This window comes from Mustela putorius, unplaced genomic scaffold, assembly GCF_011764305.1.
Source record: "Mustela putorius furo isolate JIRA1106 unplaced genomic scaffold, ASM1176430v1.1 tig00000196_pilon_pilon_pilon, whole genome shotgun sequence".
Taxonomy (NCBI): domain Eukaryota; kingdom Metazoa; phylum Chordata; class Mammalia; order Carnivora; family Mustelidae; genus Mustela; species Mustela putorius.
This window is the reverse complement of record NW_025421310.1, coordinates 4,537,464-4,667,049: the sequence shown is the minus strand read 5'-3', so window position 1 is coordinate 4,667,049 and position 129,586 is coordinate 4,537,464. Positions and strand designations below refer to the sequence as shown.

The 129,586-nt window shown below is 51.8% G+C and overlaps 5 protein-coding genes and 1 long non-coding RNA gene across 18 annotated transcripts; 3 read left to right on the top strand and 3 right to left on the bottom strand.

The window, feature by feature from the left end:
• Positions 1-9,422: 9,422 nt before the first annotated feature.
• On the top strand, positions 9,423-30,008 carry LOC101689217 (NACHT, LRR and PYD domains-containing protein 8). Its single transcript, XM_013048034.1, has 10 exons — positions 9,423-9,711; positions 11,521-11,595; positions 13,392-14,991; positions 18,807-18,977; positions 20,592-20,759; positions 21,703-21,761; positions 22,036-22,083; positions 24,519-24,687; positions 26,863-27,033; positions 29,834-30,008. Exons 1-10 carry the CDS (start codon positions 9,423-9,425, stop codon positions 30,006-30,008), a joined length of 2,925 nt encoding a protein of 974 aa, XP_012903488.1.
• Positions 30,009-30,369: 361 nt separating this feature from the next.
• Positions 30,370-62,574, top strand: LOC101688942 (NACHT, LRR and PYD domains-containing protein 5). The gene is made up of 11 exons (XM_004777079.3): positions 30,370-30,440; positions 37,575-37,914; positions 44,081-45,729; positions 46,947-47,117; positions 48,436-48,603; positions 52,048-52,218; positions 54,238-54,408; positions 56,658-56,828; positions 58,632-58,802; positions 60,100-60,270; positions 62,007-62,574. Exons 1-11 carry the CDS (start codon positions 30,370-30,372, stop codon positions 62,137-62,139), a joined length of 3,387 nt encoding a protein of 1,128 aa, XP_004777136.1. The 3' UTR covers positions 62,140-62,574.
• Positions 62,575-76,954: 14,380 nt separating this feature from the next.
• On the bottom strand, positions 76,955-99,038 carry ZNF787 (zinc finger protein 787). 7 transcript variants are annotated; one of them, XM_045076875.1, is made up of 4 exons: positions 98,597-99,038; positions 86,634-86,722; positions 85,976-86,047; positions 76,955-78,679 (listed from the first exon to the last, which is right to left on the bottom strand). In XM_045076875.1, exons 2-4 carry the CDS (start codon positions 86,710-86,712, stop codon positions 77,607-77,609), a joined length of 1,224 nt encoding a protein of 407 aa, XP_044932810.1. In that variant the 5' UTR covers positions 86,713-86,722; positions 98,597-99,038; the 3' UTR covers positions 76,955-77,606. The 7 variants fall into 7 exon arrangements, with proteins under 7 accessions (XP_044932810.1, XP_012903526.1, XP_012903530.1 ...); XM_013048072.2 differs by lacking the exon at positions 98,597-99,038 and adding an exon at positions 94,529-98,327; XM_013048076.2 differs by lacking the exon at positions 98,597-99,038 and adding an exon at positions 94,260-94,511.
• Positions 99,039-105,668: 6,630 nt separating this feature from the next.
• Positions 105,669-108,456, bottom strand: LOC123391158. The gene is made up of 2 exons (XR_006605787.1): positions 106,880-108,456; positions 105,669-106,268 (listed from the first exon to the last, which is right to left on the bottom strand). It is a non-coding gene; the product is annotated as an uncharacterized LOC123391158 (long non-coding RNA).
• A 1,211-nt stretch (positions 108,457-109,667) lies between these two features.
• Positions 109,668-110,702, bottom strand: LOC101671516. Its single transcript, XM_004776915.3, has 2 exons — positions 110,152-110,702; positions 109,668-110,032 (listed from the first exon to the last, which is right to left on the bottom strand). The coding sequence occupies exons 1-2, from the start codon at positions 110,700-110,702 to the stop codon at positions 109,912-109,914; spliced, it is 672 nt and encodes a 223-aa protein (XP_004776972.1). The 3' UTR covers positions 109,668-109,911.
• A 3-nt stretch (positions 110,703-110,705) lies between these two features.
• On the top strand, positions 110,706-127,247 carry ZNF444 (zinc finger protein 444). 7 transcript variants are annotated; one of them, XM_045076879.1, is made up of 5 exons: positions 110,893-110,997; positions 115,440-115,617; positions 116,343-116,687; positions 123,945-124,029; positions 125,878-127,247. In XM_045076879.1, exons 2-5 carry the CDS (start codon positions 115,588-115,590, stop codon positions 126,468-126,470), a joined length of 1,053 nt encoding a protein of 350 aa, XP_044932814.1. In that variant the 5' UTR covers positions 110,893-110,997; positions 115,440-115,587; the 3' UTR covers positions 126,471-127,247. The 7 variants fall into 7 exon arrangements, with proteins under 7 accessions (XP_044932819.1, XP_044932818.1, XP_044932814.1 ...); XM_045076880.1 differs by lacking the exon at positions 110,893-110,997 and adding an exon at positions 115,700-115,834 and having other exon boundaries at positions 114,322-115,617; XM_045076881.1 differs by lacking the exon at positions 110,893-110,997 and adding an exon at positions 115,697-115,834 and having other exon boundaries at positions 114,322-115,617.
• Positions 127,248-129,586: the final 2,339 nt, after the last annotated feature.

Genomic DNA, 129,586 nt, shown 5'->3' with positions numbered 1-129,586 from the left:
CCCAGCCTTGGCCAAGCAGATTGCGTGAGCTTACAAACCAGCCACGAAAATGCATGTTGGTGAAGTCTGTGTGCGTCTTGTTGACTTCTCCACCCACTCTCCTAGTAAATGCATACCATCTGCTGTTGTAGGCACAGTCCATTCTCATTTGCAGTCATTACGTTCTGTAATGTCACCAGGAACACCGAATCAGCAATTACTAAACCAGGGCTGAGGCAGCAAATACAGGGTGAGCGTCCTGTAAGCCTCTGGTCACAGTGTTTTTGTCAACCCATCAATACATAGCCTTGTTTTATGTATGTCTGTTTCGGACATCTTGTTCAACACCAACCGTTGATTCATCTAGACTGACCTCACAGCCCAAAGTCCTATTATGCCTAAAGGAAAAAGCACCGGACACAGGTGTTTCTCTGTAGGGCACAGTACCAGGCTTCTTGAGCTGAAGAACACCAAATAGCATTTCACCAGTACACACAGGGCCCATTAAAGAGTCCTGTTATCTCAAATGAAAAAGCACAAAAATGCAAAAGACATGGCACCAAATGGACCAGCTAGAAGGACATCTGTGTAGAGGAGAGCTGAAGCAAGAATGCAGAGCACTGGCTTGTCCAAACCCCCAGCTAGGAGCATTTCTCAAATCTTTCATGCTCTGTGCATGTCCAAGAAGGACCAGGAGAAAACATAGCAAGTACTGATTTAGCCGCAGGGGAAGGTTATAAATACATTTTAGCGAGCAGGTGAATTCAACAGATACAGAATCCGTGAATAATGGGGAAATATTATAATTAATATTACAGTGTGCTGAGTCTGAGACAGGACCCTACAAGGTGCCACGAAATCACACAGTCAATGGAACAAGCAAGTGAGGAGGAAAGGGAATTGTAGGAGACTTGAAGACTGCATCAGATTGAACCAAGGAAGGGAGAAGGAGATATGGAGTCATGGTCAGCAAAAACCACAGGAGCAAAAAGCCCTGGAGATTATGCTGAGTGAAATAAGTCAAGCAAAGAGAGTCAATTATCATATGGTTTCACGTATTTGTGGAGCATAACAAATATCATGGAGGACAAGGGGTGTTAGAGAGGAGAAGGGAGTTGGGGTAAATTGGAAGGGGAGGTGAATCATGAGAGACTATGGACTCTGGGAAACAATCTGAGGGGTTTGAAGTGGCGGGGGGTGGGAAGTTGGGGTACCATGTGGTGGGTATTATGGAGGGCACGGATTGCATGGAGCACTGGGTGTGGTGAAAAAATAATGAATACTGTTATGCTGAAAATAAATAAATCAATTTAAAAAAAATCCCTGGAGGGAGAAGGTACAAGAACGGAGGAGCACAGCAGGAAGTTGTCCAAGAACGAAAGCATCTCCTGGGTCTAGAAAGAGAGGCGGGTCAAATCCAAGGACAGAGGTGCTAGAGACTTCGGATTAAGAAAGTGCCCACCGCAAACCCTGCCCAGCTCCCAGTAAACCACCATCCTAATCTCTGCCTAAGTCTGACTCTTCTAGATACTTCTTAGTCGTGGAATCCTGCAGAGCTTGTCCCTCTGGGGCTGGCTACCTTCTCTTAGCGTAACGTCCTCCAGGTTCATCCACTTTGTCCCAAATGGCAGGATTTCCTTTTTTTTTTTTTTTTTTTTAAGATTGAGTAAAATTCTGTTGCACATATATCCCACAGTCAAGTATCAGTTATGCAAGACTCAGTTCTAGAGGTCTGCTGTAGTCCACAAAGTACAGTCAACAATTATGCATTGTGCACTTAGAATTTCACTAAGAGAGTACAACTTCAGTGTTCTCACATCATGGGCACACACACCAAAGGGCACACATCTACTACCTTGATTGTGGTGATTGTTTTGAGAGTGTATGCCTCTGTCCAAACTCCTAAAATTGTTAAGTATGTTCAGGGTTTTTTTTGTTGTTGTTGTTCGTTTATCAATCATACCTCAATAAAGCAGATCTTTTAAAAACAAGCATGGGATCCCACAAGAGGAAGAACACTAGACAAGGAGTTTTGGAGCCATGGAGAGAGGAGACATCACTTACCGATCAGACTTGTAATCTCAGATGCCTCCGTTCAGAGAACCTCCAAGAAATAGCCAGTTGCACCCACTCCCCAGCCTGTGATTGGCCCTCAGGCCACTCCTCAGCCTATCAAGTCTCTCTCCAAGCTCCTAGTTTACGACTTCCTTCTGACTCCCCCTAGCAAGTTCAAGAAGCCACTTAGGACCCAGCTGTCACACATAATCTCCAACGACTTCTCCAGGTGCAAATCATCACTATCTGGGAAAGGGGAGGCACAGGTGTGTTTCTAATTAAAACCTGTGCTATCCTGGCACTTGGGTGACTCAGTGGTTTAAGCCTCTGCCTTTGGCTCAGGTCTTGATCTCAGGGTCCTGGGATCGAGTGTCAGGCTCTTTGCTCAGCGGGTAGCCTGCTTCCTCCTCTCTCTCTCTCTGCCTACTTGTGATCTCTGTCTGTCAAATAAATAAATAAAATCTTTTTAGAAACCTCATGCTATCCTGACATGAATGGAGTCTTCTCCTCCAGCCAAAGGCCATTGACGTACCTCTCCTGCCATCTGAGAGGTCATGTAAAACAATGAGATATAAGGGGAAGAAAGAGCCCATAAGGCCTTAAGATAAAAGCACAGACGCAACCACATCTAGTGACCAATTCTTCTCCCAACACCAGGAAAACCACCAGCGACAACATTCCATCACACACATAAAGGCTCTTCCATGGAGTCGGGAGCACATTGGGACAGGTTGGTTTTATGTCACTGCAATTAACATTGTCTTGGTGGCATTAGATTGAATTCAAGAATTTAGCTAACTATTTTAAATTTGAATTAGCATTTTTAAATTGGAGATTAGGAAGCACTTAGAGGAAGGTGTAAGAATTGGAAAGAAACAGATAAAACCATATGTGCAAATGACTTGACTGCGTATCAGAACACCCGAAAGACTCAATGGGAAAACTACTTGAAGCATGGATATTTATGTCATTTTCCTACATGCTCTGTTTCTGGGTCTCTTTTTGATAGAACCCCGCATTGGGTCCTGGTGAAAGTGAGACCTCCCATTTGCGCAAATTCCTTTCAAGTAGGGGACATGGACAGGTACAAGATCATCCAATAAATTGCTCTAGATGTTTTCTTTCTTTTTTTTTTTTTTTTTAAGATTTTATCCATTTATTTGACAGAGAGCGAGATCACAAGTAAGCAGAGAGGCATGGGGGAAGCAGGCTCCCCATTAAGCAGAGAGCCCAATGCGGGGCTGGATCCCAAGACCCCAAGATCATAACCTGGGCCAAAGGCAGAGGCTTTAACCCACTGAGCCACCCATTCACCCCTAGATGTTTTCAAATGGGAAGTAAGATGCTAGGACTGTCTCCAGTATCAGCCCTCTCCAAAACCAAAATTTTCTGCAGTGGCTTATTCTTCTGAATCTAAGAGGTTGGGGAGCATTTCCTTCTCAGATTGAAAGCACCTGTGGGGAACAAGTCTTACAGCCCATTACCTGGGACCTGGGATGCTAAACACTTTCCAAGCTGTGCGGTGAAGGGGATGATGGGACATGCCAGCCCCACCCAATGGGAGGGATGATGTTTACCAGCTGAAACCACAGAGCCTATTAGGGCTGGGGGCAGAGCAGACCCAGTGCTTTTCTTTCTGCTTTGGAAGATGGACTTTACAGGAAGGAGCCAGGGAGCCTAATTCCCTTTGGGGTGAGTATTGTGTTTTTTCTCTCCTGTCTCCAACATTGGCACCATCTCACTTTCTCAGTTGCAATGACAGACACTCAAGTTCACCAAGTCCAGTTGGCCTGTATCGAAAACGCAAAGCAAAGCTGGAGAGTCGCCTTTGAAAACAACCAGCTCTGTTTCATTGATAAAATCCTTACCACTCTCTGAAACCAGTCTTCCCGTCTCTGAAGTGAAGTCCTAAGTTCTCAGTCTTTATTTTCCCAGTTATTAATAGCTGAGGGCCAAGAGACTGTCAGAGCTAGCACAATCCTGAGACCAGAAGGAAATATCAGAAGGTCTCCAGGGACTCCATGGTCTATGATAGCCATTAGCTGATAAGATTAAAAAAATAATAATAATAATAACCCCAAAAAACACAAGAAAGCTGTAGTCACGAAGAGGAGACAGCTTTGACACCACCTCCCCACCTCCCCCCAGGTATTCCTTTTCAATAAAGACTATTATCATTCAGTCACATGGCTTGGTGTATAGGGTTAGGAAGGAGTCTTGACTCCAACTGCTGGTTTCTGTCAGTTTTGGCCAATTTAGCTAACCTACGTAAAGCTCATTTTTCTCCTTTGTAAAATGGAGGAGAAAGGATCAACCTGATAGACTACGGTCACCATCTGTACATAAAATTCCCCCAAACTAATTATAACTGAAAGTTTGTACCCTTTGGCCAAAATCTCCCCATTTCCCCAAGCAACCCTTATTCTACTCTCTGGTTTTATGAATTCATCACTTCAGATTCCACAGATGAGTGAGATCACGTAGTATTTGCCTTTCTGTATCTGGTTCATTCATAGTGTTGTATGTTGTAAATGGCAGGCCTTCCTACTTTTTAATGGCTGAATAATAACCCATTGTATATAAACCGCCTTTTCTTTACTCATTTGTCCATTGATGGGCACGTAGACTGTTTCCATATCTTGGAATTGCTGCGAATAATGTTTCAGTGAACATGGGGATGCAGATATATCTTCAAGATACTGATTTCATTTCCTTTGGATGCATACCCAGAAGGGGGATTGCTGGATCATAAAACAGTTCTACTTTTTAATTTTTTGAGGAACCTCCATATTGTTTTCCATATTGGCTGTACCAACTTACATTCCCACCAACAGTGCACCAGGGTTCCCTTTTCTCCACATCCTCACCTGCTGTCTTTTACCTTTCTGGTAATAGTCATCTTAACAGGTGTGATATATCTCCATGGTTTTGTTAGCATTTACCTAATAAGTGGTGATGTTGAGCATCTTTTCATGTATCTTTTGGTCATTTCTACATCTTTGGAGAAATACTGACTTAGGGCCTTTGCCCATTTTAATGGGGTTTTTGCTTCAGTTTTATGTTGTTGCTGTTTGTTGTTTTGTTTTTGTTTTTCATTAGGTTGTATGAGTTCCTTATATATTTTAGATGTTAATCCTTATCACATTTATGATCTGGAAATATTTTAGTCTATCCTGTAGGTTGCCTTTGTTGTGTGTACAAGCCTTTTAGTTTAATATAGTCTCATTGTTTTGTTTTTGCTCTGTTGCCCGAGATTTGCCCAAAATCATTGCCAAGATTAATGTTAAGGAGACTTTCCCATATGTTTTCTTCTCAAAGCTTTACAGTTTCAGGCAATACATTTTAAGTCTTTAATCTCTTTGGAGTTAATTTTTGCATATGGTGTAAGTAATAGTCCAATTTCGTTTCTTTGTACATGAGTATCCAATTTTCCCAATACTTACTGAAGAGATTATCCTTTCCCAATTGTACATTCTTGCTTTCATTTTCTGCCTAGAGCAATATACAATTTTAATGCCATTCCGATCAAAATTCCACCGGTATTCTTCAAAGAGCTGGAGCAAATAATCCTAAAATTTGTATGGAATCAGAAGAGACCCCGAATCGCTAAGGAAATGTTGGAAAACAAAAATAAAGCTGGGGGCATCACATTACCTGATTTCAAGCTTTATTACAAAGCTGTGATCACGAAGACAGCATGGTACTGGCATAAAAACAGACACATAAACCAGTGGAACAGAGTAGAGAACCCAAATATGGACCCTCAACTCTATGGTCAATTAATCTTCGACAAAGCAGGAAAAAATATACAGTTGGTTTCATTTTCAATTATTAGTTGACCATGCATTTATTTCTGGGCTCTAGATTCTGTTCTACTGGTCTGTGTCTGTTTTTATACCAGTACCATACTGTTTTGATTACCATAGTTTCATAATATAGCTTGAAATTAAGAGGTGTGATGCCTCCCAACTTTGTTGTTCTTTCTCAAAATTGTATGTGTGTGTATGTATGTGATATATATATATATATATATATATATATATATATACAAACACACATATATATATCACATATATACACATACATATGTATATATATACACATATATATGATTATGTTAGCTTTTCAGGGTGTTTTGTGGTTCCATACAGTTTTTAGGATTATTATTTCTATTTCTGTGAATAATGCCATTGGAATTGTGATAGGGATTGCACTGAATCCATAAATTGCTTTGGGTAGTTTGGACATTTTGACAATATTGAGTATTCCAATCCAAGAACATGGTATCTTTTAATATATTTGTGTCTTCCATTTTTTAATCAATGTCATATAGTTTTCCACATACAGCTCTTTCACCTCCTTGATGAAATTTATACCCAGATATTTTATTCTTATCTGGTTTTGGTATGAGAGTGATGCTAGTCTCATAAAATCAGTTTGGAAGTGTTCCTTCCTCTTCAATTTTTAGAAGAATTTGAGATTAGTATTACTCTTCTTTCCATATTTGGTGAAATTTACCAGGGAAATCATCTGGCTCTGGGTTTTTCTTTTCTTTTGGGGGAGATTTTTGATTGCTAATTCCATCTCCTTACTTGTTAATGATTTGCACCTGTTTTCCATTTCTTCATGATTCAATCTCAGTAGTTTGTATGCTTCTAGAAATTTATCCATTTCTTTCTCTTTATCCAATTTATTGATGTGTATCTGTTGATAGTGGTCTCTCATGATCCTTTGTATTTATGTGGTACCAGTAGTAATGTCTTCTCTTTTATTTCAGATTTTGAGTCCCCTCTCTCTGTTTTTGCATGGTTAGTCTAGCTAAAGCTTTGCCAACTTTATATTCTTCTTTTTTTTTTTTTTACTATGTCATGTTAGTCACCATACAGTACATCATTAGTTTTTGACATAGTATTCCATGATCATTGTTTGCATATAACACCGCAACAACTCTTCGTTTCACTGATCTTTTCTAATGTCTTTCCTGCCTTTATTTCTGCTCTGATCTGTATTACTTTCTTCTTTATGCTAACTTGGGGCTCAGTTTGTTCTTCTCTTCCTAGTTCCTTGAGGTGCAAAGTCGGGTTGTTTGAGATGTTTTTTTCTTAATGTAGGTTTTTTTGCTCACCTATCAGGAATGACAGAATCCAAGAGTGGAGGTGAAAATTGAGTGCTTGCTTAAGCATCCGCAGGGGCCTTCAAAGGTTCAAAATCATTGCAGTGAGTCAAAGGAAATAAAAATCGAGTTAGTGCACAATACATGATGACTTAAGGGAAATATACAGGAAGTTCTCAGATGATGGGGATAAGGATTAAAAGATGGTAACAATGGAAATTCAGAGGAGCAATTGTATGTAAGCAGCAGGTTCACTAAGAAGTGAGTCTCTCTCCTGTTGGCAATGTCATTGTTTTCTTTCTTCTCCACATTCCACTTCTTGCTCATAATAATCACGAAGTAAGACAAAGGAAGGATGAGACAGTGGATGGAGAGGAACAACATGCCTTTGATTCCAGACACTTTTTATAAATTCCCGTTGAGTCTTTAAAATCATCATTAGCCATCACGGAAATTCAAATCAAAACCACATTGAGATACCGCCTTACATTAGTTAGAATGGCAAAAATTGACAAGGCAAGAAACCACAAGTTTTGGAGAGGATATGGAGAAAGGGGAACCTTCTTACACTGTTGGTGGGAATGCAAGTTAGTGTAGCCACGTTGGAAAATGTCGCAGACCAGCATGAGAAGTCCAAGGGAAGACCGAGAGAGAATGGTGGGGAATTAAGAAAGACAAGAGTCAGAAAGCTAGGATTGGAAAGTCTTCATGGGCTGATAACCCAGTGGACCCCCAAAATGCATGAGAGACCTTATTTTATGGTTCAATAACAAGGATGTTTATCAAGGAACTTGAGGTCAGATGACCACAAGTCCAATTGGCCGCCTTGCTTTAAAACAAAAGTTTATTCAAGCATATTTACAGAGGAACTCAAGAACCATGTCAGCTTGACCCAGAGTGCTTATGTAAGCCAAACCAAATAGTGAGTGACTTGCAGGGATTGCGAGAGCTAGCCCTTGGTAAAGTTCCTTTGACTGCAAGGACCGTGTCAACTTGCAGTCTGTTCCCCACAGGAAGACAGTGTCGAGTTTCCTCAAAGAATTAAAAATAGAGCTACCCTATGATCCAGCAATTGCACTACTGGGCATTTACCCCAAAGATACAGATAAAGTGAAAAGAAGGGCCATATGCACCCCAGTGTTCATAGCAGCCATGTCCACAATAGCCAAAATGTGGAAAGAGCCAAGATGCCCTTCAACAGATGAATAGATACAGAAGATGTGGTCCATATATACAATGAACTATTACTCAGCCATCAGAAAGGATGATACCCACCATTTGCAACGACATGGACGGGGCTGGAAAAGATTACATTGAGTGAAATAAGTCAAGCAGAGAAAGTCAATTATCATTTGGCTTCACTGTGTTGTGGAATATAAGGAATAACATGGAGGACATTAGAAGAAAGAAGGGGAAAATGAAGGGGAGGAAATCGGAAGAGAAGACCAACCATGAAAGACTTTGGATTCCAAAACACAGAGTTTTAGAGAGGCAGTTGGTGAAGGGATGGGGTTGGCCCAGTAGTAGGTATTAGGGAGGATATTAGTTTTGCATGGAGCACTGGGTATTATACGCAAACAATGAATCTTGGAACACTGCATCAAAAATTAATGACGTACTTATGGTGACTAATGTAACATAATAATAAAATAATAATAATAAAATAAAGTAACTGTGGCATACATGTAAGCCCCAAATAATTGTTAGCTATTATGTGCCTGGCACAGCTCCAAGTGTACCTATAGATTTGTCTCTTTCAGAATCCTCACACTCCCATCAACAGGTATGTTCTGGTCCAGGATCAAAGATCAAAAAAGAAGCAGAGAGGTGCTGTGATTTGGCCACTTACCTTGCTAATACATGACATCAAGAATAAAAGCTACAGAATGGATTTAAGTCCAAACCCTAAGCCTGAATACTGGACAGGTCCTTAGGTTTTTCCACAAGCAAAGAACCTTGAGGGGGAAAGGAGCTAAAGAGAATATCTGGTGCATTGTATACTCTACCAGATATGGATTAGATAAATCTATCTTCTTGAGTGGGTTTTCATTTATTTATATTTTCATGTCTCCACAGGTCTTGTCTGTTGTCTCTTCCGACTGATTGTCGTCATCACTGGCACAAAGGTTCTACGTCTTGAGTGGAGATGAGTGATGTGAATCTGAAGTCTGTCCCTTTTATCTGCTCTTCCTCCAGTTCTTCCTCTCAGTTTTCCCCCTGTTCTTCCTCTTCCTCTTCTAGCACTCCTTCTCCTTGTTATTTAATCTCATCCTTGATGTCCTCTGCCTCCTCCAACTCTCCTTTTGAAAATGGAGTCATGCTGTACATGGCTTATTTAAGCAAGGAGGGGCTGCAAACATTCAAGCAGCTTTTAGTGGATGAGAACCCCAGGCCTGGATCAGTCCAGATCACCTGGGACCAGGTGAAGACAGCCAGATGGGGAGAGATGGTTCATCTCTTGGTGGAGTTCTTCCCTGGACGACTAGCTTGGGATGTGACTCATGACATATTTGCCAAGATGAACCAGACAGAATTGTGTCTTCGGGTACAGATGGAGCTAAATTGTGAGTGGTAATCTGGTATACAAAACGGGGCTGGGGGGATACCTGGGTGGCTCAGTCAGTTAAGCAGCTGCCTTCGGCTCAGGTCATGATCCCAGGGTCCTGGAATCGAGTCCCACATTGGGCTCCTTGCTCAGCAGGGAGCCTGCTTCTCTTTCTGCCTGCCACTCCCCTTGCTTGTATTCTCTCTCACTCTCTCTCTAGCAAATAAATAAATAAAATCTTTTAAAATTTTTTTATTATGTTTATTTAGACACTGTATAGTACATCATTAGTTTTTGATATAGTTCAATGATTTATTAGTTACATATAACACCCAGTGCTCATCACAACACATGCCCATCACTCTCTTACCCCCTCCCCCCATTCCCCTCCCCTCTGAAACCCTCAGTTTGTTTCCCAGAGTCTCCCTCTCTGATTTCTTCCCATCCCTTTCCCTCCCTTCCCTATGATCCTCTGCACTATTCTTTATGTTGCACACCTGAGTGAAACCATATGATAATTGTCTTTCTCGGCTTGACTTACTTCACTCAGTGTAATCCCCTCCAGTCCCTCCATGTTGATGCAAATGATGGGTATTCTTCCTTTCTGGTGGCTGAATAATATTCCATTTTATATATGCACCACATCTTCTTTATCCATTTGTCTGTTGAAGGGCATCTCTGTTCCTTCTACATTTGGCTATTATGGCCATGGCTGCCATGGCCACAATAAACAAAATCTTTTTAAAAAATGGGAAAGGGTTTGAGTATTAAAGAATTAAATACTTTACTGAGTACCCATACTGGCCACCTGAACAAGAAGGCAAATAGTGGAGTATGATGATGACTGATCCCCAAACCCAAAGACCATCACATTAACATAGTTTTAAAAAACTTAACCAGATACTGCTTATCTGGTATGTGTATATACACTATCTTCATTATTGATGGATTCCATGTTTGTGCATTTGCCTATTCACTGAAACTTATTTTAACTCCAAAATCAGTCATTGTGGCACTTTTATAGTCATTTATGGACATGTAGGTTGGAGAAAAATTGGACACTGATGGTCCCAGCTGCAGCTGAATAAAGCAGTGCTCTGCCTTCTGACCTGTGCCCTCATCCTGTAAATAAGTGTCCTTTCCACAGTCTATTTGGTGTCACTTATTTATGTTTCTGTGTATCTCATTGGTGTTTAACCTGTCCCCCAAGTGTGGTGGTGAAGGGATGTTCATGAATCAATAATACATATTGAATAAGATTTCTTTGAACAAAAACACACGTAGACCATGGTTATCCATTGAAGAGCCGAAATGTTGTAAGCAGAGGCTACAGGAATCTAACCCTGTATTCATGGGGGTGCAGTATTGGTTATTTGAATATTCACAGTAATTTTATAGAACTTAAATAGCCCAAGTAAGAGGAGTTAGTGACTATGTATGTGTGTACACATATGATTATTTTTATATACATCTAAATATGTACATACACAGACACATGCACACATATATGAGCACACTCATAGATTTTAAAGTGTGCATGTATGTCATACACACATATGCATGTATGTTTGTGTATATCACTCCCTCTGTGTTTGGATGACCTATCGGTTTATGTTATTGAATACTTTTTCAGTACATCCTAAAACAGCACCATTTTCTTACTTCCTAGCATCATGGTGGAGCCTAGGCCATTTTCTTCACCCTGGACTAAGGTGGTGAGAGAATGGGACTCTGGGATCCTAACCTGAAAGGGCCTGTTGCTTCCATGTGGCTTTCCCTATCTTGTCAGTCATTCCAGTGTGACAGTCTCCTTTCTTGTCTGTTCCAGACATTCTACCCAACCTGGAGCTCAAGGACTTGAACCCAAGAGAAATGCCAGTGAATTTGGAGGAAGGAGAATCTGGTATGTGCTGGCATTTTGACAAAGCCTGGAGGAAAATGGGCTTTGGGTTGGGGTAAGAAGCTCCTTTCCTGGGGAGAGACTGATAGTAAATTAGTATGTCAGTGTCTGTTCAATGAATCAGAATTTTAAGAAAAAAAGAGTAGTTACAGACACACTTAACTCAGAAGTCCAGCCACTAGCCCAGCGAGAGGCATCGAACGATGTTAAGGAGACATCACTTCTGTCTTTCTCCTGGCTCCCTCTTTTTCCGTGGGACTCAGCCTTGAGTGGTCCCTCCTACTACAGTGGCCATCTTGGCCACAGCTACCTCACCCATACATTGTGCCTGCTTACCACCATTGGCAGAAAGAGGAATATTTTCTCATTTCTCCAAGCATTCATCCCTGAACTGATTCAGCTGAATGAACTGAGGTCATGAGCTCAACAATGAATGAAATGATGAAGCGCCCTGGTTGGTTAAGACTGGCCCACATACTTCAGAGAGAGCTTGGTGGTAGAGCCACCCACAGCCCAACAGAACAGACCAAGAGTGTCAAGGGGTGGTTTTCCAAAGAACCACTGGAGTGCTATTGCCAGATGGGAACGGTTGGTAGGCAAAAAATAAATAAGTAAGTAAGTAAATAAATAAATAAATAAATAAAAATAAATTAAAAAAATACAGCAAATACCTTAAACCCTCCTCTTCTCCACTCTACCATCCTGAAGCATCAAAAGTTGGATTCTAGAAAGAATTATGTTCATGTAAATCAAGTTTGCACTTCCCAGTCAGGTTGTATGAACAGATGAGGTCAAAAGGAACTGAGGGCCCCAGGGCAACACTCTAATCTGTTAGGAAAGCACATGGAAAGTTGGGTATGGGATCCCCAGTCTAGCCATTCAACAATCACTAGAGGGATGATGGTTCTGACACCACAGTCTGAGCCAGAGTTGTGAAGTCTTCTTATTTTGGAGATGGCAGGCTTGAGGCTTAGAGCTTCTGTGATTTGCTTACCCTCATAAACCCAATAAGTAAGTAGACCTGAACTTGCAGTAAGCTTCCTCCTATCTGTCAGCTGGAGGTGGAGGGAAGGAAGTCAGAGTCAGACATCATGTATAATTTGTAAAGTTTCCTGTTGATAGGAGGGGAGAGAGAATCACAGGTTGAGATAAAGGCTGTGACAGATCCTATTAACTCCCTACCCCACATCTCATGTGTTGACAGAATCCAATTTATTTAGGGATAAAGTGGACCCATCCCTAAGGGAAATACTTTTTCTCCAGGTTTCCTTAAAGTTGGGGTTATCCATCTGATGGCTCTAGGCCATGCGATACAAGTAGAAGCCTCCTGAGTGTTTCCGTTTGTACCGATGGAAGTATACATGAGCTGCGAACATGTCCCTTCTCCCCACGATTTCTGCTTTGAGTGCAAATATAACTCACAACATAATGATGACATAATTACAATAGCAATCCCCTCATCATGAGGCAAGAGGTGCAGAGGACGTACTTACAGAAATGTGGTGTTACTTGGCCCTGAAGCTACAGAACCACCCCGCCCATTTCAACAGCTTTACACACAGATCCCCCTATTTCTTAAGGAAAAAGCAGTCCTTCTCCGTTTAAGCCACTACGAGTTGACTTTTTGGATTACTCATGGCTTCTTTATTGGTGCAGGGCTGTCAGGAAAAGAGCATGGTGTGTGCAGGTGTGTTATGGGGCTTGATGTAGATGTCAAGGTTAGCTTTCTTCTCATTCAATTGGTTCTCATACACAACTCTGACCCTGTACTCTGTCTCTCTCCCACCCTGCTAATCTAGATAAAATACAGGAGTACAAAGTGCACGTGACGAATGAGTATTCCATGATGCGGACGATGACCACCTGGTCTGGGAGCCATGCAGACTTCTTCTACCAAGACATAGAGAGACACGAGAGGTTCTTACCATGCCTTTTTCTTCCCAAAAGACCTCAAGCCAAACAGCCCAAGACTGTGGTCCTACAGGGAGTCGCCGGGGTTGGAAAAACAAGTTTGGCCAAAAAGGTGATGCTGGAGTGGGCAGAAAACAAGTTCTACTGCCACAAGTTCCGGTGTGCTTTCTACTTCCATTGCCAGGAAATGGCTCAGGTGGATGAGCAGAGCTTCGCAGAGCTGATTGCCCATAAGTGGCCTGGGTCACGGTCTCTCATGTCCAAGATTATGTCCAAACCAGACCAACTTCTGCTCCTCTTTGATGGCTTTGAGGAAGTGTCACTGACCCTCACGGATAGACCAGCTGACCTGAGTGATGACTGGATCCAGAAATTGCCCGGGCCTGTCCTCCTGGCTAGTCTGCTGAGCAAAAGAATGCTTCCTGAAGCCACCTTACTGATCACCTTCAGGTTCACATCTTGGAGGAAGCTCAAGCCCTTCCTGAAACACCCCTCTTTCATAACACTCACGGGGTTTAGTATGGCAGAGAGAGCCAAGTACTTCAGGACATATTTTGGAAACAAGAGGGATGCTGATGAAGCCTTGAGGTTTGTCACGGGAAACACAGTTCTCTTCTCCATGTGTCAGGTCCCTGCAGTTTGCTGGATGGTGTGTTCCTGTCTGAGACAGCAGATGCAGAGAGGAGCAGACCTTGCACAGGCATATCCAAATGCCACAGCTGTTTTTGTCCAGTATCTGTCTGGCTTCTTTGCCACCAAGCCTGGAAGCCCTCCCAGAAACACTCATCAGACACGACTGGCAGGTCTGTGTTATTTGGCCGCAGAGGGCATGTGGAACATGAGATGGGTGTTTGACACGAAAGACCTTGAGCAGGCCAAGCTGGATGAGACCGCTGTTGCTACTTTTCTCCATATGAATATTTTTCAAAGGGTGGCAGGTGATGGAGACCGCTACGCATTTGCCATTCTAAGCTTCCAGGAGTTTTTTGCTGCCTTCTTGTACGTTCTGTGCTTCCCCCAACGACTCAGAAATTTCCGGGTGTTGGACCGTGTTCAGATCATACGCCTGATAGCATATCCCGGAAGAAAGAAAAACTACCTTGCTCAGATGGGGCTCTTCTTATTTGGCCTTTTAAATGAAAAGTGCGCTTCAGCTGCAGAGAAGTCATTTGGATGCAAGCTGTCCCTGGGCAACAAGAAGAAGTTGCTGAAAGTGGCAGCCCTGTTGCATGAATGTAGCCCACCCACACTGCACCACGGTGTCCCGCAGCTGTTCTACTGTCTGCATGAGATCCAGGAGGAGGCATTTGTGCGTCAGACCCTAAGCGATTGTCAGAATGCTACTTTGATCATCAGCAAGAAGAAAGACATGCAAGTGTCTGCCTTTTGTCTTAAGTACTGTCAACGTCTGCGGGCTCTAGAACTGACTATGACCCTGACTATCCCCCACGTGGGCACACTCAGCGTGGATCCCCTCCATTCTGCTGAGTGAGTGCTCTCATCTCTCCTTTGGCAACTTGTGTTTCCCAGGGATCTTGCCTACCATTCCCCAGGCATTCAGGGCGACCAGCTGTCCTGAGGTCGTTCCTCACACACGGTGCTGCTAGGATGCAGATTTCCGTGCTAAAACTGGGAGAATCCTGGAAGCAAGATGATTTGTTCACTTTCCTTATCTCTATCCTGCCTGCCCTCCCCTCCCTTATATGTGGGGACCTTATTACACCTGTCATCCCCACTTCTGCATATCACCACCTTGCCAGTTCCTAGGGAAGTGCTGTCCAATGGGACTTTCTATCACGGTGGAAATCCACGAGCTATGTGACACCAGGAACACTTGGACTACGGCTCTTGGGACTGAGGCAGTGCATTTCAAATCTTATTTAACTTCAATTAATTTAAATATGTGCAGTCGCATGTAGCTAGTGGCTGCTGTATCAGGCAGTGCAGCTCCAAGGGAGATTTCCTTTCAATGCAAAAACATCACTTCCATCTTTAGATGGTGAAAAAAGAACTGAAAACCACTTGTCCTCATCAGGGAACTGTCACATCTCCCTTCTTATTTTCCTACCAAACACCTTGAAAACACCATTTCTAGTCACTGTTTTTTCCCTACTCCCCGCTGTGATTTGGAGTGGGTGTCCTGGCTTCCTGGGCAAGAGTTTGAGTTCTCCATTTCCTCCCAGAACCAACTGTGCGTCTGTGGACAAGTTCACTTAACTTTTCTGGGTCGCTGTTTCTTCATGAGTAAATGATTTTTTAAAAATGGTGCAAGGTGAAAAAATAATGAATACCGTTTTTCTGAAAATAAATTAATTAATTTTAAAAAAGGTAAAAAAAATGGTACAAGGTTTTTTGAAGGTTAAGTGCATGCATGATATGCATGATACACCAAGCCTGTCCCAGCCTTTAGCTCCTACCAATAAAAACAAGATACAATTACTAATGTGATTTTTATTCCCACCATTCCACTGAAACTCTCACAGAAGATCTATATTTAAACAAGTATAGTGAATTTATTTTTTCTTAAAAAGTGACAGTTTGTACTGACCACTCATTTTTTCGTACAGTTCTCATACTGGTTCATATTTTTTTTAGCCATTGCTCTATACCAGACACAGTGCCAGGTATTTTTACTTTATGTGAATTATTCCTTTTAACGTTGCCAATGGGCACCATGAAGTAATGGAGGTCAGGTAGATTTGTAACTTGTCCAAGGTCACACAGCCGGTTGAAGCTAAGACTTAAACTGAAATTGGACCTCTGATGGCTATGATGAAAAGCCAGAAAACTAGACTTAGGCTGGGGATTGGAGTCACAGGAGGGAGCACAATCCTTTTTGCTGCAAAATTAGAGTGCTTCTCTCATTCCCTAGTTGCTCTATGTAAAGAAGCCGTAGTCTCTTCCAGACACGTGGTTTTTTCCATGAAAGCCAGCATAACGTAAGTGTGTTGATGGGTTGTTGTCAGATTCTTTTTAAATATCCTCTAATAGTCTGATACATGGCTAGATAAATCAAATGGACCTCTTCTGAAGTTAGGGGACATCTAGGTTCTGCTCTCTTCGTTGTCACGTCAAACGGTGCCCCATCTTCATCAGGCACATGTGAGTGCCCGGTAAGCAGAGGTAAGCAAATTAAGCCTGGTCGTTTTTATAAATAAATCTTAATTGGATGTCAGCCATGCTTGCCTATGACATCTGTTCCAACTGCCACCACATGGCTATGCCAGAGTTGAGAGGCTTCCACAAATCGCTTGGGCTATGAAAGCCTAATATATTTGCTGGCACTTACAGAAGAAGTTTTCCGACCCCTGTGCTAGGGTATATATTTTTTTAAAGATTTTATTTATTTATTTGACAGAGATCACAAGTAGGCAGAGAGGCAGGCAGAAAGAGAGAAAGGGAAGCAGGCTCGCTACCAAGCAGAGAACCCAATGTGGGGCTCAATCCCAGGACCCTGGGATCATGACCCGAGTCGAAGGCAGAGGCTTTAACCCACTGAGCCACTCAGGTGCCCCATAGGGTATATTTTTAGAAAAGGAATTGCCCAATCACAGAGTGTACACATCACATCACATTAACTTTCTATCACAGATAGCCCCCAGTGGCTCTCCAGGGAGCCTTAGGGTCTCTTGCATGGGATGATCACATGGGAAAGACTACTCTGTGTCTTCTCACCACGTCCATGAGCAGCTCCACAGCTCCCTGTTGCACATGGTTGGTCTTCCCAACAAAGACCTCCAAAGTCTAACCATAATGTCTTGAGATATGTCTGAATAATTTTAAAACCTAACATTGGCGGAACTCTTAAAAGGTGAGAAATTGGGGTACCTGGGTGGCTCAGTGGGTTAAGCCTCTGCCTTCGGCTCAGGTCATGATCCCAGGGTCCTGGGATTGAGCCCCACATTGGGCTCTCTGCTCGGCGGGGAGCCTGCTTCCTCCTCTGTCTCTGCCTGCTTTTCTGCCTACTTGTGATCTCTCTGTCAAATAAATCTTTTTTAAAAAAAGGTGAGAAATTTCCTTCATGTTGGTCATCTGTTGATAACTTTTGGGACAGTTCTTGAAGAGGGTTCGTATACTTACCCCAGCTTTTTGGAGCTGTGATTGACATATAGCCTTGTGTACGTTTATGCATACAACATAGTGATTTTCTATATGTACACATCGCAAAAGGATTACCACAATAAGGTTACTTAATATATCCATCTCCTCACCTACTTACAATGTGTGTGTGTGTGTGTGTGTCTGATGAGAACTTTTATTCTCAAATGACTTTCAAATACACAATATGGTATCATCCCTGATAGTCCCAGCTGATAGTCACCCCCTAGAATATATTCATCTTATAACCTATCTTATAACTGATATACCTTTGACCACTTGTATCCACTTCCTCACCCCCATACATGGAGTTCGTATTTTTTTAATATCAATTTTATTGATTTTACTTAAAAATTATCTTTCCATAATTATAAAAATTGTTAAAGTATGTGCAAAATAATTTGTATTGCTTTTATGTGTTTGCATTTAAAATGGGTGGGAAAGGCACATGGTTTTATTTTATGGGATTTCGTTCTGAACGAAGATGACATGCTAGTGTAAGAAGTTTTCTGAAATTTTCTTTTTTCATCTAATACATCTTAGAACTATTTTAATGTGTGTGTATACCTTCTTCAGTGAGGTGTCCTACAGTCTTCTGGGTGCACTGGAGACTATTAAAGCAGTTCCCCCCTCATTTGCAACTATCTAATACAAACAGCATGAAAGAAAAATCCTCACAGAGTCTCTTGGCCAGTCTCTCTGAAAAGACTGCACAGGGGAAAATGAAGGGGAAAATTAGCAGGTTCTTCCAGAGTCCAGCTACATCTCATATTGGTCTAGCCGTGGATTTTCCTTTCCTGCGCTCACCATGCCAAAAGAAATTAATTTTTCCCTTATTCTGTTCCTACATAGACTTTTTTCTTTTTTAATAATTTTATAAGCAAAGAATAAGACTATAAGATAAAGCTATAATTCAATCTCTGCCCCCATAGAAATCCTAAGAGATTAAAACAACTCTCTTTCTTCCTAAGTCATGGGGAAATCTAGATATTCTTATTTAAGACCACAAGTCTTCCTGGAATAAAATGAGAACTCTTGCAGTGGTATTCCTGGGCATTTTTTTTTAATGAGAGAGACTTACTGGAATTGGAAAGACTCTGTGATCACAACCAGGGCTGGGAACATCAGCCCTGGGTTTACAAGTAGATTTTCTCAAGTTTCACCTCTCACAATAATTTATGTTCTCTTTCTTCCCTTGCACATAGACCAGAAAGCAGTGACCAGTGTTTTCTCTGGTGGCAAGAATTCTGCTCCGTGTTTAGGACACATGAGAATTTGGAAGTCCTGACTTTGACCAACACTTCTTTGGAGGCTGAGTCAGTGAAGGTTCTTTCTGCGGCTCTGAGACATCCTGGGTGTAAACTGCAAAAACTCATGTGCGTACAAACAGACCTTGGCTGGAAGGAATTCCACCAAAAGAGTCTGTTCCCCATCTGGTTTTTCTACCCCCTCTCTGCTCACCTAGACTTGCAGAAAGCATCCGTGTGTACTGTTTTCCCCTTCCAGTCTTACAGAGGCAGAACAGATGCACAACATTGAGGAAGTGTTCAGCTGTGCAGCATAATGTCTTGACGTGCATGTATTGCAAATTGATCACCTTCGTAAGTTAATATTCATCACCTCCTAGAGCGGCCAAAGATCCTTTTGGTGAGAAGGATCTTCTCTCTTGGCAACTCTTAAATACACCGCCCAGCCATGCTGACGGCAGTCCTCAGGCCCTACAGCACATTCCCAGTGTTTTTGCATCTGGTACCTACGAGCTTGTACCCTTTGACCGCCCTCACCCAATTCCTCAACCTCCTGCCTCTGACACCACCACCACCAACAATAACCCTGATCTCTTTTTCTGAGTTTTGGGTTTGTTTGCTTTTTGAGGTTCCACCCATTAATGAGATCATTTTTCCAAAAAGGACATACAAATGGAGTTGTTTTCCCCATTTCACAGATGAGCAAACTGGGGCACAAGGTGATACTGTTGATACATACTTAAAATATGGATTTTTAAATTTTTTTAATTTAAATTCAATTAACCAACATATAATACATCACTAATTTCTGATGTAACATTCAATGATTTGTTATTTGCATATAATGCCCAGTGCTCATCACATCACGTGCCCTCCCTCATGCCTGTCACCCAATTACCCCAGCCCCGACCCACCTCCCCCAACCTGGAAACAACCCAGTGTGTTTCCCGGAGACAAGAATCTCATGCACATCTTGACTTGAGTCCATTCTCCTAGCCACTATACCATGCTCTCTCTCGCTCTCTGCTTTTTAAGATCCAGAAACCCAATAACTCATCAGAATTCCTTGAAATAGCCCACCAGACATCACGTGGTCCCTAGCCAGTATTTGACCAATTTTGTCTCCTGTTATTATGACGACTATTAATAGCACCCACATACTGAGTGGGCACTGTACACCAAGCCCCGTGCAAAGCCAATTATGGGTATCATGTACATTAGCTCTCACCCGCATCTTAAGGAGAAGGCATCAAGCACTCTCTAGTGGCCCTGATGCTGAAGCCTGGAAGGTACGTAACCCACATAAGGATCACCCAACCAGGAGGCCGCACTAAGCTGAGGACCCAGTGCAGACCTCACAGGAAAGCCCTCATGTACTCCTAGATGAATTGAATCTAGAACTGATGAGCAAATGGGCAGGTGTTGGTCAAAAGGTACAGAGCTCCAGGTAGAAGTCAAATAAATTCTGGGAATATGATCATCAGCATTGTGGCAGCAGTCAGCAATATTGTACGGTATCCTGCAAAGGATTCTCATCACAAAAAAAAAAAAAAAGAAGAAGAAATGATAATTTTGTGACAGGATGACGGTGTTACCCAATGCCAAGGCAGTCACCATTTTGCAGTATATTAATGGATCCAATCAACATGTCCTGCAGCTTAAGCTTACACATTATTATGTGTCAATCACACCTCAGTAAGGAGATGAAATCTGATTGTAACCAGGCACTGCTTCCCTCTCCAGCTTCAGACGTGTGCATCCCTCCATGCTGAATGAGGACTTAATCCAAGTTTTGACTGAAAACCAGTATCTGAGCTACTTGGAAATACAAGGCACGGAAGTGAGACGTGAGGCCATGGAGTTTCTGTGCACAGCCTTGAAATGTCCGCAGTGCTATCTGCAGTGTCTGAGGTAAGACAAGCCTTGGGTCTGGCGAGACCCTGGTGCCCAGACTGTTCTTTCCGAGGTGGGGTTACATGCGCAATCTTCCTATCATCCTTCTTTTGATCTCGTTGTTAGTTTTATTTGGCTTTTTTTTCTGAGGTGTACAATGTGATGACTTGATACACACACACATTGTTCTTAGTTCACAGGCTGTACAAAACCAGGTGGCCAGGAGACCTGGCCAACAGCCAAAGTCGGCCAACAGCCAAAGTCAGCCAACTCCCAGCGTGTGTTCCTGAGGTTGTTGCGTTTGTGCAGTGGGGTGCTCCCACTGTGTGTTCAACAACTCCATGTCGGTGAATCATGTGGGAGCATCACACTAGACATCGGCAAACCCTGCACATCAGGGCTTTTTTCTCCAGAGTCAGTAAACACTTACCAGCATCCTCACCAGACTTTCTGTGTGTTCCATCATCCTAATAAAGCTTGGGCAACCTCTTGTTTCCACCAGCCAACTCTGGTCCTTCACACCTGTCAGAGCTGAGTGGAGATGGAGACTTAGGTGGCTAGACCCAGAGGTGGCTCATCATGGTAGTCGGGTAAAGGTCGATGTCAGGTGGAAATCTCGCTTAACAAGATGGCAGCTGTGATCTCACGGGACTGAAATCTCAGTTCTTTGTCTTGAAGATTGTTTGACAGAGAAATGTAAAATTTGTCCTGTTTCATAGATAGAGCCCAGTTGTAAGCCCGTGCCTGTTGGTTATGGCCCCAAGTGTCTATTATTTGATACTTTGTGACTAAGATGCTGAATTTGATGCATGCTTACCAGCTGGAGGAGATGAGCATCCTTCCTGGAGTTGCTCTTGCATGAAGAACAAAGATGTGGGATAGTAGACGGTATATATGCAGCTATGTGGGTACCATTTTCCCCAGGAGTTCAGGCTTGGGCATTTTTATGTGGACTCCATAGGCTGGAAGACTGCTCAGTTACCCCTAAAAGTTGGATTGATCTTGCCAAGGATCTTGGAAGTAACAAATGCTAATGCTAAGAAGTACCTGCCTGAGCAACATCTTCCTGGAAACATCACCAGTGGCCAGGGAAGCAAGGGCAGAAAGGAACTACTGGGACTTCATCAAGATCAAAAGCTTTTGCACAGCACAGGAAGCAGCTGACAAAACCAAAAGGGAACTGACAGAATGGGAGAAGAGATTCGCAAAGAACATATCAGATCAAGGGCTAGTATCCAAAATCTATAAGGAACTTAGCAAACTCAACACCCAAAGAACAAATAATCCAATCAAGAAATGGGCAGAGGACATGAACAGACATTTCTGCAAAGAAGACATCCAGATGGCCAACAGACACATGCAAAAGTGCTCCATGTCACTCAGCATCAGGGAAATACAAATCAAAACCAAAATGAGATCCCACCTCACACCAGTCAGAATGGCTAAAATTAACAAATCAGGAAATGACAGATACTGGCGAGGATGCGGAGAAAGGAGAATCCTCCTCCACTGTTGGTGGGAATGTAAGCTGGTGCAACTACTCTGGAAAATAGCATGGAGGTTCCTCCAAACGTTGAAAATAGATCTACCCTACGACCCAGCAATTGCACTACTGGGTATTTACCCTAAAGATACAAATGTAGTGATCCCAAGGGGCACATGCACCCCAATGTTCATAACAGCAATGTCCACCATAGCTAAACTATGGAAAGAACCTAGATGTCCATCAATAGATGAATGGATAAAGAAGATGTGGTACACACACACACACACACACACACACACACACACACACACACAGGAATACTATGCAGCTATCAAAAAGCATGAACTCTTCCCATTAGCAACGACATAGTTGGAACTAGAGTGTATTATGCTGAGTGAAATAAGTCAATCAGAGAAAGAATTTTCATATGATCTCCCTGATATGAGGAATTTGAGAGGCAGGGCAGGGGGGCTCGTGGGGGGTAGGGAAGGAAAAAGTGAAACAAGTTGGGATCGGGAGGGAGACAAACCATAAGAAACTCTTCATCTCACAAAACAAACTGAGGGTTGCTGGGGGGAGGGGGGAGGGAGGGGGCGGTGGTGTTATGGACATTGGGCAGGGTATGTGCTATGATGAGTGCTGTGAAGTGTGTAAACCTGGTGATTCACAGATCTGTACCCCTGGGGCAAATAATACAATATATGTTAATAAAAATAATTTTTAAAAAAAGAAGTATCTGCCTGGAGACATTTGAGACGTATTGCCTGCCAGTGGACCGACTAGAGAGGCTATCGTAACTCTTGTTGTCATGACAGTTGTTCATGAGTTTGGTGAGTTGAGTGCTTCTGGGACAAGAGCATTAGTTGGACTACAGAGCTACAGAGAGGCTGGTTTATCTGTCCTCCCGCTTATGACCTAGAACCTCTCCAGCAGTTTTCCTTCCTCACCATTTGTATTGATCCCGGCCCTGCTCTTCACGATAGCCTCTTTCAGCTGGGCCGAGCAGGCCCCTCATGTGTATATTCTTTTTTATTAAGATTTTATTTATTTGTTTGTGAGAAAGAGAGAGGGAGAACACAGAGAGAGAGGGAGAAGCAGACTCTCTGTTAAGCAGAGAGCCCGACATGGGGCTTGATCCCAGGAGCCTGGGATCCTGATCTGAGCTGAAGGCAGATGCCCAACTGACTGAGGCACCCAGGCCCCTGCCCACATGTACACACAGCACCACAGTTCCACATTGCTTTGAATTTCACACAAGTGGCCTTGGCTAGGACATGTTCTTTTTCTGATCCACGGACATTTTTGTGCTCAGCTGCTTCAGAACCTTGTTCCCCGTCACAGAGGAATGGTAACAATTGTGTAAATATGCAACAGTATAGATTTCTGTCCTACCTGCCACTGAGGTTTGGCTGTTTGCACACACGCACGCACACACACAGTCCATGCGTACACACTGTGATGCACACTCCAGCAGTGGGGTCTCCGTGTCCCGGAGAACATCCCTCCTCCATTTCACCAGCTCATGTCTGGCGTCTTTGCACCAGCTTATGGTCGCACCAGCAGCTGGATGCCCTGTCCTGTACCTCCCAGTCCCCATTCAGCCGTCATTCCCCTCTGTATTCCCCCTGCTGGCCTTGCCAGTCGGCTGAGCAGGAGATAGCATCTCATTGTTTTAACCTCTATTTCCTTCATTACTATGAAAATGTTTCCATGACCTCTACAGTGAATGCCTGCCCATCTTTATTTTTTTTTTAATTTTTTATTTTTTATAAACATATATTTTTATCCCCAGGGGTACAGGTCTGTGAATCACCAGGTTTACACACTTCACAGCACTCACCAAAGCACATACCCTCCCCAATGTCCATAAAGCAACTTTTAAAAAGCATATACATGTTTGTTTGTTTGTTTGTTTAGTGAGCATTGATTTTTAAAGCTTGCAAAAGTCTGTCTCTCACAGACTCCAGTGTCTGTGAGTCTGAATACTGCCCACCCACAGTACCCATTACATAGTCTTTAACTGTCAGTGGTCTCCTTCCCGTTCTTCCTATCCCTATAACCATTCTCCTGACCCACGTCTCCTCCACTCCCCTAGTCTCACAGGAAGGCTGCTATCCTCTTCTTCAGGACTTGTTAGCCCTAAGAGGTGGGTAACAGAGGTGTGATGAGGCTTTTCACACCGAAAAGGGGAGCCCAGATGGCAGTGTTCATCTCTCAGTGCGGGGCAAAGAAAATCTGGGCGGGCACATGAATTAAAGTGGATTCTGTCTGTGTGTTTCTGTCCCCCAGACTGGAGAACTGTGAGCTCGCACTGCTTACCTGTAAAACTCTTACCTCCTCCCTCAAGAGTAATGAGATGCTGACCCATCTGAGCTTGGCAGAAAATACCCTGAAGGACGAAGGAACGAAAGAGCTTTGCAACGCCCTACAGTGTTCTACGTGTCCTCTACAGAGGCTTGTGTGAGTCCCAGATAGCCTCTTCTTGAGGGTCCCTGGAGTAGAATTGGGTGATTGACGGAACTGGCTGTGTGTGTGCACATAATCTCGATCATGAATTCTTTTTTTTTTTTAAGATTTTTTTAAGTTTATTTGACAGAGAGCAAGATCACAAGTAGGCAGAGGGGCAGGCAGAGAGAGAGGGAGAAGCAGGCTCCCTGCCAAGCAAAGAGACTGATGTGGGACTCGAGCCCAGGACCCTGAGATCATGACCTGAGCCGAAGGCAGAGGCTAACCCACTGAGCCACCCAGGCACCCCTCAATCGTGAATTCTTTAAATGATTTCCCTTATGTGTCAGGATATGTGATATTGTGATTTATAACACAAGAAATGTGTATTTGGTCTTTGTCCCTGTTTCTGGCACAAAGCTCCCTAAACCCTTGGAAAGAGTGGTGAGAGCTATGTGGTGAGAGCTATGAAAGTATCTTTTATTATGTTAATGACATGACTTTGGGAAAGCACCTAAGGATGGGGTGTTGCTGTCCTAAGAACCAGCCTTGTGATTAGAGGGTTAGAACTTTAAGTCCTTCCCCATGACCTCTGGGGAGGGGAGAGGGGCTGGAGATGGAACCAGCCACCCATAGCGGATGATTTAGTTAATCATGCCTGTGTAATGCAGCCACCATGGAAGCCCCAAAGGACGGGGTCTGAGAGCTTCTGGGTGTGATGCTGGGCGAATGGCCCACCTGGAGAGGACCCGGAAGCTCTGTGTCCTCTCCCCATGCCTCCTCCCACGTGTCTCTCCCATCTGCTCTTCCTGAGTTCCATCCTTTTGCAGTAAAATGGTAATGTGACGAGTAAATGGCTTTCCTGGTTCCATGAGCTGCTTCCACAAATTAACCAAATCCAAGAAGGGGTTGTGGGAACCTGACTGGTGACTGGCATCCTGGGATGGGGCTGGAACCTGCAGTGGAAGGAACCGCAGCCTGGGCTTCGGGCCGGTGTCCGGGGGGAGTGAGGTGGGAGAACCTTCCAGTAGGACTAAGCCTTTAGCCTGCGCAATCTGGCGATTTGTGCATAGTGTCAGAATTGAGTTAATTTCTCTGATCCTATGAGTGTCTGGGAACTGTTTCTTAGTGTGGGGAGAACCCCCCCATACTCGTTGAAATGGGACTCAGAACATTGATGTCGGGTGCTTTTGTCCATTATTAACAGAAAATAAACTCAGACGGTCTTAAACCATAAAGAAATGTGCTAGCTCGTAAAACCAGAAACGGAGAAAGTGGCACGAAATATCCCCTGAGCCCATGACACTTTCAGCTTCCCGGAGAAGAGCAGGGAGCAGTGCGGGGCTTCTGGAAACCGTCCAGCAGCTCTTCACAAGGTTAAACGTAGACCCAACATGGGAGTCAGCGACTCCTCCGCAAGGTGCGGAGCAGAGCAGAGGTACACAGCAGAAACGGGAACGTACGTTCCCACTGAAATGTGCCCAGATGTTCACAGCGGCATGTTTACGAGAGTCAGAAGGTGGAAACAACCGAAGCGTTGATCAGCTGAGGCGTGATTAGAGTGTGTGCTGCATCCGTGTGATGGAACTGATTCAACGGTAGAGAGGAACAGTGCATTGAAATATGCTACATATGGATGCATCTCAAATATATTACGGTCAGGGTGCCCGGGGAGCTCAGATAATGGTCTCAGGATCCTGGGATTGAGCCCCGCATCAGGCGCTCTGCTCAGCAGGGATCCTGCTTCCTCCTCTACCTACTGCTCCCCCTGCTTGTGTGCTCTCTCTCTTTCTCTAACAAGTAAGTAAAAATCTTTAGGAAAAAATTATGGTAAATGAAATAAGCAATTTTTTTTAGATCTCGTTGAGATTTGGATTTCAGTTCGTTTGGATGACTATCCAGAACCAGATAGAGACTGCTGGGGTTGGGGGGTAGGCTGGGGGAAGAAATTAGGAATTGAGAGGGTACAGGGTTTTCCTTCTTGGGGTGATGAAAATGTCCTAAAATTGTGACAAATGTGCACCTCTGTAAATATACTAAAAGATGCTGATTTGTACAATCTAAATGGATGAATGATACTGGTGATATTAGTAATATCTTGATAATGCTGTTATACAAAAAAAAAAAGAAAGAAAGGAGTAAAATCTAAAGGTGTTTTGGTTGGTTTTCTTGACACGTGTTTCTTTGCAGCCTGAGAAACTGTGCCCTGACCTCTGACTGCTGTCCGGACCTGGTCTCCGCTCTGGATAAAAACAAAAATTTGAAAAGCTTAGACCTTGGTTTTAATAGCCTGAAGGATGATGGCGTTATCCTGCTCTTTGAGGCCCTCATGAAACCCCAGTCTGGCCTCCAGATTCTGGAGTGAGTTACCCGGTCTCCACTTTTGTGACAATGGTCTGTAAAATTCTCTGAGCAGAATATGGGAAAGGGTTTTTGCATTTCTGGATTTTTTCCTCCATTTAGTTGGAGGACTGGGCAGCCTCAGTGCAGGGTTGGGAAAGGGATTCCCCAGACTGGGAACTTCTTCCCCTGGGGAGTTTTTAGAGATGCAAATCATTGCACTGTTATTTTCTCTGTCTGGCTTATTTCATTCAGCGCAATGCCCTCCAGGTGCATCTAATGGGATTTCCTTCTTTCTTAGGGCTGGATAGTATCCCATTGTGTATAAATACCACATTTTCTTTATCCATTCACCTGTTGATGGGCAAGGAGGCCGTCTCTGTGTGGTAGCTACCTTGGGTCATGCTGTAGGGAATGAGATGCTGGTGTCTCTTGGAGACCCTGGTTCCAGGTCCTTAGATGGGGACACGGAGGTGGGGTTGCTGGGTCATGTGGAGCTCTGGGGGTGAGCCTGCTGAGCCCTTGACCTTCATGCCCAGGCAGCTCCCATGCATGGTGCACTTAGAGGACCCTTGTTCTAAGAAATGGTCTTCCATTCAGCAGAAATGTCTTTATTGGCTGTGGACCCATGCCTGACATGGCTGGTCTTCTGAAATCGACCTTTGTACTTAGGGATTCTCATATACATATAATTTTTTGTCTTCTTCTCCTAAATGGTCTCGGTGCTCACATGCACACCAGACAGCAATTTGATAAGATTCATCCTATTTTTAATTCGTATCATGGTTACATTAAGTATTTGGAAAAGATTTGGAAACAGCTCTTCTCTGGTGATCAGTGGATGAAACGGTTTTTGCCTCTTTTCTGCCCACATTTTCTGTTCCCTATTAGTGTAATCTGGGTTTGTAGACTAAATCATCACAATCATTGTTTTCTGTTACCTCTCTAGTTTCTTAGGTTCGTCCTGATAATGGATTTCATTTTTTTATAATTAGCTAGTCTAAGGATATTCAGTGTTCACTGTAACTCGTGATTTTTTTTTTTTTTTTTTTATGACGCCTAGGTGGCTCAGTCAGTCATGCACCAGACTCTTGATTTTGGCTTAGGTCACGATCTCAGGGTCGTGAGATAGAGCCCCAGGTCGGGCTCCGCTCTCAGTATGATGCCTGCTGGAGATTCTCCTCCCTCTCCTTCTGCCCTTCCTCACACACTCTCTAGCTCTCTCTCTCCTAAGAAAAATATTTTTCAAGATTTTTTTTTTAATTTTAAGTAATCTCTACACTCAACTTAGGGCTCAAACTCCCAACCCTGAGATTAAGAGTCCCATGTGCTACCAGCCAAGACGCCAGGCGGCCCAGGTCATGATTCCTTTTCTCCAGAAACTGAATCTTGGGTTTTAGACATTGATTTCTCTCTTAGATTGTGTGAAGTATATTTTCAAGAAGGAAACAAATTTCCAGATGAGCATTTATGTGGTGTCCTCTAAGCCTTTGATCATGTGAGATGACTTTTTTAATCTGTGTTCACTGATGAGCAGTGACTTGGCTGAGTATAAAATTCATGGACCGTCCCCCACCCCAAACTTCTTGATCTAAAAATCCCCTAGATTTCATTCTGTGGGATTCTGGTCTTGTAGAAAAGCCATCTACACTTTCCCCAAGAAGATCCCAGACTTCTGTTGCCTTATTCTCCTCATTAAAAAAAAAAAAAAAAAAAAAAAGGCCCTCACACCCCTGCAGGTCTTACTCATGGTTAGAATTACTTTAGAATGACTCTCCCTCCTCCTTCTGTTGAAGTGATTTGCGTGACTGATCAAGATTAAGGAATGTTTCCCCTGGTGTGCAGAGGGAAAAGCAGGTGCCTCCCTGGGGGGGCAGGGTCCAGGCCATTCCTCACTAATGAGAAGCTGGTGCGTGCCCTTTTGGCTTGGGCAGCTGTTTCCAGCTTGTCACTTCTCAGCTAGCAGAGGTTCACAGGGCGGGGGAGGCCACTGGAAAGAAAGCCAAGGATGCACACACAAAAGACGTAGGGACCCCCAGGGGTCCCTCTGTCCTGTCTGCTTTACACTGCTTGTCATAGCCTTGCTCCGAGGGAGATTGTACTTTGTGTTCAAAAATGGGACCCGGGATGCCTGGGTGGCTTAATGGGTTAAGCGTCTGCCTTCGGCCCAGGTCATGATCCCAGGGTCCCGGGACCGAGTCCCACATAGGGCTCCCTGCTCAGCGGGAAGCTTGCTTCTCCCCCTGCTTGTATGCTCTCTCTATATATCTAACAAATAAATAAATAAATAAATAAATATTTAAACAGAAACAAAAATGGAACCCCAAGTGCCCCCTTTCTGTACCTTTCGCTCAGCTACACACCACTTTGTCTTTTTTGCCCACTCTGGATTTCTGATAAGCGGTGCTCCTGTGGCCTGGCTCCTTTCTGGGCCGGCCTCTTCTGCTGAGCCGTGAGCACAGGGGGACCTGTCCACAGAGGAACCAGAACCCCTTGCACACTAGAAGAGTTAAATCAACTATGCTCTTCGAATAGATTTATTTGGTGACCTGCCTCCTCGCCCCACCCCCAATCACATATGCATTCCGGGAAGCCGGGGATGTTTTCTTTACTGTGGCATCAACAACACCCAGGGCAGAGCCTGATACACAGGGACTTCTAAATAAATATTTTTTAAATGGACAAAATTAATGCACGGTGACAATTTTGGAAAGAGGTAATGTGGCTCAACTTCTTGGAGTTGGGGCTTAGAGGGTTGGGATGGGCTGAGCTCTCAGAGGTGGGGCACAGTGACTCGTCTACTGTCTGCTTCCCCCGCTAGGCTGGAGAAGTGTCTGCTCACTGCTGTGTGCTGCCAGGCTATGGCTTCCATGGTCCTGCACAACCAGAGCCTCAGATACCTGGACGTGAGCAAGAATGACATCGGACTCAGGGGCAGAGAGCTCCTGCGGGAGGCCTTCCAGCAGCGCAAGGGGGAAAAGAAGGTTGTTCTGTAAGTCTCTGCTGGGCTCCCTGCGCAGAAACAGCCACCCAAGCAAAGCTCTTCAGAAAGAGGGAGACTCTGGACCCAAAAGGCTAGTGCAGAAGTTGCTAGTGTCCCTTGTCTCATTTCCTTGGGGTTAGGGTCTCCTTTAGTGTCTGATCAAACCCCTAGCTCCTGCTTCTGCCTGATGGGAAAATTGACCTGGATGCTCCCATTTGATTTTAAATTCTTCCTATCTTTCACTTTCTACCCTAGTCCTAACTGATTAATTACCACTCATCAGCCATAGGGCTCTGAACAGGTTCCTTTACCTTTCTGAGTCTGTTCCCGCATCTGTGAAATGGTCTGGCGGCTTCCTCAGTGGAGATGTGAGGATGGAAAGGAAGTGTGTCCATGAAGCCCTGTGCCTGAAACTGGGACCTTCTCAGTCAGCCGTGGATTCTGGGTGGGTGGAGGTTGTAATGATACCTGGTGTAGTCTTTGTCTGTTGCCCTGTGACAAAATACCTCAAAGTTTAGTCACTTGACACAACACATGATTTTCCTTACAAAATTTCTGAGGGTCGGAAATATGGAAGCAGTTGACTGGCTGGTTCTACCTTTGGTCTTCCCTGAGGCCTCAGGTAAGGGCCTGACTGGAGTTTGATGGAGTCTAGTTTCCACGCTGACCCATGTAGGGCTGCTCTTGACAGTGAACAAGGGGGGAGAAAGAGAGAGAGAGAGAGAACTCAAGAAAGACCCCGGTCTTTGATTACTTCATGTTGACCACTTCTGCCTTATACTGCTGGTCACACAGACCAACCACAGCCCGGTAAGGGAGAAGACTCCACCAGAATGTGAGTAATGGAGCTGGTGGGGGCTGCTCACCACTCAGTAAGAGGCTGAACCTTGGACTCCATCCCTGACTCCCCAAGAGCAGCATGGTTGGTCTCAGTCTGCTGTGGGGGACCAGAGGGGTCTCCGGGGTGGTGACTGTCCTTGGGGTTCTGTGTGCTTCTCTAGGACCACAAAAGAAAACTGAATGTGAGGGAACAAAGCCCCATTCTTACCCTTCACAGGGAGATGAAACAGAATTATGCCCCAGATATGACGACAAGGCTGGAGGGCCCAGTCGTGAAGAACACAGTCCTGAGGATCATACAGGACTGGAGCGCGGACGGCTGGGATAAGGCAAGATGGACAGAGTGATGTGGTGGCTCCCTGGATATTTTCTTCCTTTGGAAATGTTGGCCTTATTCTGTCGGCCATTCTGAATCTGGAATGGCCCAGTTGGTTCTAGAAAATGGTGTGAGGCATGACCTCCAAGCATCTCCAAGGGCCTATGTTAGACATGAATTAGTCACTGAATTGGGGGGCCCGCCCACCTCCCCCCTGCCCCTGCTCCCATTTCTGAATCTGTCATGCTAACATTGTCTCTGGAAAATATCTGACTGGCCTTTAAGGATAATGGAAGAATTTAAATAAAATGTATACATGAATGTAGTTTGAAAAGTTTTCAAGTGTTACTTATTTAACAGTATATGAGACTGTTCAGAAGGAAGAAATCTCAGGGGCATTGGGCTGGCTCAGTGGGTGGAACATGCAACTCTTTATGTTGGGTTATGGGTTCGAGCCCCATGTTGGGTGTAGAGATTACTGAAAATAAAATCTTAAAAAAAGAAGAAGAAGAAATAGAATTCCTTGTCTGTAAAAAAGTGTCCAGGGGACATTTCCAAGGAAGATAATACAACAGTGGGATGGAAAAGGGAAATCACCTCATTTTTGGTTGTTTGGGTTTTTTTTTTTTAAGATTTTATTTGTTTATTTGAGAGAGAGAGGGAACGTGAATAGGAAGGAAAGAATCTGTCAGTGCAGAGCCTGACATGGGGCTCAATCTCACCACCCCGAGATCACAACCTGAGCCAAAACCAACAGAGCCACCCAGGCACCCCTCACTTGGTGCTTATGGAACATTCTTAGGGTATTAAGGAGGGCACGTATTGCATGGAGCAATAAACAATATAAAACAAAACAAAATAAAATATAAAATAATATAATATAAAATATAAAATAAAATTTTTTAAAATGAAATAACTTTTTTAAATGGGTTTAGTCCATTAATACACTAGAACAAGTTAAAGGAGACGTTTCTTAGACACCCAGCAGACTGACCAAGAGCCTTGATCTAGAGAGTGGTCTGCTCTCTAGATGGTCTGTCTGTCTCGTGGTGGGCAGGATGTCCACTCCGACCCTATGGGAAGGGACTGTACATCACGGCACAGACTGAACTCTCAGGTCCAAACCCTGCTGTTCATGATTGAAGTATTAGGACAGCATTTGGAACTCAAAGATCTAGAAGCAGCCACACAATTTTTCTTTTGGAAAAAGCATCTTTTTCTACACAAAATGAGCAGGTACTACCTGTGTTGGTTTCTCTGCTCTCCAGAAGGGTTTCGTTACAAAAGTGAGAGCAGGTGGGATCCTCAGCCCACCCAAACCTCACACCATCCTTAAGGGGTAGAGAAGAACAAAAGTCCCTCAGAGTCAAAATCTCATTTAATTTGTTCTCTAGAGCCCAGAATTTAATAGCTGGAGCTGATGGTGAGCCACCACCACCAGGATCCACAGCGAATGAGCCCCGGCTGCTCCGAAGGCCTTGTCTGGGGTCGGCAGGCTCAGAGATGGGCAACAAAAAGCCAGAGAATCCACCCACTGACATGTTCCCCGTAAGGCCCAGGAGACACCCCTTTGCAAAAGCATTAGGGGAATGCGCTTTGGGAAGAGCCAGGCTGGAAAGTGTGACAATGTCCCCAGGCTTTGTGGCACAATGTCTTACCTTGGGGGGCTTCAGACCTCCGGACTCAATTGGAACAGGGTGTGGCTCAGGCATTGAGGGTTTTACAAGCTCCCACCAGGTGATTCTAATCTGGGGGAAAGTTAGGGAAACTGAAGTGGGCTCTGTCCTTTCCACAGCTGGTAATCATTTTGCAGTAATCAGCCTATCAAATCAACACCTCGCAAAGCTCAAACTTAAACAATGCTGTCATTTATATCTCAATAAAGCTGCGATGGCGAGGACAGGAAAACTCTGGGGAACCACCATTCACGTGGAGACTCACGACACAAAGGGGCTGGTATTTCCATTACTCAGGATGGACACTGTAGACGGGGAGAATTCTGGAGAACTTTCTTCTGGCAACTAACAGGTCTGCTTACTGTGAGCTCACAGGGAATCCAAGTAAGAGTTTCACGGAGAGAGTGGATTGAACTGACATCAGCAACGGCATCAGACAGTGGTCAGTAAATACGGGTCGTGTAAGTAAGAACACACAAGCGATTATTGCTATGGGACGGCTCAGTGGAGGCTGCAGACGGCGGGCAGCGTCCTCACCAGTAGCATGGGTACAGGTGGGAGGGCAGTTCACACAGGTGCCAAAAGCAGCTGCTCCGCATCTGTCCTGGGTCTGGCCATTCCGAGGCCAGGGCAGCCAATGGGAAGCAACAACGTCACTGGCCCAGGATTCCCCAAAGACCCTCACTGTGCGGCTCCCGTGGGCTGGGGAGCAAGCTCTGGTTTGGTAGGTGAGGAGGCAAGGAGGTGAGTCGGTATTTTATCCCGTCTGGTTCCTAGTGCATTCCCCTCTCCTTTCTTTCTCTGTTACTGATTCAGGTCTATTCCTTGAGCTCTCCTCTGTGCCCCCAGACTCTCCGTGTCCACTAGCCAGAGCCCAAGGACCAAAGACACCCTCTGAAAGAATGAAGTGCCCCATTTCCCCCATTTTAATAAAAGAGCATTTTCCACATTCACTTGGGTATGTTCCTCAATCCTTCCCAGCCTCTAGGTCTAAAATAAAGATCTTGACTCCAGGGAACAAACTGAGGGTTGCAGAAAGGGAGATGCATGGGGGCATGGGGTCATTGGGGGGTGGGCATGGAGGGGGGCACGTGACAAGATGAGCACTGGGCGTTAGATGCAACTGATGAATCACTGAGAACTACGTAAAAAAGGAAAACAAAAAGAAAAAGGACAGAGTCGGGGAGCCCGTGGTTCCAGGTTCAAGGTGAGCTGACGTCTGGACTTGTGGGAGTCTGGGGGTGTCGCTGGGTTAATTATGCTAATTATATGTTAATTATGGCTTACGGTTCTCCTGAGGCTGTTCTTTGTTAGTGAGGAAACTGAGTCACAAATGAGTAGACCAGCTTTGCCTGGGGTAGCAGGGGGTAAATCCATGCTCAGAACAGCATGTGACTGATGTCCCGCTCTGCAACCGTGACTGCTTCTATGGGATCATTCAAGGCCCCCAGGCAGAGAGCTGTTGCTGGTAGAGGCTACAGAGGATAGAAACCAAGGGAGAGCTTTGGTGTCCATGGTCATTCGTGTCCAGGAAATAACCTTAACCACCACTCTTGGTTTACGTTCTTCCAACCTACAGTCCTGCATCTACGGGAGTAACGTAACCTTCTCCTTAGTCCCATTGTGGTTTTACAGGGGACCGTGTCCCTCTGCCTCTCCCAGGCCAGTCCTCCCACCTGGGCTCTCCTCCTCTCTACTCCATTGGGTTTGGTTGACAGCTCCCTTGCTGGGATGTATTGGAAGACGGGGAGCACTTATAATCAGGTGTGAGTTAAAATGCTTTTGCCTAAAGCGTTTCATGGAGGTAACCATCTAGCTGAGACCTCAAACGAAGTCATCACCCCTCCCAAAAGAAGCTTTTGGCTTCTTTTTTTCTTTCTTTGGTTTTTCTGTGTTCTCTCTGTTTATTTTTTAAATATTTATTTAGCTATTTATTTATTTATTTAAGATTTTATTTATTTATGTATTTGACAGAGATCACAAACAGGCAGAGAGGCAGGCAGAGAGAGAGGGGGAAGGAGGCTCCGTGCTGCGCAGACAGCCTGATGCGGGGCTCGATCCCAGGACCCTGAGATCATGACCTGAGCCTAAGGCAGAGGCTTAACCCACTGAGCCACCCAGGTGCCCCATACTTCTCATTTCTTTATCCAATTGCTTTGCTGCAGAATATATCAAACGGTAGTGGAGAGAGCAGGGAACGAGAAGCAACGCTCCATTTCCCTCCCTGGGCTCAGCAAACTGACATCAAATGCAGCCCATCCCATTTCACCGGAAACCGCTTTCCTGAGTCTCTGTTGTCAACAGTGCTAGCCGAGCTGAGTGGTTGGGACAGAGCACTAACGGCTCACAGAGCCAAAGGGAGCCAGCCCTTGGCAGAAAGTCTGACTTCTGCTGCGACTTTTCTTTCTTTTCTTTCTTTTTTTAAAGATTTTTATTTATTTATTTAAGAGAGAATGAGTGAGAGAGAGTATGAGAGAGGAGAAGGTCAGAGGGAGAAGCAGACTCCCCAAATTGCTGGGAGCCCGATGCGGGACTCGATCCTGGAACTCTGGGATCATGACCTGAGCTGAAGGCAGTCGCCCAACCAACTGAGCCAGTGGCTCAGTGTTTGTTTGTTTGTTTGTTTTTCTGGAGTTTTTACCAGCAGAAAATTCAGTCTGCTGTAGGATGCCTAGTTCTAGTTTGCAATGCTTGTCTCCATACCCTGTAAGCACTCACCAAGGCCATGTGATCTTGCTGCTTTGTTTTCCTGGAAATGTGGGGCTCAGGCTTTGTTGTGATACCAGCATCCCTCAGTTTCGTCAGGACCGTGCTCTGTTTCTCTGACTGCGTGGCTCTTTGGCTCTACTCTGCCTTAAATAGAATCCGTCTTCCGGTGTGTGTGTGTGCCTGGGTGTATTGTTTTTTAAGCCTTTTTCCAAATCTCATTCTCACCCACACCCACCCGCCTTTCTACTAGAGAATGAGAGTCTATTTCCCGAAACAAAAGAGCGCTTTTCTCATGCTGCAAAATATTGCTAAAAATTTATTACAATGCAAAGAGAGGCTGCAAATACTTCAAATCTGAGGTCGTTTGTGTCTGTGAGGAGCAGCAGAAACACAAACGAGACCGCCTTCCATAAAAATTGTAGGAGGTGGAGCATCTTTTCACGGGTCTGTTGGCCATCCGTGTGTCTTCTTTGGAGAAATGTCTGTTCACATCCTCTGCCCATTTTTAATTGGATTAGTCGGGATTTTTTTGTGTTGAGTTATATCGGTTCTTTGTAGATTTGGGATACTAACCCTTTATCTGATGTGTCGTTTGCGAATATCTCCTCCCATTCCATAGGTTGTCTTTTAGTTTTGCTGATTGTTTCCTTTACTGGGCAGAAGTCTTTTTGTTTTTAGCCATACTGAAATTAAAAATTTAAAAAACCAGAAAAGCAAAACTCTAGGGGCTTCTTCTAGATTTGTGGAACAACTGAGGTTTCTGTTCCAGACTGGGAGGGGGAGCGATTATTAGCCACTCTTGTAAATGCTTTAGTCATGCAAGTAGCCCCTCTCAGAGGCTGTTACTTTCCAGGGGACATTCTTGATTGTCATGGAAGCAGAAATCGAAGCAGGGCTGTCACTTCATCTGGGAGCCTGTGCTTCTAATCACAGAAGCATACACCCTCTCAACATGCAATTACCAAAGTGGGCTCTTTTTATTTCCCATCTTTATTGAGGTATGATGTACTAATAAAAATTATATATATAAGGCGTTCAATGTAATGTTTTGATATGGTGTACATTACATAGTAATTACTGCCATCAAGCTAGTTAACCTACCCATTACCTGTATGTGGTTAGAGCCTACTTTAAATCAATAGAGTGACTAATTTTCCATAAATGGTGGTAGCTTTCTTGCCAGTTTCCATGAGTAGGACATATTAGCCAAGAGCATCACTGACAGGTGTTTCGAGGGGGTTTTGATTTTCTATTTTAATTCCAATATAGTTAAAATACGGTGTTACATTAGTTTCAGGTGGGCAGCATAGTGATTCAACACTTCCATACACCGCCCCGTGTTCATCAGCACAAACGCACGCCTTCCTCCGCATCAGTTGTCTCCCCCCACCCCGTCCCCACTCACCTCCCCTCTACTGAGTGAAGAGTCCATTGCATGGTTTGTCTTACTATCTCTCTTTTCATTTTCTCATTTGTTTTATTTCTTAAATGCCATGTATAACTGAAATCATGTGGTATTTTTCTCAGTCTGACTTCTTTCACTTTGCATAAAGCCCTATAGGCCTATCCATGTTATTGTGAATTGCAAGATTTTACTCTTTTTTGACGGAGTGATACTCCATTGTGCATATACCACGTCTTTTTTAGCCATTCTCTATCGATGGACAGTTGGGTTCTCTTCCATAATTTAGCTATTGTAAATAATGTTAGAATAAATGTAGAAGAGCACATGTACTTTCAAGTTAATGTTTTCGTATTCTTCAAGTGTTTTTAATCTGACTCTATGCCAGGTGCTGTTTTGGGAATGAGGGATAAAGGCAGCAAAACATCCCGGAATTTATATTCTTATAACAAGATAAATAGATATAATGTCAAGTGATTTAAAGTCTATGAAGAATTGTTACCCATGAATTGGGCTTCTCTGTGTGTTTCACAAAACAAACAGAAAGTGTTGTTTCTAGTGACTTGATGAGGTTGGTTGTATGAACCCGAGGATTTGATCCAAGAGTCTCTTTTGAATCTTATGAATCTTCCACAGGTACCATTTCTCCATATTATTAAGGAATCCACTTTTCCAGCAAAATCTGAGATCTCAGCCTTGCACGAAGATGAGAGAAGCCAAATTACCCTCCTTTTCCAACTATGCACTGCAATGGTGTTTCATGCAGCTGAGCAAGGAAGAGTTTCAGATGTTTAAGGGACTGCTCATGGAAAAAGCTTCCGAAGTGGCAGTGTGCTCCTTTCCATGGGTTGAGGTGAACAACGCCGACATGGAACATCTAGCCTCCCTCTTGCATGAGCATTATGAAGAATCTCTTCTCTGGAAAATATCCAATCACATCTTTGAAACGATGGGCCTGTCCACACTCTCTGAGAAGGCAAGGCAAGAGATGAAAAGTGAGTATGCCTTGGGGAAAATCTGGGGGCGGGATAGAAAGGAGGTTACCTCGAGCTCCCATGGGAATGAAGAGGGCATCCTTGGTCACTAATTGGGTCCATCTCCACAGCATGAGTCTGAACTGTGAGAAGTCCCTCTTTAGTTGTCCTGCCTGGCTGGAAATTAGAGGAGTCCCCACCCTATGGAAAAAAGAAGAAACAAGTAGACAGACCCTCTACCCAGACAGAATTTAGTTGAAGTTTGTAGACAGGACTTGGAGTCCTAAGTTCTGAGCTTGAGCTCTGGACCTTCTATGTGTTCTAAGTTTGACTTTGGGCAAATTTCTTTTTATTCTGACCCTTGGACTCCACATCTTGGAACAGTAACTTGGATTCTTACCTGTGCTCTTGCAAAGACTCAATAACGTAATGTATGCAAAGTGGTTAACAAAGCTTCATTCACTTTTTGAGAACACTATGGTGGTTGTACAGTGGGAGTCTCCCATATTTCCTGCCTGAGACTAAAGCCAAGGAACTCATCTAAGGACTGATCTTGTCAGACTGTTGGGTGTCGATATCATAGCAACATGCTCTGATCAAATTGTGTGATTGGCTCAGGGTATTTAGGAGAAAGGTAGTGGAAGAAAATAGTCCTCCTTTATCTGGAAGAATTCTTTTCTTCAACCATGGACAGGAAAATTCGAGTCCCGAGGGTGAACAGTCAGATTGACCCTAAAGACTACAGGTATGGCCATCTCTAGGTGTAACTCGGCATCTATAGCTACAAAGGACTTTAAGAGAAGCTATCCCTCCCGAGCTTCCAAAAAGACCCATGTGGAAAACATGTCGATATTATTCACAGGAAATGAAGGTATAAAATTAAAATGATGACTGATATTTACTGAGTCAGTACTCTAGGTGAGGCACTATGTTGAAACCGCCCTGCCATCGAGTCAAACCCACCTGATGAAATGGGTTCCCCATGGCAGAAGCTAAAACACGGGTTCTACCAAGTTCTACATGAACTCATAGGTGACAAAGATGAGACTTATTATCTAACATGTCTTTAAATCTTCATGGGTTATGAGCCAGAGATTTATAGCTTCCAGTGCTGCAAGGAAGAGGGAAAGATGGGCGATCTTTTTTTAAAAGGTGTAGAGAAAGGAGAGGTTCCTATTCCAGACCAGAGAGAAATGAAGACTAGAATAACTTTACAGAAGAAGTGAAGTTAAAGCTGAAACACATATGAAGAAGAGGAGCTAGCCAAGCTAACTGTGGATGGTAGAGAAAACATGATGAGCAACAGAGATTGCATTATGAAACCTTTAACAGGGAGCTTGGCTAGACCATGGAGAACAGGAGGGAGCAAGGTAAGAGATTAATATGGGGAGGTAGACCACAAGTCCAACAACACAGTATCTTGAGGATAATTTTAACAGCAAAGCATAAGCAATTCATTTTGAAGGGGACAGGGGTAATAAATAATCCCATTGGCATTCCAGCATTGTTGCTGAAGTGTTGTGTGGTCCAGAAAGAGTCATGACTAGATGTGGGGAGACCAAGAGGAGGCCATTCTGGTACCCCATGGGAGAAATAGTGGTGTCTTGGGCCAGAGTGGCAGTGGCTGTTAAAGAAAGTAGAAATGCAATTGGAAGATGTTTCAAAAGCAGACACACTGGTTTTGTAGGACTTAATGCAGACAGAGGATATGCCTTAAGGATGACACCCTTGTTTCTGGCATGAGAAAGTGGGTGGGTGGGGTTCTTTTAAGATTTTTTAAAAATTCCTCTTGAGAAAGAGATAGCACAAGCAGGGGTAAGGGGCGGAGGGAGAGGGAGAAGCAGACTCACTGCTAAGCAGGGAGCCTGACATAGGGCCCAATCCCAGAATCATGACCTGATCCAAAGGCAGATGTTTAACTGACTGAGCCACCCAGGTGTCCTAATGGATGGGCTATTAGCTCATCCCAAGAAACACTGTAACAGATGTTTTAGAGCAAGTAGACTGGAGAAAGAGTGGCCAGTGTTAGCACTCGTAAGTTGGACACCAATATTTGGATCATTCACTACTCTAGTGAGTAGTCCACTAACTAGCTAACGTTCAAAAGAGGAGCTGAGGTAGACTCTTGAAGATAAACTCTTGATAAACGTAACACTCTGCCTCATGTTGTGCATTACCCAAGGCCAGACAACAAAAGTGGGACTGGAGTTCACAAGTTCAATATCCAAGCACTCTTCATGACCAATCTCTGCTATGTCACTGGGCTGGTGTCACTGGAGGATCTGACTCCATTGTCTCCATTATCAGCTGGTCATGGGACAAACTGAGATCCAGAGGCTTTCTTGGTTCCCCTCAGTAATTTGGGCAGAGGATGCTCTCATCCCTAGTCTGGGTAATTGCTGTGACTTTACTAAGACAGTCGTGTCATCTTCTCTCTGTTGCAGAATATTCACTGGCTGAAATACAAGAAAATTCTACACAAATGAAGAAAGAGGAACCAAGCATGAAAGAAGTGCCAGGTCAGTGTGGACATGCTGGGACAATGGGTACATCTAAAGCCACATGGCAGTTAGTTACTGGTACGCCCGGGACTCGAACCATGACTTCTGATGGTCCAGTGTTCTTTCTAGCCTGGCCCTGGGCCCTGAGGATCTAGTAATCATGGTCTGTCTTATTCAAATTCCAAGAGAACTCTGATCTTAAAGTTTTCTTATGACTCTTCGGGTTTCCATCTTCAGTTTTGGCAACTTCATGACCTTGCCAGGACAACATCCACCTGAGGGTCTGTTTTGGATGCTTTGGTGGAGAGCTCCAGATAGCATGAAATCAGACTCAATACAATTCCTGAAATATCTGTGTACTGGTGCCTGCCGGGCACTGTTCTGTGGAATTCTGTTACATCTGTGGACAAAGTACGTGCAAATCTCCTGCATTCATGTACCCCATACCTCAGTGGAGGAAAGGGAGACCAACAAAAGGGATCAAAGCAGTAAAGCCACAACATAGAGGGAAAGATGTAGGCTTTCATAGACAGCAAGCATTCCCCAATATTAACCACACTACCACTGGCACATCGCCAGTCTTCCAGCAGTCAACACTGACTGCAAAGTCTAACACTTTGGAAGAATCAGGACCAACTTCCTGTTGATGCAGCTTTGTCCGGGCTGCGGCTAGGAAAACCCCCTTCAAAACCAAAGTCTGAGCAGTTGCTGAGTCAGAGTCTCAGAATCCCAGAGGTTATCAATTGTTCCAACTTTTTTAAAAAGATTTTTATTTATTCAACAGAGAGATAGAGATTACAAGTAGGCAGAGCAGCAGGCAGAGGGAGAGGGAGAAGCAGGCTCTCTGCTTAGCAGAGAGCCTGATGCGGGGCTCGATCCCAGGACCTTGGGATCATGACCTGAGCTAAAGGCAGCTGCTTAACCAACTGAGCCACCCAGGTGCCCCTCAATCGTTCCAAATTTAATGTAAATGTCAGCTTAACCAGATGAGTCCTATATATTATCTTCCCATGGATAAAATTATATTATGCATTTATGGATTACTTAGGGATTTAGTGATGATGTGGAATGAAGACACAGCCTGACTAATCTTGGTAGTAGGAACAAAAAAGATGAAGCCTGGGGTCTTACCAGCCACATTGGGAAGCCCCTCTAAATTACTGTTGTCAGTCAGAACTACCACCTGTCAAGCATGGTGTCACGTCCTTTAATCTCACAAATCTCAACAGGATCCTGTGTGGTAGTCACTGTAATTCCAGCTGTCCAGATTCAGAGGCCAGATGGCTTGCCCAAACTCTGCATGTATAGACAGGCAACTCCACAACAGAGGAACAGTTCTCCTCGCTTTACAGATTAACATACAGAAGCCTGTAAGCCCAGTGAGCTGACGAAGACCTCATAAGTAGGAAGTGACAGAATTCCCATTTACATCCTATGTCTGAGTAGAGACCCCCTCGGTTCCTATCCACCAAGTTTTATCCCTCATGCTAATGATTTGCTTAGAGGTCTCCAATGAGTTAAAAGCAGAAATGAAATCAGAACCTCATAGCTTCGGATTTTAAATAAAGTGCTCCTTTTATGTACAGTTAGTCTGTCTCGCTGAGCCAGCAGCTGCCATTTTCAAACTGGTCCTGAGATGTGGGTCTGTGCCCTCTCTGATTCGAATACTTACATAAGAGGGGGGGAATTCATCCTTCCTCTCTTTTTTGCAGAAATTTCACAAGCTATAGAACAAGGTGGTGCCATATCAGCTGAGATCAAAGAACAAGGTAAAGAAAACTGATTGACTTTTTCCTTCCATCCTGGAATGGAGTTTGGGTGGTACTGTCCCTTCACTCAGCTGCACTCATCTCTGTACACTAGTCTCTTCCCCAAGAGCTCCTAGAATCATCACCAAGGACAGAGTCCTGTGTGTTCACTGTGATCATCTAAAGTCACAAAGAGAAATTCCAAAAACCTGTGATTCTGGTGAACTTGGGTGTCAAGCACAAGTTCGGTTGACAGAAGCTAAATATAGAGACAAGAGTAGGCAAGTTCTTTGTTCAAAATTACTTGGCTAGTGGTAATCCTTTTTTTCCCCTCAACTCCTTCTGCCAACCTTTATTTTGGGAATACCTACCATTTGAAGAGATGTGACAGGAACATAGTAAAGCATCTATACATGGCCATGTACAGTTATGTCAATCAAACCAAACACGAAATGAAGATGAGATCCCAGGTGCCATGATTCTATGAATTTGTAGCTGACCCGTCAAGGAGGTGACAGCAGGCTCTCCTAAGTAATATTACTCGATTCTTTTTTTTTTTTTTTTTTTTTTTTTTTTTTTGGAAATTGATGTACCAAAAAGCTCATCCGTTTAAAAAAAATTTTTTTAAGATTTTATTTATTTATTTAAGAGAGAGATCACAAGTAGGCAGAGAGGCAAGCAGAGAGAGAGGGAGACGAAGGCTTCCCACTGAGCAGAGATCCCGATGTGGGACTCAATTCCAGGACCCTGGGATTATGACCTGAACCGAAGGCAGAAGCTTAACCCACTGAGCCACCCAGGTGCCCTGCTTCCTGTGGTTTTAATACAGTCCCTGAATACCTGTCCCTGATACGGAATAATGAAGTTTAAGATGTAGAACTTCTCTGTAGAGATTTTATGTAGAGATAGTCATTGCCTTATACACCCGTACAGAGAGAGTCGTGCTGCCTTTTTTTTTTTTTTAGAAGATAATAGTATTACTGGCAAATGTAAAGACCCAGGATTGGAGGGGTTTCCCTCGTGTTACTGAGTACCTAGCAGATGGCAGAGACCGTTGAAGAGGCCAGAAGTATGGAGGTAAAGTTCTTTCACAGTCTAGGTGCTAGACAACAAGATGCATCAAAGTTGCCATTTAGGGAAAGTGCTGGGATAAAAATAAAACCAGATAATGTGAAGGAATTATGGTTTGTAATGACAGTAGTGGCCACTGGTCATTTTTGCTAAGCCCTGGACTAATAAATTTTTGAAGGCACATTCTCTCTTAAATATTCACTGCAACACTTTAAGAGGATGTTAATCTCCTCTCAGAGATGGGGAAACTGAGGCTCAGAAACTGACAGCATACAGCAGAATGTAGAATTTCAAACAGGATCTGTCTCACTTCAAGGGCCATGATTGACCTTTTGTGCAGAGCTGGACCCCCGCATGGAGGGGGTTCTCCATGGGAGTCCAGAGCTGCTGGAGATGCACACCTGTCTCACAAGCCTTGAACTCAGGCCACGGCGCACACATCCTCCGCTCCTCCAAGCCTCTCTGTCCTTCAGAGACCATGTAGGACTGTTGGGCAAGGCTCATTCCTTTAACAAATACTTAGTGTCCACAGGGTGCCAGGCATCCTCATGAATAATGAAGATGCAACAGTAAATAATTAAGTCCCTGCACGGGGTCTACTGAGGGGACAAGGACAGGAAGCCAACAAAGACGTGATGTATCAGGTATTAAGTGCTGAAAAGAACAATCAAAGGGGACAGATAGAGCGAGTTTGTAGGATGTTCCTAAGCTTTGCGGAAGTGGTCTTTGAGGGACGGAGCTTGTCCTCAGTAGGAAGGAACACAAGAACCATGTCTCACTTAGGGCCACTGATTCTAGGTCCGGGGTTTGGAGGTTTGTTTTGGTTTTTCTTTTTCCCTAAATTCCAGACTTTCTTCAAATGTTGTTTCCTGTTTTTGTTCTCCCTTCCCCTGTCCAACTTGGGCCGTGGAGATAAGACAAGGGACTACAAGGGCTACGTGATGACAAAATTTGCTGCAAAGTCGGATGAATTCCATGGTTTTGAACACCTTGCCTCTGACTGTCCAGAAATACAAATGTTGCTGGGAGCTTTCAATCCAGACCAGACGGGCTTCCAGCCCCGCACTGTGGTTTTGCACGGAAAATCAGGAATCGGGAAATCCGCTTTGGCCCAAAGGGTCCTGCAGTGCTGGGCGCAGGGTGAACTCTACCAGGTCAGGTTCTCCTACATCTTCTTCCTCCGTGCCAGAGACATGCAGTGCATGAGGGAGGGCAGCTTTGCAGAGTTAATTTCTGGAGAGTGGCCAGACTCCCCAGTTCCAATGATGGAGATCATGTCCCAACCAGAAAGGCTCTTGTTTATTGTTGACGGTTTTGATGACCTGCACTTCGCCTTGCAAGATGACAACGCAAGTCTCTGTGAAGACTGGGCAGTCAAGCGCCCCCCGTCTGTTCTAATGCGTAGTCTGCTAAAGAAAGTGCTGCTCCCGGAGTCCTCGCTGATGATCACAGTCAGAGATACGGGCATAGAGAAGCTCAAATCCATGCTCACGTCACCCTGTTACCTGCTCGTGGGGGGCATCTCCGTGGAGAAGAGGGTCCAGCTGCTCCTTCGGCACATGAAAAACGAGCATCAGAAAACACAAGCCTTGCGTGCCGTGGCCGACAGCCGCTCGCTGCTGGACGCGTGCCAAGTCCCCGTCTTGGGGTCACTCATCTGTGAGGCTTTGAACCTACAGGAGGCGTGTGGAGAACACCTTTCCCCTCCCTGCCACACTCTCACAGGCTTGTACACTACGTTCGTGTTCCACCAGCTCGGCCCGCAAGACGCCTCCCGGCGCCGTCTCAGCCAGGATGAGACTGCCGTCTTGAGGAGCCTGTGCCTCCTGGCTGTGCAAGGCGTGTGGCACAGGAAGTTTGTGTTCTATGCGGATGACCTCCGCGCCCATGGACTGCGGGAGTCTGAGCTCTCTGCTCTGCTTCACACAGACCTCCTCCTCCAGGACGGCCGCCAGGAGAGGTGCTGCTATTCCTTCCTGCACATCAGCCTGCAGGAGTTTTGTGCTGCCCTGCACTACGTTCTAGAAGGACTGGAGACAGGGAGTCATCCCTGCCTTGTGCTCATGCAGGGGTTGGCGGCGCTCCGACCAGCGGGCTCCGACTCCCACCTGCACCAGATGAAGCGGTTCCTGTTCGGCCTCATGAGCAAAGAGGGGACGGGGGCTCTGGAGGTCCTGCTTGGGTGCTGTGTCCCCCGGGCACTGAAGCGGGGGCTTCTGAGCTGGATCTCTCTGCTGGGGCGACAGCCAGGCACCTGCACCCCGCCAGACTTGCTGGATGCCTTCCACTGCCTTTTTGAGACTCAGGACGAGGAGTTTGTCCGCTTGGCATTGGACAGCTTCCAGGAAGTTTGGCTTCCGATAGGGCACCGGACGGACGTGCTGGTGTCCGCCTTCTGTCTGCAGCGGTGCCGGTATTTGCAGAGAATCCACATCGAAGTCCCACAGAGCCTCTCGAAGGATGAGTTCTCCGATGCACAGCCCCTCATTCCCCAAGGGTGAGTCTTTCATTTTATTCTTTTTTTTTTTTTTACCATTTAGTCTTTTTTTCTTCCTATCCTCATTGTTTTATTATGCTCAATCAGCCAACGTGTAATACATCCTTGGTGTTTGATGTCATGTTCAACAACTCGTTAGTTGAGTAGAATACCCAGTGCCCACCACCACACATGCCCTCTTTTTTTTTTTTAAGATTTTATTTATTAGGGAGGGCAATAAATTAGGGAAGGGGCAAAGGGAGAGGGAGAAGGAGACTCCCCACAGAGCAGGCTCAGTCCCAGGACCTCAGGATCATGACCTGAGCTGAAGGCAGATGCTTAACCAACTGAGCCGCCCAGGCACAGCCCTTCCTTCCCATCTTCATGGAGGTACAATTGACAAATGAAAATCGTACTTATTTAAGATGTACAATTTGGAAAATCATCACCATGATTAGGCTAATTACCATACCCACCACCTCACATAGTTACTCCTCATAGACCTCTGTCTCGTGTAACCGAAACTCCATAGTCTTCTACCAGCATCGCCCCCCAACCCCCAGCCACAGGCAACCACCATCCTCTCTCTGCTTCCGAGAGTTTGGCTATTTTAAATGTTAACATGTGAGACCGGATGCGTCTGTCTGTTACTGGCTTATTTCACTTACCATAACGTACTCTAGGTTCATTCCTTCTCCTGCAATTTCCTTCTTTTTTAAAGCTGAGTACCATTCCCTGGTGTGTGTGTGGTGACATTTTCTTCACTCGTCCGTCAGCTGTCAGCGGACATTCGTTTCCGAATCTCGGCTGTCGGGGATGATATACTGCACAGATCCTGATTTCAGTTCTTTCCTACAGATGTGATTCCTAGATCATAGGGTAGCTTTATTTTTGCTTTTTTGAGGCAGTTCCATACTGATTTCCACAGTGGCTGCGCCCTTTTCCATTCAAGGGGGAGCCAGAATCTAAGGGCAAACCCAGTTCAGGGGCTGGCGACTCCATGTTGTCTTCGTGTGTCCCCCCCCCCCCCGGGGTATTAAAATGTTCAGGGGGCGGGGTTGGTGTGAGAGCAGGTGATGAAAACACCAGGCGGCGCCACTAAGTTGACCTGAGCACCTCTGAAGCCATGCACGTCCTGCCGTCATACACTGGTTCTTCTCCTCTGACACCACTGGGGCAGTTGCTCGTGTTAAATCCCATCCGGTGGAAGCCAGTGTCTATTTCTTTCTCTGTTGTAGGATGCCAGCCAAGACCCTTGCTGCTGAGTGCTGGGAAAGTCTCTGCATCGTGCTCAGCACCCACCCAAGCCTGCGGGAACTCGACCTGAGCGGCAGCGTCCTGAATGAACAGGCCATGAAGACCTTGTGCATCAAGCTGAGGCAGCCAACATGTAAAATACAGAATCTGATGTAAGGCTGCCTGGCACCCCCCACATGTCCATGTCCCTTGGTGTGGCTATGTCACTGCTCTCTTTTCCACCTACCAGAAAAGATCCATTTAAGAATATAATCAGAGGGGATAGCTGTTGTGGAAGATACAGGAGCCAAGCTCCCAGAGGCACAAAATGGGGAGAAATTAAAGACCCTGTGAAGGGATTATGGAGGCAAGCTCATTCACTCTGGGTATTGAAGGATGAATAGGAGTTCATTAGTAGGGACAAAGGTATGGGGAGCTCCTTGTAGGCAAATTGCTGGAGCATGAGGCCACTGCAAGACCAAAGTACTTGACTTGAGGGAGGCTTTAAATCAGTTCTTAATGCTTTCATGTTCATTAATAAGGTAACAAATATTTGAACCCCTGGTAAGGTCCTGGGTCTGTGGTAGACCTCAGGGTACTCCCCAGGCTCCTGGAGTAGGAGATGAAGTGCTAGTTCTGCCACAGACAAAGGTTCTGCAGCGTTGCCCCTGGGAACCCCTGCTCTTAGCTCTTGCCAAGCAGTGATGAGCCCAAGTCTGTGTCATCCCTCTATCTGTAACACAGTAACCCATCATGTGTGTATTTGTAACTCAGCAGTAACCCATCACGTGTGGTAACAAGATTTGGATGTTACAGGGGTTTCCAGAAGAAGTCCTCTTCAACTTCCTACCTCCCTTATTAACAACTCCTAAAATTCCCATGCAACTATATGTATATATTGGCAAATGACTTTTTTAAATCCAAATGGTGTCACAATATACACGCTCGTCTAATATTTGACCTTTCTCTTCAGCCTGAACTTGACCATATCTGTTTATAGTTCTACTAGTCTCTCTTCTTTTTTTAAGATTTTATTTTTAAACAATCTCTATACCCAGCACGGGGCTTGAACTCACAACCCCAAGATCAAGAGTTGCCTTTTCTTCTGACTGAGCCAACCAGACGCCCCTGGAGCTCCATTCTCAATGGACTGAGTGTATTTCACTCATCAGTGTAACTCTCTCCTTCAGCTCCTTGTTGAGATCTTGGGGTATCAGCGTCCCTTGACACTGTTTCCAGAACCTGATGCCTCACACATGCTCATGAATTTGTTGCTTTAAATTAAGTAAGCGTGGGTCACCTGGCCAGCTCAGTGGGTAGAGCGTGCAACTCTTGATCTGGGGATTATGGGCTCGAGCCTCGCACTGGGTGTAAGATCACTTACACAATTTTTAAAATCTTTGAGAATACATAAATGCAAATGGTGAGAGGAAAACTGGGACACGGCTGTCACCTGGATCTCGTGCATATTTTCCGCTTTCTCTTGAGTAGATTTAAAGATGCGCAGGTTCCCCTGGGCCTTCGTCATCTCTGGATGGTTCTCATTACCAACCATAACATGAAATACCTGAACTTGGAGAGCACTCGCCTGAAGGAGGCCGACCTGATGATGGCGTGCCAAGCGCTGAGACACCCGAGCTGCTTGCTGGAGTCGCTGAGGTATGCTCTGGGCGTGGCTGCTGCATTTTCGGTTTTGCCCTTGTTGGCTTTCCTTTCTAAATGTTCGCAGCAAGCTGCAAACCCATGAGAGAGAAAGAGGGTGCCTGGAGATGGTGGTGGTGGATGGCGTCCATGGGCGGACCTCACGTGCCCCTCTGTGCACCTATGGGCAAGGTGGTAAACTTCATTATGCATATTTAACTATGATGAAAAGGTAACTTTCAGTTACCTTTTAAAATTTTATTTATTTTGGGGTGCCTGGGTGGCTCAGTGGGTTAAAGTCTCTGCATTCGGCTCGGGTCGTGATCTCAGGGTCCTGGGATCAAGCCGCACATCAGGCTCTCTGCTCAGCGGGGAACCTGCTTCCCCCTCTCTCTCTCTGCCTGCCTCTCTGCCTACTTGTGATCTCTCTGTGTCAAATAAATAAAATAAAATAAAATTCCAACCTCTTTAGGAAAAAAAATATTTTATTTATTCATGAGAGAGAGAGAAGCAGAGGCAGACGGAGAAGCAAGGTCCATGCTGATCGAGGAGCCACATATGGGACTTGATGCTAGGACCCCAGGATCATGACCTAAGCAGAAGGCAGATGCTTAACCATCTGAGCCACCCAGACACCCTCAGTTACCTTTTAAAACAGATTAAAACTCTTCAGAGTACAGGGATAGAGGGAACATTCATCACTTCATAAAATCCATCTATGAAAGACCCACAGCGAATATCTTCCTCAATGGAAAAAAGCTCACAGCCTTCCCGTTGAGATCAGGAACATGACAAGGATGCCCACTCTCACCACTCTTGTTCAACATAGTATTAGAAGTCCTAGCGACAGCAATCAGACAACAAAGAGAAATAAAAGATATCCATATTGGCAATGAAGAAGTCAAACTCCTTCTTCGCAGATGACATACTTTATATGGAAATCCCAAAAGACTCCACCCCCAAACTACTAGAACTATACAGCAATTCAGTAACGTGGCAGGATACAAAGTCAATGTACAGAAATCAGTGGCTTTCTTATACACTAACAATGAAAATACAGAAAGGGAAATTAGAGAATCGATTCCATTTACTGTAGCACCAAGAACCATAAGATACCTGGGAATAAACCTAACCAAAGAGGAAAAGGATCTGTACTCGAGGAATTACAGAACACTCATGAAAGAAATTGAAGAAGACACAAAAAGATGGAAAACCATTCCATGCTCATGGATCAGAAGAATAAACATTGCTAAAATGTCTGTACTGCTTAGAGCAATCTACACAATCAAAATTCCACTGGCATTTTTCAAAGAGCTGGAGCAAACAATCCTAAAATTTGTATGGAATCAGAAGAGACCCCAAATCACTAAGGAAATGTTGAAAAAGAAAACCAAAACGGGAAGCATCACATTGCCTGATTTCAAGCTTTACTACAAAGCTGTGATCATCAGTGTTTCGTAAAGATAAGAAATGAGGTGATAGCAACCCTCCTGGCAGTTTCTCTCGGAGTTGTACCTTACGTAACTATGACACAACATCAAACTCAGGACACTGACACTGACCATCACATGGAGGTCCTTCTCTGCCTGCTGGTCACAGGTGGGGACTTATAAAACCACACCATACCCAAGATCGGGGGTCATCACCCTGTTCCCTTTTCCAGCCACACCATCCCTAATCCCTGAAAATAACTGATGTTTTCAATCTCCATAATTTTGGACATTTGGACAATGCTTTCTAAGTAGAATCCTATAGTATGTCACTGCCCCCTGACGGGCTTTTTTCTTTATATATATGTGTGTGTGTATACACACACATATATTTTTTTCTTTATATATATGTGTGTGTGTGTGTATATACACACAATATATATTTTTTTCTTTATATATATGTGTGTGTGTATATATACACACACATATACATATATACACACATATACACACACACACACAAATTTTTTTAGAGCAAGAGCGGGGTTAGGGGAGGGAGAAGGAGAGAATCTTAAGCAGACTCCATGCTTAGTGTGGAGCCTGATGTGGGGCTCAATCTCATGACCCTGAGATCAGGATTTGAGCCAAAACCAAGAGTCAGATGCTTAACTGACCGAGCCGCCCAGGCACCTGCCCCCGAGATCGGCTCTTTTTCAATCAGCTGATGCCCCTCGGCTGCATCTGTCAGTGCATGCTCATTTTCAGGGCTGAGTACCACTCAGTAGGACGGATACACTGCAGTTAGCACAGCCATTCACCTGTCCGGGGCCATTTTGGTCCTTTTCAGTTCGGAGCTGTTACCACAGATTTGTAGATCCTGGGCATGTTTTGCTGATTAGATTAACTTGGTCTAAAGACGCTAGTACTGTATGCTTCTGCCGAGACCAAGAAACACAAGATCCGTTTTGAGCTTTAATGGACCCAGAGCAACTATGGATGAGCGTCTGGCTTTGCCCCACGTGTGTCTGCCATCCCAAGCTAGGGTCATCGAGACACCATTCCAGAGAGGAAGACAAACCATAAACAAGTGCAAACAGTCCTGAGAAAGAAGGAAATCCTGCCATTAGCAACAACACGCAGGAACCTTGAGGACATCATGCAAACTGATACAAGTCAGAGAAAGACAGACACCCTATGATTTCACGTATCGAATCTTAAATAAGCGGAACTCCTAAAAACAGAGTAAAATGGTGTTTATCAGCCACTCTGGGGAGGAGGGGAGGGTAGAAAGTAGAAATATGTTGTTGAAAGATACAAACTTGCAACTAGTAGGTGAACAGGTCCTGGAGACCTAGCGCACAGTTTAACAGACAATGACATTGTATTATCAACATAAATCTTGCTAAGAGACTAGGTCTTAATTATTTCCACCATGAAAAGAATTACGTGGCCTGATGGAGGTACTCACTGCTGATACCACAGCAATCACACTGCAGTATATGAATGTTTCAAATCAACATGCTTATACCTTAAACTTATACAATGTTACATGTAAGATATACTTCAGTTTTTTTTTTTTTTTAAGTGCAAACATTGGCGATCCTTGCTATGCATGAAGTAATGCTGGAGAGAGGGGTTTTGGGTGAGGTGGGGTGGGCCAGCACAGTTAAGTAAGACTGGCTGACTCAGTAGAGGTGACACTGAATGAAAAACCAAACCACATAAAGATGAGGGGTTGGGGATGAGGAGGGGCAGTTCAAACACAAGGAACAGCAGGTGCTTAGACCCTGAGCTGGCCCTCTACTGGCTGACTCAGTAGAGGTGACACTGAATGAAAAACCGAACCACATAAAGATGAGGGGTTGGGGATGAGGAGGGGCAGTTCAAACACGAGGAACAGCAGGTGCTTAGACCCTGAGCCTAGAGCAAACCGTGTCCAAAAATCAGCAACATGGCCAGAGTAGCTGGCGCACAAGGAAATTTGCTTTGGGAGGAGAAATGAGAATGTTTTTCCCGTTGTTTATATCTGCAGGTTGGATCACTGTGGACTAACTCCCGCCTGTTGCCTGGTGATCTCCCAGATCCTTATTACATCCATCAGCCTAAAATCTCTCAGCCTGGTAGGAAATAAGTTGGCGACCCAGGGTGTAAAGGCTCTCTGTGAGTCCTTGACAGCCTCGCAGTGCGCTCTGCAGAAGCTGATGTGAGTCGCATTTCTTTCCGGCAGGGATCCTTTCTCTTAACTGACACGGCCCACGTGGTGGGGGAGGAGGGAGAGGAATTAGTGGGTGCCTAAGCCAAGGGTTACAATGGGAGTTCTGACCCCATGGGAGTGCCCTGATATTGAGGTATTTAAAAATTCAGTAAATAACATCTGGTTTTTGCTACCAAACTCTGAACAATACAAAAGTCTAGGGCAGAAGCCAAAGGTGTGGAACCAGAGAGAAGAATGTTGGCTGCCAGGGGCTGGCAGTTGAGGGGAGAAACGGGGAGGAGTTGGTTAAAGTGTACAGATGTACTGTTAAAAGACACGTAAGATCTGGGATCTAACATACGGCATTGCGCTCATAGTTAGTACTGCTGTGTTACATACTGGAAAGTTTCACCAGCACCAAAATCCCAGTCTTAGCCTGAGGTTGGAGTTGCCATCCATGAGGTCCTAGAACACCAGGCTGTGTGCTCAGTGTTCTCGTCCCATGAATGCCATCCTCACAGCCTGCTGGCTAGGAAGTATTTCCACCCCATTGGCTGATAAGGAAAATAGAATCCTGGTGATTCACAGACCTGTACCCCTGGGGATAAAAATATATGTTTATAAAAAATAAAAAAATTTAAAAAAAAAAAAAAAAAAAAAAAGGAAAATAGAATCCAAAAGAAGGGACATCTCTTGTCTAGGGCCACATAGGGAATAAAAAGCAAAACTATAACCCGAGCTCTGGTTTGACACTAAGGCTAGGAAATCTCCCCTTGACCTACAGTCTGGGCGAAGTTGTTTCCCACACCTCTCCCAAAGCATGCCATGTCAATAACATCCTGCTTTCATGGGGAGTTTGAGTCTAAAGTCCTAGAAAAAATTAAAAACAAAATGATACCAATTACCTTATAAAGTCCTGAGGGGGAAAGGATCACCTTAGAAGCAACATATCTTCTCTCCCTCAGTCTGTAGGGGTTAGACGTTCCCTCTATCCTCTTACGCTTAGTGTCTGAGGCCTGCAAATTAAACTCATGACTGACAAGAGAAAGGGCACACATATTTTATTGGTACTACTTTTTTTTAATGGGCAAGGAGGCGTCACAGAAAAGATGTGAGAAACCCAAAGAAGTGGTTAGACTCAAGCTTCTATGTCATTTTACCAAAGTTACACTAAATTACAGAGAAGTGACTAGACAAAAGGTGTTTGGGGCTTTTAGGGGCTGATAAATTGTGGGTAGGTGACTAGTATATGAGAAGGAAATAATGGTAAGGGTTATATGATGACTCTTCTCCATGTCCTGTCCATCTCTGGTGCAAGGGTTATTCTCTTGCTGGTACCAAAGAGGAGGGACACATGTACAAGAGAAATCCATGCCCTGTTTTAGGCAGATGGGGGAGAACACAGAGCCCTTCCTGTGTCTGCTTTTTCTCAGCTGCTCTCAGCTCAAGATCATCCTTATGCCAAAGTGACGTGTTTCAGGCCTACATATCCTGACCCCCTTCTAATCCAAGCCAGCCAGTAGTTCTTCATCCAAATAAGCCGCTCTCGGTAATATGGAGTAAATGCTTGCTTTTACATGATTTTAAGCACTTTAGATGTGTTAGTTCATTTAACTTTGACACAATCCCATGAGAGAAGTACAACGAACTTCTCGTTTTTAAGTGTTATTGTGTACTGAGCTCTGAGACACAGATGGACTGGGAAGGTCACCTTCTAAATAAGGGGTCCCTCTTCTCAGCAACACCTCATGGCACATGTGAAGAGCAAAGACACCTGGAGGGGGAGCAGGCTGACCTCGTTCATGTGTTTACCGTTGTGGGTGATGGCAGATCTCGTCACCCAGGCCACCCAGAACATCAGGGTTGGGTTTGCAAGTTAAATCCAAGACACAGTGTGACATCACCATATGTCTTTGAGGGCATGGTCAGCCACGGGCTGGCATTTCTGTCCCTTCCTTGGGAGGGAGGGAGGGAACCTTCAGAACAGACCTCATGCTCCCCCCCCCACCCCCGGCTCTCTCCTTGCAGACTGGGGAACTGTGGCCTCACAGCTGCCGACTGCCGGGACCTGGCCTCCGCCCTCATCAGCAACCAGAGTTTGACGCACCTGTGCCTGTCAAGCAACAGCCTGGGGCGCGAAGGCGTGAATCTGTTGTGTCGCGCCATAAAGCTGCCCAGCTGCGGGCTACAGAGGCTGATGTGAGTCCAGCTCGCTTTCCTGGGGGGACGGCATTGCCTTTTCACAAACAGCATGTCCCCCAGCCAAGCTCAGAGCCATGGGAGCATGGTTACACAGTGAAGGGGACAGATGACGGCAGCGTACCGTCCTGCCGATTCCCTCCGTGCATGGAGACGCCCACGTCTGCCTGTTTTCCTGCCATGGGAAGTCCTCGTTTATCCAAATCCAGGCGGTTCTCATTCTTTCCTGTAGTTCAGGTCTACTAAGTCACCAGCGCTCGCAGGGGAGCACAGGGCTAGGTTCCTGAGAGCCTCCAGTCTCATTTTCATCAATGAACCGGCGCCTAACCTTGCTTTGTGTGTTTCTGTTTGAAGACCCCTTATTGAATGCATATCGCTGATTTGTTCTCGTGGCGCTCCGGGCCTACAGCGCCGTAACTCCCGGTGGAACAAAGCTCCTCTACGAAGCGCGTACTCCAGATACCAGCACAGCTGCGCACGCGCGCGCGGGAATGCAGGGCTGGACTTCAGTCCAGCCGGTGAGCGCCACAACATAAACAACCAAATCACCAACAAAAATCCACAAAAACGCAAAAAACGTGGCACTAACTGGATCATGGAAAGGAGATCTGTTGACAACGAATTTGAAACGAGTTCACCCTCCGTGGTGAGCGTGTACGTCGGGCGACTTGAATATTGCTCTGCTGTGCACACACACGTGCGTCCGTGAAGGGCCATGGGGACGGATTCAGGCTGCAGTGAACAAATCTTAGCAAGCACACAAACGTGCAAATGCACATCCCATGAATAATGAGGACTAACACCATTAAGCACAGGAGACCAGCGAACATTCTCAGTTGTTGGTGATGCGGGGAGGACCAGTGCGGTCCCTGGGTTCACAGAGCTTAGGTTCTGGGAGGGGAAGCTGATAACTGAGATTTTCAGATGATGGTATTGGTGACCCAGGGTCGGCAGCCACAGAGGTGGTGTCCCAGCACTCCAGACAGTACCACACGCACAGCTAGGGGAGGCCATGTCCTCTAGGTAGTGGACAGCAAGCAGTCTCCCTAAATGCTTTAACAGCTGCCACCCCGTGGCCAGGGTCCTCTTCCAGCCCACATCTTTGGTCTGCTGGTGAGAACAAGAGACCAGTGTCACACCTGTTCCACACATCAGCTTGCCTTGCTGGGATCCCTTCCCTTTTTGCCATTTCACCCCCACTGACCAGTTAGCTCACCAATAATGCTGTAATTTAAAAAATCAACATAGGCTAATGGTCTATCTGTGGCCGTAAATTCTGTTAAAGAATATAACTTGAATGTGCTTGTCTACCTTGTGGGCTCCAAGGTTCCTCGGTGAGTAAGTTATGGAGAGATACTGAGGTTGGTAGACAGAAGAGTGACCCCCTACCCTAAAAAAGTCCATGTCCTGGTCCCTGTAAATATGTAAACTCACGTGGTAAAAGAAATTTTGCAGGTGTGATCAAATTAAGGGCTTTGAGATGGGAAATTATCTTGGATTATCTGAGTAGCCCTAATGTCCTCGAAGGGGTTGTTATGAGGGAAAGGAGAAGTGGAGAGGAGATACAGTAACAGGGGATGCTGACTGAAGACCAGGAACGAAAGATTTGAGCATCCCTATAAAAAGCCAGAAAAGGCAAGAAAACCAATTCTTTGGAGTCTCCAGAAGGAACACAGCCCTACTGACACCTTGATTTTTGCCTCAGTAAAAATCCACTAAACTCTAGAACTACAAGATGGGTGTGTGTGTTTTTTTTTTTAATATTTTATTTATTTATTTGACAGACAGAGATCACAAGTAGGCAGAGAGGCAGGCAGAGAGAGAGGAGGAAGCAGGCTCCCCGCTGAGCAGAGAGCCTGATGTGGGGCTCGATCCCAGGACCCTGGGATCATGACCTGAGCCGAAAGCAGAGGCTTTAACCCACTGAGCCACCCAGGTGCCCCCCAAGATGGATGTGTGTTTTAAGCCACTAAGTTCATGGTAATTCGTTACGGTGGTCATAGGAAAGTGACACATCAAGTACGAAGGAAAATTAAAAAGAGGATCTTGAACATCTGGTGCGTGCATTTGCCAGACTTTGCCAAGCACTTGACGGTCATCCTGTCACCCAAGCTGAAACCTCCTTAAGTGCTCCCTTACATAATTCCCTCTTAAAGGAGGAGGAAGCTGAGGCCAACAGAAGTGACTTACCCAAGGTGACGCCAAGTCATGGGTATGACCTTCCTCTTTCCCTTGTGTGTGTCCTACAGACTAAATGAGTGCAACCTGGATGTCGCTGGCTGTGGCTTTCTTGCGTTCGCCCTTATGGGCAACAAACGTCTGACACATCTGAGCCTCAGCATGAACCCTGTGGAAGATGATGGGATGAACCTTCTCTGTGAGGTCCTGATGGAACCATCTTGTCACCTCCAGGACCTGGAGTAAGTTTCAATAGTGGTTGGGGGGTCAGCTCTCCCATATTGGGGCCTGGGGTTCCTAGCAAGTCCAGAGACGTGAGTGGGAAGACTGGTACCAAAACTTAGTTCTTGGTAATTGGGTCTACTTGGGTCAACGGATGCTCCTGTTTTCCCAGGTCTGCCACAGTGAGTGTGGGAAGGACATGGGAAGGAGTCCGGACAGGAGCCCCATGATACCATTTTTGGAGCTTACATCACCCTCGATTTCCAAAACCCGCTCACCCCTCACAAGACCTCTGCTTGCCCTAAGTGACTCTTCAGCTGTTCATTCTGTATGTAGGGTAGAGAGGGAGGGCTCGCTCTCAACACCTTCTCCCTCCAGGGCTCAATTTCTTTACCTTTTATTAAAATGTTTCTCTTCAATAAGAGTACTCTGTCCTTAAACAGACTACAGGAAAGTTAAAAGTCCTTGATGAGCAGAAATACATCCCCAGGCTAACAACTGAGCAGTTAATGTTGTTAATACTTCGGCAAATTCCTCCTGGAGGCACAATCATTACAAAGAAAGGATCCCAGCAGTTACCGCTGAGAGGGTTCTTGCCACATGGCAGGCCCAGCGCTTTCAACATTTCACGTGTCTAGACTCACGTAGTCCCCCTACCAGCCATTTCCAGGGGAGACCAGAAGTCCCTTAGGAGCCAAAACCTGGCCTTCTGGTCTCACTTGAGGATCTGCAGACCATAATCCTAAACTAGGTAAGGTATGGAATTCCCCTTAATGATGCATCATAACTTTAAAAATCCCCCAAAGCTGGACACTGGGCTTCTGCCCAATGTTTTAGTCATGCGTGCCTTCTAAATCTTTGTGTCCTTGGTAGTATCGTCTTCTCAGTGACAAAGGTAAAATCAGTGAACCAAAAAGTAGGACCATTTTAATATCTCTCCTTCTCCAATAATAAACAAAAGAAAGAAACCGGATAGAGATCGTAGCCCACAGATCTGAGTGCTCCCCACCCAAGCGTCCATTCCTACGTTTGTGTTCACAAACCCGTCATCTCAAGCTCTACTCTGGCATGGTGTAGACACTAAAGCTTAATCACTTGGAGGTGCCGCTTCTTTGGGGTCACAGTTACGTGCTGGGGGTCGTGTCCTCACTATCATCGCCGAACCTCGGTAGCATCTGAGGCTTGGCCACTCCACCTGGTGGGCAGGTGTGAGCCCTGGCAGCTGAGCTCCTGCTCACTCTCAGTGTGGACGCTTCGTGAAGCTGGGCGCTCTCATCCCCAGAGAATGGTTCTATTCTTAGATGAAGACAGGAGACCGAGGAGCTGTTTCCATCATCTACGCAGATGAGTCATCCGCTAGAGGCCTTCTCCGTCCTCATCTTCCCCATTCATCCTGGGAACAGAAGCACAAAACCCCTCTCCTTTTGGACCCCAACCCCATCTAGCATTTCGGTACCTTCTGTCATCTGTCCTGGTTTCTCACCCTCTCAGGGACTCTCCCAGCTTCTCCTCACTTGTGTTTTTCCCTGTCTCTTTCTCTCCATCTACCAGGGAGAATCTGTATCCCACCTGCAGGCGGGAAGCACCCTCTGGCAGGCTCTCTTCTTCTTCCAAAGATCCCTCCAGCCCCATCCCGTGAGCTCCCCGCCCGCCACTACCAGCCCTCCTCACCTGAGCCCCGGATGCTGCCCAGACTGAGCCATTCCCAGGGACGGACAGAAAGGTTCCCGGTGCGGAAGGAGTCGAGGAGAACTCCACTGAGGCTTCTGGGCACCACCCCCCTCTAGCACGCTCCTCAAAGGACACGGGTTCTCCTCTTGCAGGATGGTTAAGTGTCACCTCACGGCCACCTGCTGCAAGAAGCTGTCCTGCGTGATCACGAGGAACAAACACTTGAAGAGCCTGGATCTGGCTGTGAATGCCCTGGGAGATGACGGCATCATGGCGCTGTGCGAGGGGCTGAGGCACCGGAGGGCTTCTGTGTGGAGGCTGGGGTGAGTGCGGCCTGAGGTCCCGGGCCCCCGGTGTGAGGGCTGGGGAGGGGGAAGGGGGAGCTGAGCACGCTGTTGCTGAACGAGGTGGTGTCCCCACTCTCACCATCCCGTTGGAACCAGCCGCGTTCTGCCGCGTTCTGCGGCTGCTCAAGAAACAAGCTCGACCCCTTTGCATCAACATAAAGCCATTTCCGGGGAAAGCCCTGGATGTTCCACCATGAAACCACTTGATATCTGTCCCCATGCTCCCTTCTTTCTGAAACAATGAGGGAAGGATCCCTACCCCTTTCAGCTTAACCTCACTCCCGTGGGGGATCCGTGCTGTGCCTTGTGCGCTCACGGAATTCCCTCCCCTTGCCTCTTTCCACAGTCTGCCTCGTAGATACTTCCCGTTTTCACGGAGGTTTCGATAGTATTTTAGAAGCAAAACCAATAACAGTAAGCTTTATCCAAACCTACCTCACCATCCAACTATAGGCAGTTAAAACTATGCGAGCACACCCCACAACTTCTTACCCTATCAAGGAACATCCCAAACACACAAAGTCTAGAATGATTGGGACATTAAAAACCTGCTTGCTCACTGCCCAGTTTCAATGATGGCCAGTGTTTCACTCCACCTGGTAAACCGTATCATAGCTTGTTGTCCCCCTCTGAGTACCTCGACACGCGTCTCCAACACAGGAGAACACAGCTGCCATCCAGTTACTACATCTCACGAAGCTGTCCAGCCATTGGCGGCTCCTAGGATAAAATCCTAAATCCTTAATGGGACCTAAAATGTCCAGCCTCCTCTCGCACAGGGAACCTCTGGCTCCCCTGTGGCCATCTCCCCTGTGGTTCACTGTCCGTGGCTCAGATGTGTCCCAGTTTCCCTCCTACAAGGGCCAGCAATTCCCCACCCCTATAACTACTTCTTGCCCCGTTCATCTGGCTTCCTTCTTGTCTCTCCAGTTCCGGGTGAAGTGCAGGTTCTCAGCAAGTCTTTCTCTGTGTTTCTTGTTTTGTTTCCTGGTTGCAAGCACTCTCGCCTGACATTTTGCATTCTTTACACAACTGTCATTAAGTCACCCAGCGCCTCTTAACAGGAAAACCAGCAGCTGTGGTAGGTAGCATCATTGCCTGGGAATCGTCAGAAATGGAAATGTCCAGGTTCCTCCCCCAGAACTGCGGGACCAGAAACGCCAGGGGTAGAGCCCACCACCACCCCCATCTTAAACATTGTCCTGGAAGTCCAATGGGTTGAAGGGTCAGTCACTGAACTGTGGAGGCATTTCTTGGCGTGTTGGCCCTGCAGGTTGGAAGCGTGTGGACTGACTTCTGGTTGCTGCGAGGCCCTTGCCACGGCCGTCCTCGGCAGCCAGTGCCTGACCAGCTTGAATCTGATGCGGAACGATCTCAGCCCTGAAGGAATGACAACGCTGTGTCTGGCCCTCGCGCAGCCCACATGCAACCTACAGATAATCGGGTGAGTCCCTGGCAATTATCTTCCAAGACACACACCCCCTTCTGCTGCAGGTATGCTGGTCAGGGGAGGAACCCCTTATCCTGAGGCTCGACAACCAGATCCTTGTTCAACCAGTAAGCACCCACTGTGCTCCAGGCACCGTCCTGGGGATACAGGGGTAGAGACAGAGGCAAGGTGCCTGATATCACGGGCCTTACTTCTGGAAGGTCTGAGGAAGAACAGAGAGACAACATGCAAATAAGATGTTTATCCTTCAGAAGTAGAATTTCTGTATGACCCAGCAATTCTGAGCGCACCCCCAACAGGACTGAAACCAGGATCTAGAAGAATTACTTGTTCACCCGCGTTTACAACAGCATCATTCACAGATGTCCAGAGGTGGAAGGAACCCAGGTGTCTGCTGTCTGGCGAATGGGTGAATGAAGCGTGATCTGTCCACACAGTGGACGGTCTCTCAGCATTAAAACCAAAGGACATCCTGACACCTGTTGTAACAGGGACAAACCTCCCTGTTATTATGCTCAGTGAAGTAATCAGATGCAGGAAGAGGATAGTGCAGGGTCCTACTTGAGTGAGGTCCCCAGAGCAGGCAAAGTCATAGAGACCAATGGTCAGCGGTGGCGCCAGGGGCTGGGGAAGGGGGGTAGGGAGTCGGTGTGTGATGGGCACAGAGTGTCAGCTGGGAATATGAAAAGTCATGAGGACAGATGGTGGAGATGGCCGCCCAACCACCCACTGAAAAACGGTTAGGACGGACAGCCTGCGGAGGCTGGCTGATCTCTGTTGGTTTCAAGAGCAGACGGTGGCTGGGGTCCTACAGCGGTCAGTGTCAGTGTATGGACGTAACAGGGTGGTTGTAGTGGGGGATGTGAGGGCCAGGACGGACTGGAAGACAGACAGAGCTCTGCAGACTCCGAGACCTCGGTGTGGGCAGGGGAACTCCCAGTGACATCTCAGCAAATAGGCTGCAAAAGCAGGAGACTGGGCCGAAAGAGAGCATATTTGTATCAATGACTCACAAAGCAGTGTAGCTTTGGGCAAACTGAGCCCGTGATCATGGGACTCGGCAGTTGAAGAGTCAGACCTGGATTTTACTCAGGGACCCTCTGGGAGCCAATTTCCCTGTCTGTAAGACGGAGACAACGCTGTGTACCTACTGAATACCTCCTTCTCCTGCCCACCACACATGCTTCTCGAGGGCAGGCACTTAGCCTTACTCACCACCCTGCCTCCACACCCTGTCACAGGACCCGGCACAAAGCAGGTTCTCAGGAAGGAGTTCACGGATGGGTGAGTGATCGTGCCTGTCTCTGGGGACCATGGTGAGGGGCTGATGCTTACAGAAGCTTGGTGCAGCACAAATACATCCCAGCACACCTGCACATGCAGGGATCTATTCTTCTATGGAGCGCCTCAAGAGTATGAGAAGAGGGGTGCCTGGGGCGCTCAGTGGGTTAAAGCCTCTACCTTCTGCTCAGGTCATGACCCCAGGGTCCTGGGATGGAGCCCCGTATCGGGCTCTCTGCTCGGCCGGGAGCCTGCTTCCTCCTCTCTCCCTGCCTGCCTCTCTGCCTGTTTGTGATCTCTGTCTGTCAAATAAATCTTTAAAAAAACAAAAAAAGAAGAGTACGAGAAGAGTCTTCAAATACTTGGTGGGGTTTTCAGGACTTTTAAGGAAAGGAGAAGCAGTCAGAAGCAAATCCCCAGAGTAACGTGTCCCCTTTCTGCCTCCCCAGGTTGTGGAAATGGCAATATCCCACTCAAACAAGGAAGCTGCTAGAGGAGGTCCAACGACAAAAGCCACAGATGATAATTGGTGACAGCTGGTATTCTACCGATGAAGATGACCGGTACTGGTGGAAAAACTGAAAACAAGAACTGCCCCCCACCGACACACACACACGCGCTCTGATGGAGGAACATAAAAGCAGTCTTCTGGGGCAAGCTGTACCCAGGAGCTCCCTCTCAGAAATGGAATACGAGTTCCGGTTCTCACGAAACCCTCACTGGTGACCATTCTCATATGTCCCATGTAATTCACTTATTGCATTTGCCTCCAACATAGGCTTTGATGTTCTGACCCTAGGATCTCAGTGTCTATGACATGTCTGTCCTACCTCAGGCATGTGAAGAAAACCAAATAAAATAAGCACTGGGCGCATTTAGGGAATAAGCACCTCATGACCTTGAGCAGTGGGGATATGATCCAGGGGAAGAGTGGGAGGACTTAGGTCCTTAGAGAGGCCCCCAGATGTGGCTGATACAAGCCTGTTGGTGTTAGAAAAAATTAAAGCACAATCTGAAAGGCAAAGGGTGGTGTGAGCATCACTCTCTCGACATAAACGAATGAAATGCTTAGCGTCCTGCAGAACTGGTCTACCACGGTCTCAGAGAAGCGCAGGCTGATCTTCCGTAGGCTGGGGTTTGGGGGAAGCATGGAGTTCAGGGATGGGTGAGTCTCTGTGGGGAGTTGTGACCTGCAGTTCCTCAGGTAAGACTGCGTGGCATGCACAGGTGTGCTCATCAGAGTGAACCCCTCCTGACTGGCTGAGTCCTCAGAAGCTGAGGGGAGTCCTTCGTTGGCCTGTCAAAAATGTTCCCTGGGGCAAGCTGTCTTGGACCCATTTAACGGGTTTACCCCTGGCTGGGTAACTGCTTGTTACCATGGCTACAGAGCAGTCTCTTCCTAGGAAAGTGGGAAATTCTTGTGTTCTCACCAGTGTGTCCTTTCCATCAGTCCTTCCGTTTATGGCTCTGGTCTATGACAATGGTAGCTAACACGGACCTTCCTGTGTGCCAGATTCTACACAATGAACAATCCACACATTAACTTATTGGTCTTAGAATTCATGCATTGTTTCCGCAAACCTGGAAACGTTTAAGGCTGTTCCCTGTGGGCTCAGGTTACAAGGGCTCTGCCTGCTGCCTCTCAGCTCTGTGATGCGGCTGATGGAAATTCAGACCAAGCAGAGGAGAAAGGCCAGCCTCGAAGTTTCCTTGGGCTTCTGTTGCTAGTGTTATCTTCCATCTCTGATGTCTCTCCAGGAACAGTGTTTAAATGCGTGTTCTGGAAATATTCACATTACATAATGCTTGTGCCTTGGACCCACGGGGCCTGGTCTGTGTGATGGGAATGGGGGAGTGATGTCACAGTTATGCCTCCTAATTAGAGACGTCCCAGTCTTAAGAGCACCGGCTCTCCCACTCGGGACATGGGACCGGCTGGCCTACAGAGCCGGTGAGGCAGCCCCACTGATGTTGGGGTCAAATGCTAATAAAGCATACTGTTCCAGTCTTTTAAAAAGAAATACCACCTTGGGCGCCTGGGCAGCTCACTGGGTTAAAGCCTCTGCTTTCGGCTCAGTTCATGATCCCAGGGTGCTGGGATCGAGCTCTGCATCAGGCTCTCTGCTCAGCAGGGCGCCTGCTTCCCTTCCTCTCTCTCTGCCTGCCTCTCTGTCTACTTATAATCTCTGTCAAATTAAAGAAAAAAAATACCACCTTACATAGACCTAAAAATACCTATTGCCTGCCTTCTGTGTTTCATGGAGTCTCTTGACCACTGTCTGTTCCTCTCTCCCCTGGACGGTTCCTAGGTCCCACTTCAGAAAATCGCTGCCTGAAAAGGAAGATCCACAAGAAAAGGCAATGAGTTTTTAATTCAGACCTGTGTTGGCATCCTGGCTCTCCTAAATTATTCTGATGACCCGAGACAAATGCCAGCCTCCGTTAGCCTTTGTTCCCATCTCTTGGAAAATAAGGAAAACAGCACCCACTTCTTATGGGCATTTTGGGAAGCTGAATTCCTGGAAAGCTCACAAAGCCAGAACACTCATCCCACAGATACATGATTAAATACCTACTTATGTCATCTACGGCCGTTCACAGTATGGGTCACAGACTTAGCAGCTGGAAACACCTTACCTCACAGTGTCTGTGGGTCAGGAGTCTGGGCATGGCTTAACTGGGTCCTCTGCCTCGGGATCTCACGAAGACATGATGAATGTGCTCGGTGGGGTCATGGTCTCATCAGAGATTCAACCGGGGAGGAGCTCTTCCAAATTCAGGTGGTTCCTGGAGGCATTCACTTCTTAGTAGGCGACCAGACAGAGGCTCTTGGTGTCAGGGGGCATTCCTGGCTACTTGTCGCACTGCCCCCTGCTGTGGCAGATTCCTTCTTTGAAGCTAGAGAGTCTCCCTACAAGACAGACTAAAAATTTCCTGTAACCACGCAAGTGAGGTCCCACCAACTTTGCCGTATCCTGTTTGAATGGAAGTCATGAGTCATGCTCCCGCTGCAGGGGAAGAGGCCCCCGCAAGGGCATGAAGGGATGAAGAGATCATGGGGCCACCTTATCATCTGTCCAATTCTATACTCCAGGGAAAAGCCACTCTCAACTCACTTTTGCGGTTAATGTCTTGTTCCCCACCCTTCCCCCGCCCAGCCATCTTCAAGGGTAGAGAAGTTACCTTGTTGGCAAGGCCAGAAGGAAGACACCAGGCCTATGTGGCGTTGCCCCTCTGGGTATTCCTTCCAAGCAGCCTATCCTTCAGACACGTGCATTCTCTCCTCCTCCATGCAGCAAGCCTCCTTGGACTCTGATCAAGGAAAAGTGTTAGGAATCTGCAAATACAGGGGCACTTGGGTGGTTCAGTCAGTGAAGGGTCTGCCTTGGGCTCAGGTCATGATCTCAGGGTCCTGCAATGGAGCCCCACATGGAGCAGGGAGCCTGTTTCTCCCTCCCCCTCTGCTCCTTCCCCCTGCTCTTGCTCTCTCTCTCTCTCTCAAATAAAATCTTTTTTGAAATGTGCAAATACAGGCCATCAGACCAACGGAGAATAGAGGTGACATTTTGATTTATATCTAATTCTTGATTTCTCATTTGATTTCAAGTTCCAAAAGGAGGAGACGAGATGCTGATTCTTCTTAGAAATGCCCAGCGCCTGTGTGATGGTCGCTTGGCCAGGGCTGGCAATCCAGCTGCACATAAGACCAACAAGGTGTCCGCTCTCTGGGAGCTTACTGCACTCCTGTGACATGGGGAGGGGAGGTGGGTGGCAGGTACAGGGGGCAAACGTCCATCGGTACATCATACCATCAGTCCTGTTCGCAGGAGCATGGGGTGATGCTGACCTTGGAGCCTGAGAAGGCTGCATTTCCTCCACCTCATCTGTATTGTTTTAGGTTGGTTTGGGGGTATGATTTACATAGAGCAGCAATCTCCCTCTGGTGAGTGTCGTGCTCTGAGTTTTGAAAAGCAACTGGAGAGCCATCGCCAAAATATACAGAACAGTTCATTCTCCAAAAAACTCCTCGTGCCCACTTGTACCCGGCACTGACTCCCCACAGCCTCCCGGCATTGCAGAACTGAACCTGGGAACAGCCACCCACGGAGTTGTCCCTGAGGGTGGCCTGAAGCATCGATGCAAAGCGTCGACTCGGCCTGGCTTGGGGTGGGACACCCTCCCCGCCGGCCGTTCTGCGGCTCCGCAGTGCCCGCCACCCTCCGCCAATGTCCGCTAGATGGCGGCAGAGCTCCCCCGTCACCACTAGCGAGCCCGGCGGGAGAGACCGCCCACACCGCTAGAGGGCGGCAGAGATTCCCCCTCACCGCTAGCGAGCCGGCGGGAGGGACTGCCCACACCGCTAGAGGGCGGCAGAGCTTCCCCCTCACCCCTAGTGAGCCGGGGGGTGGGGCCGCCCGCACCGCGGTGCGCGGACCTCGGCATCCTCAGCACCGTCGGCCTAGCTGTGGGGTAGGCAGCGTCCCGGGCCCTCGAAGATGCTCAGCCGCGTCCCTGGCTTCTACCCACTCAGCCGCCAGGGGCACCGCCTGCCCCCGCCGCGACCACGAAAATGCCGCAGACACTCCCGACGCCGCTCTACCAGGACCACCGCGCGCGGCAGGGACCGCTCCCGGGGGGCACCCTCAGCGGCTCCCCTGTAGCCCCGTGGCCGGCCACCACGGCACCCCCGGCACAGGCCGTGAGCTTCTGGCTTCCTCTGCAGGCGACGGATGACACCAGGGGCGGCGCCTGCATTATCACATCGGCCAGAACCTCGGAAGCAGCCAATGTACCCCAAGGGGTGGGCGCCTGGGGGGGGCAGTGAGCGTCTGGTGGGGGTGAGCTCCTCGGGGGTGGGCACCTCGGGGGGTTGAGCGCACAGGAGCACCGCCTTCCGTCCGCACAGCCGAGTGTCCGGGCACCGGTTGGCACGGAGCCACCAGCAGGGGCAGGGAGGACACGCGGGCACGCCCTGCCTGGTGACAGCAGCGGGCCTGGAAGGTGTGCGCTGTGTGACTCCAACTGTGTGGCGTCTGGAAACGTGAGACATGGAGACGTAGATGGTGGTCGGCTGTCGGGGGTGGGGCGGGACGAACAGGTGTGGTCTGGGCAGTGAGGCTACGCGGGGTGATGCCGGAGTGACAGATATGTCACATGTCCCTGCAGACCGGTGGAAGAGGCAACACCAAGAATGACCCGAATGTCACCCACAGGTCTGGACGGAGGTCCTTCCGCAGTAGCAGATGCCGCGCGCCGGCAGGGGGTGCTGAGAGCGGGAGAGGCCGTGCGCGGGTGGGTCCGGCGGGCAGCGGGGCATCTCTGCACCTTCCACAAATGCTGTGACCCAGAACTGCCCCCAAAATGGTCTATTCTTTTAAAGAATAAGAGAATCTGGCTGCAGAGGTCTTAAAGAACAAGGAGGAGGAGGAAGAAAGAAGGAAGGAGGAGGAGGAACGAAGAAGGAGGAGGAGGAAGGAAGAAGGAGGAGGAAGAATGAAGAAGAAAGAATCTTCCCTAACTGTTATGGACTGAATGTGCCCCCTCCCCCCAGATTCAGACGTTGAAACTCTACTCCCAATGGGATGGTATTAGTAGGTGGAGCCTTTGGGAGGTGATCATGTTTCGTGAGGTTATGATGACATTATTGATACTTTTTATAAAGTAAAATTAATATAGTTTAGGATATTTTGTTACTTGGTTATTTTGTTACTTCATTTAACAATCTTACCAAGTTTTAGAAAAATAGTTGGTTTTGCATTATGTGCATTTTGCCTCAATAAACCAACAACACAAGGTCTAACTCAGACCGATGCATTGAAATGGTGTGACATAGGGGCTCCTGGGTGGCTCAGCCAATTAAGCTTCTGACTCTGGATTTCAGATCAGGTCATGATCTCAGGGTCACCACCACAGGGTCACCATCTCAAGGTCATGTTCACTGGGTCGTGAGATGGAGTCCCACCTAGGTTTCCACACTCCATGGAAAGTCTGCTTGACATTTTCTTTCTCCCTCTCCCTCTGCCTCCCTAACCCCAACTCACATTCTTACTCTAAATCTTTTTTATATATATAATTTTATTTATTTATTTGACTGACAGATCACAAGTAGGCAGAGAGGCAGGCAGACAGAGAGGAGGAAGCAGGCTCCCGCCAAACAGATAGCCTGATGCAGGGCTCGATCTCAGGACCCTGGGATCACGACCTGAGCAGAGGCTTTAACCCAGAGCCACCCAGGCACCCCACCCTAAATCTTTTTTAAAAATTAAAAAATAGGGGCTGCCTGCTCAGTGGGTTAAGCCTTTGCCTTCAGCTCAGGTTGTGATCTCGGGGGTCCTGGGATCGAGTCCCACATGGGGCTCTCTGCTGGGCGGGGAGCCTGCCCAAAATTCCATTATATACCTGCAAGTTGGAAGGGGGTTAGGACTAGCTTAAGTCTCTAAGGAATTTTGGAAACAAGGTTTCCAGGACCTTGAGGGGGCTAGCAGTTGTTGGGAAAAGGTCATTTTATTACCCTCTTAAAAAACCTGAGTCGTGAGACCCTCCAGATGTGTATCGGTGGGCCATACACTCAGGGGATGATTGCCAACACGTAGCTTGGAAGGTTTAGAGAGACAGGAAATTTCTAAAGGAATTTTTATGTGTCAAAGTAGACTTACAGGACCCTGGGGGCTGGGTTAAGGTTGCCTTTTGTCCTCAGCAAAGTGTTAACCAGGAGCCAGTTTCTAGAGGAATGTCACTCTGCCTATTTCAAGACCTTGTCCATGAGCAGTAGATAGTAAGGAAAATTTTTTTTCCTTCTGCCTTTGTTTCCCACATCAAATGCAGCTAAGGAGGAGCGCCTGGGTGGCTCAGTCAGTGAAGGGTCTGCCTTCGGCTCAGGTCATAATCCTGGGGTCCTGGGATCAGTGGGGAGCCTACTTCTCCTTCTGCCTCTGCCTGCTGCGCCCCCTGCTTATGCACGCTCTCTCTATCAAATAAAATCTTAAAAACAAAAACAAATGCAGCTGAGGAGAGGGAGGAGCCTTGAGGCCCAGGACAAGGGGCTGGGCTGCAGTTATCTGACACAGTGGACGGAGTTCCAGGCAGTATTTCCATCCCATGGGAAATGGTAATGAATCTACCAGATATTGGGCCAGCGGCTTCACTTATCAATAGCAAAATCTTGCTGGGTCTATGTGTGGCAGCATCCAGCAACTGACACGGGGGTTACCATGTCTCCTGGTAAATTTTAGGATATGTCACCTCCCCTCTCTGAGGCTGCTTCTCCGTCGGATGGAGAAAGGAGCCCCTGCCTCCTAGTGTTACTGCGAACACTGGCCAAGACGTTACCTGTGAAGTGCTGGGCACACCGTGGGTGCATGTGAGACCGGATGTCCCAAGGTGAAGGCCAACTCAAAGCCTCCTGGCTCCTGTGCTCCCTTAATGAGGGAGCGGAAGGCCAATGAGGGCCAGGCGCACACTGACATACCACAACCCCCCTGCCCTGGGGTACGTGTGACATTCCTCAGGCACTCCTGCCTGCCCTAAAACTACGGGAAGGGAACACAAACAGACCAGACAGTGAATTGATAGAAATCAGAGTCTCCACCAGTTTACAAATGCCTCAGTGATTTACAAGGAAAAAGCCCTCTTATCACTAGCCTAACTGCCAGAGACCCACAGACTCCATTTCCTGCAGCCCTAGCACCACCCTCCCCTCCTTTGTGATGTGGGAAACAAAGGCGGAAGGGAATTTCCTCATAACCTGCAGCCCGCTGATAAATACTTGGGACCCGCAGCAGATGAGCTCCTCCGGGAAACTCCCAGCTGTCTCCTCGCCTCTGAGAGGGAAAAACCACCTTAATTTGACAATCGCCAGGCCCTGTCTATCTGGTGAGTCTTCTTTAGCATATCTAAGTCCTTTTGGACACCTCCCTTTTTCCTTACCTCCCCCAGCTCCCAAGTATCACCCCCCTCGCAGCTCTTTTCTGCCACCAGTCCTGTCCCCATGCTTTATTTTATTTATTTTTATTTTTTTTTAAGATTTTATTTATTCATTTGACAGAGAGAGATCACAAGTAGGCAGAGAGGCAGGTAGAGAGAGAGAGAGGAGGAAGCAGGCTCCCTGCTGAGCAGAGAGTCCGATGCGGGACTTGATCCCAGGACCCTGAGATCATGACCTGAGCCGAAGGCAGCGGCTTAACCCACTGAGCCACCCAGGCGCCCCAATGTCCCCATGCTTTAAATAAAACCACATTTTTTTTTTGGCACCAAAGACGTCTCAAGAATTCTTTCTTGGTGGTCTGCTCTGGACCCCAGCAGCACCCCAAATCACATCACCCTCACGGGGAGGGCAGGCAGCTCGAGTCACATCGTATGCTGTTGGGGACACCATCCATCAGTCTAACCTCTGGGAGAGGTCGTATCTGTCAGAACTCAAACACACGTTCCCCTCATGCAGCTCCTGGATGCCAGGAGAGGAGCAGGTGGGTTTTGCTGGAGCGTTGTCATCACAGCAGAAGACAAGTGACAGTCTCACTGGGCTACTACGTAATAAAATGTTATGTCCACAACGAAATGTAAAAATACGGAAAGGAATGAGATTATGTGTATGAGCTTCTCTGAAATAATCCTGGATCCACAGGTAGGTAGGCAGGTAGCTGGTTGTGGAGAGGTGACAGACACACGCATACACAGATCGACAGATACAAAGACACACAAGACTGATGATAGAAACACAGACACACAGATCATTAGAGTAGATACACAGATACACAGATACCACATACACATACGCACATACACAGGCAAGTACCAGAACAGTACACCTGATGGGCTCCCATCTGATAAAAATAGTTTTAAAAACATTTATATATTCATTGAGTATCTCAAAGAAAAACATAGGAAGAGAAATGAGGAATCTGGGCATTGGTATAAAAGAGACTTGGTAATTTCCCTCCAATTATCTATTCTTTTTAAGATCTTATTTGTGGGTGCCTGGGTGGGTCAGTGGGTTAAGTGTCTGCCTTCAGCTCAGGTCACAATCTCAGGGTCTTGGGGTCGAGCCCCGCACTGGGGTCTCTGCTCAGCAGGAAGCCTGCTTGCGTGCTTCTCCTCCCTGCTTGCGTGCTCTCTTGCTATCTCTCAAATAAATAAAATCTTTTAAAAAAGATCTTATTTGTGATCAAACACATCAGTTCCTGACCCAAATTCCTTAGGCATAGCCCCCCAGGGGCCAGAATGACCTTTTCCATCAAAATACATTTACTGTTATGCTAGCTGGGGACCACACAGATTTCACAGATGTGGCATGAAGTGTACAGCAATAGGAGCATGGGTACTCGATTTCACTATTAAGCTCTACCACTTACAAGCTGGGAGGGTCTGGGAGAAATCACCTCCCCTGATGCTCTCCTCATCTGAAACTGGGGAGGACACCTCCTCGTGAGCCAGCTGGGGAGCTCAGGAAGGGGATAGGAGGGTTCCGACACCCTCCACTCGGCAATGGGGCTCTGTCCATGGTGCTGAAGGCTCTGGCCGAGCCGGGCTTGAGGACAGACTTCGTCTATTAAGGCAGAGAGGAGGCAAAATCGATGGGGCCAGAAATAAGACCCTCTGTACCTCTAGCTTCCTTAGAAGGCAAGTGGAAGAGAACAATGAGCGCATGTGTGACACACAGACATATAAACACACACACACACACACACTAGAGACACATATGCACAGACGCACAGACACACGTTTGTTCAGTGACAGACATGCAGAGATACAGACACAAGGACACACACATGTGCACGTGGGTACACACCCATACACCTACACACAATGCTCCCCCTCAAAGGATGGGCTGGAGCACACCAGCCCCCAAGATGCTCGGTCAGTGGAAGGTTTTGTGATCAAACATGTTCAGAAAACACTGTATATTAACAATGTGCCCTCCAGCCCCGCCTCTGCCATTAAAGGCTCCTGAAGGGAAACAGACAAAAATTTGTTTCCGGATTCATTCTGTGAACAAAATCTTGACATAGCTCCTCCTGTGTGCCCAGCACCGTGCTATGTTAGAAAATTCAAATATTGGGGCACCTGGGTGGCTCAGTCAGTTGAGCCAACACTTGGTTTTGCTCAGGTCATGATCTCAAGGTCCTGGGATCGAGACCCGTAGGATCTCTGCTCTTTGGGGAGTCTGCTTGACTCCCTCTCCCTCAGCCCCTACCCCATCTCTCTCTCTCTAAGATAGATAAATCTTAAAAAAAAAAAAAAAAACAGGAAAAAACAAAGTTCAAATCCAACATTTTCCTAAATTCCATGAACACAGGATCCTGTCTTCTCCCAGCACCTTGTTAACGTTCCCTGGAACCCACCTTCCCCAGGGCACACTTTGGGAAGGGTGGTGTCCAGTCCTGAGCTAAGCTACTCCAGGACATTCTGCCTCGGCATCCCTTCTGTGTGCCTGCTGGCGGGTAGGAGTCTGCGCCAGACACCCGCCCCTCCCTGGAGCACAGGGCCTGGAGTCAGAAGCAAAGGCAAGTTCCTGGTGACCCCCCCAACCACCCTAGGAGCAAGTCTCCCCTGCCTCCCAGCACTTACATCCCTCACACACTCCTTAGTTAAGACCCCCGTGGGGCTCACCAAAACCCCACTCTTTTGGTTTGAAGTGGCCAGTCCAGCCCTGACCCGGGAACTCCAGACCACAATAACGGCATGTGTCCAGGTCCGGCCTCTGTCTGCACTCTGCCTTGACCTCCCTACGTGGCCGCTTGGGGCATGCGCTGCACTTCCTCTGGGACCCGTAAGTAGAAAACTTCTCTATTTCAGTTCTCGTGTGGTCTGCTGTTGAACCACAGGTCACCATCTGTGCTCAACTTAATAACTGCGCATTTAACAGTCCCGGTGTGGGCATACATGGGACCCGGGCTCCCAGACGATCACATTCACAGTGGGAAGTGAGCCAGATGGAGTCACCCCGTGACTGTCTGACTTCACTCTTTGAGACCTCCCCTCCCCAGACGACCACCCACTCCTCCTCCCCACCCCAATCCTTGCCTGCCTGTTGCTCCCCACCCCCGCACACACAATGTGCTCAAGGGTCAGCACATTCAGCGGTGTGTCCCCAGCGCTTGCTTGGCAGAGCCCCAGACAAGTAGGACGCGCTCAGTAAACACGAGTAAGGAAGGAAGCGTTGACACAGTAGGACTTGGAAGTCTGGGGCTTTGGGTTCGGATCTCAGGTCCACTGCCTTACAGACCATGGGGAGGAATGAATTTTTTTTTTTTAAAGATTTTATTTATTTACTTGAGAGAGAGACAGTGAGAGAGAGCATGAACGAGGAGAAGTTCAGAGAGAGAAACAGACTCCCCATGGAGCTGGGAGTCCGATGCGGGACTCGATCCCGGGACTCCAGGATCATGACCTGAGCCGAAGGCAGTCGTCCAACCAACTGAGCCACCCAGGCATCCCGGGAGGAATGAATGTTAACCCCATGGCCTCTGTGAGGATGAGCTGTGAGGGAAAGGAGGTCAACCTTGCCCCCAAGTGGGCACTAAATACATCATAGCAAGCGTGACTCTTACTACCACCATCACTCCAGGCTCCTGGGATTGGAAAGCAGCCCAAATTCACGTGCCAACTTCGTCTTTGCCCTGGGTGAGCAGCTGCAGAACCTGTACCATGTGGAACGCACTCAAGATGCCCGAGAAGACAGGCCCCAGGCCCCCGCCTGACCGGCAGGGTCCTCTCCACATCCGCGTGTCCACCAAGGCTCCAGGAGAGCAGACCCCAACACGAGCACGTATTCCTTCCCAGTGGAGACAGTCTGAGATGATTCTGGGGCAGAAAGTTTCCCCTCTCGGGCATCCATCAGACTCACCAGAAAAGCTCAGGAAGCGGGGTCCCAGGCATCGTGGCCACCTCGGCCTCCCCCTGTGGCAACGCAGAATGTTGAGCCAGAGTCGAAACCTCTGACCTCCAGAACCAAGTCTATGAGCCCCAGAGGAAACCGAGACGTGTTGGGTCTGTACACTGTGAAGACCAGGCACGAGAGAGGGCTGTCCCCTGGGTGTGGGGTGTACAAAGGACCATCACGCCCCCCCCAACACACACCCCCACACCCCCTGCCAACTAGTCTCTGTGCAGCACGAAGACCTGGGGTACCAGAACTCCCAGGAGGAGCCAGAAATCTGGTGTTTGTATGTGGTATGTTCCAACTTAAAATTCTGGCTCAAGATCAAGGAGACAAAGGGTACTGACAGGGGACCCCAAAACCTTAATTCCCCCTTTAAAGAAATTTCTTGTTGCCAGCTTTGAGGGGAAACGTGACAAACGGTGAGATAGTTGAAGTGTGCACAGCCTCCACCTCTCACGGTTCCCTTCGCTTTGTTCAGGTGGTTGTTTTGTGTTCGGTGAGAACTTAATTCTCTTGAGTGGATGCTGAAGAGAGGACTGGGAACTGGAAGCCCAGTCACACTGCGTTTTGTTTTTTGCTTTTTTTTTTTTTTTTAATTAGCTGCTAACATTTAAAAAACTGAAGGGCTTCCCATTTTTAAAAAAATCCTAAATCTGATCTCTTCTGGAAAATCAGGGGAGGGAACATAGGGCTCGTGCGGGCTGGGGAATCCCTCGTTTCCACCCTGTCCACACCCGGCCCCAGGAATCTAAGCTTGCAGCTCGCAGGGGAACCTTTCAGGAAACCAGGCAGCACCGTGACCTGAAGCAAAGACGTCAAGCACGACAGGCAGGAGAGGCCGGGTCAGCCGCAGGAGAGAAGGGAATGTTTATTCCGTGAGAGGAAAAAGCTGCTGAGGACTGTGGGACCTCCCAGAGCCACAGGAGGCAGAGACATCTGGCAATGTCTGGATTCAACCAGATGCAGGGGCAGGGTGCTGCTGGCATCGGTTGGGTGGGATGCTCAACACCCTATAATCCACGGGACGGACCCCTCCGCCAAGAAAGGGCCCAGCCCCAAATGTTGACAGTGCCGATGGCGAGAGGGCCTCACCGACTCTGTGCAGCCGTCCTCCACTGGGCTCACGCCTCAGACAGAATGTGTGCGCGGAACAAAGAAATATGGTGACATGAGTGAGCAACACGGTCTCTTGGGATGGACAAACACAGAACAGGCATCTCGGATGGCAGGGCTAAGAAGGGTGCCGGGCGCACAGCAAACATGCCGAGGGAATAAATTAGGAGCCTGTGTCATTGGGACGTCGTGGGTCAGTAAGGTGTCCCTCCAGAGTCTGGGACTCGTCTTCCTGGAAAGCACCGGAAGGATGACAGTGGTCATACTGGTGACTAAGGCACGTTTGTCTAAGTGCACGGGCTGCATGAAACAAAGCAAGCAGGGCCTTGGAGAAGAGAGAGTAGCACTCCCAGGCAGAGCCTGCACATGAACCTGGGCTCCCTGCCACCGCACTAAGCTCTCTGGGGAAGGGATGAACTGTCAGTGGGTCAGCCCAAGACACACACAGATGCCCCCAGGGAGCCCTTCCAGTGGGACAGGCAACCTATCTGCAGAGGAACCCGAGGGTCAGAGTTCACTTGCCCAGGGTCACACAGCCTACACGTGGCAGAGTGGAAACTGTCACACAATCCGTCTCATCCTAGGTGTCCGCTCCTGCCAGGCTGCCTGGGTTCGGGAGAAGAGGCAGGCTGAGAGGGTAAGGTCCACCTGCTTCCTTCCACCTGCCGCTCTCGGGCTCCTGCAGCTCCTCACCCTTCCACTCCCGCCCCAAGGTCAGCGCTTCACAGAGGGGGCCCAGGGGCATTAAGCAATGTTTTCTTTGCTTACGTGTGCCCTCTCCCACCAACAAGAGCATCACCCCTTCCCCCTTTAAAAGCAATCTGAGATTTCACATGAAACTGAATCACATTAACCAACTTCCCAGCAAGGTAACACCGCTTGAGACCATGCTTTTCCGACCTACAATCACAACCAGAGTCCAAAAGTTCCTCCCAGAAGTCAGGCTTCCACCCCCTAGGTGGCCATCCATGACCTTGGTTTTGAGCCCCTCATCCTCCAGATGAGGACCCGAGGCCCCAGAGGAGCAGGGAGTGTGAGCTGCTCACGGACAGGGAACCACCAAGTGCCAGATTCCAGACTCACACCAGAAATCTCACCTCTGCCCTCAACTCCCCAATGCCAGTAAACTCCTCCTCCCCCAGAGGTAAAAGGAACATGGAGTCGGTCCAACCATGGCCATTCAAGCATGATGAAAAACCCCTGGGCAGGGCCCTTTCTTCCCTAGGACAGCCTGCTGCAGCCTCCCACAAACCCAGGGACATGGGTACCCAGACTCCAGCTGTAGGTCCCAGGAGACTGGAATCAGCATGAGGGCGGGCCCTATCCTGATGAACGACCCCCTGGCAGGTCTCACCTCACAGGACAGCTGCAAGGGTTCTCTAGGGCTGTGTCCGTCAGGCACCAAGCACAGTGCCTGGCACACAGAAGTACCCCAAACCATCAATATCCGTGTCTTCACCCCCCCCCAGCCCCACTCAGACCCCTGTAGGGAGACAACTACCCACCAAAGTCCCTCTTCTGGAGAAGGGAGGGAAATCGGAGGGGGAGATGAACCATGAGAGACTGTGGACTCTGAGAAACAATCTGAGGGTTTTGGAGGGGCAGGGGGTGGGAAGTTGGGTGAGCCTGGTGGTGGGTATTAAGGGGGGCACGGATTGCAGGGAGCACTGGGTGTGGTGTATAAACAATGAATTCTGCAGGCAAATGCTCTACCCCTGAGCTATACTCCCTAAACAATGGATTCTGGTACACTGAAAAGAAATTTAAAAAATTAAGAAACTCAAACAAACAAACTACTACAACAAAACAAAGTCCCTCTTCCTCCTCCACAGTATAGCTCTGTCCCTGAGTAGTGGCCTGGCCAGGGAGAGTAGTGGCCAGGCAGTAGTGGCCAGGCAGAGTAGTGGCCTGGCCAGGGACGCTTCCAGCCCTCACAGCAGTGAGATGTGACACTGTGACCACCCCCCCAATGCACACACACTTTACCAGACGTGAGCAGGGGAAGACCACGTTTTCCAAGCAGCTGGATGCAGGAAGGGGCTTCGGGTGCGGGGGTAGGAAGCCACCGTCAGGAACATCGGCACATCTGCCTATAGAGAAAAGCTACCTGCCACAGCCTAACCTCCACTGAGGCCGTGGGGTCCTCCTGTAAGCTGCAGTGGGCAGGCCCAGTTCCTCCCCAGACTAATGAGCTCCCGTCTGGAAAGCCCAAGGCCCACTGCAGGTGATGAAGTCGGGTCACTCTTCAGGAGGACAGACCAGTCTGCACCCCAGTCGGTTCCCTGGAGGGAACCAACTCCGCAGCTGCCCAGGCTGCTGCTCTCCACCTGCCCACTGGCGTACAGGGCCTCCATTCCCACTCTTGCCCTTCTCCCTCCCAACTCAAGAACCACGCAGAGCAGGGACAATCGGATAGTGCCATTTATTGCCCAGCACCCCTCCTGCCGCCGTGTCCAGACGAGGGAACAGACCGGACCCCAGCTCCGCAGGGACGCGGGGACCAGGGGCTAGTCCCGCTCCAGCACTCCTCCCGGCCCAAACCCGGGGAGGGGAGGAAGGACAAGGGCCAAGAAAAACAACAGGACCCGCAGGGCAGAATCAAAATAACGGCAGGATGCAGTCAGGAGGCGGGTGTGATTAAAAGAAAACTCTAAAGGGAAAAGGACCCTCTTTCCCTTCCCCGCGCGTGGCCCTTCTGACCTGGAAGGCTCCTCACAAGCGCCCGGGGGCAGCCGGGCAAGGGAAAGAGGGGCGGGGCACCGGTCCTCCAGTGGCGGTCTCCGGCGTCCCTCCGTCTCCAGTTCTCACGCAGGGTCCCTCCCGGGCTCGCGGAGAACCAGAGGGGCGGGCCAGGCCGGGGCAGGGTGCAGGGCGGGGGCGGGAGGGCCCTAGCACCCCGGGCCGCCCGTGGCTCCACGCGAACCGCAGGGGCGGAGACGGGGAGAGGAGACCCCGCAGCCGGTGGCGCCCCTCTGTCCGCCTCTCTCTGGTCTCCGGGTCCTGTGCCAGCGTCCCCGCCAAGCCCGAGGGGCCCTGCCCCCCCGGGCCTCCGCCCCTACCGGCCCTCCCCGCCACGGCACTCGCTGCAGCGCCCGCCAGCAGCCTCCTCGTCGTCGTCGTCGCCGTCCTCCCCGCCCGCCCGGTAGTAGCTCTGTCCGCAGCGGCTGCAGACCGACGGCGCGCCCACGGCGTGCACCTTCTTGTGTCTGCGCAGCGCTGCGCCCTGCACGAAGCCTTCGCCGCACTCCACGCAGATGTGCGCGGGCTCCTCGCCCCCCGCCGCCCCGAGCCCATCCCCGTGCTGGGCGCGCTGGTGGGCCATAAGCCCCGCCCCGTGCCCGAAGCCCTTCCCGCACTCCACGCACACATACGGCTTGGGGGCCGGGGCGCGCCGCGAGCGGGGCCCCGGCGCTTTGGCCCCCGCGCCCGCCATGGCTGCAGCCGCCGCGGCCCCCTCGCCCGGCGCGCCCACCACGATGATGCCCTCGCCGTCGCCCACCGGGATGGCGATCTCGCCGTCCGCCGCCGCCGCCTCCTCAGGCGCCTTGGCCCGGCGCACGCTGGCCGCCAGCACCTTGGCCGCCACGCCAGGGCCCGACAGCTCGGGGTGCAGCCGTAGGTGGCGCGCCAGGCTCTTGGGCTGGCTGAAGCCGCGGCCGCAGCGCGGGCACACGAAGGGCTTGAGGCCGCTGTGCGAGCGCCGGTGCTTGGCCAGGCTCTTGCTCTGCGTGAAGCTGCGGCCGCAATCGGGGCAGGCGTAGGGCTTCTCGCCTGTATGGATGCGCTGGTGCTGCATGAGGTTGGAGCTCCAGCTGAAGCGCTTGCCGCACTCGGAGCAGGCGTATGGCTTCTCGCCCGTGTGGATGCGCCGGTGCTGCACCAGGTGCGAGCTCTGCGAGAAGGTCTTGCCGCAGTCGGCGCAGGCGTTGGGCCGCTCACCCGTGTGCGTGCGCTGGTGCCGCGTCAGCTTGGACCAGTGGCTGAAGCTCTTGCCGCACTCGTTACAGATGTAGGGCGCCGGTGGCCGCGGCCGGGGCGGGGGGCCAGCCGGGGGCGCGGACTGGGGCGGGGACAGCTTGGTAGGGGGCCAGCTGGGGACGTCATCGTCATCCATGATGAGGATGTCCACTATAAGGCAAGAGGGTGGGAGGGGAGTCAGAGAAGCCCCGGCTCGACACAGGGCCCGTCGGGGAGCGAAGGTGGAGAGCGAAGGTGGAGAGCGAGGGTCAGGAGCGAGGGCCGGGGCTTCTGCCGGCTGTGCCACCTGCCGCGGAGCATGTGCAAAGCCTCGCAGCTCACTCACCTGCACGCCTTCTCGGGGTGCCCTGTGGCACAGGAGGGCAGCTAGGCCGGGTCACCTCGAAACCCACTGCACAAACCTGGCTCTCGGCAGATGCCCCGTCTCTCCACCCCCTCGCCCACCCTATTTTCCTCAGAGCATGGCTCGCTCCCCGGCATTTCACTGCACATTCATGTCTTCCATTATCCACCCTCAAGACTTTTCCTTCCCAGCTGCCTCCCCCACACCGGGAACAAGGCGTGGAACACTGCAGCGACTCCAGAAGTGGCTGGGAAATAAACTGTCCACAGGGATTCAACAAGGATGGAAGCCTAAGCAATGATACCTAAAGCCCAAAGTGCCAGGCAGGGACAAGGAGAGTCCAGGGAGAGCGCCACTGGCAGGGGGAGGGTGCCCAGACCCTGGCCCAGGAGCAAAGGCAAGCCCGGGAGTGAGGGCATCACACCTGGGCTCCAGGAAGACTATCCTGGTACAGGCGAAGAGGAAGGAGGAACAGGGCTGGTTCATGGGATCACAGGCTAGCACGAGATCCCACCTGCCCTGGCACCTGGGAATGTGGCCCCCACATACCAGAGCCCCTGTCTGACCCATGCAGTCGACAGAGGAGCCTGGGGCCCTGGTCTGGCCGGCTGTGTGGTGAGGACTCAAATCCTGTCCGACGTCTGCACCACACATGGCTTTGAGCAATGTCCCAGGGAAAGTGAAAGCCGGATCTCACAGCTCAGAGACTGACCCCCGTGTACCTGCAGCAAGGGCTCTCGCTCCCCAATCCAGCAAGTGGGGCCCGGGCCTCAGCCGGGACTCCTCCACGAGTGCGCCCACAGCTTCCCTTCCAAGCATGCATCAGAAACACTGCTTCCCCGCTCCCTCCCTCCCAGACCCTGGGCTCCTCATGGCAGCCAGTCAGTCACACACCAGGCACAGGCTGGGCCCAGAGCAATCACACATGGACCTGGGGTAACACACACCCATGCAAAGAGGCGCCACGATGTGCCGAGGTAGGCACTACCTCACCAGCTTCAAAGTGTCTACATCCGGTAAGGGCGGCACCACAGAGCTCAGGTCTTTACAGCACAAAATCGACCTGGAAAGCCTCGCTCCAGTCCCCCCACTTCTGCCCACTGCATGGGGTTCAGGGGGTGCCTCAGACCCCCTCCCTGCTGCCGGAGAGCAGCTGGGCCCAAAGGCAAGACCCTGCCCTTGCTCCAGGGCCATATGACAGCCCCAATGCCTCGTTCCTTGGCGCTCGGCACTAATGGCCGAGAGCTGCTCGGTGGCAGGGGCAGCTGAAGGCTTCCCACACAGGCTCCCCGTCCCCAAGGTCGGCTGCACGTGGCCATGGCAGTGTCCACGCTCGCTTCACCATGGGGTCTAGTTTCCAAGATAATGAACTGGTTCTCTATCATTCTCCAGCCTCCCCTTTCTGAGCATCGGGAAGAATGCTTGCATTTACACGGATTTTGGGGGGGGCGGTCTCCAAGAAGCATAGCGTCCTTCAGGCAGGATCCTGGTGGGCCCTGGCAGCTTCCCTGCTCCCCAGCCCCGTGGGACACTCCTGGCGCAACCCCATGTCCTGTCTGCACCAGCAATCGCTGTTTCTCATCTGATGCAAAAGTACTTCCAGACTCACAGCTGGGAGCGGTCACTGCTTTTTTTTTTCTTACAGAAAAATTCCGCTGAGTTCATTCACACTGACTTCTTCCCAGACAAATCTGGACCTACAGGTTTTTCTTGAGTCTTTTCGCGGTGATGTCTGCATCCCCCTTCAAAAGGGAGAAGAGAATGCGAACAGCCTGTAATTATTCATTTGCTGACCCCAAGGTAGCGCTGAGATAACCACCTTAATACCACCGATGACAATTTCTTGAAAACAAAAACACAGCTTTGTGTGCGCTACTCCTGACCTAACAAACCTCCCACAGCTCTCCTGAGACCCAACCCTGCTCACTGCCTGCCTCTCTCCAGCCAGCAGCAATTCAGCTCGCCTGCTAAGATCCCTTGGAAGGGCCCAGGACGACTGCAGCTCCTGCTGTGCCCTTCCAACCTGTAGGTCAGTTTTGATGAGACCCCTGGCTCGCCTTTCCTTCTCCTGTGAATCAGAAATGTGGCCCCACTGTCTTCTGGCATAAAGCCCTGCCCCTAAATGCCCCCAAGATTTCCTTCTTTCCTCACCATCCAGTCACTCTGAAAGAACACGGCTTGTTCGTTTTGGTGACGTTCTTGGGATGTGTGATTTGCTCTTTCAAGACCTAACTTTTAAAATTCAGAAAGGTCCATTGGCTTGTTGTGTTCACCGTTTACTCTTTCTTTACTTTGGATTTCTGCAAGGACCTCCCCATCCACACGCTGGGGTTCTGACCTTTTTTTAACTCCATTTTAACCTTTCTTCATTTCTTTTTGATTTTTAAACATCCCTCCTTTTTACCTCCAACTTTTCTCAAGGAGTATGTTCTTTGAATTCCCTCTTGAGTTTTCTCCTTCAGTTTTCTGAAGGAATCAGACGCCTTCTGAAACAACTCTGCTCCTGTTTTCCGCTGAGCCCCGCACCCTTGCTTCTGAGCTGTTCCGAGTATGCGCTTCTCCCATGGGCTCTCACCTCTCTGACCCCCTATCTGGGGAGATGTTACCTGCTCCTTTTCTCTTTTATTCTGACAGCTCCAGGGTTGGGAGCACTTGTGTTAAGCTCAGTTTGTTCCTGTTGTTTGTTTCTGTGTGGAAGGGTTACCCGACTCCCAAGCAGTGAGGTTCCCCTACTCTGGGGGGACAAGGTTCCCCAACTCCCAAGGGGCGAGGTTCTCCGAGCTCCCTCCTCTGATGTTCTCACGTTGTAGCTGACAGTATGGGACACTGCTGCAGGTTCCTGGCTCTGCAGTCCCCATTTTCATCTGTACCTCCTCCTTCCATCCCCCCTTTGGTCAAAGACAGGGTCCCACTTGGTCTTGAGTTCCCTCCCGAAAGGTTTTGCTGAGTGGGTCCTGCTGTGGGCAGAACGTTCTCCCTGACTGGCAGCAGAGCCCACGGGTGGGCCCCAGGTCACGCCAGCCCCAGACCTTCCTGTGGCTCTGCTCCCAGACTGGACAGAACAAGTCCAATCTCAACTGCTGGCCTCAGGGGGACCACCTCCCAAGCTTTCCAGGGAGTCCCGGACGGAGGGCTACCTGGGGCTCCTCCTTGCTCTCCTTCCCTCCAGCACAGTGCCAACACCAGGCAGGCCTGTGGCCATTGGTCTGTCCCCAACCAACTGTATTTTGGGGTCACAAAGGCACCCACATAACTAAGGTGTGCTGTTATTAGCGTGGCCCAAGGGATCTGGGTTCTGCCACGTGGCTTTTCTGGGGAGGTTTGTGGGGGTTTAAGGGCTGCCATCATCCCGGGCTGGACAGAGCATTCCTGGTGAGCCCTCCGGAATGACTAAGGCGCACTGGGACCATGAGAGCCAGAACTCAGCAGAGGGAGGTCAGAACCCTGTCCCCCACTACGGGACTGCCAGGACACCAGCGCACTTCTTCTGTGTTGGGGGAAGCTCCTGCCTCAGAATCACAGTGTCATTTCTATTTACGCAGTCATTTTGGACTGCTGCCCATTCCGAATACCTGCAGCCAAACCCCCAGGACAGGCCTGCATGGCTCTCCCACCCCAGCGCCGCATGGCCCCAGGCCTCTGACCACTCGCACCTGGACGGCCACACCGGGCCGTCAAAGGGGCCCAGGCAGCAGGTGAGGAAGGGCTGCCCTCCCCAGGGGATAGTGCAGCAGACGCCCGCTGTCCGCCCCACCAGTTGCCCCCACCCCAGCTGTCTAGTCCCCCCACCCCCCACTCTGGGCAAGTGGCCCGGCCTCTCCACTCCAGCACTCTGGCTGGCAAAGCCAGCGGCTGGAGAGGAGCACGGGATGGACAGGCCGTGCTTCTAAAGCAGCAGCCAGCGTGAACAACAGCGTCCACGTCCACTCAGTCTGCACACCACTCCCCAAAACACCCAAATCCAGGGATGAAAATGAGAAAATTCTTGGGGTTTCACAAATGCCCTGGGCAGGTACATGTTATATGGAAAGGAGACCCCTGGGCTCTTTTCAGTCTCGTGTGCACGGAGCGGCGGGAGAGGCACCACCTAGGTGACCGGGTGTCTGCCCCCCCGCAGCTGCAGGCTTCCAATGGGGTCACAGCCCAGCAGCAGGGGTCAGCTCAGGGAGGAGCAGGCCAGTGACGACCCACACAGAACATGGTGGCAGGAGACGCGAACACAGCACCGGGCGGCCGACAGGGAGGACTGATCCCAGACTTGCTGCCACCGCACGTGAACACACATGGGGCTAGGCCGAGGGCACGTGCAGAATGACTCAGGCCTTGACGACAGTAGGAAGATAGGCCGTGGGCCCCCCTCTGCCACATGTCTCAAGATGCCTCCTTGTCACGGGGGGAGTCACCCAAGGCACCTGAGGCGGGAAGACACCAGGTGGAGAGGCTCCGACTTGCGGGGACAGAGTGAGCTGGAACGACCTTAAGACAACAGGCCTTCTGGGGCCTGCCAAGCCCCCCGCCCCCCCCGCCCCCCACCCGGCATCCAAGGGGCCCTGAGACCAAGCCTTCCCTAGGGAAGGGGCCTCAGGCCCACAACTGCCCCCAGCTACTGAGGGGCCGGCAGCCTGCAGACCGAGACACGCTGGCTTGGGGCTCGGGGCTCCTGAGCTCCCAAGGAATGCCGTTCTCCCTGGGGTGACAATGCTCAGTGCCTCTTTCTCACCGGAAAATCCCAAGCACAAGGCTGAGCTGGGATACGGCAGGCATACCTAATGTGAAGTCACCTCCTCCACCATGCGTCCCCGACGCGGCCAGTCAGGACCCACGCGGGGCTGCTGGGAAGAGAGGCCAGGGAGCCCCTCAGCATCTTCGGCAGGGGCCCCTGGGGACGCGAGAGCTAGAGCTGAGGGACCGATGCAGGAGTGTGGGGCTGCCCGGCACAGCACACACAAGACCACCCAGAGCCTTCACCCAGCCTGGAACCAGCCTACTGTCCCGGTCCGCTCCGCACCCTTCCGGTTAGAACCGTGACCAGGACGGCTCTCGTCTCATCTCGCTGCCACACCCCATGCCTCAGTCTGCCCCCAGGGCCTTGGCCCCACAGTCCCCCGCAACTCCATCCAGCCAGGGGCCTGCACCTCCTGCAGCGGACAGCCCCTTCCTAGGTGAAGCCTTCCTGCCCACAACGAGATGAGCCCTCTGGCGAGGGAGTCTCCAAGGCAGTCCCTTTAGTAACCACCCCCAGCCTGTGGGCCCCATGGGGGAGGGACCTCAGCCTCAGGCACACTGTCCCCAGCCCCTCCCCTGCAAAAGTGAGGACACAGGGCACAGCTTGCCTCCACCCTGTGGACTCCAGGCAAGGTGAGCAACTCAGGGTGTGGGATCACTCCCAGCAAGCCAGGACACTGCGCCACCTCAAGAAGCTCAGGCTGAGGGGGCGCCTGGGTGGCTCAGTGGGTTAAGGCCTCTGCCTTTGCCTCAGGTCATGATCCCAGGGTCCTGGGATCGAGCACTACATTGGGCTCTCTCTGTGGGGAGCCTGCTTCCTCCTCTCTCTGTGTCTGCCTCACCTCAAGAAGCTCAGGCTGAGGGGGCACCTGGGTGGCTCAGTGGGTTAAGGCCTATGTCTTCGCCTCAGGTCATGATCCCAGGGTCCTGGGATCAAGCCCTACATTGGGCTCTCTCTGTGGGGAGCCTGCTTCCTCCTCTCTCTGTGTCTGCCTCTCTGCCTACTTGTGATCTTTGTCTATCAAATAAATAAAATCTTTAAAAAAAAAAAAGCAGCTCAGGCTGGGGGCTACAGATAAGGGTAGACGCACAGACTGGTTGGAGGCCACCGCAGGGTGGCAATCCAGGTGCCAGGTGGTGGTGGCAGTGGCAGCTGGGACTGGGAGGGCTCCGTGGCCACATCCAGAATGTACATGTAGTGGATCCTCAATAGGCCAGAAGTCAGATCAGAAGGGCCCAGGGAGCTCCCAGGGTTGGCCAGGCCATGAGGCTGCAACTCGGGGCTCTAACAGCACCTTCCACCTGCCCCCTTCAGACCTGGGCAGGGGAGGAGCCCCCCCCCCCCGCCTTCTCCCAGCTCTGCCCCACCCTGCAGGTCAGACCCACCGCGGGCGTCAGGCCTGGGTCTCAGGGCAGGAGTCTGGCCCAGTCACCCCACAAGAGGCCCCAGACCCAGGTGGGCAGGACTCCCCAGGGCAGGCCCACAACCATGGGACGCACAGCCACTTAGAAGCATCCAGGCTCAAGGCCCAGGAGCTAAGCACGGGGTCACGGTGGCTGGCCCTGCAGCAGGGCACGCTGGAGCGTGGGGGAGAACAGGCTTCGGATGGCCGCACGGGGGGGAGCAGAGAACCCACCAGACGTTGTGCAGGTCTCGTAAGGAGCACAAGCTAATCAGAGGATTAAACCTGACTTACTCCAAGGCAGAAGTTTGGAGAAAACTGGGGTTGTGACTCAGACTGGGTGTTTCGCTGGGTGAAGTAAGCACTTTGGAGCTGTGGTTTCATGTTTGCTCTTAAAGAGCCCGCACCTGCTCGAGGACCTATGGATGCAAAGACAGGATCTGGGATGTTCTTTAAAATCTCCAGGGGGAGAAAAGGGCACAAATGGAGAAATGAGACTGGCCAGGACGTTGGTAACCCTGAAGCTGAGTGCAAACAGAGTCATGTGCGTGAGCTCCAATGCCCCCGTAACACGCGGGCTTTTAAAGTAATTCCGAAAGGGCTAGAAGGCCAAGGACGTGTGTCAGGGGAGGCAGGAGAAGCAGGCCCAGACAGGCACAGCGAGGAAGGACAGGCATGGTCCTCCCCACGGAGGGCTGCTGGGTCAAAGTGAGCACGGAGACCCCGACTCTGCTTCCTCCTTGATAGCCAAGGCCACCAGGACCTGCCTACAGGGAGTTTCTCTTTATGCTCCTCTGGGTGATCTTATGATAACCCGTAGGGGGAGGCCCAGAGGCTTTAAAAACCCTACCCCCGACCACGGTCCAGGCCCCGTGGCCCATGTCGCAGATGACTGTGGGATGCTGGCACCAGGGCCGAGACCCAGTGCCCATTGTGAATGTAAAGTCCTACCAGCACGTGGCCGCGTCCACTTACTTCTGTACTGGCTGCCTTTCCGCTGCAAGGGGCCCAGGCTCTGCAAAGCCAAAAATCTCTCCCCTCTGGCCTCTGTGTAAAAAACACACCTGCTGACGCCACGCCGGCATAACGGCCAGCACGAAAACACACCGACAGCAGCATGAAAGCCAAGCCCATGCTTTATTTCTCGGATGCCCTACAGGAAAACCCCTGGAAACCAGAAAGCAGAGTCTCAGCAAGCAAACCCCAGGCCCCGAGTGCTCAGAGATGAGTTTTATTCAACCCAAATAATGCTTTATTAAACACAACAGGATACCGATATTGAAAAAGTGGAAGATTTCCCCTAAAAACCCAGATACTCAGCTTTTCCCCCCAAACACATCATGCCCTCCTCTGTGGTCCTGTCACCCCAGCCCCACAATGCCCACCCTCCGTCTATAGCTTCTCGCTTGAGAGACCTGCAGACAACCTAGAAACAGGGCAGAGGGGCCAGGACACCGGGGAGCAAGGAGGCTGGGCCACGAGGGTGGAGAGGACGGGCAGAAGGAGAGAAGCAGTCCCCAAGGGTGCCTGTGACCTCTGGAGGAAGGAGGCATCACTCCTGAGCCACGGGAGCAGGGGGAGAAGGAAGCCCGGGTCCAGGAGGGGTACTGAGAACTGCCCAAGGCCACCTCACCTGGGTTCTCGTGACTGGCCATCTGCTGGTCCTCGGAATCCAGCGGCCCCGGAGACCAGGCCTCTTCCCGCAGCTCCATGTCTGGGTCCCTGGAAGAATGGGAGGAGACAGAAGGGCAGAGATCAGAGGACGCCAGAGTAGGAAAGCAGGCGCCACGTCGGCTCCAATCTGCGCTTGAGCTCCAAGCACCCAGCTCGGCCCGGGCAGGCAGACAGCACACGCAGCTGGTACCTGAGGGACAATGGAAAAATGGCCCTCATCTCCCCCCTGCGCAGGGGACCAACCCAAGGCCACGCACCATCGGGGGGAGGAGGAAGCCTGGCACTGCAGCCACCCAGCCAGGCATGTGTCCTGGCTCCACCATCCACAAGCTGGAGCCTGGGGAGACCAGCTCCCTGCCTCAGCCTCCCTCCCCGCCACCGCCCTGCACCAGGACCGCCACCAACATGCCGACACGTCTCACGCGCCTGAGGTTGAAACAAGACGGAGCCCGAAATGGCGAAGCCGACATGGGCACCTGACTGCTCTAGGGGTTCATGCACTCAGGTCTCCCAGAAAGACTGTATGGGGGTCCTGTTGGAAGGCGCGAGCCTCTGGCCATCTACACTCAGAGGGGCGGCCAGACAATGCTGACCTCGGGGGAGGGAGTGGCGGCCTCCGTCTCTGAGGATTTGCCAGATCTGGAGGTTTTGGGAAACGGGATGCCATATCACTGGGTGTCCTGCGCCTTCTCTCACTCAGTATAACGTTCGCAGGACTTGTCCGAATGTCCTTTTCACGGCTGGACGAGACTCCACCGTACGGATGGACCACATTCCATGTCGTCTGTCCACTGGCCGATGCGGACAGCGTCTGGCTGTTCCACCTCAGGGCTGAGGAGCAAAGCCGCTGGAGACGTCTGAGCGCACGTACCATGTGGACGTGTCTTCATCTCTCCACTGCCCACCCCACACAGCAGGCCTTGCCGAGGAGAAATCGCTCCCCTCCTTCTTTAGTGGCCTCGAGGGTCAGGTTCTCACCGCTCACCACCACCAGGGGCAATGGCGCCATGTGGCAGGGCCTGATTCCCAGGGCAGACAACCTAGGCCCCTCTGCTGGGCGAGGAGCTGGCCAGCAGCACCCGGAGGCCAGGGCAGGCCCCCAGCTCCAGGTGGTCTCGCCATCCTGCACTGCAGCAGGCCTGGCACTTAGGGGTACCTGTCCCTTGCTGTGGCGCCACTCCCCGGCAGGAAGCCTGCAGGCAGGCAGGACTTCCACTCAGAGGTCAAACGGCATCCCACACACCATGGATGGGGACCTGGTCCCCGAAGCTGAGTGCATGCAGCTCAGGGCAAACCCCGCCCCCCACACACAGGGACCTCTCCGCAGGGGTGCGGCTGCACATGAGCACCCGCCAACAGCAACTATCTGCCCCTAGCACACTATACCAGACCCACTTCTCTTGAATCCCCCACTGACAGGGGGCTCACCACCATACAGGCACCAAAAGGAACCCATTCCACTACCAGCGGGCGCAAGCCTGTCCCCTCAGTAACCTCCGCTGATCTCTGAGAGAAGCTCTGAGAAGCCACCTGTCCAGTTCATAGACACTCGCAGGCATCTCCCAGGTCCAGGCCCAGTTCTATGTGGGTTAGATGCCATTACCACATTCGGTCCTACCCGAGCCCTCTGAGAGGGCCACGCTGCCGCCCAGCACGCAGAGGAGGAAGCTGAGCCACAAGTGACCGAGACCTGGAGGCAGAGAGCCCGTGGAGAACCGTGAACCTGGGCTGTCCGGGCCAGGTCCTCACCAGACAAGTGCTCACTCACACAGCGGCATCCCACCTGTCTCCCATGAGCCAAACCTGGACTCCGGGGTCCAATTTTCCGGCCACTGGCCTCAGCTCTGTGCCACCCTGCACTGCCGTGCTGTCAACGACTCCCTTCCCCACGTCACAGCAGAGGACGTGAGGTCACAGTGAGGTCATCGCTGAGCAGGGACAGGATGCCAACGGTGCCACTGCAGACTCCTTGGTCCCAACTGCTCTGCCGTCCTGAAACCCAGCCAACCGTCAACAAGGATTGAGAAGAGCACGGGACACAGGCAAAGACAAAGGCAAGCCCATCTCGGGGGCCAGGAGCCACACTGGGGACCCTGAGCAGGGGCTGGTAAGTGGCTGCCTCGGAGGCGCTACTGAAATGTGGACAGAAGGCAGGTGCCTGGCAGGAGGCCAGCAAGGGGTCCCTGGTCAGAACCCTCAGGCAAGGGCAAGGCCTCTTCACCACCGGCCCTGCCACTGACGAAAGGGAGCCACCACGCGGTCGGGCCAGGTCGGGGAGGAAACACACACAGGGGGTGCCCTGCTCAGGTTCTGGCTCCACGCAACATCACAGCGCCCACCACGACACGGGACAGCTGCCCGAGGACCACAGGACCCCCTCCCCGCAGGGCCCTCATCAGACGGGATCTTCCCGTCAGCCTCATGGGAGAGAAGGTGGGAGCATCAGCAGTTCTGTGGGCGCTGGCGTCTTTCTGCCCCCCTGTCCCCATCACTCCCACCCTGGAGGTGCAGGGTCTCCCCATGGGCCAGGCGTTGCTCCGACACTGGACAACGTCCTGGTGAGCAGGCCACAGCCCCAGCCACATAAGAGGGCCCTGCCAGTGAGGAACAAGGATCTGAACATGAAAGGCAATTTCACCCAGTGAAGTTCCGAGAAGATATGCACTGAGGGGAGGGGCTGGGAGGGGCTGGGAGGGGAGGGATGGGCCGCTGCATCAGGAGGTTGGAGGAGGATCTCCCAGGAGGAGGAGCCCCAGGAGCGGCCCTGTAGGAGGAGCAGGGAGGAGGGATACAGGGACAGCACGTGCAAAAGCCCTGAGGAGAGGCTAGAGACACAGGGGTGGGAGGGCTCTCTTGCAGGGCTTCCGAGGCCACACAGAGCACTGAGGAGTGGGTGAAATGTGCGGACCCCTCTGAGGTCGGTGTCATTATGACCCGTGCTTCACAGACGAGGACACTGGGGCTCACAGACGTAGGGGCCCGGGTGCTGGAGGTTGCCGGCAGCAGCAGCAAACAGCATCTGGATGGCGGCAGCAGCGACAGCGGGCAGCTGGGATGCGCTGGCACAGCGCCGGGCTTGGAGCCACGGGACAGTCACCACACAGCTGTGGAGCCGCACGTGGGCGCTGGGGGCCCCTGACCAGGCAACCCCCTGCTTCAGAAGCTGATCTGAGGGGAAACCCAGACCTCAGAAAATGCTTCTTGCAGACAAAAAATAGTTCCTCACAGCCAGATTTAGAGCAGGGAAAAACTGGAGAGAACCCGTCAGCGCCACATGGGACAAAGCCCGAGAAAAATCCCAAAGATGCCACAGTCTCGGGAGCAGCGGCTGCCAGCCGTCTGCTGCCAGCAGCAAGAGTGCTTGTCCCTCTTTGCTTCTCAAGTTCATCTCAACTTTTTAATTCTTTAGAACGAGTGATTACTTCTGTAATAGGGGAAAAGACAAGACAGCTCTTTTCTGGAAGGCCGGGGGGCTGTGCATCGCGACAGGAAAAATCACTGGGTGTGGAGGGGGCAACGCGGGGATGCCACTGCCCGGCCGTCAGGTCACACAGGGTGACCGTGACAGTGAGGCCGCACAAACCCCTGCACACTGCCCCTGGGTGTGCAGGTTGGGGCAGCGGTCTGACAGCTCCTCCCGCAATAAACAGACCTACTTTGGGAGCCGGCAACTCCACTCCCAGGTGCACACCTGAGACGTAAACCCACATTCCCGGCAGTGCTATTCCCAGGCAAACACCATGGGGGTGGGGGAAGCCAGTCTCCAAGGGCCACGGAGAGAGGATTCCACAGCCATCCAGGACAGACCCGGGGGCAGCTGGGTGCTGGGGGTGGGAGTGGGGCGGGACCCTCTGTAATGGGTCAGCTGTTTCAGTCGGAGCAATGAGAATAACCCAGGAGCCAGATGGTGGTGACAGTTGCACAATACCGTGAATGCATCAGAAACCACTAACTTGTACGCGTGAAAAGGGAGGACTGCACAACATGCAAATTAGATCTCAATTAAAAAGTAAAGACTTTAGGTTCCTGGGTGGCTCAGGCAGTTAAGCATCTGCCTTCAACTCAGGTCATGATCCCAGGGTCTTGGGATCGAGTCCCGCATCAGGCTCCCTGCTTGGCGGGGAGCCTGCTTCTCCCTCTGCTTCTCTCTCTCTCAGGAATAAATAAATAAAAATCTTTAGGAAAAAAAAGTAAACAGACTTTAAAAAATTGTATGGGGCTGTCTGATTACAAGGCCACAGTGAAAATGAGATAAGAAAGGAGCACCTCTCTACTTGTTAGACGAAACACCCCCATTCACGGACCACTTGACAGAGCCAGCTATATCTTTGAGGAAAACAAGGGGCGCCTGGGCAGCTCAGTCATTAAGTGTCCGACTTTAGCTCAGGTCACGATCTCAGGGTCCTAAGATCGAGCCCCATATTGGGCTGCTTTTCCCTCTGCCCAGTCCCACCTCATGTCCCACCCACCAATAAATAAAGCCTTTAAAAAAAAAAAAAAGAAAGAAAGAAAAAGAAAAACAAGTTTAAAATGAAAGACACAGTGAGCACTCACAGGGCTGTGGGCCGGCAGGGCTGAGGCAGTGGGCCGGGCTGCCTGCCCCTCTGCCCTTCTGCCCCCCTGCGTGTATGCAGACTAGACTCACTTGCCCAGCGGGTGCCCCGTGCTTCCTCTGAAAGCAGGGACTTCCCAGACCCGAGTCTCCACCTCAGGCCCGCTTCCTGCAGCGACAAGGCCTCAGCCTTCGCTCCGTCCCCTCCCTGTCTCCCTGCTGCCTGCCACCCCCTACCCCCGCCCCACTGCAGGATTGCAGCGCAGGGACTGGTCTCCACCGGGGACATTCACCCAGAACAAGCCACCCTTCTTCCTGAAACTAGGAGATGGAAGCCACCCAGCACAGGGCCCTCCCTGTCCTTCCCTCCAGACTCCAGAGAAAGGAGCCCGGACACACAGACCTTTTCTCTGCCTGTGGGCCAGGGGCCATGGTCTCTTCCCCACAGCCTCCACCCCTCGGCCCCCCAACCCCGTGCAGAAGCACGTCTGTGGGTCCCATGTCTGTGGAAATACAATCCGTGGGCTTTTGTCCTGCTAATCTGTTTCAGTCAGTCCTGGCCAGAAACCCTAAGAGGCAGAGGAAAGTCTCCCCTCCCCTCTCTGGGGGACACACTGGAGCCCAGAGGGCTGGAAGCTGCCTGTGAGCTGCCCCTGCCAGGACGGACTTTCCCTGCGTGTTTACACAGTCCCGCTTTAGAAGATGTCTAAGTAGCTACACGAGGTCCTCCGTTTTGCCTCTTGGCCTATAAGGCCCCAAATGTTTACCTTCCGGCCCATTACAGAAAATGTTTGCTGACCCTGACGCAAGCAAATAAGGGCTGCCAAGACGTTAGGGGACACATCCCAGGCCAAACAGGAAAGGCCTGGACGTGCTGTGCCTCCAACGGGAGGGAGAGAGGGGCAGAAGGCAGGCCAGGTGGCTGCGAGGGCCACAGGAGGGACGCCCGTCTGAGGCGGCTGGAGCTCGGGGGTCCCCATCTTGAAATCCCAGTAAGGCTACCTTGCGTCTGTGTTTTGTGCACAAAGTGTGATGGGACAAGGGAGCACGCCCCAGGGGCTTCCCCACTGCTCCCCACAAGACCCAGCAAGTACCCCCCGGGGGCCAGGAAAGGGTCAGGACAGCGCCCAAGCCAGGGACTAACCAGGGGTCCTACTGAAAAGTTGGGAAAGGTGTTCACTACACCTTACCCAGGTCCCTTCCTCTCCCACTCAGTCATTCATCACTCAAAAAGCTGCTGAGGCCGGTGGGCTGACCCTGGGCCTGTGGGTCCCATACCAGGATCTCAGGGTCATGGGGGAAGGGCTCTAGCCTCCTCCCCTCCACAGCACTGTACACGAAGAGAAGCACTGGGGCGTGACCGTGTCTGGCAACCAGGAGGCCCCCAGCCTGCTCTGGATGAAGGCTGACTATGCAATCTGACACCTTCGGAACCCCTGCCTTGCCCATCTTTCCTCCAGCTCCCCAGTTTCTGCCCCACTCTCTGTGACTTTGCCCAGCTCCGACCTCCACTCCCCAAGATGGAGGGCCTCCCCCAAACCACCCCAGCCCACCCCAGCCAGGCCTTTGAGCGATCCAATTAACACAGGGGCTGACAGAGGCCGGCGGCTATTAAGCTTGAGACAAATTATTGTTATTATTGTTGTTATTAGATCCCGCCCACCTCCTCTGGATGCCAGCCCACCAATTAGTCCCTCTCTTTCTTCCGCTGCCAATCTCCCCGCCTCCCCTCCCCCCGTGCCAGCAACCAGACACCTGCAGAGCAAGGGCCCCTCCAGCACCTATGCCCCAGGCCCTTCCCTTCCCTTCCCTTTCCCGGGACACACACACACCCATCCTCCACCCACACCCCGTCCTCCCCTCCCCTTCTCCCTCAGAGCTGAGCTGCGACTTCTACCTCCTCCTACCTCCCACCCATCTGCGACCTCCCCCTGCCCAGCCTCTTGGTCACCAAATCCAGTGGCTCTTTAACCCCTGTGCTGGCAGGGGGCAGAGTCCAGCACTCTCTCCCTTCCCCGTCCACCCTCCCCCGCCTCCCCATGCCTACCCCCTTCCAACGCCCCTTTCAAGTTCGCCCCCCCATATCACAGACCACTCATCCTCTTAAGTCACTCAATTCAAACAGTCCAGGTAAAGATGGGAGCAGGCTCTGCACAGACACTTCTCAGAAGAGAACATGAAGAGCTGATAGGCGCTAACAAGAGGACTTCCTCCACCAACAGAGAAACAGACCTCAACCACAGGAGGCCCCAGGAAAACACAAAACACCCAGTGCTAGCAAGGCTGTGGAGAAACTGGAACCCCCGGCGTTGCTGGCAGGGATGTGAAATGGGGGACCAGAGGGTGGAGCACAGAAGGACCACGGGGTCCAGCAGCTCCACTCATGGCCGCAAACCCAAGACAAACAGAAACACGCTCACGCAGAAATCCACACACACACGTTCAGAGGCATAAATCACGATCACCAAAACCTGGAGACGACACAACCGCCCAACAGCAGGTGAACCCCGACCACTGGAGAGAACGCTGTTCCGTCACACAGGGGTGAGGCACTGACATGCCGCACAGCACAAGCCCTGAATACATCTCACCGTGTGAGGGGCCAGACACAGAGACCGCGTCACGCATGAAAAACAGCAAACCCGCAGAGACAGGATAGAGATGAGTGACTCCCGAGGGCAGGGGAAGGGGAGCCAGTACAGTCTCCCTCTGCGATGACAGTGTTCTGTGGGGATGGGGGCACCTACTCCCAAGGGGGGGTCATGTGCTAGGAGACTCACGCCTCCATGAGCTGCTGGGGTTCACATCCCTGCCCCACCTGAACCCCGTGCTGCACCTGCCCAAATCCAAACCCAGCCCCCCAGCCCCACTGCCCACCTTCCCACCTGCAGCCAGTCCTCAAGCTGCCCCGAGTCCTCTCCCCTCCCAAGGGCCACCCCCGCCCCAACCCCGCCCCGCATCCCAGGACTGAGTTTCCTTCCTCCCCAGCCCACACAGCCACCTGGAACCATCCACCCAGCCCACGCGACTCACTGAGGGGAAGCAGCCTGGCTGGCCCTGGCGTCCTTGACTGGCTGGGGGCCACTCAGACCGCAGACCCTCTTCAGCCTGGGTGGTGACACTCCACAGCCCCACTGGCGGTGCAGGCAGACCCCTACGCTCTCCTCTCCAGCTCCCACCCACTTCCCTTTTCTGTGGGTGGCTTCACCCTTAGCCTCAGGCCCAAATACCCATCCATTCCCTCCTCTACCTCCCACCCAGGCCACCTCCCACACCCATAGCTGATGCTGCTAGGCTCCCACCTGTTCTTCCAATTCAGCAACACCATCAGAACCATAAGTACTTTTTTGGGGGGCAGACGGGGGCCTCTGTCAACTTTCCCCATTTCCTCTACAATGACAGTCTGCTCAGACTTCTTCCATCTTCCCAGAGTCGGCTGGTAGGCCGTACTTCCCCAGAACGCAATCTGTGCCTTGTTCGGGTTTCCCAGCACACCGAAAGAGCTGACCAAAGCAGTCTCTTCTGATCCTGCTCCCTTGCCCCCCAACCCCACTTTCTTCCTCTTTTCACTGACCAGCTGCCTCGCGGTAAGCCTACCTCATGGCTTGCTCTCTCCCATCTCACCCAGCCACACAGGCCTCACCCTTGCCGCTGTCCCCATATCCTCAGGGGCACCAGCCGGCCCCCCCTCCAACACTGTGTGGCCCTCCCGGGGGTGCAGGCAGGCGGCAAACTCCAGAGGCCCTGGTCCCCATTCCCCGCTATCTCCAAGATAAACCAGTATCGAGAATTCCTAGAGCGTCCTTGTACAGTTATGCGGGCAGGTGCGGCAGGAGCCCGGAGGCCACCTGCCACTGTCCAGGAACACCCAGCATCCAGGTCTTCAGACACGTCAGTCAATGCTCCTCATTCCTTAGTCTGGACAAGTAACTGAAAACTGCTTAAACAAACAAAAATATTCTCTAGGGGGAAAAAAGGATGGAACCACGCCTACAGGCCACATTCTGTCTGTCACCCCTCAATCAGGCCGGACCCCCATTCTTGGGGGGGGTGTTTACGTCCTTCCACTTTGCCCATTCTCTCCAGTGAAAGTAGCACCTCCCCCAGAAAACCTTCCCAGACTTCTCCCTTCCCTCAGCTCAAGTGTCCTCTCTTTTCAAAGCACAGACTACATGTCAGACCCTCATACCCACTGCAATGGGTTTACAGTCCCGAGCCCATAACCACCGTCAGAGAGGAGAGAACAAGCTCTCCGGGCAGGCTGCCAACTCAGACCTGCCACCCCGCAGCCATGTGACCTTGGACAAGGTGCTCTGGCCTCTGTGCCTCCTGACCCTCCTGGCCCCGCATCCAAATCAGAGGTAACGTGTGTGAAGCCCTCAGCCAGAAGCCAGGTGCCCAGGATGTGCCTGGCAACCCCTGACAAGAAACTGTTAAAGCTGGGGTTCACACAAGTTCACAGAGCCAGCCACCAAGTAGAGGCACCAGACTCCAGCCAGGTCGGCCAGCCGCCAAGGTCATCGTTCCTTTCCTCCTCACCCTCAGGATCCTGGCACTGGCTCCCTCAACCGCCATCATTATAGTCGCGGCCTGTGGCCCCAGGTGGCCGGCGGGAGCAGCTCAGGGCCCCTGGCCACCCATCCAGACTCCTGTGGCTGGCTGCTCGATGGTCGTGAGGCCACAGCTCTCCATGCTACTACAACAAAGCCACTGATGCCACCAGCGTGAGTCATCCCCGAAATGAAAGGCTGGAGCTTAGGGTGCCCTGAACCAGCCAGTGACCCTTCATGCAACGCACTCCCTGCTACCTGATGATGGGACACTGAAAAGGCCTTGAGGATAGCCTCCATCTCCCCCAGACCCCAGCGGTGGCTGAAAGAAAGAAGTCATCAGAGTCCGTGGCATTACAGTGAAGGGCCGAGCTCTGGAATCATGTGCAGGCCAGTGCTCCCAGTGCAACCATGGGGCCCGGGGCTCCATCCCACGCCCCTGAACTGGGGGCAACCAACCCCATCCCAAGACCTCAGAGAGCTTGGGACAGCGAGGACCAGACACAGGACCAGGCGCCTGCCGAGTGCTCAGGAAGCAAGTGCCGTTAAATTTAATCTGTCACCAAGAGGCCAAAGCCGCAGCTGGCTCCTGGAGGCCCCAGTACACGTGAGGCTTTGGGCAGCATGGAGGGCAAGCAAGCAAGGTCTGGAGGCTGACATGTGTCTGAGCACAGGTGCCCGGGGAGCTGTGTCCCCAGCACTGACTACTGCTGCCCTCACTGCAGCCACAGGCCAGAGTGGTGAGTCCAGAGCTCACCATCACCTTCCCCCAAGCCCCAGGGTCCTCTTAGCCAATCCCTCCCTGTCTTTCAAGGCACAAGATACACCACCTCCCACGGGGACAAGCTTCCCTCTGGGCACCTACAGTTCCCGGAAGGGATGTTCTGGGAAATCCCCCAGCCCTCTCCCTGGTCCTCTGTATATGTGTCCCCGACAGGCCTCCAAGCTGCTGCAGACAGGAACTGCCACCCAGTGTCACCCAGCTCTGGGTCTGGCACAGGGGATCCTCAAGAAACGTGCACCGAGGGACCCTTCTCTCCCACCCCATAGTAGAGCACTGTGCCAGGACCACTGTGCCCATGGACCCAGCACAGGACCAGCCTTATCCAGAAAATGCTGGACTGTGCTCTCTACCACAGGGAATGGGGAAAGAGGAAAGTGACAGGTCCATGGTCACCATGCTGGAAGAGACAGGAGGCAAGGCCTAGCCTACGAGGAATGCTTGGCTCCAGGGCCTTTCTCACATAGCTTCCACTCAGCTCTCTGGAGGGGACATGCATTAACAGCTTCCCTACCAAGTCAAAGCTATTACCACCATTCCTCTTCATCCAGGCAGAAACTGAGATGTGAGAGTCATTTACACTGTAAGGTCACAAAGCACCAGGTATGGAGCTGGGATCTGAACTCGGTTCTGTCTGACCCCAGCACTTCTAAGGCCACACGGTTGCTCATGGGTCAGGCATGCTGATAAGCTCTTGGGGTTCTCCCATTCCTCAGCTCAGCGGGTGTGCGGGTGGGGGTTAGATCTGGAAAACCTCCAGGGGAAAAAGCTAAGACAAGAGAGAACAACGTGGGGATCTGATCCCAATGCTCTCAGGGCTGAGGCAGGACCACAAGGAACCGCAGCAAAAGCAGGCAGATGGATGCCACCTGCATTTAGCCCAAGAGGCTTACGTCTTAGGGGATAAGCGGGGATCAACAGCGACCGTGCTTCCCCAGAGCAGAGGCCGGCTGACTCCCAACTGTGTCCTCAGCACTGCCCAATACAGCCAGGCAGCAGGCAGCCACACACCAAGTGACCTCTTCCTGAACGCCTCTGGACGGGGCTCTGCCGGGAGACCTTCCCACAATTGCTCTGGGGGAGGAGGTACTCCGTGTCCAGGTCCCCGTCTCTGCCCGTCCGCTCCGGGACCTTGTTCTTGACCCTGTCCCGGTGCCCAGCATGGGGCCGGGCACTGGGAGAGCCTCTGGGTCACTTTTCCGTCGTGGGACGCCACCATCCTGTGGCTGCCCAACCCCCGTCTCCACGAACTGGGGTGTCCCTTCTTGAGGTCGGGTTTGGGAGTGGTGGGCGGGATCAAGCAGCACAGCTTGGCGCCCGGGAGCCCTCGGGGTGGCCTTGGGGCCCGGCCCCCGTCCGCCCCGGTCCAGCGGGCCACGCGGTGCCTGACCTTGGCCCAGTCATTTCCCCTCCGGCGCACGCGCTTCCTGCCGCCCGCGCCGGGGCGAATGAATGAGCCTCCCGCGGGGACCCAGGCCGTAATCACCGGCGGATCAAAGGCCTCACGCAGCCCGCCCGCTGCGGCAGCGGAACCCGGGCTTCTCGGGAAGCGAGAAGGAGCGGCAAAGGAGGGGGAACAAGCCGGGGACCCAGACGTGCCCCCCGGACCGCCGTTTCCGGTCAGGCCTGGCCGGCCCGCGCGTCCCCTTCCCCCACCGGGGCCTCAACTTCCCCCGGGAATCACCACCACTTCCGGCCACGACCTGCCGGGGAGCCTGCGGCGTCCCCACCCCCGAGCCCCCGGCCCGATCCCCGGCGCTGCGCAGGCGCGCTCCCTCCCCAGCGCGGCCCCGGCGCGGCCCCGGCGCGCACGCGCGCTCCCCGCGGCTCCGCCTGGCGCGCACTCGCCCGCCCGCGTCACCGGCCGCGCGCCCACTCACGCCCCCCCAGCACGCGCACGCGCACTCGCCCGCCCAGGCGCACTCGCCCGCCCAGTCGCGCTCGCCCGCCCGCCCCCCGCCCGCAGTGGGGCTCCCAGAGGCGCGCGCCCACCCCGGCCCCGGGTTCACGCCCCCCCTGTCTCCGCGCCCTCCCCTCACCTCCTCGGTCCCGGGGCCGCCGCGCCGCACTCCTCCTCGCTCCTCCCTCGCGGATGGTGGCAGCGGCGGCAGCGGCGACTCAGACCCTGGGGTCAGGGGGACGGGCGCCCAGGCCGGAAGTGACCTTCCCGGCCGCTTCCGCCCGCGCTGCTCCCCCTCCTTTCCCACCCCCCCCCCGCCGGCCTCCACCCCGTCCTCGCCGCTCTAGGAAGGCGAGCCCGGAGACCCCCTAGCCGCCACCCCCCTCAGCTCTATGGTGCGGAGCGGGCGCCCCTGGGAGCCACTTCCGGACGGTCTAGGACAAGGGTCCTCCGTTCCCGCTCTATGGCGCCGCGCGCCGAGGGGCTCCGGGCCCCGCCCCCTTCCAGGACAGGAGGCGCGAGCCCGGCCCGTTAGGCGGAGACTTCCGGGTGTCTCGGGAGGTTCCCCCCACCCCGAGCCCGGCGATCGCCGCTCGCGCCTGCGCGGTCGGCGTCCCGCGCGAGCCTGGGACGGAAAGGTGTGGGGGAGAGTGGCGTCGAGGGCCGCTCATGCCACCCCGGGTCCTCCGGTCGTCTCTATCATCGTAACCCCTTCCGTGCCGGGGTTCGTGGCGGGTGCGGCGTCCGCTCGCAGGGACAGCTCCGGGGCACAGCCCTGACGAGCCCTGCCCGGTCCCGGGCTGAACTTCTAGGACGGGGATCCTGCTGGCCCCGAGGCAAGCCCCACAAGTGCCCTCGCTTCCTGCACCTGCCGCCTGCCACTCCGAGCGGCCAGCCTCTTCCTTCCCCGGTCCACTTTCCTCTGGGTCGGAGACGGGAGCTGGGCTCTGGTTTCGTCTGGGAAGGTCCCCGGGGCTCGGAGCCACCCCTGGAGCTGCCAGAGCTCCAGGGCCAGAGCAAGCCTTGCCTGTCTCTTGGCCTCAGTGCCCTCCTTTTTCACATTGGGCGCCTGCGAGGGCTTTGCATGCTTTAGGTCCCATTAATAACCTGTTCCCACTTTGCAGATAACAAGGGACACCGAGCTCAGGCACCTGCCGAAAGCCACACGCCCGGAATGCAAAGCCTGGACTCCAGAAGTGCTTACACATACCGCCTCCCGTAGTAGACCATTGGCCCCAGCGGCGGGGGCCTCGCCTGCTTCCCTAATGGGAGGCCAGCACTTAGGAATCCCCCCACCGACTATTGGCTCTCATTTCGGGGTCCTCACACAAAGTCGCTACTTTAATATAACTGTTTACACCACTGTGTCCTCATAGGCTAAGCCCCTCTGGCTCTCATTTAAGGATGACTTACCAGGGTTACTGTAACCCTTTTATGATCGTCCTCATGGAAACAGTCATATCTGTTTCGACCTTCTGTCTGATTGAAACCATCCATACTTCTTTTAATTTCGTTACGAAATTAAAAGAAACAGTCACCATGCTTGGGAGTCAGGAGGATGGGGACGTCCGAATCCCTTGTTGAATGACACCTCTCACAGACTCAATTTAGTGAAATAATCTGTGCAAGTGTGCTCAGCCCAGGACCTGCCTCATAGCCAAGTCTCGGTGAAAATGGTAGTGATCAGTAAGACTTACTAGTGTTGTTACTTCCGCTCTGTCCACTGTCTGGGTCACGTCTCAGTCTGCATCAATAGTAAGGTGTGCATTGTTGATCTAATAACATCCCTTCAGAAAAAAAATACTGTACTAAATGTATACATAAAAGGTCAGATATGACTGTCTCATCTTCAGAAGTACCACAAAAGTAAATTTTTAAAAACTAATTACTATTATTTTATTTATTTATTTATTTATTATTTTATTTTATTATTATTATTTACATCATGAGAGCTGAGACACATCTGTGTCCTCTGACTCAGATCATTCAGTGTGTGTCTGCAGTGGCCAGATGAGGGCCAAGCGGGGGGCACAGCTTCCTCCCCCTCCCCTTTCCACCTTCCCAGTTGGCCAGACTGGCGAGACCTGGAGCAGCTATCTTGGACAGAAGCTGTGTGTTGAGGATGGTGGAGTAGTAAGCTAGGAGGTTCTAGACAGACACTTGTTGGAGTAGTGAAAAACAGGTTCTGTGCCTCCGTGAGCAAAACGACCTTCTGTCTGATTGAAACCATCGATACTTCTGAGTCTCTCTTAAGACTGCCCAACCGGGACGCCTGGGTGGCTCAGTTGGTTAAGCAGCTGCCTTCAGCTCAGGTCATGATCCCAGCCTCCTGGGATCGAGTCCCACATTGGGCTCCTTGCTCAGCAGGGAGCCTGCTTCTCCCTCTGCCTCTGCCTGTCACTCTATCTGCCTGTGCTCACTCTCTCTGTCAAATAAATAAATAAAATCTTAAAAAAAAAAAAAAAAAAAAAGACTGCCCAACCAGTAACAGGATATGTCCAAAGCATAGGATGGGGATGAAGTAGCAATGGGTGAGTGGTCAGAGAAACCTGCCCTTCCCTTCCAAAGTATAGAGCCACCCCTGGAGTGCGTCTTCCCTTCCAGGGACTGCAGGTACCAGTCTTGGCATCTGAGTGTGGCCTCATGATCATACTTGTCACTAAGATGGGGGCAGGCAGAGGGACACAGACCATTTCCAAGCCTCGGCTCTGAAAAACAAGCATGCTTGCTCCATGCCTTCTTCCCTGGATACAGAAAATACCCAGGTCCTAGGGCATGGTAGAGCCCAGAAAAGATGGGGTCCCTCCACAACCATCTCTCCCAGTGCCCAATGCTCACCCAACATTGTTAAATCATCAAGAAGTAAGCATCTAATTTGTACATGCATGTTTATAGCAGCATGAATCGCAAAAGATGGAAACAAGTGGCTGTTGAGGCATAAGAAAATGTGGTTCATATGTTATCCAGCCTTAAAAAGGAAGGAAACTGCGACACACAGTGCAGTCTGGTTGAACCTTGAGGGTGTGATGCGAAGTGAAAGAAGACAGAAAGACAAAGGCTATATGATTCCACGAGGTGCCTAGAGGAGTCAAGTTCATAGAGAAGGGGTGATTTCCAGGGTCTTGGAGCAAGGTGGGAGGGAGGGTTTCACAAGTCTGGAGATTGAGTTTTGCAAGATGCAAAGACTTCTGGAGACAGATTGTGATGATTGCACAACAATGTGAACTAAAAGGTGGTTAAAACAGTAAACTTTGGGGCGCCTGGTTGGCTCAGTAGGTTAAAGCCTCTGCCTTCGGCTCAGGTCATGATCCCAGGGTCCTGGGATGGAGCCCGCATCGGGCTCTCTACTCAGAGGGGAGCCTGCTTCCTCCTCTCTCTCTGCCTGCCTCTCTGCCTACCTGTGATCTCTGTCTATCAAATAAATAAATAAAATCTTAAGAAAAAATACCCTTTATCTATTAAAAAAAAACAGTAAATTTTATGCTCTATCTATTTTATCACACTTAAAAATTTTCTAAGTAAGAAAGTGAATAATATGACATGCCATGATATTGCATATCGCTGATATATAATGTATATTGGTGGTCTGAATGTTTATGTCCCTCAGAACTCGTGGTGAGATGTAACCTCCCAAAGTGATACCACATATCAATATTAGGATATTAAGAGATGGGGACCTTTGGGAGGTGATTAGGTCACAAGGACGGAGCCCTCATGAACAGGATTGATTCCCTTATAAAAGGGACTCCAGAGAAATCTCTAGCCTTTCCACCAGTGAGGGTGTAGGGAGAGGCCAACTCTGAGCCTGGAAAGGGCCTCCACCAGAAGGTGATGTTGCTGGCACCTTGATCTTGGACTTCCCAGCCTCCAGAACTATGAGCAATACATTTCTTTTTTTTTTTTTTAATATTTTATTTATTTATTTGACAGAGAGAGATCACAGCAGGCAGAGAGGCAGGCAGAGAGAGGGGAAGGGAAGGAAGCAGGCCCCTGCTGAACAGAGAGCCCGATGCGGGACTCGATCCCAGGACCCTGAGATCATGACCTGAGCAGAAGGCAGCGGCTTAACCCACTGAGCCACCCAGGCACCCTGAGCAATACATTTCTGATGTTCATAAGCCCCCCAGCCACAGTATTTATTACAGACTAAATCACATGAGTTTCTTTCTTCTGGAAGGTTCCTCTACCCTAACTAGTGTGGGGTTTCCAGATGTGAGGCAGTGAACGCAATGGCCGTGCTCCCCTTCAGGGGCCCCTCAGCACCTAGATGGAATTGAAAGCTACGGGACCGAATAAGTTGGTGCAGGAGGTGAGAGAGGGAGAGAGAGAATGGAGCGTGCCTATCGAGAAGGAAGCAGACAGCGACTATCTGACCCGAGCCAGGCCAATCCGTGCCCTTCCTTGGGAGTTTTCTCTCTGGGATGGAGAAGCTTTGCTTCTGCACCCTGTGGAGGAAGCCAGTTTGCAGGAGGAGAAAATGTCCACCTCTGAGAGATGAGAGGTGAGGACTGAGCACAGGTGTCCCCAGCATTCCCTGGCCCCCCTGAGGTTTGGTCATTGGGCTCTCACTTCCACGATGTGAGTCCCTCCCGACTCCTTCCAGGAAATCCCCATTTTGGCGTTTGTGTCGCTGTGACCAAAGCACGGTGCACCCACAAACCTCATTTGGGTCAACGTGAGTGAACAAAGATGGGCTGGGCAAAGTGGCAGGTGAGCCCCCCAGCACTGCTCTGCTCGCAGAAACGTAAGGGTCCCGGGGCTCAAGCCCCAGGTGCCAGCCCTTTCGTGTCCCCCCTGATGAAACCTCCCTGGCCACTGAGCGGCCAGAACAGCTGCAGGGTGGATGGAGACTTTGCAGCTTCTGTACCATCACTGAGAAGTGTCCTGAGTCAGGGAGAAGGACACACGCACCCAGATCATTGTGATAATGAGCAACCTGAGCAACCGGCTTGAGTCCTCATCCTGGGCTGGGCGCAGGGCTGTGCGCTTTGTTCTAGGCTTCCTCTCCATCTCACCCCGGTGAGGTCCTGCAGATCCGTCCTCAAGGTGTGAGCCTCCAGCCTGCCGCACCGCATCCCCGGGACCCTGTGAGAAATGCAGAGTCCCACCCCCCTCCCCCCACTCAACGAGTCAGAATGGGAACTTTAACTCCATGCATAAGCGAGTCTGGCCCACGAGAAAGTTTGCAAAGACTTAGCATCAAACAAACTACAGGACGCCCAGTCAAATTTGAATTCCAGGGAAACGACGAGTTATTTTTTAGGATGAAAATGTGCCGGTATTTACCCACAAAAAATTATTTGTGGTTTAATACAAATGGAACTGTGTGTCTTGTATTCTTCTTTGCTGTATCTGGCGACCCTGCGTAGAGGACCCGGTGGGCGCTTTTAGGACACCAGACACCCTCCCTGCCACGGGCTTCCCCAGATTTCCACACTTCCTCCTTGCATTTCAGGCGCAGGGGTGGGGGTGCATGGGACTGAAGGGGACAGTTCCACCCCTGGGCTTTGGGAAGTGAGAGGAATACCTGCCATAGGTCCAAGCTAATCAAAGCAGAATCACGTCCTGTGGCCTCTGTCTCTGGGTAAGATGTAGCCCCATTCGTGCCAGCAGGATAAAGAGGTGTTTTCAGTGGGGTATGGACAGGTAAGTTTGTCCTGGCTCTCTTCCCAGAGGGCAGAATACAGGATGCGATGCTTGGGGTGGGGGTGAGTCATTTTGTCACCGTGAGGGTGGCTGAGAGTTCGAAGCAGAGAAATGTTCACCTCTAGCCCGGAAGGCTGACCTATCGCCTTCATAGTCCCGATAAAGAGCAGAGAGCCTGATGCGGGGCTTGATCCCAGGACCCTGGGATCATGACCTGAGCCAAAGGCAGAGGCCTTAACCCACTGAGCCACCCAGGTGGCCCTCGCTACTGCATTCTTAATGGGTCTCATGACTGTCCGCACATCTTACCCACAGTTAATACCGAACTGAATGGTAAGGACCAGAGAAATCTGGTCAAAGTAGTTTCACGGGTAGGAATTCGAATGAGAAGTCTACAATCACCTCCTCCCTGCGCATCCCCTCCTCCTGGAGCACCAGCTTCCTGCAGCCAATGCACTGCGCTTTCTGCTCACAGGTCCTGTCCCTGTACTGCCATAAAAACACCTGTGCGCCAAGAACATCTCACGAATTTCTTCTTGGACATTAGCTTGTGGCCCCAGGTCAAGGGATACCAGTTTGAGGACAGATCCACACCACAGGCAGCAGAAAAGATGCATTTATTAATTTATTTCGGGGGGGGGGCCACGTGCGCAAGCATGGGGGGCATGGGGAGGGGCCAGAGGGAGAAGCAGCTCCCCACTGAGCAGAGAGCCCAATGCGGGGCTTGATCCCAGGACCCTGGGATCATGACCTGAGCCTCGAGGGCAGATGCTTAACCAACTGATTGACCCAGATGTCCCCTTGCCCCACCCCAGCGCCCTGTGACATCTTTAAGTCTTTAAGTACCTTTAAATCAAAGGGACTCTGGAGCTGGTCCCTTTTTCAGGACTTCCCTGCCGGCTGATAAACCCTTCCTTAAGCTTAAGTAAATTGGAACCAAGCTTTCAGGACTGGTAACTGAATGCATCTCAACGACTACAGATAGAAACTCTCGCTGCTTCTATTTCACGCAGGAGAAAACTGGTGACAGAGGAGGGGAGCATCGTGCCCCAGGCCAGCCTGCTGCCTAAGTCTAGTTTCATTCGACACCCAAGGCCACACTGGTAGTCATTTCTCTCCTCGCTCAGTCTGGGGCAGCTCTGTGCTCATGGGGCCGCTCAAAACTTTCATGTGTTCAAAGACGTTCATCTTCACACTCTCCATGGGGCTGGAAGGGGGCAGGAGATGCTCAGCCCCAGAGAAGCTGAGACGCTGATACGTCAGATAGTATGGTCAAGAGGGCAGCAAGTGGGAACGGGGATCTGAGAGCTGCTACTGAGCCCTCCGCCACTCCTAGGCCTCTGCCCCAGACTCTGTCCTACCCTCCCAGCCTCCACCTCTCCCCAGACCTGCTGAGCTGGGACTGGCTTTACACTGTGCTTTATTTCCGAACACTCTTGACACCCAGAGAGGAAAAAGATTACCAAAAACAAAACAAAACACACACACCAAAACCAACCAAAATAAAACAAATCAAAATTAATAATAAATAAATAAACAAATAAATAAAAACATAAAGACCCCTGTAAAGCCAAAAAGCTTTTAATGAACTTGATTTAAATATATGCAATGACTTTATTGTTTAATAAGAAACACATATTCTGACTCCCTGGGTTTCATCCATTTCAAGTAAAACCTGCTGGAAGAGTACATTAACAAGAAGGGGTGAGCGGTTGTTGGTATGAACAAGCTCTAGAGCCTACTCACTTTCCTCTTCCGGCAGCGAATTGTTCTCAGAGCCATAAAAGCTCATCATAAATGCCAAGTGGGTGTAAGGTTCTGAGAAACACTCCCTGTTGCTGCAGGACTCGTGTTTTCAACGACAGTGTATTTACCGCAGGCAGTTTTTCCTGGTATTATCGCAGGACATCAGATGTTTCTCGAGTGGCTGGTCCCACTTCTGGGGCCAGAGGAGGGTGGCACCCAGTCTCGGAGAACTCGAGGGGCACTGCCCCCGACTCAGGATGCCCCCGCCCTAGTCCTCGGCCCTCCTCCTTGAGGATGTCCAGCGTGGATGAGAGACGTCAAACCTCGGCAGGCGTCTGTAGCATGGCACAAAACGGCACACGAGGTCCTCAGGATCCCCGGATAAGGGACACTGGGGAAAGGCCACATCACACAGCAACCTGTATTCCATATTTATACAAGAAAATTATTTTCTTATTTATTTATGTATGTATTTATTTATTTTTAATTTTTTTTTAAGGATCTTATTTATTTGTCAGAGAAAGTGATTGTGCACACAGAAGGAGGCGCGGCCGGAAGAGGGGGAAGCAGGCTCCCCGCTGAGCAAGGAGTCCCATGCAGGACTCAGTCCCAGAACCGTGGGATCCTGACATGAGCTGATGGCACATGCCCAACCGACGGAGCCACCCAGGGGTCCCAAGAGTGTTATTTTCAAGCTTGGTTGGAATTCTTTCTTGAAAAATGAAACTAAAAATTATTTAAAAAAAGAAAAGAAAAGAAAAGAAAGATGGATCCCATACCAGAGAATTGGCCTTCTTGCTAAGAGTGGTTAGTGCTTGTGCGAAACCAACTTTGCTGACACCCTGATCTTGGGTTTCTGGCCAAACTGGGAGGGAATAACTGTGCTGTTGAAGCCCCGAGGCCTGGGACGGCGCCCGCGGACTCACACACCACAACTGCAGAAATCACGAACAGCCCCAGCGCATGAGTGACCCTCTTCCTTTATCATGCTTCCTCAGCCCCTGGCCACCTTGTGCCACTGGCCACTCACCTTCCAGCCCTCCTGAGGTGCCCTGGGACCAGTCTTCCAGAACCTTCAATCAGCCTGACTTTGACAGCAGGTGTTCTGGTTCCAATTCTTCGCCCAGTGCAGCTCACTGACTTCACCCCCAGAACCCTCTAGCCTTCTGAGACAAGACACGGGGGATGAAAGCTGAGAGAACCGCCCACAGCTGTGGCCTCCAAGGCTGCGTTTGCTCTGGGCAGATGTGTGGAAACGGAGCTGGGCAGAACTTCCCAGGGAATTCTCTGGGTTGGCAGGTGAGGTCTGCTTGGCTCCCTTGAGCTGGCGGCCTGCTCACCGGCCAGTGGAAGACCTGCCACCTGGGCCATGCAAGGGCCACAGGGCGGGAAGAGTGGGCTTGCTGCACCCGCTGCTGGTTGTGCCTCTCTCAGTCTGTCTCCTAGGGCAACCTCGATTGTCCAAGCTGTAAAATGGGCTGATGCTTTGATCTGCTCTGCAGCTCCAGAGAGAGTGTAGGGCGGAATAACATAATAGGCAGTGTGTGCCCCTCATTAAGCAATTCATTCATAATTTAACTGTTCATTCCTGAGGGTTTCCTGGGGCCTGGCGAAGGTGACTCAGACTCACAATCCAGCCCCCAGGAGCTGGGGTGCAGACTGGCTGGCTGGCTCCGTACTCACTCATCCATCACCCGTTTATCCAATAAACATCACCTGAGCCTCCGGGTGCCAGGGGCTGGACTCCAGGCATGAACCAAATCCCCTCCCCACCCTGGAGGATCTTCCTACTTTAAAGCACCATACAAAAGAGAAAACGTTAATTACTATTTTGAGTAATAATTATAGCGGTGCTACAAAGCAGCCCAGGAGCTTTGGTAGGATAAGGGCCAGATCTGCTGCCAAAAGAATTTTTGCCCTCAGGCCTGGGAAGTAAGGTTAAGAACCACTTTCCTTAGGGACGCCTGGGTGGCTCAGTGGGTTAAGCCTCTGCCTTGGGAAGGTCAAATAAATAAAGAAAGAACCACTTTCCTTCAATCCTTATTCACTCACCCAGGCAGGCCCCAAGCTGGGAGCTCTGACTACTGCGTCTCTGTGATTGAGGTGCTCGCCAGATGATAAGCAGGGCAGATACAAAACTAGTCCAAGCGCAAGACGGAGAGGAAAAGGGGTACTGTGGAAGCTCAGATGAGGAGCTTCATCCAGATTTATTGGGGTGGGAGTTATCCAGGAAGGCTTCCTGGAGGAGGCAGCATCTAAATGGATTGCTGAGGAATGTATGATGTTACCAGGTGAAAAAGCGGAAGAAGGACATCCAGGGAGTCATTCCTTTTTTCCATTCCTCACCAGTATTTATGGTGCACTCAGGTGTTGGAGGAACAAGGCTATGTGCCGACACTACACTGGTTATCGAGGTGGTGTGATATGAATGGCTACTTAATCTGTGAGGCCCAGTGCAGGATGAAGATGCAGAGCTCCACGTTTAAAAGGGCTTGGGGCGCCTGGGTGGCTCAGTCAGTTAAATATGGGACTCTTGATTTCATCTCAGGGACTTAAGACCAAGACCTGCACTGGGCTCTGAGTTCAGCAGAGTCGGCTTGAGATTTTCAGTCTCCCTCTACCCCTCCCCCTGCTCACACATACATTCTCTCTAAAATAGTAAATAACTAAATAGAATTTAATTTTTTGAGATTTTTTTCATTCATTTGGCAGAGAGAGAGTACAGGCAGGGGGACAGCGAGGATCAGCAGGAGCCTGAGGAGGAGCTAATTCCAGGACCCCGGGACCACGACCTGAGCAGAAAGCAGATGTCTAACTGCCTGAGCCACCCAGGCAACCCTAAATAAATAAAATCTTTAAAAAAAAGGTGACCTGTACACATGAATTATGCAAGACATGAGTAGATGACGTTCTGTGGGAAAGTAAGCTGTTTTTATTATATGGAGTGGGAGGCATGGGGGCTGGGCTTGCATTTATCAGTTACATTAACTGAAGGTGAAGTTTAAAAAAAAAAAAGTGGTTGTTATCAACTCCTTCCTCTCCACCCAGAAGGATGTAAGGGCTTTGCATATAATCTACCCATGCAGCTGCACAAGGACCCTGTGAGGGGTGCCAATTCTGACCTATTGCCTCTGGAGGGCTTGTTAAAACAAAGTGCAGGGCCCACCCCCAGTGTTTCTGAATCAGTGGGTCTGAGGTGGGGGCCGAGAGTTTGCATTTCCAAGCAGCCCCCAGGTGATGCTGTGTGGCTGGTCTGGGACCTGACTCAGAACCCTTGGGCCACTGTGGTGGAGAACCACGATCATGCCTGAAGGAACGTGGTACTGTGGTGAAGCTGAGGTGAACCTGCTCCCTACAAGTGGCTGCTATCTGGGAGAAGTTGCTGCATCCCGCCCTCCATCTCCCTGCCAGGCCCATGCCCTGGCTCGGGCCCACTCGGGCCGCAGTCCTTCTGAGGGCACCCTCTTCGGATGTGCACCAAGGCACCACATAAACTAGAGGAATACCGAATCTTGCAGGCCAGGGTCAAGAGTCTGCACTGAAGGGTTTTGTTTGTTTGTTTGTTTGTTTGTTTTGACAGACAGAGATCACAAGCAGGCAGAGGCAGGCAGAGAGAGAGAAGGAAGCAGGCTCCATGCCGAGCAGAGAGCCCGATGTGGGGCTCCATCCCAGGACCTGAGATCACGACTCCAGCCGAAGGGAGAGGCTTAAACCACTGAGCCACCCAGGCACCTCTGCACTGAAGGGTTTTAAGCAAGGGTAACATGTTCCTGTAAGATTTAAGAGCCCTGTGATGGATGGAAAACCAGAATGCGATATCCATATACGTAACGAATTATTAACCAGCTTAAAAAGGAAGGTAATTCGGACACGCACCACGTCACAGGTGAACGCAGAGAACATTGTGCTACATGCAGTCAGCCCGTCCCAAGAAGACATACAGCCTAATGCCACCCATACGGGGTACCGCGGGGCTGGGGCAGAGGGTGGGAGGGAGAACCGGGCAGACTTTCAGATCTGCGAGAGGAAGGGAGTTCTGGAGATGCTGTGAGCGGGAACGGATCAGCGGTGCTCCTGGAGCAGAAAGGAGGCCGGAGAGCTGGCACTCACGAAGGACAGGAGCGAGGGGCAGACCGGTGGGCCCGGCGGGAAGCTCGCATTCAGCCACCGACCGCAGGTAAACCTGGGGGGAAGTCACCGTTCGTTCAAGCAATGGGAGGTAGGACGACGTCCAGCGCTGCCCCCGGCCCACGCGGCTCGTGGGAGCTTCGGCCCATCTCCTCGCGTTTCCTCCCGCCCTACCGTTTCCGAGGTGCGGAAACTGAGGCAGGGCCCTGTCCGATGGGGGCACGCCAACGACGTGTGGCCGGCAGCACCCTCTTCCGATTCACGCAGGAGCGGACCCCGAGGCCAGACGCTGTGCGCCGGGCTCCCGCCGGGGAAGCCGAACCAGGGCGCGCAGGTAGGCCCCAGCCAGGCGCGATCCGCTGCGCGCCGGCCTCGGACTTTGGTAGCGCCGCCCAGGCAGACCCGTTCTCAAGGAGACGCACCCAACTGGCCTGAGGGGCGCCGAACTCTGGCGAGGCCCCTCCTCCTCGCCTGCCTGCCCTATGGACCGGGGATTTCATTTCCAGAGCACCCGCCGGCGTCCAACCTCCACCGGTTTCGGGACGATGCCGCCACGACAACTCCTCCTCCCCACCTCGGCCTCCCCGTCGGCACGTCTGCGCATGCCTGCGCGCGAGCCAATTTGGGAGGGGGGGGGAAAACCCTGCAGCCATTCTGGGAAATGTAGTTCCAAGCCTGGCGCGCTGAGAGGCCCTGTTTGCTTGGGCTAGTAGGCCGCGGGCCATCCTCGACACCCCTTGGAAAGCGTAGTTCAGAGCTATCTGGAGACCGGCGTGCGAAGTTCGTCACGGCGAGTTGCTAAAGGGACGCGTCCTTTTGCCGCGATGCTTCCTGGGAAACGTAGTTCCGGGTGAGGCCGGTGGGGGGCGGAGGAGGAACGGAAGGCTAGGTGTCTGAGTGTTGGGGGGAAGGGGACGGATGAGTTTGGCGCAAAGCCTGCCGGGGCATGGAGTCCCGGTGAGCTTTGTGCGCATGTGCGACGAGTGAGGGGGCTTGGGGGGCATCGTCTGGGAGACTGAGGTGAGCGAGGGGGGCAGGGAGGGTTAGGGGGGCGGTTGGATGCGCTTTGGGGAGAGGGGGGCTGGAGGCCCGAGGACCGAGGGGTGGAGAAGCGGGGGGAGGGGAGAAGAGGGGGGCTGAGCGAAGCGGGAGGTGGGGGGGGGATGGGAGCGGGAACGGGAGGGGGAGGGGCCAGGGGAGGGTCGGGAAGTGGGAGAGGGCTGCGGCCCCGCGGGATGGGGAACGCTGGCGGGAGTGGAGAAGCGGGGTGCGGGGGGGGGGCCCCGAAGGGGGAGGGGTGGGGTGCGGGGCGTGGGATGCTGAGGCCGCCCGCCGCGCTCTTCTCTCGCGTGCTGGGCGCCCGCGTCGGGTCCGGGTGCGCGGGAGGCTGTTGGCCCGCGGCTCGCCCGGGCTCCAAGCTGGGCTCGTCTGTGGGAGCTGCTCCCGGCCGACTCCCGTCACCCTGCGGGCCCCCTCCTCTGAGGCTGGCGAGGTGTGGGTGCCGGCGCCTGGGGCTCCCTGTGCTCGAGCCCTTGCTGGCGCGGCCGCTGCGCTCCGCATCTGTTTTCCTCGCCCCTCGCCCTCACGCGGCGACGCTCGCCCCTGTCGGGTTTTCCGGCCCATTTTACAGCCCGGGTGATGGGGACCCCGTGTAACAGGTGCTCGTGTACCGTGTGTGAGCACGGACCGCTGGGCGGCTGCAGAGCTGGGGCTTGCCCCAGAGCCCTTGCGCCCCGAGTATGTCCCGTGGGCCCGCGGCTCTCAGCCCCGGGGCTGGGAGCCCGTGTTCTGCTTCTCTGGGGAGACACAGCGGTATCTGGAAACCTGTGTGGCGGTCACAGCTGGGGTTTGGGGAAACGGCCGCTGGTTTCGGGGATGCTGACAGACATTTCGCGTGGCATGGGACGGCGGCCACATCACAGAAGCATCGGGCCCCATGTGGGACTGGTACTGAGGTTTGGAAACCCTGCAGTGGACATTCAAGTCTTCCCTGAGCGCTTACTGGATCTTGGACCACTTCTCGGTCACGATCTTGGCAACCCCGTGTGGGGAAGGAGCTGTTATCAGTCCTGGTTTCCAGGTGGAGAAATTCAGTCCACAGAGGGCAAGTCAGGGGTCCAGGGTCAGGCACTGGATAAATGGCTGAGCTGGAAATGGAAGCAGCCAAGGCCCGGAGCCCACCTCATAACCCTTTGATTAACCCAGCGGGCTGTGCAGAGGTGCTGGGTGCGACCAGCATGGGCTCTGGGGTCCCACAGTTCCAGGTTTGAATCCTGTCTCTGAGTGATCTTGTGGGCTTCTGATTGTGGTGCCCAACCTGCAGGGCTGTTGGGGTGCTTGGGTGGGGTATTGTGAGGCTGAGCCTGCTCAGCAGCTGTCTCCTGAGGCTTCCAGGGTAGCGCACAGCACTCTGGCCGCGGCAGGAGGCACTGGACCGCAGTGGAGGGTAAGGATTGGTTCACCTGGTGGAACGAACTTCCTTACTGCTTCCTGGGTGGTGACCCCAGGACCCAGAGAAAGGTCCAGCTGGCCCTGCTCTCCACTCACTGTGGACAGCTGGTGGCTAACCCGTGAGCCCCCTTCCCCCAAGACTGCAGGACCCTTCAGCATGATGCCTGAGCCCTGGCTCTCTCAGGTCAGATTCCAGTCCAATCCAGGGGGATCTGTCTCATAGCAAGCAGGCTTCTCTGTGTCTTTGGAGTCTCAGCTCTGGCCTGGGTCTTCTGGGAAGCCTTCCCTGCCACCCCAGGCTCACCAGCCCTTGAATGGAGAGATGGGTGGGCGGGAGGTGATGTTGCAGGCTGGCTGTGGACGAGGCAGACAGGGGTGTGAGTTTAGGCTCTGTGACTTATTAGCTGAGTGACTTTAGGCAAGTGTCTTTATCTTCTCCATTGGCAAAATGGAGGCAATAATACTAAAATCCCATAGCACTGATCATCCCATAAATTTTCTTTGAGTGCCAGCCAGCACGCTGGGCTCTGTGAATGTGTTCTCTTGCTCTCCTAAAGCGTCAGTTCTCACAAAGGAAGATATCACACAAAGAAAGCCCTTGTCTTGTTAAACACTAAAGGAAGTTAGTAAAGGTGACGGGATAGTAACTGCAGGGTAGGGTGTGTGGATGCTGTGTTAATCAGACAGCTTGAGGAGGCTCTCTGAGTAGGGGAAATTGCATGGAGGCCTCAAAAAAGAGAAGGAGTCAGCTGAGTAAAGGGGGGAAGAGCAGGTACAAAGGCCCTGGGGTAGGACTAGCGTTGAGTCTGAGAATATAATCCAGGAGCTGGTGTGGCTGGAGGAGAGAGAGCCAGGGATAAAACAGTGAGAGATAAGAAAGGTAGGCAGATGGGAGACCTTCTGTAGCAAGGAAGCAGCCAGGGGGTTTTGAGTGGGGAAGTGACATAATGTGATTTGTGTTGAGGGAAAAAAACCGCTTCTGATTGTTGTGGGATGATTTGCATCTAGGGTGGCAGGTTCAGGAGCAGGGAGATGATGTGGGAGGGTGTGGTGGCTGGCCCAACAGTGAGATGATGTCTATGGTCAGTGCGTAATACTTAAGAGCCAGGGCTTTGGACTTGGGCTACCCTGGGGACCTTTCAGCCCAGCCACACAGAGCCTGTGTCCCAGAGCCAAGGATTCCTGTCTCGACCTCCTTTGCTGCAAAATGAAGGTGGCCACAGGAGTTTCTCATCATGAGGAAAGTTGTTCAAATGCAGACCTTCTCTTGACTCTCACTGGTCAGAGCCCTCATCTGCCTCCTGCCTTGGGTCGCGAGAGCTGTTCTGTAGTCCTGATCAGGAGCAAGCTACTGCAGCAACGAGGCCCTGAAACACAGTGGCTCAAGCCCAGTAGAAAAACTGGTTTCCTGACAGTGCAGGGTGTTACGACGTGGGTCAGTGCCGATACCCACGGGGCCATCCAGGATGCCTTCTGTGTTGGTCTCCCACCATCAGGAGTTGGCAAACTTTTTCTGGAAGAGCCAGACAGTAGATAGCTTTAGCCACGTGTCAGCTTTGCAGCTCTAAAGTCTGCCAGATGTCCGTAGCTCTGTCTTCCGAGCTCAGAAGCAGCCAGGGATGGTGCCCGAGCAAGTAGGCTTGGCCATGTACTAATAAAACTTTATGGAAAAAAAAAAAAAAAAAGCGGGTGCTTGGATGGCTCAGTCAGTTAAGGGTCTCCCTTTGGCTCAGGTTGTGAACCCGGGGTCCTGGGATAGAGCCCCATTTTTGGCTCCCTGCTCAGCGGAGCCTGCTTCTCTCTCTCCCCCTTGCTTCCTGCTTTTTCTCTTGCTACCTCTCTCTCTCTCAAATAAATCAATAAGAAATCTTCTAAAAATTTTTAAAAAAGAAAGAGGCAACTGGCTGGCCCACTTGGTAGAGCATGCGACTCTTGATCTTGGGGTTGTAGGTTCAAGCCCCACAACCAAAAGATAAAATCTTAAAAAACAAAACAAAAGGAAAGATGGGCTGCAGGCCAGATCTGGCCCACAGGCGGCTGTTTGCTGACCCCGTCCTAGTGGTTCTCAAGTGTCGTGATCTCGGGGCCCCTTTACATTCTTAAAAGTTACTGGAGATCCCAAACTATCTTTATCAGTAGCAGTTGTGTTTGTGGGTATGTATTCTATTAAAGCAAAGGCCAAAGAAATTTCAAAGTATTTACTAATAATGCCTATAAGAATAGAAGTAATCAGCATTTCATATGTTGACATAAATAACCTTTTTTTTAATGGAAAATAACTGTGTTTTCCAAAACAAAAAATTGGAAACATGGCCTTGTTTTTCTGCAAATATCTCCAATTCCTGACTTGAAAGAAGATGGCTTCTCCATTCGGCCTGTGTGTGTGCAGCCTGTGGAAGACCCCGGCGCACCCTCAGATACCATCTTACCATCATGATGGAACAGTTCTGACCTTGCTGTACCCTGGGGGTCCCTGGACCACAGGAGGATCTCTCTTCTAGCCCGGAGTCTTTCAGTCTTAGTGCTGTCGACATTCGGGGCTGGACCATTCTGTGCCATGGGGCTGCCCTGTGGGCCTTAGGACCACCAGCTGCCTCCCCACTGCTGGACACCCACAGCCCCATTCCCCTACCCCCATCCAGCAGTCAAAAGTCTCCAGACATTCCCAGCTGTCTCCCGGTGGAGACGCTGCCGTGTCTGGGTCCCCTCCTTCGGGAACAGGGAAGAGGAAGTGGAGGGCACACGGCTTCCTTGGAGGGTGGGGGTATTGCACATAGGAGGAAGGGGAGAGTGGATGTGGGCCAAGTCCCAGAGTCCGCCTCTTTTCCCAATCCCCGGACATGACTGGGGGCCCATCCATGTGTCGGCGTGGGCAGCCATGGGAATACTGAATGGGCGCCTCAGCAACAGACACTGATTTCTCTCAGTTCTGGGGCTGGAGTCCAAGGTCGGGTGCAGGCAGATTTGTGTCTGGGCTGTGGGGGCAGCTTGCTTGTCTCCTCATGTGGCAGAGCACGTCCAGGGATGTCTGTTCCTCTAGCGGCACCGATCCCCTTGTATTCGGACCCCAGCCTCATGGCTTCTCTTCATCTCTTTCTCCGTTTTTACTGAGACGTCATCAACATAGAGCGTTGTGTTCAGTTACCCCGGGACCATCTGATGTGGGTACGTTGTGACGCGGTCGCCATGGTGAGTGCGGTTCACATCTGTCAACTCACGTCTTCAGCCTTGTCCTTGCTGTGGTGAGAACGTGTAAGCTTGTTCCCAGCAGTTCCGAGCGGACAGCGCCATCTTGGGAGCCCCAGCTGCCACGCCGCCTGTTAGAGCCCCCGTGTCTTCTAACAGAAGCTTGTGCCAGCTTCATCCAAACCCACCTCCGGACACTGGGGTGCTGGGTTAGAGCTAGGTGTGGGTTTGGGGATGTGAATAAGGAAGCGGTGGTGGGGGGGGTAGCTTTGGAGCCGGTATGCTAGAGCCCGTGCTGCAGGGGGCGCAGGGTCTGTGTGTCATCGGGCAAGCAGTCACGGTGGCGATGGTGCTGGCGAGAGCTGCGGGCTTTCTGAGCCCGGCCGGGCCGTGCTGTTCCCGGCTGTCTGTGTGTTCGCTCCTCACACAAAGCCGAGGGAGGAGACTGAGGGGCAGTGGGGCCTGCGGTCACCTGCAGGGAAGGAGCAGAGACAGGGCCAGAGCCCGTGCTGTCCCTGGACAGGGTCCCATCTCCCCTCCTCCAGGACCTTCCTTCTCAGGCACTCACCCTCAGCCTTGGAGGGGAAACTGAGGTGCAGAGAGGCACCACCACTTACTCCAGGTCCCTCGGCTCCCACCTGGGTGTGCTTGGGGTGCAGCCGGCGGGAGGCGGTGGTTTCCTGCATCACTGAGTTGGGTTCTGACTGTGCTGACTCCCCTCCCCATAGGCGCTGCTGTCCCCGCAGGACTCACAGACCCCCATGGAGGTCCTGTCTCCCCAGCCCGTGAAGCAGGAAGGCCAGACGGCCGAGGGCCTGACCCTGGACTCGCCGTGGCACCGCTTTCGCCACTTCCACCTGGGCGATGCGCCGGGCCCCCGCGAGGCGCTGGGGCTGCTGCGCACCTTGTGCCGAGACTGGCTGCGGCCCGAGCTGCACACCAAGGAGCAGATGCTGGAGCTGCTGGTGCTGGAGCAGTTCCTGAGCGCACTGCCCGCCGATGTCCAGGCCTGGGTGTGCAGCCGGCGGCCCCAGAGCGGGGAGGAGGCCGTGGCCCTGCTGGAGGAGCTCTGGGTGAGCGCGGGGCTGGCGGGGGTGGGGGGGGGGAGTGGGGTGGAGTGGGAGGACCAGCTTTCCCCTCACCTGACTGGAGATCGGTCTCCCCCTCTTTGCCCGGCCTCGGGGCACAAGGGGCACAAGGGAGAGCGGGAGGCTTTGGGGCGGGTGTGTGCGTGCAGAGGGGTCCCCAAGACTGCCCTCCCTCTGACTCTCACGGCACCTTTGGGGGTCTCCGGGACTGCTCTCCAGTTGCATTCAGGGAAAGGATTCAGAGCCACCCAAAAGCCGTCTCCTCCCTCACACTGGGGTTTGTCATGGCCGAGGGGCACAGATTGGGTCGGCGGAGGAAGGAGCTGCAGGGCCCCAGCCCTGGCCCAGAGCCTCCGGCCGCCCTCTCACAAGGGTGCATGGACAGCCTAAAGTCCTCCCGGCCATGGTGTGTGACTTGTGCCTGCAGTGTCACCAGCCGGGGTGGCTCCCTGAGCCTCGGTGCCCGGAGTTTGCTGGGCCCCAGTGTGCGGGCCTGATCCTTGTCCCCTCCAGCCCCTGTGGAGGCCGGGCAGACCCTGGGTGTCTGGAAGTCTCTGATACAAACTGTACCGTGGGACTGTCCAGTGTGGCCCAAGGCCACCAGGCACGCAGACACTTGTGTCAGGCAGGGTGCCCCCAGGCCTTACAGGTCACCACCTGGTGGCTGAGAGCAGACGCCAGCCCTCTCTTTGTGGGAGACCAGATGCTTTACTGAGATGGGGTCATCCGACCGGAGCCTATGGACCAGGCTTGCCCCCTGCCCTCTAGCTTTGTGGAGAGGGGCACAGCCAGGCCTATCTGTCTACACGATTCCTGTGGCTCTTCTGCCACAAGGCCTGAGTGGGGCAGTGCGGACACAGACCGATGGCCCGTAAAAAGCTGGAAACCCTTACTCCTGGTCCGTCACAGGAACAGCCTGCAGACCCCCGGTTTAGAGCCACGCTGTCCGGGGAGCAGTAGTCCGTGAGCCTGTATGTAGTCCTGAACCATCCAGTAGCATAATAGAAAGAGTAGAAAGGAACAGAGGATTTAATTATTGAACTCAGTGTGTCCAAGCTCTTAGTGTCTTGGCAGTGGTGTGCGAGGCGGTTAAGCTGGCATCCCGGAGTGTGTGCAGCACGGGGTCCCAGGCTGGGGTCACCACCCGCTCGGCCAGGCAGGGATTTCCCTCGGCCCCCGGGGATCCCAGCAGCCAAGAACAGTCCTCAGAACCATGGAGGCCCGCACGCTGCCGGTGGCCATGCCAAGTGGCCATCAGAACCACTTGGAGCCCAGGGAGGGCTCCATCCCTGGGCCTTGCTCAGCCTCCGCTTCCAAGGCCATGTCCTTTCCTTACCCCGACTCTTCCCGTGATGCTGGGGCTGTCCCCACACGTCAGCATCCCAAGCCCGGGGAGCAGGGTCCGTTGTGTCTGCCGCGGATGCAGGTGGGTGCCTGAGGAGTTGGAAAGGGTGTGGAAAGGGTGTCAGAGTCTCGCCGAGCCATGGTTCCCGGGGATGCTCTGACAGCTTCCCTGTCTGCCGGGGCGTCCTTCTCCTCCTCTGGTAAGAGAACAGCCTTGGGCGGGGAGCCAGGCAGAGCATCGCTGGACGGGGTGATGCTGTTCCGTGGGGTCACGCCGCACCATCCCTGGCCCCTGGATGCTGCTTCCCCATTGCTGTGGGACGGACAGCTGTTTAAAGCAAAGGCGTGAAGAGCGATGGTTGCCTGGCATCAGGCCTTTGCCCTCAGACTGTGGCAGAGGGACCCAGAAAGCTGGAGTCCCGGAAATGTGTTTGGGACAAGGGTGTCTATGGGGCCGGGGTCCTCCGTGTGCGGGCAGAGCCTTCCCTGGTGCGGCCCCAGACCCGGCTGCCAGGGCCCCCAGGAGCTCCAAAGAGCCCTGCTCCCGGGCCTCCCTCAGGCGCGGAGCTTGCTGTTACCACCGGCTGCAGGTGCCACCGCCTCCGTGGGCTGCTTTTGTTTAAGATTTTATTTAGGAAAGAGGGCGTGTAAGTGAGGGAAGGGCAGAGGGAGTGGGAGAAGCAGGCTCCCCGCTGAGCAGGGAGCCTGATGGACAGATGGTTGGACAGAGGGACGGAAGAGGAGGGATTCCATCCCAGAAGCCTGGGATCGTGACCTGAGCAGACGCTCAGCTGTTGAGCCAGCCAGGTGCTTGGCTTCCATGTACTTTTAACTTTTTGGGGGTGGGGATGGGGAGTCAGGACAGGGACCTGTGCTGGTACTGCAGGGCCCCACGGGCCGCCAACGTGCGGTGCGTCACCTGGGGAAACCCAGAGAGGAGCTCCGTGTGCGAGCTGTGGCTTCGCTCCGCACCGTGCCTTTGAGGCGGTCGTGTGGGTTGGTGGGTGGTTCCTTTCTCACACCGTGGTGGGGACACGCCAGCTTCTCTGTCCCTCCCCTACTCAAGGACCCAGAAGTGGTCTCCATTGCTGGGTGGTTTTGAGTGCAGCTGCCATAAGGACCGAGCTGTGTTTGTCCATGTGGGCACAAGTGCTCTTTGTCTGGAGGGGTGGCTGGAGTGCAAGGGCTGGGTTTCGCAGAGGGTGTGTTTGATTCTAGAAGAAGCCTCCCAGCTACTTCTTGAGGTGGCGGTGGCACTTGGCATGGCCACCGGCAGCGTTTGGGCCTCTGTGGTTCTGAGGACTTTTCTTGGCTGCTGGGATCCCCAGGGGCTGAGGGAAATTCCTGCCTGGCCGAGCCAGCCTCGTGGAAATCCCTTGGTGTTGTGACGCATGTGGCAGTGACTAGAGCGTGGGTCCTTGAGCGCAGGGGCCATGTCTGCCCCGTTCACGGCTGTGTCCTTGGTGCCTTCAGTTCTGTACGCGGTGGGTGCTCGGAAAGGGGCTTGCCGGGGAGCGGAGGGTGACCCCCCCAGGCCACCTCCGTTGGTGCAGTGGGCAGTGCGCAGTGCGCAGTGCGGGTCACATCTGTGGAGCGAGAGCCTGGTCCATGCCACAGGTGAGGAGAGACGGCCGGGCAGGACTGAACTGGCCACGCCCAGCCCCCCCAGTCCCCCACCCCCCCCGCTTCTGGTGGCAGGCACACAATAGCCAGGGGTCCACCCCAGCCAGCCCAGGAAACCCAAAGGAAAGCCGGTGGGCGGGAGGCGGGGAGAGCCCGGGTTGCAGTCAGTCACAACAGGAAACGCCCGCTGGCCTGGGCCTCCTGGTCAGCGCTCAGGGAGTTCTGGGACCAAGGAGGAAGAGAACAGGGACGGCTGGCAGGGCCCGCGTGCAGGAGGGCAGGCCAGCTGCGGCCCCGAGAGTTGAAGGCGGGCCACAGGGCTTGCTGAGCCTGTGCATCTTGGGCCAGAGGGCGAAGCTATGGGAGAAAGACACCCCCCGCCCCGGCAGTGGCCTGCGGGACCCTTCGGGACCCTGTGGTCGGGCCTCCTGCCTTTGCTCCCTGCGCCCCCCCCCACCTGGTGGACCTGCAGGGTAGGAAGTGCAGTCTTGAACCCAAGTGTCCTTGCTGCCGCAGGCGAGCAGTGCTGGCCACTAGGCAGCTCCGTGTGCGGCGCTCAGGGCTTCCCTGAGGACCCCTTGCCCTGATACCACCTGCAGGTTCAGGGCTCCCCAGGGCCAACTTGGGTTCAGTAATTCCTGAGAAGGACTCAGGACTTGACGAGAGCTGGGGTGCTCCCGGTTCTGACTTGTTTCAATGAAAAGACAAGAGACCCTCAGGGCTGGGTCCAGGAAAGCTGCTGTCCCAGGGGTGCCGTGGGGACAGCACTGTGCTGACGAGGGAGGCTCCCAAGCTTGGTGTCCAGGCTTTTTACTGGAGGTCAGCTGTACAGCCACAAGGCGGACGCTGGTCTCCAGCCCCCTGGAGGCTAAGAGGCCCCCATGAAACCCGCTGTTAGCCCAGCCTGCCTGTCTCCACCCAACCCTGAGGGGTCAGTACCTCACAGTGTTACCCTGTCTCCCGGGTGATGGCACGCATCCCAGAGAAGTCAGCAACTGGCCGGAGGTCACGGGGCTAGTTAGGGGACAGTGGGAGGAGTGGAACCCACAGGCCCTGGCTCTAGATTCTGCTTCTAAGCTTGCTGTACCCCAGAGACGGGGCCCCCAGTGCCTGCTCCAGCGCCCAAGCCTCATCCCCACGGCTCTTCTGCCTGGGTGTCTTGCTCTGTGCACAGTCTAGCATCCCATGCCTGGGACCCCAAACCAGAGAGCCCTAGGCCATCCAGAGGACGTGTGTGCCCTAGAATCACCAGGACAGCCTGCTGGCTCTCCTGGGCTCCTGGGCTGTGCTCGAGGGCGGGCGGGCTGACACAGCTGCAGCAGAGGCTGGCGGGGCAGGCATCTGGCCCATATCCCGCTCCCGGGCGGCTGTGCCGTGCCAGTCCAGGTCAGGACCTGGGGTGAGACCGAGCGCCACTTCAGCCCCTCCGCCCTGACCCCAGGGTGGGAGGTAACATGCTCAGGGTCCCACAGGCAGGTCTGTGGCTGGAGGCACCTAGGGACCTAGTGAGCCTCATGCTGGACCCTGACTCCACACCTCGGTACCCACTTAACTTTACCCTGTTCTTTAGGAACTGTTTCTTCATCAGAGCAGAGGCAGACAGTTTGACCCTTACCCTTTCCCCCACCCATCGCTCACTTGCTTGGCGCCTACTGAGAAGAGGCACTGGGAGTCAGAGCCCAGCCCTCTTCCATGGTGGCGGGAATGTGCCCCGGGACAGGTCTGGCAGTGCCTGTGAAGGTTAAACAACAGCCACCCTGTGAGCCCATAGTCCCCACCTGGCATACGAGCCTACAAACATCTGTCTCTGATGCGAGTGATGCGGCAGCCGGGCGGCAGGCTCTGTAATAGGCAAACAGTGGAAGTGCCCCAGGTGCCCGCTGGGATGGAGAAGCAGCACAGTCCAGCCTCGCGAGCGGATGCTGCTCAGCCACCCACGCCAGCTGGAGTGACTGTCCGAGATGTGATGCGGAAGGGGGAGGGAGCCTGTGAGAAGGGGCTGTAGACCGCAAGATTCCATCAATGTAGCTTCCAGAACAGGCAGACCCAGAGACGCAAGCCTGCGGGTTCCCTGGGGCTGGAGCAGGGAACCTGAGCAACTGCTACTAGGTCTGTGGTTTAGTTTGTGGGAGATGAAAATATCCTAGAACCGGGGGTGGTCGTATGCCTGTGAGTGTGCTAAAGCCCACGGGATTGTATTCTCAGTAGGTGAATTCTGCAGGTGAGTCATGCCTTGCGACAGTTATTAAAAGGACTGGCACCAGGATACACAGAAGGCAGGTGGGCCAGGCCCTCCCCTCCTGAAGCGCACACTCTGTGGGAGCAGATGGGCAGCAGAGGCATAGAAATGCCGGTGGCAGTTCAGGTGGCTGTCGGGAGGTCTCCTGAATATATCAGGACTAGGTGATACCAGCTCCAGACAAACTTTTCAAAAATTGAAGAAGGTATACTTCCCAGCTCCTTCTGCGGGCCAAACCAAGGATGCTGCGAGAAAGAGAACTGTTGGCCAGCATCCTCAATCTCCAAATAATGGTACCACATGAAAGACCCCCCCCCCCGCCCCACCAAGAACAAGGGTACCTGTGTACTTTGTGGTTCTACATATGAAGTTTCTAGAACATGAAAACAGCTCTGGAGTGACGGGAAGCGTGCATCAGGGTTTGCTGATTAGTGCTGCGGAGAGGTACGAGGAAACTTTCAGGGGCTGATATGCTTACCATCTCGGCGCTGATGGCAGTTGCGGGAGCGTGTACGTGTTGAAATTCACTGGGTCGTGTACTTTAAGTATATGCATTCTTTTAATCTTTTATTTTTTTTAAAGATTTTATTTATTTGATAGAAACACAGTGAGAGAGGGAACACAACCAGAGGGAATGGGAGAAGGAGAAGCAGGCTTCCCACCAAGCAGGCAGCCCAATGTGGGACTCAATCCCAGGACCCTGGGATCATGACTTGAGCCAAAGGCAGACTCTTAATGACTGAGCCACCCAGGCACCCCTAAATATATGCATTTGTAATGTGCATCCATATAACCTCCATGTTGAATAGTATAGTGTGACAGGTAGCAGGATAGGGACCGTTCTTAAGTAACAGAGGCTGGTAAACGTTTGTGTGGTAGCAGCGATGGGGGCTCAGTCAAGTCTGGAAGGACATGTCGGAGGCAGACAGGGAGAGGGAGAAGAGTATGCCGAAGAGTGGAGGTTTGAGAGAACCTGGCATGCTTGGGGCATCATTAGCTTTCTACTGTGGACTTTCGGAACGGGACCTGGCCAGAGGTGGGGCTGGAGGAGGAGGTGGCAGGGCACGCTGGCCTGTGGGCCACAGCAGAAGCAAGTAGCGGGTCAGCACCTGTGGCACCATAACAGCCTGAGCCACGCGAGTGGTCAGGAATCCGCTTACAGCCTGCTGGAGCAAAGAGGTGACCACACAAAGTATTCATCCTGCCGCCACAGACAACGTGGGCATTCACAGGTCCCAGACAATGCACGTTTGGGAAAAGCTCCAGAAGCTCCCTGCAGAGTCGTCTTGCTAGCTGATAGAAATTTAGGCATCACTGACTTCCACCCTAAGCGTTGCATTTAAAAGAAGTAAATATGAGAAGGAAGTTGGGTGTGTGGAACTCAGGAGTCAGCTCTCCTTTGTTGGCACCAAGATTCTGATCTGTTCTTTGGGGACAAGGGCTTAAGAACAATGACAATAGTGTGAAGAATATGAACATAAAATATGTCTGAAACATAGAATAGTCTAAAACATTTTCAGTAACCTTTCATGTTCCTGACTGACACTGTCTGCTCAGAAGTGATCTACCATTTGATCAGGGAAAAGTTCCATTCCTGAGCTTTATTTTTTTCCTGAGTTAGAGATAGCTTATGTGTTTTTCTTGTGTATTTTGTCAAGGAGTTTGGTTTGCACTTTATCCAGAGGGCAGGAATTGTGAAGCTAAGGTAGGATTTAAAGCTGCTGTGTCAGTTGTCCTTTGCAAGTCACCCCAGACTTAGAGGCTTTTCACAACGAATGCTTGTTGTCTCACAGTTTCTGTGGGTCAGGAATTTGGGGCAGATCTGACTCAGGGACTCATGAGGGGGTTAGCTGGAGGCTTGGGGGATCTGGTCCCCAGATGGTCCCTCACCTGGTAACCAGCCAGAGGCCTGGTGGCCAGCTTCTCCCAGAGCACGTGGTAGGGCTTGATGACAACGTAGTGGGGTTTGCAGGGGAGAAAAAGTAGAGCCTGTCACTGTGGTTTCTCATTTCTGAGTGTGGTATCTCTCATTCCAGGGACCAGCAGTGAGGGCACCTCAGGATGTGACAGAAGGCTCTGGAGTGAGCACTGGAAAGGATGATGTTGGGATGATGCCCTTAGGTGAGTAGCTCACCCCTCCCCCACCCTGAGGGGGTCCCCCTCCTCATCATTCATTTTCTCAGTGAACATTCCTGGTGACCCTGCCATGTGCCAGGCCCTGAGCTGGGCACCGGGGCTGGAAATGGGTCAGACACGCCCTCACAGAGGGCACGGCGATAGCGTGTGCCTGACGGTATAGCCGGTGCCTAACCATGCGTCCCAGCTGGGCGTGTATGCCGGGCACCGTTCTGCCAGCTCTCTTGCTACCTGTGTTGCCACCTGGGACTCTCACCCAGTATATCAGCAGACTAGTCCTCAAGAAAAGTCCACAGTTTGGGTTTTTATGACATGCCTGATTTTCACACATTTTTCACATTTTTAAGCACATTGCAGTGCACCAAGCCGACCCCACCTCTGGCTGGCCTGCTGGGTACACGCTGCCCTCTGGGAGCCGACGCCCAGCAGACTGGAAACCCAAGGTCCAAGGAGCTCAAGCAGCTTGCCTGAGGCCACATAGCAAGTCAGGGCCAGAGCCAGGGTAGGGACGGTGGCCTCTGCCCCTGACGGGAGGTTTTTCTGCACCCGGGAAAGACGGCCAGGACACCGGGCGTAGGAGCTGGTGGCTGGTGTGGAGGAAGCGTGTGGATGGGAGCAGGAGCTTCATACTTCGCAGTTGCACTGGGGTCATTCTTGTAAATTGGATCATGAGCTGGAGCTTATCCCCCCAGAACTCCATAGGGCAGTTTAAAAACCTGGAGAAAGGAAATGTGAGGTTCACCTGTTCCCCGACTTATCCGCCCATCCGTTTCCCCAGATCCCTACTCACGCCACACATCACACATCGTGTGGCCAGCCTGCCTGCTCTTTCACGCCTCTGTCTCCCTACTGTCCCCTCTCCTCCATCCACCCCCACCCCCCCACCTGCTGTCCATCCCTCCCTCTCTCCATTGTCCATCTGTTACTTTATTTCTCAAGATTTTTTTTTTTTTTAATTTGACAGGCAAAGTAGGCAGAAAGGCAGGCAGAGAGAGAGGAGGAAGCAGGCTCCCTGCTGAGCCGAGAGCCCAATGCAGGGCTCCGTCCCAGGACCCTGGGATCATGACCTGAGCCGAAGGCAGAGGCTTAACCCACTGAGCCACCCAGGCGCCCCTCCATCTGTTACTTTAAACCAGGAACTTAAAAAAAAAATTTTTTTTTAGAAAGATTTTATTTATTTGACAGAGATAGGGAAAGAGGGGAGTGGGAGAGGGAGAAGCAGACTCCCCACTGAGCAGGGAGCCTGATGCAGAGCTGGATCTCATGACCCTAGGAATCATGACCTGAGCTGAAGGCAGACACCTGGTGACTGAGCCATCCAGGTGCCCCAGGAATCTTTTTTAAAAAGGTTTTAGTGAAAGAGAGAGCATGGGGGGGGTGGCGGAGCAGGGACCCCGCCCCCAAAGGGGGGCTCAGTCCTAGGATATGAGGTCATGACCCAAGGGGAAGGCGGATGCTTAAAGGACTGAGCCACCCTGGCGACCCACTGTCCATCTGTCTGCCCGCCCCGCCCCCCCCCGCCCCTCCCCCTCGCCAGCTCCTGCACCATCCACCCACTGATGCTCCCGGACACGCGGCTCATCTGCATCCGCATTCCCTCTCCTCCCGCTCAGCCGTGCCCGCACGGTGCCTCCGTTTGTTGGGCACTGACTGCACTGTGCGGGGTCCCCGCGACCCATCAGCCCTACCCCGGCCCCCATGGTTTCCTGGCATTAAGCTTTGCCCGGGCAGGGCCCTTCCTGGTACAGGCCCGACCCCTACCCCCCCCCCCCCGCCTGCCCCCGCTCCCTGTGCCCTGCACCACCCCGCCCTCACTCTGCCTTTATCCGGCAGGAGATGCGGCCCCCGGGGTGGAGATGCTGGCGACGGGGGACGCCCAGGCCACGCGCCCCTACAAGCAGGAGCCAGGCAGCCCTCCACCGGCCCCCGTGGCGCCGCCTGCGCCCGGCCTGCCCCCCTTCCTGGCGGCGGCGGCGGCCGCCCCGGGCACCACCTCCTGCCCCGAGTGCGGCAAGGTCGCCCTGAAACCCGCGCACCTGCTGCGCCACCGGCAGAGCCACTCGGCCGAGAAACCGCACGCCTGCCCCGAGTGCGGCAAGGCCTTTCGGCGCAAGGAGCACCTGCGGCGCCACCGCGGAACGCACCCCGGCGGCCCCGGGCCGGCCCTGCGCCCGCTGCCTGCGCGCGAGAAGCCGCACGCCTGCTGCGAGTGCGGCAAGACCTTCTACTGGCGCGAGCACCTGGTGCGCCACCGCAAGACACACTCGGGGGCGCGGCCGTTCGCCTGCTGGCAGTGCGGCAAGGGTTTCGGGCGCCGCGAGCACGTGCTGCGCCACCAGCGCATCCACGGCCGCGCGGCAGGCAGCGCGGGCGCGGCGGCGGGCCCCGGCGGCGGGGGCCCCTTCCCGGCCTGGCCACTGGGGTAGCAGCCGCCGCGCCTGCCGCCCAGCCCCTCCCGGCCTGCAGCCCCCTGCTCCTGCGCCGGCTCCAGTCGGAACCTGTTTCCTCTACTCCTGTCCCGGGCCACACGGCCCTATCGGGTTGTCACGGCCTGCCAGGCTGTCCCACTCCGTGCAGGTGCGCCGGCGAGCCCCTCCGCCCCCCTCCCCGTCCTCTCCACCTGCCGTGTGGGTGCCCAGCGAGGCTGGCCTGAGCCCAAGAGAGGAGCGCGGCCCCCTGATCCAGAGGAGGCTGGAGGAAGGAGACCCCTCCCCACGGGGCGAGGGTGGGAGGGGGAAGGGGTGATGGTTCTGACAGGATGGACTGGGCTCTGCTCGTGGGCTCCTTGGGCTCGCCCCTCTCTGCGGCTGGGAGGGTGCGTGATGGACAGCGATGCCCGCTCCAGGGAAGCATCGCGGAGACCACAGTTCACCATTTGGAGAGTAATAAAGTTACTGATGAGAGGTGCCCAGGCAGTCCCGGGTCCTGTGAAGGTGGGCCTCACCTCCAAAGCCCGTGTTCTGGGGGGACCTTGGGCATCAGTTCCTCATCCTTGAGCCTGGAGAGGAGCCTCTCAGAGATGGGTTTCATCCAGCTCCCTGGGGGCCCAGGAGCAGGTGTCTCCACTGCCATCCTTAGAGCCAGAACTGGCTTGGCGACAGACCCTCTTGGGTTCTAATCTCGGCCTGTGGCTTCTTGGCTGCTCAGCTTTCATACCCACTGTGGGTTTCGGTGTCCACATCTGTAAACAGCAGTGGTTCATACGTTCATTGCCAGAGTCTTCCTTGGGGGAGGCACCCATTCATGGGGGACACCCAAATACCAGATCAGTAAGTCTTGGGAAACTGATTTTGTCAAGAGAGGGATCCAGTATTCACTGAGGATGGGGCATGAAGTTGGGGGCCACCGGTCCGGGACCTTGCGGGGGGGGGGGGTTCCCGGGAGTGGCTTACTGTGGAGTGCGGACCCGGGCCTGCCTCATCAGCTCCTGCGACCCCCACCCGCCTTGTGCTCTGTTAAGCACAATCCTGGAGTTCAAGCCCAGCTGTTTTGTCTTTAGGAAGGTGCTGCTGTACCTGACCCGTAAGACCCCAGCCACAGTCCAGGCCCTGGCCGCAAGGGAGTCTGGGAGGGCACGAGCTAGACTGTCCGGCATCTGCAGCTGGAGGCTGGCTCCCCCTTCCAGCAGCCATGAGGCAGGACAGTGCCCAGACCCTGAGGGAGGCTGGGATGGCATGTATCTGCCAGGGTGCCCTGGAGCAGCCCTGAGGTCACAACACCTGCTGTGTGACAGGTGGGAAGGGCGGATCGGAGGTGCTGTGGGGCAGAGAACCCAGACTCCCGGCTTGCCCTGTGTGAGGCCCCACACACTGGCCTGAGCCCAAGAGAGAGCTGGTCACAACGCCGTGTCCTGTGCCCACCAGCCGGCAGAGGAAACTGGCTTGAGAAGCCGTGTCTGCTGCAGCTGCAGGACCTCGGGGGGCTGGGGTGGGGGGTTGTCTGAGGATGGGGTTCCGTGACAACAGTACTAGGCGCTCCTAGCTGTGGGTCAGGCCCTTGGTCAGGTGCAGAAATCCTCCGTCTGGTTTATTGCCATAGTGCAGCGAGGCTGTACCCAGCACACAGTTGGGGGAAACGGAAGCACGGGCTGGCCCAGCGCGGGTGCATCATGCAGGGATCACGGGACTCGGGCTCCTGCCTCACTTGGGGCTACCCGCCTCTGCCACCCGCGTGAGCCCGGCTTTGGCTGGGGAGGTTCCGTCCCTTCCAACAAGCTCCCCGGAGCCTGATTTCCCTGAGGAAGCCTCTTGACGCACGCTGCCTCCGTCAGTGTGGACTGCTGCTGTCCCTCAGTCGGGCCCTTCTCGTGGCTCGGGTGGTGGAGCCCAGACACAGCTGGGGAGATGCGGGCATCAGCACTTAGGCACTCGTCCACCAGGGGGCACACCCCGCCGGCCAGCATCTACTGCCATGAAGGGCCAAGTCCCCCTCAGAGACTGTAGAAGGACCTCCCCAGGCCAGTAGGAAGCTTGGTGCCAGCTGGTGGGGGTGCGGAGTGCTGCTGACAGAACCCCCCCAGCGGCCTCCCCCGCCCACCCCCAGACTCACGGGGGCCACGGGTGTCTGTCTCCGTGTTGCTTGTGTGGCAGCGGGTCGGGGTGACCTAAATGTCCATCCAGAGAGTAGGGAAGGGGGGGTTGCACCGATACTGCCCGGGAGACGCCCCGAACTCAGAAATAAGAACATCCAATAGAGCCTCCTTAGAAATCATGCAGGGTATTAGAGTCGTGTCTGAGGGTCATCTTGTAAATGAAGCTGCGTTTGGGCCACAGCCCTCTCACCAAGTTTAAGGTTACCGTGCCCAGAGCTGGATCGTGTGACTAGTTTTGGTTACTCTGATGGACGGGACAGCCCCAGGAGTTAGGGTTCACTGTCCTGCGGGTCATTAGCCAGTGTGGGCGCAGCGGCCACACTCCCACTGGCCGCTGGTCCTCGCACTCCTCTTCCCAGCGAGGTCCGGCCTTCTGCTGGCGGCCACCGTTGAGCTAAACAAAACGGCTCTGCACAGACCAGCAATAATGGGGAGGCAGGGAGGGAATGGCGGTCACCGACTCCGCATGTGTGAAGAAGCAAGCGGGTAAAACCCGTGCCACTGTGATGAGGCCGGTGACCTCAGAGTCCCCCGTGACAAGCCCCCTCTGCAGTCCTGTCTCCATCCACCAGCACCACTGACCAGGAGGTCTGGGTTGTGCTTCTGGAGGCTGGGCCTCGACTTCCCTGCTTCCTTCTTTAGCGACAAGGAGTGAGGCTGTGGCCTATTGCGGTCCCTGTGGGAACTTGCTGGTGGCCAGAGGCTCTGGGCAGCCACATGCGGGTTTCCCTCCTGCTTCATTCATCTCTTGGGGTCCTGGCACAGCAGCTCTGTGGGGAACCCAGCAGGGGTGAGTCGGTTTCTCCCAGGGCTCCCCCTGGCTGCTGCCTCCTCGCCCCTTCCTTGTCCCCAGTTAAAGGGAGTCAGCCATCGGGGTGAACCCCAAGTCTGTACTTGCTTGTGAGGAGGGGAACCACAGGAGTGCCAGGTCATACCCCGAGGCTGCTCCCT

What these genes read in the sequence shown, in the direction of transcription:
- ZNF787 (XM_013048072.2), bottom strand. Translation starts at nt 94,611, where the DNA reads ATGGGGAAAGTTGACAGAGGCCCCCGTCTGCCCCCCAAAAAAGTACTT. An exon ending in GGCCAGTCACGAGAACCCAG is followed by an intron (nt 86,048 to 86,633) that starts GTGAGGTGGCCT and finishes TTTTTTACACAG; the next exon opens with AGGCCAGAGGGGAGAGATTT. An exon ending in GAAAGGCAGCCAGTACAGAA is followed by an intron (nt 78,680 to 85,975) that starts GTAAGTGGACGC and finishes CTTGCCTTATAG; the next exon opens with TGGACATCCTCATCATGGAT.
- LOC101671516 (XM_004776915.3), bottom strand. Translation starts at nt 110,702, where the DNA reads ATGGCCCGCGGCCTACTAGCCCAAGCAAACAGGGCCTCTCAGCGCGCC. An exon ending in GTTTCCGCACCTCGGAAACG is followed by an intron (nt 110,033 to 110,151) that starts GTAGGGCGGGAG and finishes ACTTCCCCCCAG; the next exon opens with GTTTACCTGCGGTCGGTGGC.
- LOC101688942 (XM_004777079.3), top strand. Translation starts at nt 30,370, where the DNA reads ATGGAAAGGAAGTGTGTCCATGAAGCCCTGTGCCTGAAACTGGGACCT. An exon ending in TGTAAAATACAGAATCTGAT is followed by an intron (nt 47,118 to 48,435) that starts GTAAGGCTGCCT and finishes TCTCTTGAGTAG; the next exon opens with ATTTAAAGATGCGCAGGTTC. An exon ending in TGTCACCTCCAGGACCTGGA is followed by an intron (nt 56,829 to 58,631) that starts GTAAGTTTCAAT and finishes CTCCTCTTGCAG; the next exon opens with GATGGTTAAGTGTCACCTCA.
- ZNF444 (XM_045076879.1), top strand. Translation starts at nt 115,588, where the DNA reads ATGTGGGTACGTTGTGACGCGGTCGCCATG. An exon ending in GTTGTGACGCGGTCGCCATG is followed by an intron (nt 115,618 to 116,342) that starts GTGAGTGCGGTT and finishes CCCTCCCCATAG; the next exon opens with GCGCTGCTGTCCCCGCAGGA. An exon ending in CCCTGCTGGAGGAGCTCTGG is followed by an intron (nt 116,688 to 123,944) that starts GTGAGCGCGGGG and finishes CTCTCATTCCAG; the next exon opens with GGACCAGCAGTGAGGGCACC.
- LOC101689217 (XM_013048034.1), top strand. Translation starts at nt 9,423, where the DNA reads ATGTCCTCTGCCTCCTCCAACTCTCCTTTTGAAAATGGAGTCATGCTG. An exon ending in TTTGGAGGAAGGAGAATCTG is followed by an intron (nt 11,596 to 13,391) that starts GTATGTGCTGGC and finishes CTGCTAATCTAG; the next exon opens with ATAAAATACAGGAGTACAAA. An exon ending in GATCCCCTCCATTCTGCTGA is followed by an intron (nt 14,992 to 18,806) that starts GTGAGTGCTCTC and finishes CCTTGCACATAG; the next exon opens with ACCAGAAAGCAGTGACCAGT.